The sequence below is a fragment of the Micrasema longulum genome, unplaced genomic scaffold (assembly GCF_059751315.1).
Source record: "Micrasema longulum isolate JH-2025_06_02 unplaced genomic scaffold, ASM5975131v1 h1tg000060l, whole genome shotgun sequence".
In the NCBI taxonomy this organism is placed as follows: domain Eukaryota; kingdom Metazoa; phylum Arthropoda; class Insecta; order Trichoptera; family Brachycentridae; genus Micrasema; species Micrasema longulum.
In genome coordinates, this window is record NW_028277267.1 from 279187 (window position 1) to 423365 (window position 144179).

Consider the following 144179-nt stretch of genomic DNA (forward strand, 5'->3'; position numbering starts at 1 on the left):
GTTTATATTACATTTGTTTTATTTATATTTTTCAAATTTACTTATAAACAGGCACTATTAAGTATCTAGAAGATATTTCTTCAGTTCTTTTTATTTCATTTGAAGATCTTTCATGTTAATGATGGTTTGTGGGAGATCATTGAACAATCTTGGAACAACGTAATTTAATGTTCACTCTCCAAAGTAATTTGTAATTCGGGGAACAAACAGGGAGCCCTTAGTTTTTAATCTAGTGTTGTGAGTGTGGGAAACTCTTTTTTTGAAGGTAACACAACTGAAATAGGCTCATTGCAATTTTTTATTACTTTTTACATTATACTGATAAAACCTTCTTAATGCATTATTGTCTTTTTTTTAGTTTATTCAGAAAAAAATATGAGTTTGTTATATTACAACTAAATACAAATTTTATATAAATTGAATGCATATATTTGCTTTATCGTTTCCCATTATGTAAAAGAAAAAAAAAACAATTCTTGTGTACATAATGGGGAGTGACGTCTTACAATAATATTAATATTTTTATTTTTAATTAGTAAATATTTTCACTCTAACATTCTGAGATTGACTGTATTGGACTGAAAATCACTTTTACTCAACAGCAGTTTTTTTCAACATGTTTTTGCATGATGCACTTATGAACTATTTAGTAAATGGAATTATTGGTTTTCATCAGAAAACGTCAAAAAAAAAATGTTGGTGTTACCCATGATAACTTAAACTGAAACTAAACCTCGGAGAATTTTATTAGTTGATAAAAGCCCAAAAAATTGCATATGACTGCATTTTTAACTTGTTTTCTTAAATTTGGTCATTTAAAGAGTTTTAAGGTTTACCTACAATATTAATGCCATTTTTTACTCCTGAACGAGTTAAATAGAATGGAATATGAAAAACTAATAAAATGTAAGAAATAACTAAAAATGCTGCTTTTTTATCAGTTCAAGAAAGGTGTTTAAAAAAAAATCAAAGTAGAGGTTTCGTTCGTTTTTCTGAGATTGTATGTCTAAAAATATCTTACATGAATTGAAAACTTATTTTATTAAATATGTATATATGAACATAATATAAGGTTTTTATTCTTTTTTTTGCTCTCCTGTAAAATAATTATTTGTTAAAGGCCCTGTTTTTGTAGTGTACCCTTTTTATTAAATCTGAAATTTGTAGTGAGTGAAACCTTTGATCAAACCCACCAATTAATTGTGATAACAAAATAACAAAAAGTAAAAGTCTAGTTTATAAAATAAAAACACCGTTAAATTCACTTTTTTATTAAATGTAACATCTCATTATTTACTTTCATTTTCCTAACTAATTTAATTCTATAATGTTATTTACATATAAAATACGGATTTATAATTTATGTACAAGTTTGTTTATTGATAAAAATATCTTTATTTTATTGAAAAGGGTTCAATTACCCCTATCCTACGTTAAAAGTCTTTTGAAGCCATCTGTGTAGATTTGTGAACCGAATATGTTTAGAATGGTTAAAATATGTGGAATCACTAGTCCGAAAATTGACATCAAACCTGTAACAAAGAATTTCACAAATTTAGGAAGGTTTTGGTAGGTAAGTAAGAAAAATAACAATAATTATTGCAGTGTCCTGACAAAAAAATGGGTACGTCTTGAAACCGGTGGACATAGAAAAGTCGGTATGTGGTTATATACAAATTTAATAACATTTAGTAAAATAAATTTGTTTTATGAAGTTGTAATTGTTTGTGCACAATTTATCATGCGCTTATATCACATATAAATTAATCATGTTGAATCGTGATAGGTCAAGTTGTTTAAGGACTTTTTAACCACGTTGATAAACATCTGTGAATGAGCTGCTGGAGAGACAAGGCTCTAATTCCTGAATGCTAAGGTACCGTGGAGTTAAGTATAAAATAATCAATAAGTAAATTATCATCCTTACCATTGGCACTAGAAGAATCGGTTTGTACCTCCGGATGCACGGAATACGTTTCCACTTCATTTAAGAATGTGTATTTTGCTGTGAATCCGGTAGCATCCAGTCTGTCATTTGACCTAAATGTAACTCTGAAGAATTTCCTGTCGGATTCAACGTGAAAATCCTTTAGCTGACCACAATGCCTGTTGAATTTTTTATCTCTTGCCATGAAATTTGAAAATTCTATATAATCACTCGCTGAAATAGATTCACACCTGAAACAAGATATAAAAAATGACTTTATTATGAATGATTTCATCAACCCAATGAGCGCTGTTGTCGCTGACATATAATAAATAAACATGTTATTCCTATATCTGCATCTTAAATATGGTAAATAAAGCGTTGCTCTCAACAATAAAAAACAGAGATTGTAAATCACGATTCATTTCTGTGTCATTACCTTTGAGACCTACGACGCTATCTGGTAGCTGTCACTGTTATTATGTACATTATTTATGTACTTTAAAATTGTGAAAAGTGTAACTTAAATCAATTAGATTTTATTTTCCAATGAAACGATACATCTGTACTATTTTTCATATTTTAAATGTAATTTAAGTTATTTCCCATAACATATGGTGGCATTATTCTTCATTGCGTCATGTCTGATAACAACGAAAGTCTGTTGTGAATAAGAGCAAAAAAGGCGACTAATTGAAATGCCATCTAATACGCACTTGTAACATGTCTATTTAATTGTATGTCATTGACTGTAGTACTAATTTTATTGTTTATCAACATGATTATTAATATTACGAAAGCTTTCAATTGTAGGTACTCAGGCCATTTGCGCAATACCAAGTAAAATTAAGTTTATTTGACAATCAAAACAAGTTAATTTGCATTTTCAATACTGTAGATTACTTAACTAATTAAATCAAAACCACAATCCCTTATTTACAGCTTATTTTTAAAGAAGTAGGTACTTAGTTTCTTTTATTTCAGTTAATGCCAATTAAGTTTTGTGAGTTTATAAAGTTTCGCAATAACTTATACAAGAAAACCTCAAGGCCGATGATCAGCTACATAAGACTGTTAAGAAGATAAAAGCTATGTTTGTATGCCAAGATTGATATGTCATATGGTATTTCATTTTATCTAATTATTATAGAAGTACAGTATTTTGAAATGTTTATAGAGAAAATACTGGATTTCACCTCCTAGGGAGTCGGTAAGATTAACAAATTACAACAGGAATAGAGAACATTTTAGAGAAAGGAATATGCATGAACGGGCATTTGCCCGGACTACAGTGTTCCCATAGTAAATACAGGGCTAATGACCTGTTATTGGTTGGTTTAAGTGCCCACTTTACACACTTACCATTTTACCACAGATTTACCATTGTTTTCAGGCATTGGCCTAGTATATGAAATAATTTGATCAGATGAATCTCTTTCCAACAATAAGGGTTTTAGCTCTTTTCACTAAAATCAACAGATGGAAGAATTGAAGAAATACCTATGTTCGAACATAGACAAAATAGTGGATGTTACACGATGTGTAAATTGGCCACTTAAACCAGCCAATGACAGGTCATGAGCCCTGCAAATGCCTGAACTTCCATATTCCCTTTTCTAAAATGTTTTCCATTCCTGTTGTAATTTGTTCATTTTATGATCGAATTGTTTTACTGGTAAATTATTTGAAATTCCGAAATTTTTTATTACTAGGTTAGGTATAATCTATAATGAAAGCATAAAATTATAATAGTCTAGAAACCACGCACGCACATCAAACTGAATCCGACAAAACTACTCATAAATGATAAATGAGTAGTTTTATTTTTTGGCCAATAGTTACTCTGTAGACATTGCTTAGTTTGCAACTGCTGATTTTAATTCAATTACGCCGTGTTGTGTTGTTTTTAAGTGTCAAAATACTGCTGGGATTAAAAGAGAATAACGGCGGGATCACATTTTATGTGTAAGTAGCGAGTTCACAAATAATATTAAAATACATATTAAAAAAATGTATATACCATTGTTAGAATCGACTTCATAAGTCCGTCAATAAATAAATGAATAAATAATTATTATTTAATAATTTGACTATTTTAGCGTCTACCAGATTGTTAAACAAAACAAGGCGGACATTTTGTTAGTATTGCCAGGGTAGTCGAATTTCCACCGTTCTATCAATAAAGCAATATCAAACTGTATTAATTTTACTTCATTACAAAATGATTGTTTTATGTTTGCCTATTAAAAAAACCTGTTTTTTTATAGTCCACTCAGTAAAACATTTTTTGTGGTAAAACATAACACAAAATTATCTTATATTTGTGTTATGATAACATATTGTTTGCGGTTTGGCAACACAACTGTAAACTTACGGTAAAACTCCCTCTACATCAAAGTAGGTGAAGTGTAGATGGACCTTCTGGTGCGGTGTCCCGTGGAAAAAATAGTGGCATTCAGTATCCCTAGGGTATGGTCCCGGATAATTAGGAGAACTGAATGTCCCATTCACAGCCTCAGAACTGTTATATACAAACCCACAAGGAAACTCCGCGAGCTGATTTCCTTGATTAATACCATAATCTGTAATATTAAAACATAGCATCATTTTTATATTATTATTTGTTTATTTCAAAAATATTTATCAATAATCTGCTGAATTACAAGCATGTAATTCGTCAGGCAAGTCAGCATTTATCGAGTATGGGTTAATGGGTATGGGGGTATGGGTTAAAAAATATAAAAAAATAATAGTAACAAAATCGGGTTGTGGTCCTGTGGCTAGTGTCGAGGACTCACAGATCAGGTACGAGGTTCGAACCTCACTACCACAATTTGATTCCCTATTTCTAATAGTCAGTTATTTACAACTCGTTGAAAATGGCACCAAATTTTGGATGAATCAAAAGAACACAGATAATTCTTTTAAAAATAACTTAATATTAGGTTAAGACGTCACCAAATCAGAATACCCATGCTCACATGGTGATCGCAGTGTAAAAGTTGTGTCAGTGTAGTCTGCTGACAACTTAACTAATTTCATAAAAATACATTTATATTCATTGTTTAATGTGGAGAAGAGATGGTAAAATGAAATGGAAAAGTAATTAAAAACAAGAATAACTTATTTAAACTCACTTTCTGTAAAGCTGTATGACGCCTTGAATCCCCGAACATTTTTTGCTGAATAGATTCCTCTAAATTCTAGCATCAGTCTTGGTCCATTAGACATTATGGGCTTTGGAACAATAGATCCACAATACGATTCCATCTTCTCCATTCTTCCATCCAGGTGAACATATGCTTGCAGAGCGTCTGTACTCTCACATCTGAAATGAATGACAATTAAGATTTAAACATATTTCAATAGAAACATTATTCCCAAATTCGTCTTAACTCTTAGAGTTGAAAAAGAAAAACATCCTCTCCAAAGGAGTGATTTTAAACTAGAATACTTTACCAAATTTGTCCAGTCCACTAGGATCAACTAATTTTTTTAAAGGAAAAGGAAAAGAAAAGTACCAACTACTGAAAAAAAGACACTTTAAGTATATGCTTATAATATAATAGTACCTTATGTGGGTTTCTGATTTCTGAAAAAGTTTAATAATTCAAAATAATCTGGCTTCCTGTTGACTAAAACACACAATATCAGGAATCTTTTATATTAGATTCTTTTATTTTTACTTTTGAAATATTCATCATAACAGAGCCATTTCTGTTTGCAAACTACATAGTTTATTAACAACATTATTTACTAGTGTTCCTTTTTGAGTGAGTGTAAGTAGAACTAGTTGTTGTAAAAAAATATATTTATGTTGCTTGTCCTTAAATAAAATTCTTACCTGATCTCCTATCCTATCTTTCAAAAACTTTATAAACAAAAAGTGTGAAAATTGAAAATGTTACGAACAATTTACTAGTCCTAAAGATCCTGCTTAATCGCAAGAGCCGTTAGTCAAATAAAACAAAGTAAATCTTAATCAAGGAATTGTATTTATATTTTATATCAAAATAATTAAAAATATTCACCCTTAGTTTTATAAAATAAATATTTATTTTGGTTGTCCAGACTGATCAAAAAACATATGCATGTACAATGCGTACTGTAAAACTCCATCCACCCGGGTGAATGCATTTCGGAATGCCAAATATTCGGTTTGTTATCAGGAAATAAAAAAAACCAAGGAGATATTATAATAATAAATAAAAAAGGGCGATGGAGGCCGGCACGCCAGTCAGTTAAAGCAATATGCTTTGCTGGACATATTTAAGTAAGTTTTTAATGTGATTACAATTCGATGTATTATTTCAAAAATCACCTTTCAAAAGCCATAAAATACAATTTTTAGAGTAAATTTTGCGTTTTATTTCAAAACATGGTCTTAATTTAATGGTAATCTAATTATTAGAATTTATGCATATCCGGGTAACATTAATCCAGATAATTGTTGTTTTACTGTTTGTAATGTGATGTATCTATAATGTAGATCTTTTCACAGAAAGCTTGAAAATATATTACCGTTGTGTGTCTTAATATCATGTAAGTAATTGTTTTTATTTGGTTTAGATATTACAACATGATTCTAATTCTGTTGTCACTTGGTTACTTGTGTTCTGTGTTTTTTTTTAGAACTATGATTTTTTATAACATTATGATGTGAACTGTTCTTTTTAATGAGTTTGTAATATACTAAATTTAATAAATATAAACTTAAACTTACTCTTTGCTGTTGCCTTCAGGATGATAGAGGCTAACATCGTGAAAGACAATTTGTATTCTTTCCTTTCCTCTTCCTTGGAAGTCATACCTACAATGCGACCTCAAAGGATATGGGGCAGGATAATGTGGAGAGGATACAACGCCATCTTTGCCATTATCACTGTTAAAAAATGCATCACAAGTTGACGCTGAAATGAGAATAATAGTATTTTAAGCATTTGTAAAATAGGAATTATTATCTAATTGATTTATTATACTGTTTATTATAAATATTTTATGACAGTTAAAATCAATTCTTATTTACTTATGATGTTTAACTACGCAGTGCCCATGCTATTGCAAAAACAATCTTGTGAAACTCTTCTGCTTGGAATTCCACTTCAAATGTTATGATAATAATAAAATAAAAAAATCGTGGATAGTGACAATTATATATTTTATTTTTTATTAAGTTTGCTTTTTAGTTGGTCTTATATTTTTTAAAGTTCCAGCGGAAGATGATTGAAATATTTTACACCTAAGTAAACATAGTTATTTTGCAATAATTGAGTCTTATCCCCATATTCAGAGAAAAAACTCAAAGTGAGGAAAGTATATTCTTATTTCATATTATTCAGAGAATAATTTAAACGTAAGGATAATAGAATGAAATACTTTCTTCACCTTAAATTTTATCTCTGAATACGGACATTACTAAACTTTGTTTTTGATTTTCTCTTCAATGATGGAATTTGAAAAATACATTTTTTTCTGCTTTGGGACCATGGAATGTTAAGTTAGTTTTTGGTTTTTGCAATATAACCATGATCTAAGTTAGATGAACGTAGAAAATATGTTCAATTAATATTATCGTTTCAATTTTACTACTTAGAGATTGCATTTTTGTAGCATTCAGTCGACTTCCCTCTTTTTTTTCTGATTTTATACTTCACTTTGGTGCGTCAGTGTCAGTAATATAGTAAATAAAATGAATTTTATCTATGATACGATATAAAAAAATGGTTTCTTACTAGTGGCACTAACTTCTGGACCGATGACAGAGTATGATTTCTGGTTTGCGAAAAGTTTTATTGCTTTGTCACCCTCTGGAAAGAAAAGAAAACATTTGTTTTATTTATTTATTAAAACATCAAGTATAAAAATATATGCACATTGGCTTTCATATTGCTAAAAGTTATATCTTCCAGCCAACCAAAAACAAGTCTGTACTGGTCAAAGAGAATTTGGTCAAAATTTGTACTTTAAAAAAAATATTGGTAAAGCTCTCTTACTATAGAGATGCCATTTCGCTCAAAACAAAAGAGTTGATTTTTTTTAGTCTATTTTGATTCTCGACCTGAGTACCTACAGCCCATTGTTTTGCTTTAAACTAACTTCTAGCTTAAGAACTAACGTCACAATTGATAATCCGAGAATAATTTTTGTCAATATGGCCGGCTCTATAGCGATAGCATGTTATTACTCTGAGATATGCCTATAAATATAAATGTACATTACAATATTTGAGTTTGTCCAAATGTTCGCAGACAAAAGACTGGATTTCACTCCCTCAGGAGTCATTAAGATTAACAAATTACAACAGGGATGGAGAAATACCTTAAATAAGGGAATATGGAAGTCAAGGCTGGAAGACAGGGCTTATGACCTGTCATTGGCTGGTTTAAGTGACCACTTTGCACACTGTGTAACATTCACCATTTTGCCTATGTTTGAACATCCATATTTCTTCAATTCTTCCATTTGTTGATTTTAGTGAAGTTAAAGAGCTGAAACCTTTATTGTTGTGAAGAGAATCATCTGACTGATTCATCTGACAAACTCAAATATTGTAATGAAACCAACTGGTCCAAGAAGAAGTTTAAAAATTGAAAATTTGTTTTCAGACGTTGCCTAGTATGTGAAATAATTCAGTCAGATGAATCTCTTCACAACAATAAAGGTTTCAGCTCTTTAACTTCACTAAAATCAACAGAAGAAAGAATTGAAGAAATATGGATGTTTAAACATAGGCAAAATGGTGAATGTTACACAGTGTGTAAAGTGGCCACTTAAACCAGCCAATGACAGGTCATAAGCCCTGTAAACGACTTGAATTCCATATTCCCTTATTTAAGGTATTTTCCATCCCTGTTGTAATTTGTTAATAAATGTACATGTTTATTTTTAAATTACAGCTGTTTTTAGTGGGCAGATAGAGCTTTTACTTAAATATATATATTTTTAACAAAATAGCTTTCATATGCACATTACATGATGAGAAATGTGGAATCAGGTAATGAGTTTGGAAGGAGACAGGAAGAGCATCTAGGAAAAAAAAGGAACAAAAAAATTGGAGGGAAGTCGTTTTTAAGGATATACATGTAATAATATTTCAGACGTTTCTTAAAAGTGGCGTAAAAAGGTGCATTTTTTTATAAGACAAGGTAGCTCATTCCAAAGTCATTCCCTAAACAGAATAGGATTGATGAAGAAATGATGTGGTATGGGCGAGGAATGATAAATGTTCTCTCCTAAGAAGAGCGAGGTGATACACCATGATCAGAAAGGTAAATGAAATTCTCAGCTTTGGGTACACAGGGGTTGTGAGGAATGTTATAAATTGAGAGTGATTGAAAGTTTATGCGCTGATTGAAACTAAGCCACATGATTTCGATGCGAGAGGGCGATACATGGTTACATTTTTGAGATTGAAAATAAAGAGAATGCTTTGGGTCTGCAAACGCTTCAGACGATCAATTAGTTCGGTAAGTATTGGCGTCAATATAACACAGAGAAGACAACATTCTTGCATGTATGCATTATTTTTATGGTTGTGTCGTTAGAATATATTGTTATCCATAGTCTTTTTGATCTTGGTTGTTTTTGTGTAATTTCATTATGATTTATAAATATGTATGTTTTCGGTCAGTATTTTCATGTTTTAGTAGAAGGCAATAATGGGGAAAAAAATACTTCAACCTAAAAATACATGTGATACCCAATGTTTATTGTTTAAGTGGGTAGGTGGGTACCTATATATTATGAGTGGGAAAATAAATTTCAAATTTATTAATCAATTAAACGTGAAATACTCTAAATAGTTAAAAAATTGATTGATAAATCAACATCAAAGTGTACTAGTGCAATTTTTTCTAAAAAAAATCAAAGCTTTGACGCTTCTTTTGATTAAGAATATGTATGATTTTAATTCAAATGAAAATCTATTAATGTCGTTTTCCAGTATTTTCTTATTTTTAACGGACTTTGAGGGTAGGTACCCACGCTAAACTCCAATCCCCCATGAACAATTCTGGATTTGATCTTTCGCCTTTGTAATAAACTCAAATCAACCTAGCCTTAAAAGCTTAGAAGAAGCTTTCTAAGATTCCAAGGGCCACGGAGCTTTATTTTTAACTCGACAGATGTCACTGAGAATTCGATTTGAGTATAAAGAGGCTGTGATTTTTGTAGTGTAAATTTTTAATTAAGCAGTGAAAACAATTGATTGACAAGATTTTCCCACTTCATCATTGTTTGGTATCTATAAACTAATTTACCCTTACAGTTCGGCACATGTAGGGCACGAAACGACTTGTTTTCAGGTAATTCAAAATATGCGTTGCGTAATACAAAAACCATTATAGATAATTTATCCAAAGTTGCACAGAAAAAAAAATAATACCATTACCATCGTATTTTTTTCCCTTTTAAGAATTAATAACTAAAATGAAAGTCAAAAAGATCCTATTGATTAGATAAAGACCGACATACTTTGAAAACTCAAATCTTTTGAAGCTAGCTGATTAAACATTTCTTCAATTATGCTTATTAATCATTTAAAAATAAACACCGGAAGTTATTGTGTTTAATTAAAAGGGGTTGAAAATTGTTTTAAAGAAGAAAATTAGACAATTTTGCATGAAGTAAGTACTTAAGTATTTCATTCACGAAAATGTTTCATTTTAAAGGAATACCCCGCTAAGCCTCTATTTTTAGACTCTTGTCAGTAGACGGTGGGAAAGAAATGAAATGGAATGAGATTATGATAAATACACCACAACACCCAGATTAATTGAGAAAAACCCTTCTTGGATTTTTCCTGGCAATTGGCGGGAATCGAACCCACCACGCCTGTTTCGCAGTAGGCCTTCTGACCAACTGCGCCACGGCGCCTGTCACCGAGTTGATTTTTTCGTGGTAGAGTCGCCAACTTACGTATGGATCAGAATTTTTTTGTTAAAACGCGAGACTTTTTGCATATTAGGCAAACGCGTTGACCATTGGATCGCGAGGCGGACAACAAGTTATTTGTACCCAGTTGAAAATTGACACGAAATTCAAATATGTAGGTTAATCATAGGAGTACTACATATTTTTTTCAATGAATATTTACAATAATAATATTTGTTATTTGTTAATGATGTGAATAAACTTAAACTTAAACTTAAACTTAATATATATGTATATGTATGTATAAAATATAATATAAATATGTATGTGCGAATATATATGTGTGTGAATGTATGGTTATGAATGCATTACAAGTGCCCCGACTCAACACGGATTTTCTAGCGAGTCGGAGCAAGCTCACATACATGGGTCGTTCCTGATTGTGTCGCTATAAACTGTGTCTCTGTCCTTAACAAATGTATGTATAATGTAATTAATAAATAAATAAATAAAAAATAAATCAGTTATGTTAGTTTATCTAGTAAGTTTATCTGTTTTTCCAAGTGGATGAAGAATACAGTTCTGTGTGTGAAATAAAACCGAAGTCCTGGGCTGGTATTCCAAACGCTCTCGCGGCCGTATTACCTCGAGTATTTACATATAAAATACACGAGAAACAAGTTTTAAGAATTACAGTTTTCTCGTGCAGCGAAAGTGGTTCAGAATAGCACCCCTGGGGTGGTATTCTGAATGGAATTGTGCGCGAAGGGATCGCTCTGTAAGCGTGTATTTAGTACGTCAATCCGCGTTAAAAATGCGTTTTCTACGCGCGACTCTAAGGTAACACTGGATAAAGAAATCGGATGGAGATAAGTCCGCCACGTTGAAAAGTGTTAGATGCGTTCGTCTACCATTTTGATGTCCTGGCAGAGCAGACGTAAAATGTAAAATGGGGGATGGCGGTCTGTTATGGCATAGTAGCTAAGATGACATGGTAGTGATAATTCCGCAAATAAGCACGTGACGGTATCATTGATGTTGGGGTTGTGTTGTCAAACGGTTTTTTGTCAGAACTTGTCTGACGCCAGTATGCGAAAGTTATTCAAGATTGTTATTTATTTTGAAGTTATAATTAAGTATTTTTAAGAATAAGGTTTGTCAGCTAAGGAACACGGAACTTTATTAGATTTAATAAGGAAATTGCTTTGCTAACACATATTAGGGTAACATATACAACTGTCGACACTTGAAGACATGATAATATATTATTTTAATTATTTAAAACAATAACTTTTGCTGTAAATTTTTTTCCTAAATGTTATTCAACATTTTTACAAAACCACTTACCGACTTTTCTATATCTACCAGTTTCGAGACGTACCCGTCTCTTCGTCAGAACACGAATTAAACCGACATGCAAAACCCACAATGAACCTTCACCATAATTGTTGCACAAAAATAAAAAAATCAACACGACATGCATTTGAATAAGCAGCCCTTTCATGCATTGATTAGGTTATGAAAATATTTTATGTTGTTGGAGGAATAGTTGATTTTTTTCGAAATAGTTCGTCTCGAAACCGGTAGAAAAGTCGGTAAGTTGTTATATACAAATATTTGATAATATATTGTTATGCCTACTGAATTACGTACGTTTATGATATTTTAATAAAAAATACGTTTTTACATAAAAAAAATAGTTCAAAAAACTTGCACGAATATATTTTGAATGCTCGGATAACAATTTCTTTAAAAAAATCGAATCAAACTATCGGCAGCCAATGAATGCCAATGAATTAACTTACTTCATTATTTCATTTACAGATATTCAGCACCATGCCCAAATGCAAAATTTAAACGAAAGTCGTTAAATAATTCAGTTTTCCACATTTGACTTCAAATATTTATTTAAATAAATACAAAACAGCCAGATTTAAAATTCTGATTCAGAAAATAATTATAGAAAACTTTGCCTTGTTCCTTACGAAAAACACAACAATTGGCATTGCATTTCTGCAGTAGGTAACAAAATTATCTATAGTACGATTATGCCTGCACTCTCCAGGGGCGAATCGTTAAAATAAGCGATTATGCACAGCTTACCATTATATTTGACTTTCGATAATAATGTTTTATGGTTATTTTGTTTATGCAAAAGTAAATGAAATAATTTTTTGAAGTTTATATTTGAAGCACTAACTTTGTGGTTATTCATTATAATAAAATAAATAAAACAACTTTGTTTTTCACCACTAATTTTTATTTTTCACCGACCAGTTTCAAACATTAAACCGGCTTTCTACACAACTAATAATAAAGGAACATTGTTAAAAAATCACAAAAACAAAGTCCATAAAAATAATAAATCTGGAATATACCAATTACATTGTAATGATTGCGATTCAATCTACATTGGAAAAACTAAAAGAAACTCTAATAATAGAGTAAAAGAACACTTAAGATGCCTAAATAATAATAACTTTTCTGAATTAGCAAATCATCTGATAGAAAATAATCATAACTTCAATAAAGACACTGGATTAAGAGTACTTCATGTTGAAAATAAAATATTAAAATTAGACAACTTAGAAATCTTAGAAATTAAAAAAGCGATTAATAATTAGAAAACAATAATTAATAACCAAATAAACAATATTTTTTTTAGTCCTCTCCTGTCTTACTTCGAAAATAATGATATCAGATTATCACCCGTGTAAGAGAAAAAAAAAGAAAAACTCTTGATTTGTTGGGTCCGCGTGTAGTATTTAGTGAACATGATAGAAATAAAATAAAAGGAATCAATTCATTAGTTACGTAAACCTTGACAAAGAAGCTTGTTTGCTTTGAAACCGGTCGGAGAAAAATAAAAATTAGTGGTTAAAAACAAAGTTGTTTTATTGATTTTATTGAAATAATTGTTGATTATAAATTACCACCACCGTTTATATCATCCTAAAAAAATATCTATGAAGTGGGCCCAGCGCCCAGCCCGTTCTCAGTGAACGATGAAACTAGCCGATTACCTCAGCTTATTTCTTTATACAAAAAGTAGTCTATATTTAACATCTTTAAAGCAAACTTGCAGATTACAAACATTGTTTGAAGATTCTCCATTTGGAAACTATTCTTTCGAACATTATTTTCCAAAGACTATTTTTGTTTGATAGGATACCGTTGACATATTATGTATAACATAGGACATGTATTGTGGTGTTTGCAGGGGCTGTTTTTAGAATTATTCATTTTAAAAGGAATCGGCCAGTGCTCAGTGTTGACAGTTACTGTTGAATTTGTAAAAAAACGTTTGTACAAGTATTGCATTAAAACAGTGTAGAATAAAATAGTGTTGAATAGTCATTTATAATTATATTACTTACATATTATGTACCCACTTATATACAAATTATAAAATATACAAAAAATGCTTTTCTTACTACATCAATTTGGCTGTTTGCTGATGACACTAAAATTCTCAAACAGATTGACAGCCCTTCCGATTGTTCACTATTATAATCTGACTTATTGTCTTTAAGCATCTGGTGCTCATTCAATAATCTACATCTCAACTTAAGTAAGTGCAAGGTTATGAGATTTTTTCGCCTGGAAAATCCAATCATATACGACTACTCACTGAACGATGAAATATTATCATCTGTGTCTAGTATACGAGATTTGGGTATTCTGCTTGACACTAAACTTTCTTTTACAATTCATATTGAAGATGTTATAAATAAATCCATAAAACTTCTTGGATTTATTAATACACGCACAGCTGACTTCAAAAATATCAAAACCCTTAAAACTCTCTAGTTTGCCCGCACCTAGAGTATTCCTCTGTTATCTGGTCTCCATATTATGATGTTCACATCAATAATATTGAATCAGTTTAACATCGATTTTTGAGAAAGATAGGCTGGAGGTTGGGCTTATCCAGAGATCTATATACGTATTATGAGTTAGAAACTACCTTGAATATATCTTATAAATAGAAATAAAAGAAATAAATTCGATCTTATAGTTTTATTTAAAATTCTTAACTCACTCTTTGATGCGCCTAAACTACTGAGCTCAATAAAATTAATATCCTAACTAGAAACCTCAGACAAAACTAACTCTTTCATACCGATATCCATAGAACTAACTATGGCTTTCATTGCCCAATGCCCAGAATTCTTAGGTCTGCCAACAAACATACCAGTCTTGATTTCTTTGATAGCAAGTTGTCTCTTTTCAAACAATCACTGAATCAAATTCAACTATAAACACCTCTCTCCCGCTTCCACCCCACAAAGTCTACTATAAACCATTGAGTATTTCTACTTTTTTTATAATAATTTTCTATGTATAAATGTGTTTATAAAAATGCCCATCGGTCGTATATATAAATAAATAAAATAAATAAATGAAAAAAATATAAAGTTAATGATACAAATTTTAGGTACAAATTAATGTTTTTTTTGTAGATTACCTGTAAAATAAGTCACGGCTCGTCACTACCTCTGGCGGTAGATTATATGCATTAAATTTATCAAAAAAGTGTATCTATGAGTTAAATATCTCTATAAAACTCTCAGTTGTTAAACGATCTTATTTTTAAAATATAAATTAAATAGTGAAAAACTGGGTAGTGCCAGTGAATTGTATACTTTACCCCATTACATTTATTTGGGTATGAAAATGGGATAATTTTGCAGAAACTTTGAAATTATACGACCCGACAAAGAGCGTGAAATTGAATGCTTTTAAGATGTTAATATTAGTGTTGCCACGTATGAAGTTTAAGAATGCCAAAATCAAACACATTATTATCCCAGATCGATAAACTTTTGTCGATATTCCATTGGAATCGTTTAAACGATAAACAATCACGGTAAGAGATTTTTTTCGCATCGGTTTTAACCGACAAATGCGCCATTGTGACTAAGCTCCTGGACACAGAAAATAAACCTACATTTAGATTGATAAAAATTGACAAAATGTACTCGGCATTAAAATGTCAATGTACATTAAGTTACGAGCATTAATACATTAAAAAAAAAAAATGTTTTCTTGAAAAAAATCCGATTTAGACATACTACAGTGTACTTTTGGAGGTCCGATATATATATATTTAAAATATGTAGGTATATTTATTATTTAAAAGAATTATGGCCTTTTTAAGGGATTAGACTATTATTTTTTGTTAAAAAGTCTTCATCATCATCATTCCATGTCCGCTCTCTTGTTGGAGCATTTAGAGTCCACAAACAGCCTCCAGACCCCCGTTGTGTCGGCTGCTAGCTCCTGTGCATCCTCTTAAGTCAGGTTCGCGTACCGAAATTCTGACATTAAATACAATGGGAAGTAAAAATTTAATTAATTAAATTGCAAATAAAGTGCAATCGAATTTTCTGCACGAAAATATGTATATTTGAATGATTATTTATACTTATTTAAATAATGTTACCAGTAAACTTAAGAAAATACTTTAAATAGAAAAAAGATTTTCCTACGTAGGATACTAAAAAATACAGAATTTATTTCTGATATATTTTTTAAAAATTTCCTCAGGGTAAGTTAACATGAGAGTGCGTACAGAATAACCTAGGTTCTTTATGTTGTTTCATTAATTAAATTCTGAATTACATAAGTATTATTTATTCCAAAACTAGACTTTGACACCTGTCAGCTCCAAGTAATTTAAATGTTTTATTATAATAAAACTTTATAACATGGCATACCGTTGTTATGATTTTTAATTTATTAATGACGTCAACGTTACTTGATTAAATTTTGGATTGACACAATGCTGAAACTTTGTTACTAAAATTACATTAAATATTCCCGGGAAAGTTTTGATACATTATTATAAATATGATATTCGTCAAAATGGAGAAGTGCGATGTGAGTTTGTTTTAATAACTCGTGAGAGTTTTACTCCTGTGTCGTACAATATTATTTTTTTCTTTAAAAATCACTAAGCGTCACAAGCGTAACATAAATGGCGTTTCAATTTATGGATAATTGTCTTCCTTGTCTTTATTCTCACAGGAACTCAATCTGAATTAGATGAGACGCTACGCAGAAAAATGCCGTCTTACTTGATGAGAAAAGGCTTTAATTAAAATGAGGAATTTCAGTGGATTTTTGTTTTTTTTTCATAATAAACTATCAAACTGAGTTATTTTTAAAATATTTTTATTTAAGTGTATCATATTATCATCGCCATGATTTTTCAAAGTTTTGTAATTAAGAAATTGTACCCGTGAAAACACGCTAAACGACGAAAAACATGGCTACTCGGAAACCGGAAATCTATTGCAACGCTTGATTGGCTTTTAACACGTGAGCCTGTGACACTTCAAAGTAGTTCATTTTCGATTGCCCTTAGCACTGAAGTTTCTCATTACAACTTTAAAAATCAGATTAAACAGATTTGATATGGTGTTTTTAATTCGTAATTAAGATCCAATATTTTACAAATGTAGGTAGGTATAATGTTTTATGTCCGATTTTCACAATTGCAAATATTATAAATAACAGCAATGACAGCTGGCGTCGTAGCTCTGGCAACGAGTTCCGCAAAAAAATATAACTATAGATTTCCGATAGTATAAGTTGGTCAATAGTGAAAACACCACTGTCCATATACAGTGTTTTTAGGAAGACCAACAAAACCAGTAGCGAAAATACTTCTTTTAAGTTCGATGTGAAACTTGTGCTCGGATAGTAGCAAAAAGACTATTCATTTATTGGTTAAAGGGGCACTTTGAACTTATATAACTATAGATTTCCGATAATATAAGTTGGTCAATAGTGAAAACACCACTGTTCATTTACAGTGTTTTTGGGAAGACCAACAAAACCAGTAGCAAAAATACTTCTTTTAAGTTCGATGTGAAACTTGTGCTTGGATAGTAGCAAAAAGACTATTTATTTATTGGTTAAAGGGGCACTTTGAACTTAAGAGAAATAGTTTTTCACTACCGGTTTTGTTGGTCATCCCAAAAACAGTGATCATGGACAGTTGCGTTTTTGCTGTGAACATCCTGATATATATTTACATATTTTTTCTCACTTAAATCTTTTAACAGTGGCGTGAAAACGTTGAATATTTCTGGGAGCGAAAAAAAATTAGGAATACTTTTTTATTGAGGCAACACGTACACTACATAAAAATATGCGGATTTATTTGATGTTTTGTATGACGACCGTTTGTTTTAACTGTTTATTTAAAATGTTTTGGCTTGTTTAAAATAAGTTTTTTGAGAATACTTTCTGATGCAGAACAATAATTTTTCGACTATCCATTAGGTTGATTTTACCCATTTTTACTATTAAAGAAAATTTTAAAATTTCATAACTTTAGATAACATTATAATAAAGGAAATATCTAAAATTTTTCACTACTTATTCACGATTCTTTTTTCTGAGTTTAAGAAGTTTTAAGAATTTACACTCTATTAAAAAATCAACTGTTTACTACTACTTTTAATTCATAATTAAAATAAGACAAAACATTGTCACGAGCTTCTAACTCGTTGCTGGTAAAGGAAACGATAACGAATTTCTTAGATTTGATATTTATAGATATGAGTAGTCATGAATTCCTGGAATTTTGAGGACAGAGGTATTTGAAATATTAATTTTTGTATTTATGCATTAATATAAAAGCTACAAATTACCATAAAGAAATGTTAAAATAAAAACAGTTTCATAATTACAACCAATGTCATATGGTTGAGGAGCTGTGTTCGGAGACTTTTTTACACCACTGTATTTAGTGTATATGTATATATTGTGATTTGCTAAACCAATTAAAAAAAAAAGTAAATGCATTATAATTAGCCTTCCTTAAATATTTTTTTCACGAAATTCTTCAAACACCCTTTTTGGAAGGCAATCATCTATTCTCGTAAATTGAAGGGATTCTTTTTGAACGGGTTTTCAGGTTTCTCCCGATTTTACATTTTACGAGTTTTTTCACGAATCGCTAATATTTTGATACCACCTCTCGAGATATTTCCCTTCGTTTCGGTCTTTCAGATAAATGCTTCATTATTTAGCACCCGAGTGGTTACGATTATAAAGGAAATCTAAGATAAAACATATTATATTTCAGCCATCGAAAGAATCAAATTTGGATAAAAAAGTACACAATATAACTAACTAACTAACTAACCATCACGCCATTTCCCCAGAGGGGTAGGCAGAGAGGATAGAACGCCACACCACTCTGTCCTGGCACACTTCCTTTGCTTCCTTCACATTCATACATCTTCTCATGCACGCACGTCGATTATTCCGACTTTTCACAAGACCACTTTCAAGAATTTGTTGTACTTGATCATGCCATGTCTTTCTCGGCCTTCCTCGACTTCTACAACCAGACACATTCGCATCATAAATCTTTTTAGCCGTTCTTTCATCATTCATTCGCTCCACATGACCAAACCATCGCAAAAGACCTTTCTTAATTTTGTCGATAATGCTTAACTCAGCCTTGCATTCTGCTCTAATTTCGACATTAGGGCACCTATCATACATTGTTTTTCCGCACATTCGCCTGAGGGATCGCATTTCAACAGCATTCAGTCTACTTTCGTCCCTTTTTTTCCAACTCCATGCTTCGCTTCCATACATTAGGGTTGGTACCAGAACTCCATTATGAACTGCTAATTTAGCCTCTTGCGATAGACACTTATTTGCTACGACTGACTTTAAGGCACCATTAACTCTGTTACCGGCACTAACCCTCCTTTCAATATCCTTGTCCATATTTCCATCTCTAGTAAACATACTACCCAGATATACAAATTCTTCGACCTGTTTCAAACTATCTCCATTTACTACAATCTTACATTCAGTCATAGTTACATTTCTTTCAAAGACCATGACGTTCGACTTTTGCACATTCATTAGCAAATCACTCTCCTTACACACTTCGTAAACCTTTGTAACCAAGGATTGCAGTTCCTCTTCGCTGTCAGCTAGTAGGACTGCGTCATCGGCGTACAGAAGGCAACTGACAGTAAGATTACTCATTTTCGCTCCCACATCCATACTTTTCAATTCTCTCATACATTTATCCATGTATATGTTGAGTAACCACGGTGACATTACACATCCCTGTTTGACTCCTTTAGGGATGTCAAACCAGGAAGTTAATGACCCATTTACCCTTACACACGCTACACTATCTTTGTACAAGGAAGCAATAGCGCGGACAAGGTTGTCACTCACTCCATACTCCGATAGAACCATCCATAATTTTTTCCTATCAACTCGATCAAATGCTTTTTGCAAATCAACAAAAGCGCAAAAAAGCTTCTGGTTTTTCGCCAAAAACTTTTCTGTCATATTGCGTAATGCAAATATTTGATCCATACATCCTCTACCATTCATAAATCCACTCTGTACATCCCATACTTTCTCCTTGGTCACGTTTCTTACTCTTTCTATCAGTATTCTTCCATACATTTTGCCGACAGCGCTCAGAAGACTGATAGCTCTGTAATTCCCACACTCCACCTTAGAACCCTTTCCCTTGTATAACGGCATAACAACTGCCCTCCTCCAATCAGGTGGAGTCCTTTCCTCCTTGAGACACAAGTTAAAAAGTTTATGTAGCCATGTGAGAATTAATTTGCCACCCGACTTAATAAACTCTGCTGCAATACAGTCATACCCTTGCGCTTTACCATTCCGCATACATTTGACAACGCTGATAATTTCTTTCATACTAATCTGACTTACCTCATCATTTGCGTTCAGACACACCTCGGATAATGTCGATACATCGGCACCGCCCGAGTTACCAGTGTGCGATTCATAAACTTCCTCAAAGTATTCCTTCCATCTCTCTTTTATTCCACTCTCACTAGTCACCATTTTTCCATCCTTATCTTTAACAACTGTCATGCCTCCGCTTTCACTGCTACTCCTGGAGTTTTTCACAGCTTTCCAGAAAACTTGTTATTTTAAATGCAATTTCTTCTGTTTTTTAAACATTTACACTACACTGCTCGTAGTTTTAAATACTTACATAGTTAAACATAGTAACGTTAAAGTTTTTATGATAATATTATAACGTAGAACTGAGATGGAACTTACACGTATTTTCAAAATACTTTATGCGTGATGATTATAAGTGATGTCCCATCTTTGTTGCAATCAAATTCTATTCGTGTTCCCAACCGGGTCACCAGTAGTCGAAATCTGCTATTTACCGAATCTTCCAAGAACAACCTTTGTTTTTATGCCCCAATGTGCAGAATGTGTAGATTAGTCAATTCATAACACAACTTTGAATTTTTAAAATAGAACTTCAGGATTTTTGTGGACCTCTTCTCCACTAACACAGGGTGGGGTGTGGGATGAAAATGGTTTGACGTGGGTTAGTAAGTAATCCTTGATTTACAAATTACAACACCCTCCCTCCCCGGTGATGTGTAGCTAGTACACATGGCGTCTAATAACTTTAATATCTTTATAAATATAACAAATATTGGGTTTTGATTTTCTGTATTCCTCCATTACACATTTACGTATCGACTGAAATAATTTGTTATTAAATAATAAGTACTTATTAGGCACAAAAAACGCATTTTATCAGAAATCGGGGATAAACTACAAATATCATCAAAAGTATACTCACAGTCATAGAATTAAGAATAGTCCAGAAACCGCATACGCACATCAAACAGAAGGCGACTCAACTACTCATAAATGAGTAGGTTTACGTTTTGCCCCATAAGTTTCTTTGTAGACGTCGCTCAGTACGCAACTCCTGATTTGAATTCAACTATGCCGTGTTGTGTCCTTTTAAAGTGTAGAAATACTGCTAGGATCTTAAAGAAACATGATAGCATCACATTTCATGTGTAATTAACAAACGAATGTTTAAGTAGCAAATGAGTTACTTAAAAATGGAATTATTTTTACATCTGTCAGATTGTCGAAAAAACAAAATGGAAATTTCGTAAGTGTTTCCAGGGTAGATTTTTTTTTACCTTACTTTGCTCATTTAATAAAAGAAGTAATGCAAATTAGACCTCGGATTAAACAACGCCGTGGGAGAAATTTGAACGATATTATCTATAAAACATCAAATATTATTTCGCATGATTTAAAAATATCCGTGCTGTGTCAAATAAAATTTGTTTTATATTTTAAGTTCAAGGTTCATAAATTCAATTACTCTTACTAAATGACCCTTTATTTTTCTACTCTGTTGTGTCAATCAATGTTTCCGCGTGCACAATAAAATTTTAGAGAAATTAACAGATTGCTTTTTTTTACCTTAAATTTGTGATATGATTAAAAAAAATTCCCATCATGCAACATTACCCGGCGACGTATGCGCGCGGCGAAAGTGTGTCAAAGTGGGGGAATTATTGGACACAGTTTGATGTATTCAAATATGATTCTACGCTTCTTCTGGACTATTCTTAATTCTATGCTCACAGTATACCAATAACACCTGGCGTTACACGTCCACCGCATGTCCAGTCACGTAGACCAGTACCAGCTACTTAGTATTTAAAATTAATCATTTCTAAATTTAAATTGTCAATTGGAATATATTCAAAATACTGTGATTTCAAATGTAGAATAAAAAGTCAAACTCGTTCGTTCCGTTTGAAGTCATGAGCAACGGATTTCAAATGACAACTTTAGGTACCCACCGAAAGAACGATACGCCGTAGTCTGTGGTGCTACAAATAAATTTAAAAAAATGTGTTTTTGTATTGAAAACTTCAGGTAAAAATAATAAGTACTTTAATATCTTTCAGTCAACTAAAAAACAGACTGGTCAAAAGAAGAGTTGGTCGACAAGTTGTACTAAAAAACGAATATACATATCTAAAGATACATACATGAAAATAAAACCTAATTCCAGTAACGATCTGATTTCTCGACAAATAGTTAGAACTTCCTTAGCACAGAGACAATACTCCTACATAGGACAAAAGCTATATAATATAATGCCAGAGTCATGGAAATGTTGCAAGAACCACAAGCTAAAGAGGTTGCTGACTACTTTCCTTGGAGAAATTGGTCGCAGGGAATCTGAGGGGTTAATGGCGGCTGTTAGATGGCCAACACATGTTTTAATTTAAATTGTTAATATATATTTTTAGTTTTTTGCTGATTTAATTTTTTTGCTGATTTAATTTTTAAGATCCTCATGACTTTTTAACTTGTTTTAACTATGTATTTATTTTTTTAAATTTTTATCACATCTTTTACTTTATTTTTTAATATGCTGTTTTTTTTTTCTTTCTTTAAATACGCTTTTTGCTATACAACATACATTCATTTTTTTATTATGACTTTAATTATGTTTCTTACTATGTATTCTGTTTTTATGTTTTTACTACATTTATTACTTTGTTTTAATAATTTATTTTTTTTGCTACGTTTTTTTTACTACATTTTTTACTATGTTTTTACTACATTTTTACTATGTTTTTACTACAATTTTACTATGTTTTTACTACAATTTTACTATGTTTTTACTACAATTTTACTATGTTTTTACTACATTTTTTACCATGTTTTTACTCCATTTTTTAATTTGTTTTTCACTTTGTCCTGTATCTTTATAACTGTTTCTATAAATTGATAACTGTTTTTTATATTTTTTTGACTGTTTTAGAACGGGGTAAATAGCCCTAGTTAGACAGTCAAAGCAACTTTACATAAATTATAATTTTGTGTATGTAATATAATGATAATAAATAAATAAATAAATAAATTAATGGAAAATAATAGCTGTTTTTTTATGGGATATAAAGCTTGCACGCAATAACTTTGAAAAAATACATTTTGTTGTACATATTAAAGGATGGGGAATGTGGAAACAGATAATGAGTTAGGAAAGAGATAGAAAGAACAACCAGAGAAAGAAAAGGGGAAAAATTATATATTTTACAAAACAATAAGACACAATGAGTTTAGGGTTCTGAGGATATAAAGTTATGTTTAAGGCGTTTTTTTAGGGTGGCTAAAGAAGATGCATTTTTTATATGAAGAGGTAGCTCATTCCAAAGTCAAGCACCTTGAATGGAAAAAGAAGAGCTAAAAAATGATTCGCTTTGTCGAGTAATAAAAAGTGTACTCTCCCGAGAAGAGCGAAGCGAAAGACTACGATCAGAAAGGTAAATAAAATTCTCAGCAAGATGTTTTGGAGCACTAGTATTGTGAATAATATTATAAAGAAGTGAGAGAGATTGAAAGTTTATGCGCTGATAAAAACGAAGCCACTCGAGTTCGGAGCGAAAGGGTGATACATGGTCATACTTTTTAAGATTGAAAATGAAGCGGATGCTTTGGTTCTGCAAACGCTCCAGACGATCTATGAGTTTTGTATTTGCGTCAAGATAGCAAATATTATTTTCATTATTAATGTGTTATTCTTTTTATTACGGAATTCAAGTGGGTTACAACATTACTAAATGGGTTACCGACGCTGACTAGACGAGAATATTCTAGGGAATATTTTAGTTTGACCCATTTGTTACAACATATTATGTATATGGATAACATTTTTGAGAATGTTTTTGATCAAATCACTTTGTCTGCGATGAAGAAAAAAATCAAAATATTTTTAGGCGTTAGTTGACTAGAAGTTTAAAAAAATTGGATGAATTTCTCACACATCAAGGTTTTACTATTTTAAAAAAAGATAAAAATCAACAGTTTGGTAGAATAATTGGACGTATATATGCAGAAAAGATCCAACTCACTTTGGATCTTTTTTTAATTTATGGTAAAAATCGATAGAGAATATCTCGTTTATATTTAAACAAAAAAGATCCATCCGGTTAGACAAATACTTACGTAGTAATTCAATTTTAAAATACGGTTCATAATGCAATACAAGAATTTTACATTTTGCACAAAGAGTCTGATGATATTTGGTCTTAATGTAGTTGAAAAATGTTTTCGTATAAAAGATATGTAAAATAAATTTTTGCATCAGGAATAGCGCAAATGCAAATATTCCGTCTACTTCATATAATTACATAAAACTGATCATCTTTCCTTCATGTAACAAAAGAGATCAAGATTTGCTCATAATTCTAAATTATCCCTAGATACGCTACGATAGGTGTACCAATGCGGTGCCCTATGCCCAATTAGGTGTGTAAATAGAATGATGATGATATAAGATAATAAATTACAAATACATTTGTATGTCTGCATAGGCAAATAAATAAATTTAAAAAAATGCATATTTCATGGATATAATGCGTGTCTATTAATTAATTTATAATAAATCCAACATAATAATAAAAATAATGATAATCATGGTTTATTAACAAAAAAATACAATTACTACATACTTACTAAGGTAATAGATTTTTCTGGATTTTGTCTGGTCTGCCTAACTGAGTACAACCTGTTTTAAGGCAGACATTTTTTTATGCAAAATAAACAATAACATGACTACCTACTAGTTAATTTATTATAGAGTTATACAATATTGATTTATACTATTTATTATTTTAAAGGGTTTTTAAATAGATTTACGATTTTTCTCCATACAAACCCTGTAGCAAAATTTTACAAAATGTAGTTTGAACTTTTTTCGCATGTAAAAATATTTAAATCTTTTTAATCAAAAATGATCCAGCTCCATAAATAGGCATATAACTCACAAATGAAATGTTAATTTTGAACAAATGAAACACCGTTGGCAAGAAAAATACTATTTCCATCATTAACAACAATTTTTCAAATCAAGTAGTTACCTGTAATTTTATATTATGGTAATCTTATATTTCCTCAAATGTCTCAAAACTGTAATTTGACAGTTGGATCTTTTTTGCATTTATACGTATAATTGTAGAAATGTCGATGTTTCAAAAAGAGCAAAATAATAAATGTTTTCACAGTGTGTGAAATAATCACTTATTATCTCGAGACAGTGAAAATTCTCAACTTTCATCCCTACTTCCTCCTCAAAAATGTTTACAATTTATATAAGGTGTCACATCCTTTTAATGTATTGCTATTTATCAGACACGCCTATTTATTTTCTAAAAAAAATATTTAAATAGCCTAAGTATTTGGTCAGTGGTGCATAGGGTACCGTATTAGCAAACAAAATGCAGCGTAGTATGATCATCTGTCTCCCGAAGGTAAGATGATTGGCGTTCTCTTACGCTTCAGGTCTCAGTCCAGGAACAATGAAATATTGTAGTTTAAAAAACTTTTAAAATCAATATTTTACATCCGTCCTACCAGAAATCGAACCAACGACCTCAAGGATGGTAGGCAAACACGTCACCACTACACAACGAGGCGGAATTATATCCACTTGATTTCCTTATTCAGGACTTTTACCCGAGAGCAGTCGTCGAGTCGAAAACACTCGTCCAGGGTGCTGTTCTATTTCACACACAGAATTTTATTTTGAATCCGCCTGGATACAGAGTAATTGATGTATATACGTAGATACTCTTAACATTAATTAATGCCATAAAATATGTATGTATTATACATATAAAATTTGTTTGAAATTTCTTTGTCGTCAAATATCGCTGGAAAGAGTCTGCGATTTCCATAAAGTAACAAGCCGGCATTATATTTTTATTAAAAAGTTTGGACATTATATTATAAAGCTTCAAGTAGGTACGGTTTCTTTGCTTAGGTACAAGGAAAATATTCAAATTGCCAACCTTAAACTTAAATAAGATGTTTAAAGGAGATTTTTACTTCGCCTTTTTTGTGTATCCAATTACTAAGGACGTTTTTAGGGGGGATTTATCATTACTGCAAAGAGAAATACTTCTTTGAATATCGAGACCGGAATAACTTTACTGAAAAAGAAAGCCATTTAAGTTCGTTAATATTAGAGAAGTGAATACACTTACCGCGCATATATGACGACTTTAATTTTAGTTTTTATCGTACGGTAAAAGCGGAAAAGTTTAGCTTTGTGAAGCGTTTTTATACCAGAAAATTTATGCGGCATAAATAATTAGAAGTATTCCGCAAATTTCACTAAATTCAGGCTCATTTTCTCAAAATAATTGTAGTGAAGTAGTGACACTCGCTACTCAAAAGATGTCGCTACAGTACCGGTCATAACGTAAGAGTGGGCGGAGCCACGTGGAACGTGGCGACCGGCAAAGTGCATTAGGTTAATCACTCGGATTCAGTGCTCCCTAGGGATATGACGTATTTCTTTATATTAAACTCAATTTTTACAATCACCATTTTTTTTGCTACTTAAAGTTATAACCGTTATGAATAAAGAAAGAAGAAAACAGATGCATCCAACTCCGGTGAAAAACTGTCATCAAGCGGAAGCGATACAACTGTTTGGCAGTATTTTTTTATTTGGCCTATGAAAAACGAAAAATAGTAAAAAAATATTTAAAAAAAAAACAGAAATATTCATATAACTAAAGACGGTGCATATTATTAATCAATTCCTTGTTAACAATAGTTAAATACTCATAATTAATAAACATATATATATACTGCGGATGTATTCTGAAAGTCGTTACCACGTTTATTTACTTTAAAAGGCATCAGGTTCTCGACAATGGTGCATAAGGCACTTTATTTATGTACCAAATGCAGTGAATCTCGATCACGAGTTACAATACGGTAAAGTGATCAGTATTACGCATTGAATTGGGTTGTGGTCCCGTGGCTAGTGTCTCGGATTCACGGATCAAAGGTCGGTGGGTTGAATTTGATTTTACCCAACTTGATTTCCATTTTCTTATAGCGAGCTATTTACACTCGGTTTCCTTATTGAGGATTTTTATCTGAGAGCAGCCATTGAGTCTAAAACGCTCCATGGTTCTGGTTCTATTTCACATACAGAATCGTATTCTTTATTTGCCAGGACATACAGAAAACCATCGGATTTTATTTTATAATACTTAATTGTGCTTGTAAAAAAACTTTTTTAACCGTTATAAACTAAATTAATCGTACTTTGTTAAAATACATCACTTTAGCTCCAATTACTGAACACTTTTAATAAAATGTGAGGGCAAATGGTGAAGTAATGAGTTTTTTTATTTTTCAAATGGTGAAGTAATGAGTTTTTTTATTTTTCCTTTTTTTCAGTACTACGCCTACGATTTAAACCGACAATTTTCATTCCAAACGTCTCTAACTCATCGCATCGGTTGGTAAAAAAAGACAATGCTCGATCACTCTTTCCGGTCGATAAAACAGAACCCACCATACCGACGGAAGCGAGCGCAGTTGAATAATTGACATTTGCCGGAGAAAATGGCGGCAGATCTGTCAAAGGCTGGTACTTTGAACGAGACAAGGGGACATACAAGGTCTCGCATAGATAAATATACCCAAAAACCTCCCTAAATATGTATATAAAAAAAGGATTGATGGACTCCTCTGAATGATAAACATAAAAAAACCAACAAGGTTTGTTCGGGAAATGTATGTGTTCGAAAAGGCTATCAAATGCGAGCAGATTTTAAATAATGTGCCCACGCGGAATTAAAGGCTGTGTAAAGGATTAAAAAGCAAAATTATACTTTTTAAAGGTCGGAAAACGTAATTTATTAGAGATTTAAGGGAATTATGTTTCTGTTGTATTAAAATAAACGATAATATGCGAGGTATCATAATATTGAATACTTAGGTATCTTTGTATCTACGAATAGCTAGATATTAGATATGTATACGATATAACCATAAAATTAACAATAGTCCAGAAACCGCATACGAGCATCAAACAAAAGTCGAACAAACTACTCATTAATGAGTGGTTTTTTTACGTTTTGACCCATTAGTTTCTTTGTAGACGTCGCTCAGTACGCAACTCCTGATTTGAATTCAACTATACCGTGTTGTGTTATTTAAAAGTGTAAAAATACTGCTAGGTTCTTAAAGAAACAGGATGGGATCACATTTCACGTGTAATTAGCAAATGAATGTGTAAGTAGCAAATACATAACTTAAAAATTGAATAATTTTTCCCTCCATCAGATTGTCGAAGAAAAGAAAATGAACGTTTCGTTAGTGTTGCCAGGGTAGTATTTTTTTTTACCCTACTTTGCTCATCCAATGAGAGAACTAATGAAAATTGGACCTCGGATTAAGCAACTCTGTGGTAGACATTTAACCGACATTATCTTCAAAACATCAAATATTATTCAACATGATATAAAAATATCCGTTTCATGTCAAATAAAATTTGTTTTATATTTTAAGTTCAAAGTTCATTAATTCAATTACTCTTATTAAATGACCCTTTACTTATCGACTCTGTTGTGTCAATCAATATTTCCGCGTGCACAATAAAATTAAGAGAAATTAACAGATTCCTTTTTTTAATCTTAAATTTGTGTAATAATTATATTTTTTCCCACCGTGTAACACTACGCGGTGGCATTACGAATGCGCGCGGCGAAAGTGGGCATAGTGGGGGGGATTTATGGACACAGTCCAATGTATTCAAATATGATTCTACGCTCCTTCTGGACTATTCGTAATTCTATGGATATAACCTATTACGAAATGGTGATACAGCGAAAACATAAAGTAGATTTTTTTAAATGAATATTTTCGTAAACTTTTTTATTTTTACATTTTTTTGTTTAAAACTTTATTCAGCTTGCAATGATACACACACCCATTCCGACGTTTATATTTTATCATTAGTTCATTTTACTGGTAAATTAGAAAAAAAATCCTTGCTTTAATTATTGATATATGTGTATAAACACTAAAAGTGGCACTAAGCACCCGAATTGTATTCCATTCAACATAGGTTCCGGAGCTTATATTTTATTCGGTGGGAAATAATGTTTTTCCTTTCGCGACGAACAGCTTTAAATTAGAGAAAGCGCATAAACAGTTAGTCCTTATTACTCTACTACGCGTTTTGCACGACAATGTTGTTACATAATTTTTTGAACACGATTTCAAATTCGTATTATATGAAGAGTCATCTCAATTCCTTTATACCTCAGTGAAGTAGGTTGCATATTTAAAAAAAAATAGTTTTTCATAAATTTAAAAAAATATATATTTTCACCATGGTGGTCCATTAATATCCAATCCACGGCGCGCATCAATTTCCCCGACTCCTTACGATCAATGTCATGGTACAGGAAGGTCAAAACATTTCTCAACTTGAAAAACTACAATTTTTCCACGATTCCGGCAAAAGGTTATTCACCTTTTTACCGACGTAATAGTGACTTTGGACCAAAGCAGTTTTGACCCCTTTTCTTAATATCAGGGCCCCGATTACAATCGGAAGTCTTTAAAAAGGAACTTTAATTGTTTATAAAGTAAAATCGAATGTTCTCTACGAAAATGTGTACCCACATTTGTTTGAAAATTTGATACGTCTTCCACGGTATCCTGCAAATTTGTATTTATTTCAAATAAGTTTTTTTCTTTTCTGTATAAACACCTCACTGGGCACAACCCGAGTCGAGGCATTCATTTACATTATTTTTTATTATGTTCCAGTTACTACAATTAGTATTTTCTATGTGATAATATATGTGTATACATAAAACAAGCACTTACACACTTCTGGTTAAACAATAAGGAGAGGTCTCAGCAGAATGTCCGTACGAGGTTTTCCCAGAGCATGAATTATGTCATACCCAAAACCCGTACGACTTTTGCTCAGAGACAGCACTTATTTATCGCACCGAGAGTGTTCAATATTTTGAAAGAACGTATTAAGCTCTCAAGGACAAAAAATATTTTCAAGAAAGGAGTTAAGAACTGGATTTTCATTAGTGGGAGAGATTTGAGTGGGAAACTCTTTGATGATTTTCCAAATGCTTGAGTTTACTGTTTACCATATTTATATGCCATTAATATGTTTTTTAAAAATATTTTTCATAATTATTTATTATGTTTCTAATCCTATATTTGAAGTGATATACTCATGTGTCTGTGTCATATAATTGCTCGTCCAATCTCAACACAGGACTTTAAGTCCCATGGAGTTGGAACTTATTGTCTTAAAATATATACAATAACCTTATGTATGTAAATAAATAAATAAAATAAAATTAATAAATAAATAAATACGCATAAATATATGCATAGATGCACACATACGAATATAAATAAATAGTTTAAAAAATACAATAAAAACAAAAAATCCTAACAGTTGTAATATAAGTACTGCACATACATAGGTGCTGTGCAGATCTTGATCCGAGATGCATGCTACCGTCGCGGGCTATTTGGCTCCTCTACACCGGCCAGCTGCCGGTCCTCTAACATCCGCAAAAATATAGATATAAAAATACAACAATGTTTTATATGATAATCAAAAACACTATATGGATATAAACATAAATAAACAACATTTAAAACATATCTGAAAAAAAGTTATGTCTAAATATATATAAAATAGAAAATTCTATTTCACATTATATACAGACGTTTGAAGAAAAAATTGTCAGCTTCCCATTGTAATATTGGACCAAATCCCGATTGGAGTATTTTGGAATATTATTTAAATTGTTTTGACTGAACATTTATACAATATTCTTATATGTGTTAAGATTTTATATGATTCAGTTTATGTGTCGCTCTTTTTGTTAATAGATTAATTGAGTAGTAAAAGTATACAAACATATTTTTTATAGGTTTTTAAACTTAAAGTTAAGACGTAATACATATAAAATTATATATAAATAAAATACATGTGTATACAGTATTATAACTATTGCGCACATAAGAATATGTCCATGTGTGCTCTAATTGCAGATTGAAAATTAAATAATAAATGTAAAAAAATATATAATAAATATTTTTACTAAATCAGTTTTCCTTTCAGGAGTTTAGTGTAAGTTTTTTTAGCCTTAATATTTGTTACAGTTCGGTACATCTCGTTTTGTAATATAATTAATCAAAAGTAAAACCATTTTCACTATTATCTTATACCAAACAAGAAGTTGAGGTAGATTTACACGACATAGATTTAAAGAGAGAGATAGAAAAAATATCTTACATAGCTTTAGAGATAAAATAGAGACGTAAAATATAGTCAACACGAGTTTGAAATCCACGATCAAACAGAAAGTAAATATTCGACTTCCAGGTTACAGTCTCATGCTGGAGAAAACTAGATTCAACCTAAACCCACGAAAGTATTTTCAGAGAAATAGGGTTGTTGATAGTTAGAATAAGCTACTACAAGAGCTGTCACCGTGTAGTCTTAACAACTTCGAAAATGAGCTAGGTTTGTTTTAAATACGCGAAATCCACAACAATTTGTATTTATCAAAATATATTTAAGCTTGCTTTAAGCTGCTCTCTTAAAACTAAATAATAAAAACATTTTCAAATCAAATCTATTATTATTTGTGATAAAAAACAAACACGTGAAATATAAAAAATACATAAATAAACCTCTCGATAAACATTCAGAATGGATGTAACTTTATTTAATTAGCATAATTACTATTATACAGAGTTGTTTGCAGAAAAAAATATATGAAGTATTGCTATTGCTATTTACATTTATGTTTGTAATTCAAAATTCTTGATGTTCATAGTAGTTTACAAAAGAAATAAAAGATGGGCGATACTTTAATCCACAAATTTGGAATATCCAGTGACCGGTTCCTCTCATTAGAAATTCACGAGAAATATTATTATATCAACTCATTAGTTAACTTGAAACACTTTGTTAATAATCCTTAAGACAAAAATATTTCAGTTTCATTTACTATCATATAATTTTAATTTCTCTATCCTTATCTCTGTTTTGTATTCAATTTCTTAATAAAGATAACAGTCTCAAAGATGTCGCGAAAGCGATGAAACCGGTCACTTGATATTCCAAATTTGTGGATTAAAGTATCACTCGTGTTTTATTTCTTTAATAGTTATTGCTATTTAAACTTATGAACAATGACATAGATTGCCCTTTACCAAAACATATTGTACCCAACACGATAAAACTTGTTATAATTTGAACTGTTATAAGAAAAGCCGTAAGTAGAGGTATCTGAGCATATAAAAGAAGCATTATTTAATTTTCTTTTGGCCAGGAAACCGTAATGTCAGTATTAAGTGAACAATGTATCTACATTGGAGCAAAGCTACAAAGGTAAGAATATGGTTTCTCGTTTCTTAGTTCTTGGAACAGGAAATTAAGGCCAGATATTGCCTTTCTGCACTTCTATATTAGTCAGTTCTAGAAAGCTCTCGCGTGCAAACAATGAACAGTTATACAAAATGGCGAAATACACAAAAAATACACTCCACTGTGCTGCTACAAACTAGGAATTTTACAACTAGGGTTTCCAAACCGACTATAATAAAATAAACGTTAACATAACTTTTATTTCCATTGTTAGAAGATGAGTTAGGACCCCTTAAGAAAAATAATATCACATTAAAAAAAGTGAACTAAAATAATTGTTGCGTTTTCGTCAAAGACAAAAAAAAATACATGAAAAACTTTAGAAAAGAAGAATTACGTCCATTTCGATAAAAAAACGCAATATTAGCTTTTGAATTTTAGCGTTAATTATCTTTATAAGTTAACTTTTTTGGTACAAGTAGCACTTGAAAAATTATTAGATCTTGGTACAATCTAAGCTAGAAAGAATACTAACACCATAAAAATTGTTTTTTATGATTGAAACATAAAAAAACAATCGTATCAATTTAATTTATATAAAATTTGTTTTATCATTTGAGACAATATTTTTTACTAGATGATTCAGCAAACATTTTTTTAAACGGAACTAACATAACAAGTTTTTTTTAAACGAATAATCCGCTAAGCCTCTATTTAGAGGCTTGTTAGCTTGTGAAAAAGAATGAATATGGTAGAAGGTTATGAAAAATACAGTATAACACCTAGATTAATTGAGAAAATAACTTTTCTTGATTTTTTTTCTGGCAACTGGCGTGAATTGAAACCGCGGCACCAGTTTCACCGTTGACCGTCTAACCAACTGCGCCATTTTAAAATTTATTTCCTATTTCAAATGTTCACATTCCAAAATTTTCAACTATAAGTACAGTAAAAAATAAACATATCGATTGCGTCTTATATTATCTAAAATGAAAAATTTGAATAATATAATTTTTGTAGTTTTCTTTTAAATAAGTCTTATTAAATAATTATATTTTATTAAATTTTCTGTGGAAGCGTTAAAAATGTTTTTGGCCCTAAAAAAATAGTCTAAAATAAGTCAAATAACTAAATCATAAATGAATTAACAAATTGATGACACAGTTGATACTTGAAATCTGTTTTGCTTGTTCATTAAGATCCAATAATAGAATTTAGTTTATATTTTAATTATAAGAATATTCATGTTTTATGTTTGTACTATTTTAAGACCAAAGAAAAAAAAGAAAAAAAAACACATACTAGCTGGCTGCCGATTATGGATATTTTACACAGTCTCACACTGTGCCATATATTTTGTAAAAAAAAATACAACAAGGAAATTGGATACAATAAATGTTTTTTTGCGCGTCGTAAAAATTATAGTATGAAATTGTAAGGTAAAGTATCCTGAAAATGCATGAAAAAAAAAAAAAACCTTTTGATAAAAATGAACTATTCGAACAACGTCACTGGTTCATATAAATCAACCAATGATGAGAGTTATGGATGATTTCTGGTTAGCTTGCCGTGATTGAATCAATGGGCAAAACTGATCAAAAATAAGCGGAAGAGAACCTCTGACGTCATACGCGGAGTTATTTCCGAAATACAAAATTGTAACGCTGATAATACATCGTATACAAATTGAAAAAAATATATTTTTTCCATAGTTTATTAGTTTTTAAACAAATAAAAAAACCACAGAACTTCCGCATTCAAACTGACGTGCTTCCAGCTCAAAGTATTTCTCCGAACTAAAAAATGAATTTACATATTGTTAGAATATTTTTTTTTAACACCGCCGCTGGCTAGGCTGTGCGTCAAAACTCCAGTATAAATTTGTATGGAGACAAGCAGCCGGCAGCATTCCGAAATATTCCAAAAGTTGCTTGAATTCAAGTGAAAATTAAATTACTTTAATGTGATTAAAATCCACTATTAGTATCTTTACACTTATTTTTAGCTTATGTTTTCCGGGATTATCGAAAGATTTTTTAAAAAAATACCTGCAACAGGCGCACAGAGCATGAAGTGATAGTTAAGTGTAATATGTAATGTAATAGATAAGTGTTTTTTTTCCATGTTTTTATTTAAGTTACCGCATTAATTTGTCTTGAGATTTATGCAAAGTGAAGTTTTTAATATCCGAACCTTTAAATTCATTGAGATTTTCGTAGTAAAAATTCTTTAACAAGCTTCTTTACATGTTGGTACTTACTGCATTTTTTACTATGGTATAAAATAACGTTGGTACATCTTCCTAATTTTCTAGTGAAATAGCGTGCTGATATTTAAAGTAGCCTGGCTTAACTATAATTTTAAAGTGGCATTTAAATTTAAAGCAGTGGCTTTTTACTATTTTTATATCCAACTGCTTATTCCGAGAATTTAATTAAAATTACCCGGTAGTAATTTTATCATTGCACTTAAAAATGAAATTGGATGTGAAAAAATAACGCGGGCGGTAGCGTAATCAAAACTGTTTTTTGCATCGCGTGTCTGACAATGCAACGGGGCGGATTCAAGTGCATTCTGCACAGAAATAATTAATGCATTTTATGTCAGTAGCGTGCAACCTCAAATCATTTTCAAAATGTCGAGTAGCATAATTCAAGCGCCAGTTTTATGTGTTATATGGAAAATCATGCTACATATTAAAACATGTTTACGCTAACACTCCTGCAATGAAAACTATGCTCATATTTTTCATCGGTATTTTACATTATTTTATCATTTATTTGTCCAGGCGGGTGAAGAAATACAGTTCTGTGTGTGAAATAGAACCAGAATCCTCGACGAGTGTTTCCGATTCGATGGTAAGTTCTGAATAAGAATTTCGAATGGAGATAAGTGCGTCACGTTATGTAGTGTTTGGCGCGTTCGCCTACCATTCCTCGGTTCGATTTCTTACGAGGTAGACGTTAAATAGTGATTTTAAAGGTAGTGCAAATTGAAATATTTCTTTGTTCCTGGACTGACATCTGAATCGCAGGACTGATTACCTTACCTGCATGTAACAGATGATCGAACTACGCTGCATTTGGTTCACAAAAGCACACACATTTCTAAGAACGAGCTGGTTTGCGTTGTTTATTGTAACTGTGTTTTATGTGACTTTTAGAATATAAAAATATGAATTGTGTTGTATCTGAGAATGAAAATATATTTTTTATTATTTTTATTTAATGCACAAAATACACCATTTTATCATAGAGCACAATAATATTTTTTTATGTCTTGACTTGTTAGAAAATTCCACGTTAAGTCAGGACTCTTCTATATATAAATCAAAAATATTTATTAACTTAATTAATATTAACTTATTAAATAATATACACAATAATCAAAACAATAAACAAAATAATAACAGAAATGTATACATGTCAAAAAATGGAATGCAGAAAAGTTATATGATAATACATGGCAATATACACGGATCTCAACAGGGAAAAGTACGCAGGGGTTTGTCATGTTCAAAATACTAGACACTCTAATAAGGATCTGATTCTACAGAGAGGAGTTAATACTTTTTTGGCTCAAAGGCAGCAATATTATATAGGCCCGAGGATATATAACCTTATCCCAGACTCATGGAAATGTGGTGGGATTGCCAAGCTGAGGAAGGTGTTGACGGCATTTTTAATCTATATTGGTCGGAGGGAGTCAGAGAAATTGTTGTCCGATGTAGAAGGACGTAAGCTGATTTCTTGTTTTATTAGTAATGACTTAGGACTATGTTTTCACTGTTCATTTATTATTTACTTTAAATACTGAAAAAGCACACAATAATAAAACTGTAATAATTTTTTAATATTATTATAAAATACATAATGAACTGCCTTAGAACGGGAAAGCTATCCCTAGTTAGGCAGTTTAGATGAACCAACAGCAAAAATAAAAAATAAATATGTTTACTTTTACGACTTAATTAATTTGTTGTATAAATAATCACTTGTAAATTGCTGTAATAAATATGAAAAAAATAATAAAAAAATGTAAATAAAGATCGGCAAAAATAATATGTAATTAATTTTATAATTAAATTCAGAAATTAATTGAGAATAAAAATAAATACAAAATATTACAATGAAGTAATAATAGTAACGCATTTTCATATATGGTTGAATATGTTATTTAATAAACGTAATAATAAAGTTAAATATATATTTACAAATAATTATGCATTATTATTGAATTTATTCAAAGATGATATACATATATACGTAAATGGATATTAATAAAGACAGCATCGATATTATATATTTATTCCCGAAGCAATCTTATACAGTGTTCTCTTCCTCTCGATAAAATCCAATTATGGATCTTCATCTTAAATATGGACATTGTTTTAGAGAAATTAATATGTTCATCCAAGACGTTGAACACTCTTGGAGCAATATATGAAAAGTCTCTCCGAGCAAACATCGTACGTGTTCTCGGTATTAAGTAGTTTAGGTTACGCGAAAACCTCGTACGGGCAATAACGCAAAATAACCAAGATTTATCTAACGATGGAGCAGTAAAATAAAAAAAATATCATAAAATAATAAGCAATTTACCGCTTTATAAAATTGAAAAGTGTGTATCTCCCGTGTCTCTAAAGTTTTTACAGCATAACTTATTTTTGTAAAGTAATACATTTGTTATTTTAGTTGACAAAAATAGATTCACTAACTTAAAGGCAGTAGAGTCGAAGAATATTTTTTCATACATAACCATAGAAATTTTCCTGATTAAATAAAAGTAAGCCTCACCTGAGTTGCTAATCTCCTCTAGTGGTTGGAATTGGAAACTCGCCTTGAATCCCTGCCCCGGGGACTCCGAGTTTGCAATAAACTCTATGTAGAGGTCTGAACTCGTCGACAAGATCTCCATTTCTGAAATCAAGAATTAGTCACACTTCGATTTGTTGCGAGACTTTTTTTGCCACGTACTTGATCCGCCTAATTATTTTAGGCACATTTCAACTTTCAAAAAATTCACAATAATATTTTTAAAACAGAGATAAAGCTATTGAAAATATGGACGTCTTAGCATTTACAAAGTTTGTAATCCGCCATTGGCTGGGTTGATTAGTTACTTTACATACTGTGAAACTTTGTTTTTTGTAATTGATAAGATTCTTGACCCACGCACAGAAAATTCCGAGTTCGATTCTCGGTGAGCGTACAAAAACGAAATGTAATTTTTCTTCCGCCTGGATATTTCGTGATGTAATTTACCACTGTAATTGGACCTCCAGGCCCGTTGTATCCTAAAAAAATCAAATTACATTCAGCAATTTACCAGGCTGACTCTCATACTTAGCGATATTTTTTCACATGCAAGGTTGTGATATTACACTCCCATGCTCGCTGGTTAATCACAGATAACGACAATATAAAGAAAACTATTGACATCTATTGTTAAACGAGGTAAGTAAAAATCTAGAATTTATCTAAAAGATGGGCAAACTCGAAATATTGTTCATAGAATGAAAGGTCGTTATAAGCATTTTACAAATTATATTAATTGAAAATGTGTTAAAAAAATTGATTTCATCTTGCAATGTCTTAACTTAACTGAATTTCTTTTGATATAGACAAAACTCCCGTTACTGAAAGAAAAATTAGAAAGGATAGTTTCCTTTTACTCTAATTATTAGATGATTTAATTTTTATAATTTCTAAAATTCAAATTGTATATTTAAGTTTTTTCCGTGTTGTGTTCAAGAATTTTAAAAAAAAAGTAATTTATCTAAACAAATTTAATAAATAAATTAAAATTTTAATCGAAGTTTTATTTTTTTAATATATACAAATAATTTGTGACATTTTTTTTCATACAAGATACGAGTCCATAAATAATCAATAAAGCGTTATAAAAATTATAAAACCACGTGACAAAATAATTACAACTTAAGCGAATAAGTTGGACTCTGTTAAAGGTTCTGTACACATAATTATATTTTATTTTGCATTTCGTGAATACCTAAATAACACAGAACACGTAACATAAAACTCACAAAAGAATAATTGAGGTGTGTCCAATCAAAAGGGCGTAATTCCACTTTTCACAAAAAACTTGCGTGTAAGCTTTTTACAGCCGGTGCATAAAATGTAGGTAAAATGTTTTTATACTAGTATTTAAGTACTAAATGACAAAAATTGCATTTTAGAATATTTTTCGTTACATAGTAAAAGAGTGATAATTAGTTCCCGCTTGAATACAATACACGAGTCCTTCATTTGTATCGAAAAATTATTCAAACAAGAAAATTATGTATTAGAATGAAAATGTTTAAGTAATTCAAAATCAAATTATTATGATAGGAAAAAGTATTTTGCCACCTATGTTTGATTGATAATGATTTGTTAAATCAATATTTTTATCATTTTAAACTTTCATGTATACAGTCTTCGTGGTGTAATTTATTAGTGGCTAAGACATTTGACTCACACCCGGTGAGAACACAAAAATTCAACGATACTGTTATCAAGTCTAGGCGTTTTGAGCTGTAATCCACCACTGTGATTGGGCCCTTGGCATATTATTGTGGAAAATGTAAAAAAAAAGTAAAGCAGAGTTTGTAATAATACGCCTTTTTAGGCATACAGCTTTTAATTCACAGTAAACTGACATAGGCAGTTGGTATTTTTTACTCTACTACACGTTTTGCAAGGCAATGTTTCGGAATATAATTTCCAAACTATCGTTCTATGAGCAATCCTCTCTATTTACTTATACTTAATGGAAATAGGTTGAAATTTTGACAGCGTAGTAATATATTTAAATAGGAAAAAACTAATTTAATGCGCCCAACGCTCCATATATTGATAGGTGTACAAATTTTCAGCAAACCCAGTATACGAGTGTGTGGGTATTTTATTATTTTATTTACTAAAACATTTTATAAATTTTTCACAAATAATATGAAGACGGGTATAATTGCCTTGAGGTAGTTTTTTCGGGCCTACAATAATTGTTTAATTTTTTTTTATCTATATAATATATTTGATGGGCTTCTTTCTATATAAGCTACTCGTATATAAAAATAAAATTTTAAAGGAAAATTCCTTATTGATTAACAATCTTTCGGACTGTCCGTTTTATAAAGTAGGATCAACATTCAAATTCCAAATCGCAGCACTAGAAACTGTCAATTAATTTGTTCTAATTTTGAAAAAAAAAAAAATTAAAACAACCCTGAACCTGGACCGAATCCAGTGAACCAGCAATGTTGTATGCAATTATGTTGTTCGGTTAAATAATTATATTTATTCTGTCAAGTTTCTTTGTTTTAAATTGTAACAACATTTCTCCATACTTTGTTGTTTTTTTTATATTTTATTTTAACGTTATATTTTTGATTTGTAAATATTTATTGTATTTATTTCTTTTGCCAATTTTTTTGAGAAAATAAAAAGTGGAATTATGCCCATTCAATAGTTCACTCCTCAATTGAAATGCCACCCCTTGGGCCATTATGGGCACGCCAAAGGAAAAAATAAAATGACCGGGGGTTGATTTGAAAGTATACACTACCTGCTCCCTCATTACATAAAACTGTAATGGTCGGTGATAAATTGTTTTCTCCATCAAAAACCTTTATAATGTCCGCCCTGTTGAGACAACTGAAAAAAGAAAAATACACATTTACGTTCCTGTTATAGATTTACAATAGGAGTGATATTTGGGTAATACTGTCAGTTAAAAATATTTAGTTTGGTCGTAGTAATAAAAATTCATTTTATCTTTAACCTTTTCTCTGCCGCTAATATATCAACTTATTTTTTTCTGAATTGCTATGGCAGTTCCCAGCAGACCGCAAAATTTAAGGTTATTTTTATAACCTAAAATAAAGAGCCATAGAAACTTACGAAATTAATAAACGATGTGTCATTTTAGAAACCATTGTCGTAGAAAAACGCTATTTAAATTTTCACAAAATTAATATCAGGGTTTTCACTTCCCACATACATTTATATTCTACATCATTATACATTTTACATACTATATTATATTCAGAAATTGTAAACATCGAATATTTTTTATTCTCCTTCTATTTTGAGTCCGTAGAAGAAAACGAGATTCTTTCGCAAAGTTAAATTGAAGCAAATTTTAGTCATAGAAATAATAATTATGATCAAAGCAGAGAAAAATGATTTTTAAAACTGAGAATAATTTGTATTTAGGTAATATTATAATATAAAATAAACAAACACTGACTCGCGCATTTTACTATAAAATCGAGACAAATGTGCTTATAAAACGAGAAATAGTAAAAAACACAATTTCTTTTATCCAAAAAAATGTTTAAGAACACAAAAAAGCAATATAACAGTCGTAAAATAATAAAATCAAAACATAAGATTTTAATTTCAATTTTTAATTTAACAGAAAGACAACAGCAAAACAAAAAAATACACACAACATAATGAAAAAACAAAAAATAATGCGAAATCAGTTTTCCACATAAATACATTTATATGAATTCGGTTCAGTTAGATATTAATACATGTAGAAGTGCATGTGTGCGAGTTTTTGTGTGTGAGGATGCGTGGGTAAGTGAGTTGATTGTTGTTTTTTGCTAGGTATGTGAATATGTGTGTGAGTGTATATGGGTTTGAGGGTAGGCTTATGGACAGGGTGAGTATGTGTTTGGTAACAGTGAATAGAAACATCTTAAAATTATAATGTAAAAAAAAAATATTTACAAAGAAACAGAATGTTTTTCAAATAACAGTTTTTTATTTTAAAAGTGGATTGACTGCAGTTAAATATATCTATGCTATTGAAAAATACATTAAAATTACGTGCCAAGCGAATCAGAGGAGAGTTCTGTGCATAGTTAGTACGAACTGTAGGTACATGTAAAAGAGATAGATTCGATCTTCGATTGATATGACGACAAACTAAATTCGATAAAAACAAATACGCAATACGAAAGGAGACTCAAAAAAAAAGTGTCAACCCTGCGTTATTGACGCGTGTTAAACTTCAAACATAGCTCTCATTTGAGCCGCTGTCGTGTCGATAATTTTAATAATTCCGTGTTCTAGTATTTCATCAAGCTTTTAACAAATGTTTCCGATTGTACAAAATACTAAAATCGTTCGGAATACTTGACCTCGACGCGTAAAGCGCGTACAAATGCGTGCGTCTTTACGCGTTATTTTTGTATAGTCGGTCCTCCGAGCACGGAAACGGAGAGCGCGGTCGCGCGCTTTTGTCATTAACCCAGTTATCGTCAACAATATTGTATTGGCCGTTGTAAGAGGAGCTCTGACACCAGTTGAAATTGACAAAATAACATGATATTGATGATCGGTGTATTAATTATACGTTGAATAAAATACAGAATTTGGTTGGGAAGCCCAAGAGTAACAGTGATAACTGAGTTGTAGCTACTCTTTACCACGTCTTGTAGTCCTTTCATAGGATGAATTTTTTTATTTTGGACGTCTCTTAAACGGAAGTGAAGTTGATGTACTCAAGAACGTTGCATTGGTTTTGTCATTGAATCTCCTACCTGAGACCTGCCCTTACAATCTCATATATATCTTTACAATTCATAGGTTTCAAGGAATTCAATAAATTGCCACAAAAATTCAAAGTACCAATTTCAAAATATAGAAACAGGACGTGCAAATTGAAAAATTATTATTTCCAGAAGTACTTTGAATAAATAATGTTAGTTTATCCAGAGAATGCGCATCTTGAACATATAACTTTTAATATTTTACCGTTTTTGCTTGTATATGTAATTTTTAATACTATTGAAATTTTTTTTTTGTTTTTTTATACTTTTTTAACTTGTATTATGTATATGTAATTTTAATACGCTTTTGATATTTTTTTAACCTGTATTGGCTGCACATATTTTGTTAATTTAAAAAAACTTTTTTTATTCTTGTAATTTTTAACATTTTCACTCTCGTACTAGTTCAGTTTTTATGTATACATACATGTAATTTTTAATTTTTAATATTTTTTAATTTTTCTTTCCCAGATTGTATAATGTAAACATCATTTTGATTTTATTTCCATACCTTGAATAGTGTTTATTTTGTTATTTTTAAATGTTTTTCTTACTCTTTTAGTTTGTAGTGTATCATAATTTTTATTCTGCTTTTGTAAATAATGTTATACTTTGAAATGTAAAAACATTTGTAAATAAATATTGTTATCTGCATGTCCCTAAATGAGTGTTTTACAAAAACTCCTTAGGAATAAAATTATGCATAGTATGTTTTCAATTTAATAAATAAAAAAATCTTCTATAAATTTTATTTACCTCTGTTGTAATTGACTTATTTATTTGACATATTGTAGTCTGTATTACTTTACGGGCTGTTTAACCCATTACGTAATGTAGACTGAAAATACATGTAAGAAGTTAATGAATTGAAAGCAGATAGCTGCTAAACTGCCGGTTTGTATAAAAAAATAGATCCATATTATCTGCAGAAGCAAAATTCAGCGAGAGAATTGCCCTATTAATGGGTGACTTCTGACTTGCATTTGTACGACTTCTGAGTGTGTAAAACAGCGCATGAGATCTCGCTCTAGTATAATTATTTGGAACATACAAACTGATCCCTTTCAGTTTGTTTGGATTATATATACTTCCAGAAATCAGCTTATAGAAATGTTTCCCAAGAAAAAATGGACGAGATTTGAGGGTGTTGTAATCCAGCGTCCAATCATCCTTCTTAGGATGGATTGCCTAAATATAAAAAAAAATCCAGCGTCCTTTCTAAAAATAATGATGGATACAAGAATGGATAATTATAATTTTTTTTGAAGATATAAGTATTGCAAAAATTCATTTTGAACCTTCTCTATTTCACGAATGGGGTTTGATTCAGAAGGGTCCCTAATCATGAAACAGTATTCAAGTATGCTACGAACTAGTGTATCATACGAATTGCAAATTTCAGAAGTGTTATAAAAATATTCAGAGTTTCAAAGTACAAATCCAAGCATTTTAGATTTATCTACAAAATTAGTAATATGGGACTTAAACGTGAAATTTTACTATAAAATAATTCAAATATCTTTAATTTGGTAATTGTGTGGTAAAATTAAATTGTTTATCTTGTACATAAAGAAGTAGAGATGTTTCTATGGAGCAAGTATACGAGATAACTCTGCATTTTGGTATGCTAAAAGGTAATTTGTTAGATACAGACCCATGCCATAAATTACTCAAACAATATGTGAAACTTTATTTTGATCTTACGTTTTCGGAAGAATGGAAACCCATTTGAGAGGGTTTAATAACCCTGCGATTCGTTTATAAATCTTAGTGCATCATTCACTATGACCCTTTACCCTTATTTATCATCCCTGCTCTGACAGAATCAACTTATTATAAATGAATACGTCATTATTAAATGTCTAATTCAGACCCATTTGATAAATAGATATACACTTATCTCTCAACTTCCGACCTTTCTTGCTTAATGTGATATTCCAGAGAAAAAGTTTAAAATACATTTCTGAGATATTATAATTTTAGATTTTTAAAGTCCCCTGGCACAAGTTTTTTTAAGAGAAAATTTACAAAATTATCAATTAAACATCTGGCTTAAGTTTTATTAATTACATAACATTTCTTCAAAATGGTTTATCTAAGTGATATATTTTTTTAAAGTCTTTGGAAATAAAAAACAACACGAATATTAAAACAACTTGTTTACAAAACAGTAAATTCAAACGTATTTTATTGGATTCAAATTGAGACAAAGCAACATTCAAAATAGGATTTAAAAATAAAAAAAACAGACGGTGAAGAGTTATTTCTTGTTTTCCGGATTTTTTTAAAAACAAAATTATTTCGTTGTTTCTTTTACTTTTTCTAGTCTATTTTATGCAAGCATTTTCTACGGCGAAGTAACAGTCACTTTTTCGTTTTGATACAAAATGTATGCTATCTTAGGTAAGATTGTATGGAATTATTTCATTTCACTTTTTAACTTTTGCTATTTGAACAATTAATTCCATATTTTTATATTTATGAACCAAACGAGTTGAAATATTTGTCCTGTATATTTACAAATTTTTACAATTATTTAACAATCTATTCATGTTTACAAAAACTTGGACAAACTAAAAATGTAAGATAATACGTTCGTAAAATGTTTATTTTAGAGGTGGTTCTCTGGATTGGCGTAAGACTGATCACCTTACTTTTATGTAACAGGTGCAGTGCCCCATGCCAGCTTGGTGCGTAAGGAAATTGATGATGATGATGGGCAAACGCTCTCGGGCTACGAAAACAATATTCAGGATTTTCAGGAATTATTTCAGGAACTAAAGTAAAGTGACTTATAAACCGATGGATTATGCTGAAGTTCAGCAAAACCCGAAGTGTAATGAAACATACCTTCCCCGACTTACGAAAGAAACTGCTTAATTTTTGTTTTGGTTGGGAAAAGGGCGAAATAAGTAACGGGGAAAATATGATCCCCCAATAAAGTTCTTTATTTCCCTGAAAATTCTACAAAAAATAGAGGAAGGGTACTTATTAAGAGATACGTCAATTTTTTTTTACTACGCAGGTGATCGATAATCAGACTCAACTATTTAAGACTTGTCTTAAGTAAATATTCAGAAAAAGAAAAAGAAAAAGAAAATCAAATAGAGATATATCCGCTTTGTAGTGTAGTCGTCGACGCGTTCGCTTACCATGTTTGAGGTCCCGGGTTCGATTCCTGGTAAGGTCGACGCAAAAATCGATTTTAATTGCAGGTGTTAACTGCAATATTTTACTGTCCATAATTTATAATCTACACATTTAAAGGGCTTATGACATATCGTTGGTTGGTTTAAGCGGCCATTTTATACACGGTGTAATATTTACCAATATGCTTATGTTTGAAACTAATTTTGTAAATAGTATACAAACTGAAAAGTATTTCAAGGCTTTGCCTATTTTTATTACTTTGCCTATAAAAAATAAGTCCCCTTGCACCAACAAAAGCTTCAGCTTTTTAAGTTCACAAAAATCAACAGATAGAAGAATCGAAAAAACATGGATATTGACAAGAAAATAGAACCTGAAAATCCTTGGATTAAAGAAAAAAATCGGTTCCGCTTTAGTGTATGTACCTATATTAAATAATATAAAACATCGTTTTGAATCAAGTTGTATGTTAAATAAGATAAAAATATTTTAACTAAACATGGAAAATCAAAAAGTGCATGTAATGTGGAAATAAAATTTAATACTGTTAACTGTTAAATAGTTATAAAAAACATAATGAGTAAATAAAATAAGTAAAACAACTTTGTTTTTAACCACTAATTTTTATTTTTCACCGACCGGTTTCAAAGCAAACAAGCTTCTTCGTCAAGGTTTACGTAACTAATGAATTGATTTATTTTTTATTTTTATCATGTTCACTAAATACTACCCGTGGATCCAATAAATCAAGGCGTTTTTTCCATACACGGGTGGTAATTTGAAATCATTATTTTTGAAGTAAGACAGGAGAGGACTAAAATAAATATTGTTTATTTGGTAATTAATATTTGTTTTTTTATTATGAATCGCTTTTTTAATTTCTAAGATTTCTAAGTTGTCTAATTTTAATATTTAATTTTCAACATAAAGTACTTTTAATCCTGTGTCTTTATTGAAGTTATGATTATTTTCTTTCAGATGATTAGCGAATTTAGAAAAATTATTATTATTTAAACATTTTAAGTGTTCTTTTACTCTAATATTAAAGTTTCTTTTAGTTTTTATAATGTAGATTGAATTGCAATCATTACAATTAAATTGGTATATTCCAGACTTATTATATTTATGGACTTCAAATATAAACTTTATAAACATAATAAGTATTTAAATAATATACATTTAATAAAACTTCGTAGATCTAAAATAATAATCTCAAAGTTTAAAATTAAATGTATTTAATAAATTTAAATGTGGAATCATCGAAAAGGCAAAAGTTTTAAATTAAAAAAAAATTTGAAGTGTTATGTCCGGTCTGGCACCTGAAGCGTATTACTGATCACCATACCTTCATGTTACAGGTGATCGAAATTTGCAATATCTTGTATACTTTTTTCACACTAAAAGTTATACTAGATTATTTCAAAACGTTTCAAATAAATTATTAATCAATATAAAATATATAATGAATAAAATAAAAACATCAATTCGAAGTCATTTCTTTGTAGATAAGCTGCTGAGCTGAATATTTCTTGTTGCAAACGCTCTATTTTTAGGTATTTTCGAAGCGCTACCGCTGTCTCGTATTAGGAGCCTGTCTCATAATTGGCCATTCTCCTCTACTTGTCCTTCCAAAAAGTATTATGATAATAAATACCGCAGGATATTCGGCTGATTTATCCAAGAAATAGCTAGAAAAAGTTTTTCATTAAATAAAAGAACAATTTGGAAAAGTGGGGCAGGTAGTACTTAGTGCTAAACTTTTCAAACGTATTCGAACACATGGATTCTTTTTATTTTCAATCTCTCGCCTGATTGCCTTTTGTTTCTTTTACTCTCTCAACTACATTTCCACTTATTTTTGTTGGAATCGATCTTTATAATGGTTCAATGGCTTATATGTCTCTAACAAATTGAAAAAAATACGTAATTGTAAAAACAAAATACAAAACACTTGTGTTTATAAACAAAAACACAGTCTCATATAGTAAAACAGTGGCAAACAGAAAAAAAACCCACAAATAAACTCTACAACAAAATCACAAAAAAAATACATTTGGAATTGGAGTCAATTTACACGGGATCACCTAAAAAATATACATATTAATGTTTAACAAATTACAACAGGGATGGAGAACACCTTAACGAAAGAAATATGGAAGACACACACATACCCTCACCCAATGATACAAATACGCATCACACACACACAGAGACCTCCACAATTTGCACATATTTTCTTAAGTATATTATAGATATGAGTGATTTTATAATATGTTTACATTGTCTTTATAAAATAAATGTCAAAAATTATTGAATGAACTTCCATACACACACACACACATATACCCTCACCCTATGCTACAAATAAGCATCACACACACACAGAGACCTCCACAATTTGCACATATTTTCTTAAGTAAACTATAGATATGAGTGATTTTATAACATGTTTACATTGACTTTATAAAATAAATGTCAAAAATTACTGAATTAACTTCCACACACACACCATCACCCTATGCTACAAATACGCATCACACACACACAGAGACCTCCACAATTTGCACATATTTTCTTAAGTATATTATAGATATGAGTGATTTTGTAATATGTTTACATTGTCTTTATAAAATAAATTTTTAAAAAAATACTGAGTGATACTTAAAATCATTACCTTTTTTAATAACGTGTTTTGAAGCACCCGTAGAGTACGAAAATTTAAAAATACTGTAAATAGCGACATTGTCGACATCACAAGCTGAGTAATCTTGTATATTATTTTATTTTAAGTGTTCAAGTGAGAAATTATTTCTTCTTAAGTAAGATTAGATTCGCAGATGATACCCTACAAAGGTTTACATAACAAATTTAATACAATTGTGCGGTTGTGGCGGGTCTTATTCACGTGGGATTTAATAAATTACACTTAATAGTAACAACATTGACCCTCTAGGGATCTCGTGTTAAGGACGCTTCGTTTAAGTCCTTTAGCAGGGGTTGATGGTGGTTTCAAAGCCTACAGAAACCTACCCACGTTATTCTTAAAAGGGAAGATGAAAGTTAATTTGTCAACATTTATCCCTTTCACCCGCAAAATGTTCACCGAATACCAAAACATGGTAATGTACCATGATGTTTAATTTGAATGAGAGTTTGTTTGGACTATTTTTCATATCTCGCGAGAAAAACGGTTTAAAAATATACGAAATGGAGAATTATAAATGTAATACGTTTTTCTCACAAAATCGCGCAAAAGAATGTTACAAAAAATTAACAATGATTAACAAAGAGAAACTTTGTCTTCGTATGTATGTATGTGTTGAGTTACCTTTTTATATTATCTGCTTTAAATCGTAATAGTTTAATATTACAATACAAATACAATGGCTTACCTGACTACTTAAAATATTATACTGGGGATAAATATACATTAAAAAGCGCATGATGACTATTGTTTAGTAAATAACAGCATTTATCGATGTTATTTCTGGCCGATTACCTTTCTTTCCCACCCTTCTCTTGACCCATCCTTATGGTACCTACCTGACATCAAGATAGAAGAAATTCAAAATTAGAAAATTTGTATTTGGAACAAAACACACAACATTTTTGACATAACATCACATTGCCTAAAAGTTCTTGGATCGTCGCGCGTCGTTCTATAGTTATAATAAATAGTTACATATTTATCATTGTGCATTTCATCTTTCATTGCCCAAAATTGAAGCACATTCACATCATATAAAAGGTAGGTATCCATTTCATGTTCCTATCCTTTATTCAAATACTCCCAACCTCTTACAAAACAGAATGAAATTCGTTTTTCCATTACAGTTCGCCTTTTCGTTAACAATTACAGTAACCAGTAATAATGATGTTTTTTGTTGATATTTCTTGATAAAACTCCATAGTTAATGATTTTGATAAAATAATCAATAAAATTATCAATGAAACTTCTTAGTTTAGTTTTACTTTTTTATTATTTTGACCAACGAGCGTTTTCGCCTGAGTAGGCATCTTCAAGACTGGTCTTCTCTACTTGACTAACGCTAATATAACATGTTACTTGAACATAAATAATAAAGTATAATATATAATACAAAACAAATATAAAGCAATAAAATACCTTAAAATAAACATAATATGTGTAATACGTTTTTTGATTTACATATATTTTCAAAAAAATCTCTCGATACACTATTTATATGTGCAGTTATTTTTATATTAAAATTTGTTTTACATTTTGCGTCTTTTATATTTGGCAATAAATCATTTAATATTTTTAGAGCAATTACATACAAGTAGGTTTATATGTTATTTGACTTAGTTTGATTCTATTCAATTTTCTCATGTACTTCAAATGTTTTTTTTACTGTATTTTATTTTATATGTTGATATGGCATGTATTTTTTGATGATTTTTTAGTTCTGCAGATTGGTTTCATGGAGATGGGATTTGTGTCTCAATAAATGTCACATAAATATATTGTGAATAAAATAAATATGTAAATAAAAATAAATTAAATATGCGTATTACCAACAAAAGATATAAAATATGTATATATATGCCGGCTTTTGCCTTTTGTCAGCCTCGTGGTGTAATTGTCAGCACGTTTGCCTACCATGAAAGAGGTCTTTGGTTCCATTCCTGGCATAGTTGATATGAAATATTTATTTAAAAGGTGTTTTCACACTAGAATTCATGTATTTCATAGTCCCTGGACTGGTACCTGAAGCGTAAGACTGATTTTCTTTTTTTTCTTTTGCTCCACAACAGACCAGGAGGCCCAATTGCAGTGGTGAATTACATCACAGAACATCCAGGCTTGAGAAAAATCACATTAATCTTTTTTTTGTTCTCACCGGGAATCAAATCCGGAACCTTTCGTGTGTGAGTCAAGCGTCTTGACCACGGAGGCCGCTTAGCAAAGATGTCATAATATGTGACTAAAATGATCAAGATACGATGCGATTGGTGCACCAATGTATGCGCGCGTAGGTGCGGAAAGGGAATAATGATGATGATATATATGCCTGTGTATATGAATTAATTTTGTTATTCTGAAAAAGTGTTTTATTGTTTTATTTATTTATATATCAACGGTTCAAAGAACCTTTTACAATAAAAAGTGTTACAGAAAGAATCATAGCAGTGAACAATCAATTATGTAATATATAATATGAGATAAGGTAGAATAATAAAAACTAAACAACTCAGTGGAAGTAAAGTATAAAAAAAAAACAATAAAAAAGAAAAAAAGAAACATAACATATCTAATATGACAAATAAAAGATAACAATCAAAGTGAGAAAACCTTATTTTCTAAACATAAATATATCAAAGTAAAGATAAGAATAATTTAACATAAAAATAAAGTGGCTAGTATTTAACGAGGTAAAAATGAAAAAAAAAATACAATTATACTTTATAAATAATAAGTTTTTTGGAGCAATATAAAAACTGAAATAATAAAAAAAAACACCTTTGCTTTATTTTATATTTTTAATTGCTTATTCATTGTTATTATTTATTTTTTCTGTTTTGTTTAAACTGCATTGTTTTTTTTTTTTCTATTTGTACTGTTTGCTTGTTAAATAAACGTATTACTTTAAAAAATTAAAAAATTTAATAATTTGTAATCCTAACTGAACTTTTTAATCTTTGTGACTTTCTATGGGGCGAAATCCAATCTTTGTCTACAAAAATTTAGACAAAATAAAAATATTTTGCCCCAGTAGTAAATGTACGTTGGAAAGTAAACATAAAAGCGTCGGTTGTGTCACTTTTAGTTAGCATAACAAATGGTTCTAAACTTCATCCAACAATTAAGTCCATTTACATGTCTTTGTGGCATGCAACACTTCTCCTCTGACCGCCGTACTTCAGCTCTACCTCCGAATGTTTTCCGTGAAAACACTATACACTACACACTATACATTACACACTACACGCTACACACTACCCACTACACGAGTGATTTAAGTATCGCCGTTCCATCTCTAGTGTTTTCATTGTGCTGTCTGCTAAATGTGTCGTAAGTCCAGAGTGCTGACAGAAATGAATGCTATTTTTGTTAATTTAGTTAGCATGCTAAAGTTTAATAGCATAGAACTTTAAACGCCTTTACTAAAAGGAAAATTCATCATCGTCATTTTACTTTCTGCACCTAATGGTGCATAGGGCACTACATTGGTACATCAACCGCAGCAAATCTTGAATATTTTTTTTTTGTTACATGAAGGTAAGATGATTATTATTACATCTTTCAACACACGAAATCACATTTTGAAATGAATATTTCATGTCAACCATATCGGGAATCAAACCCAAGACCTCTTTCATGGTAAGCAAACACTCTGACCACTGTACTACGATGTCGACAAAAATGAAAATTATCGAAATTTAGTATTAAAGTTATTTATCTGTACAATACGCAATTTTTATCATTTTTCTCATCAAACCGGGATCTGTATTGATGGAATTAGTATTTAATGAAATGTTAAAATTCTGCGTAACGATATGTACTACGTGGGGAAAAATACCACCTTCTCGAACTGTCACTCCAGGGCCTCGATTACAATTGGAAGTTAACGGAGTTATCTTCGACTATCTATGAAGAAACATCGATATTTGTGAACGAAAATGAGTATATTTGCATTAACATTTAAAATATCTTCATCGGTAACCAGTAATTGAACATGTTGAAAAGAAAAAAATTAATGCATATTCATCTTTTCATACAGAAAACTTAATTTTACTTTGTAGATACAATTTAAGATAAATGTTAACTTTCCATTGTAATCGGGGCCCAGGGCAAGATTAAGGGACGACAAGGAGTTGACTGAAAGCAGATGTCCTGGCTGCGCAACATCAGGGAATGGACCGTGATAAGACGAGTCGAGGACCTGTTCTGAGCAGCACAAGATAGGTTAACTTTTCCTACAGTGATCGTCAATGTCGGGGGTCCCTTACACGGCACGAGAAGAACAACGCTATGGTAATGCGTTACAGACTGAAGAAAAACTGTAGTTTATTTATTAAAGAAAATCCCACTACTGTAATTAAGCCTCCTGGTTCCGTATTCCAACGGGAAGTTAAAATTTAACTTCAATTTTATCTAAAAAGTAAAATTAAGTTTTCTGTACAATATTTTTATACAAATATACAAATTTTCGAACAAAAATATCGTTGTTAGTTTATTCCGTCTCGATATGTACCGATGAAGATAGCATTTGTAATCGCAGCCCTGGCTTGCTGTGGTGTCAAAAAATACAAAATGCGCCATTCTACCCATGTTTCAAGTTATTAGCTAATTCTTATATTTAGCAAGTGCGGTTAGATTAAAAAAATACAACAGGGATGGAGAATACCTTAAATAAGGAATATCGAAGTCTAGGCATTTACAGGGCTTATGACCTGCCATTGGATGGTTTAAGTAGCCACTTTACACGCTGTGTAACATTCACCATTTTGTCTATGTTTTAACATCCATATTTCTTCAATTCTTCCATTTGTTGATTTTAGTGAAATGGTGAATGTTACACAGTGTGTTAAGTGGCCACTTAAACCAGCCAATGACAGGTCATAAGCCCTGTAAATGCCTAGACTTCCATATTCCTTATTTAAGGTATTCTCCATCCCTGTTGTAATTTGTTAATCTTAATGACTCCCGAGGGGGTGAAATCCAGTCTTTTGTCTACGAACATTTGGACAAACTCAAATATTGTAGTGCGGTTAGAGCTCGCTATTGCTAATATTTAATTGAAAATTCACAACGCTAATGCAAATTATTCCAGTACTAGTCCAGAGCAGTCAGCATGATCTCAATTATTCAAGAACCAACAATAGACAAGCGAGCTTAGGTACAAAATGGGTACAAAGATACAAATAGGTATAATACATTAGTCAGCCTTACTGTTTCAAACAAGGTTTGCTTAAATATTTAAATCCTTCATTTCAGCCAGCGAAGCCCTCCCCGTCTTCACGGCATTCAGCTGTTTCGCGAGAATTTACAGGAGCTTTTTGGCTAAGTTTAAGAAATGAGAAAGATCTTGTTTATGTAAGTTTTGACGGTGTTATTGAAAAACATTTCCCTAAAAGAATTTAAGTTAGACTTGATACAAAATTTTTCCGTATTCATTTAATTTTTTAAATAATTTATTTAAACTTGAACTTTTAAATCTGTGGCATAGAACTATAAGAGCCAATGTTGAATTTTATTTTTACGTGTATTTTGTGGATAATAGATATCAATTAAAAAAATATTTTATTTACCAAAATTTATTTATTTTTAATAAACACTTTATACACTACATATATTTTCGGCCTCGTGGCGTAATGGTACGCGTTTGCCTTTAATACAAGAGGTATTGGTCTCGATTCCCGACATAGTTGATATGAAATAGTTATTCAAGATGGTGTTTTTAAACTTGAAAATTTCGCGGTCTGCAGACTTGTATCTGAAGTGGAAGACTGATCATCATGATATCAAGATACTCTACTATTGGTGTATTAATGCACTGCCTTATGCACCATAAGGTGAGGAAATGGAATGACGATGATAATACACATATAAAGGCGGAGTAAATTGTCATAAGGCATTTTTTCCCACTTACCCAAACCGTTAGTTTTGAGAGAATAACAACTCCATAAAAGAAAAAAAAACACCAAAAATTCGTTATTGAAGTCAAAACTGTTTTTACTCTCCTTCGCACAAAATAAACTTTGGATTTATGAGTTTTACAAGTTATAACAACGACATGCGAATATGGAAATCGACATATTGGTATGGACATATTCTATGTATACAGATTTTTTTTTTTTTTCAAAATCTTAAACAAAAATGAAAATAAAATCTACACTTTACCATGAAGAGAGGAGAGGGGGTGGAAAGGAAAGAAGAAGAAAAAAAAATAACGCAAACATTTAGATAGTGACATTTCAATCTTGATTTAAATGTAAATAGAGAAAGGGCGCCCCTAACATAAGTTGGTAGATTATTTCACAATCGAGAAGCTATACATATTCATATCATTGATTGTAGTGCTTTCGCACTTATAGATTACGCAGACAGGGTATAGTCTAAGCTTATAATCGAGTATATATAAATAGTAATGTTTTTATTTGACTATCCGTTATCAAACACGTAAAACAGTTTATGATATCACCATAAAATGGTTGAAAACTAACTTTCCTTTGTTTTTGCAATTAACGACATTGGTCTTTGTCTAGCATCAGAATTAATTTGATGCGTGACGATGATTAATCTTCAAGAATTTGCAGTATCCCAGGGATTAAAACAGGGAGACGGCCTGACCCCATCTCTTTTTAATACTGTGCTCGAACATGTCACGAGAAGAACTCTGATAGACACTAGCTCCACTATTTGTTAAAAAAGTAGTAAACTTGTCGGATATGCGGATGATATCAACATTGTCGGGAGATCAATAACAGCCATTAAATAGGTCTTTGATCCCTCGGAAAGAGTTGCACGAGATGTGGGATGGCAAATCCATGTTGAGAAAATGAAAATGATGACACAGAAAAGAAACCCATCGCACAGAGCAATAAGCTGTGTCCAATATAAAGATAAACACTCTTTCGAAGTGGTCGAGCAATTCACCTACCTGGGCTCTAGTATAACAGAAAGCAATGAATATCCAGCCGAAATCAGAAAAAGACTCACAGCAGCCAATAAAACATACTTTTCTTGCTGCCAGTAAACAAATCACGTAACGCTCACAGAAAAACCAAAATTACCACGTACAATTTTTAAAGTTTTAACCAATTTAAAATTTTTTTTTTTTTTTTAACTCAGCCAAGTACGTTTTATTTTCATTATGTACCAATATAATATTTACATTTGTATTAATTTTCTGGTACAGTGCAAACATATTAGGGCCTTTCATTATAACAACATAAACTTTATAAATAGGCAGAGGATTTCAGTTTATAGTTTGAAGTTATTTAGTCGAGATAATCATGTTATAGGTTCCCATTTTAAAAGTTAAATTAGAAATGAAAACTTTTAGAAAGGCTCTCATTAAAGCAAATATTGTTATAGCTAAAATTATCACAAAACAAAATTTTCTAAATGCCTATTATTTATTAATTCAACGGCTTACGCCTCTGACAAAATATCACAAAAACAAAATGCAAAACATTTGTGTTCATAAAAAAAATAAAAATTTAAATATTATATGAAAAAGGTTACAAGAATACAAATCGTAAACATTTTATTTCAGTTAACAAGTATACACGATAAAATAAGAGAATGTAGGAAAAAATAGTTTTTGAGTGGCCGGGGAAATATTTCATAAATTATTACTTTATATTAAATGCCAGATAAAGGTTATAAACGCCAGATATAGTACTGCACACAATAAATAATAAAAGTTTGAAAAAGGAATGCTAAATATTTATGGGTTGCAATTTGAATACCAAAGGATAAATAAGGAGAATAAGAGAGGCGACGGAAGACTTCAAAATATATGGTCCGACGACATAGCCGCTGTGGGGGGTAAAAATTGGCTGCAAGCAGCAACCGACCGAAAAAAATGGAAGGATATATCCAGCAGCGGGAGACAGAAGGCTGACGAAGAAAAAGATGAAGACGGATTTATAAATTAAATCTACACTTCCATGCGTATTTGTGAATGAACCAGGTGTAGACTCCCATTATTAAAAATATATTATTTATCATTTTCTATTTCTATATTTTTTTTATTTTTTGAATTAATGAACTGAAATACTAATATATTATTGTATAATTTTTTAAATTTTGATTTTTTTTAAATTTGAATTAGACATTTATTTTAGAAATTATGAAGCTATATGAAAAAGATAATATAAAAACTTTCTTCGAAAAATATTTAAAAAAAAATCTAAATAAACTCAAATGGAAACATAATTTTTCAAAAACAATACACTTGAACGTAGATATTATTGAAAATCAAATATAATTTTGAGCATGACATGGATTTTTTAGAACTTAGGGATATCTTTCTGTTTTGTATGTGCCCGAAAATGTTACGCAAAGTATGAACTTGGGTGTGTGGCACCCGAACGCGCTTTGAACTCTGCTATCTCAGCCCCACGCGCAAGGCACTACTAAAACAAAGCAAGCCGTCGACCCGTCGGTTTTTTAGCTACTGAATGAGAGGGAAAGCAACACTGTTAATTTTATAGGTAATGAGCGTTTAAAAATGTCTTGGATGTCTTACACCCAGGTTCATTGACGCTGGATTAACATGTGAAGCCGTGGAAAAGGTGAGTACTTAGCGTAGTTTAAACTGAGCAAATCAACAGAGAAACAATAGTTTTTCTCGTTTTATACTATCTCACATAACAATTTGTAAAATTCAAGAGTTCAGGACTGTCAAAAACATTATATAATATTTTGAATAACATAACTAAATCTGAAATTTCCCATCAATCACTAATATTAAATAAAATTTTAATTGCTTTATTATTCATTTGTAGTCTTAATCTTTAATAAAATTTTTTACTTAAAATTTATGAATTACAGGAACAGCAAAAGTCCAATTATATATGTAATCCCCGGATAAATAAGTACTAGAATTTATTGCTTTTGAAGTAAAACGGCGAATTGAAATCAAATTAAAAACTTACGTAGGCATGTCCAGCAAAGTTGGTTGCACAATTAAATTTGAATGGAAAACTTCTTTAATTTTTATTTCGTGATAATGATCTAAATATTTGGCAATCCGGATGACTGGATTTATACTAAACAGTGGTGCATTGAACACTGCAATTGTACACTAAATGTGTCTTGATTATCTTTTACTTGAAGGTAAAATGTTTAATTTAACGCTTAAGCAACAATATTTTGAGTTTGTCGAAATTTGTGTAGACAAGAACTGGATTCAACTCCCTGGGGAGCTGTTTAAATTAACATATTACAACGGAGATGAAGAACATTTAAGAGAAGGTAATATAGAAGTATAGGCATCTACAGGGCTTATGTTGTAATATGTTAACATAAACAGCTCCCCAGGGAGTGAAATCCAGTCTTTGTCTATAAAAATTTGGACAAACTCAAAATATTCTTGATAAATCCACCTGGTTCATAAAAAATAATAGAAATTGAAAAAATAAGATTTTCAGGCGTTGCCTAGTATGTAGGTGAAATAATTCAATTAGATGAATCTCACCCGCATAAATAAAGGTTTCAGCTCTTTAATTTCACAAACATCAATAGATCAAAGAACTGAAGGAATATAGATGTTCAAATATGGGCAGAATGGTGAATTTTACACAGTGTGTAAAGTGGCCACTCAAACCAGCCATTGGCCAGCCACAGGTCATAAGCCCATTCTATATCACCTTCTCTTAGATGTTCTTAATCTCTGTCTTACGCTTTAGGTCTGTCCGGGGACAGTGCGATATTGCACTGAAGCAACTTTCATTTTGACCCTGCCGGGAGTCAAACTCAAGATCTCAAGTAAGGCTGGCGGACTTATCTCAACTCAATTCTATTTTTCAATTGTTTTAACTATGAGTAATCGAGTTGAAAACGCTTGTCTCTTTTTCACACACAGTCGTTACTCGTATATGTTGATTTCAAAGGTAGTTTAAACTGAAATACTTCACTGTTCCTGGACTGGTAACTGAAGCGTTAAGCTCATCACACTACCTTCATGCAACAGATGATCGAATTACGCTGTATTTAGTTTAACTAATACAGTACCCTATGCACCACTGGGGAAAGGAAAGTTATGATGAAATATGACTAACCTTAAATCTCCTTTTTGTAATGTTATTTCTTCAAATATTATTCGTATTCTCTCCTTCAATCTGAAAATAAAAAATATTTTTTTATGAAATAGGGAAATTGTTTTATAAATAAAAGTTCAAGAAAGCAGCCTGTCCACAATTTCAAAAAAATGATATATTGGTGTTATCGGGTGCAGTAATGTCAATTCTATGTTTTGCTAAATACAGCCAGGCCACTTTGATAAAAAAAGTGAAATCATTTATTTATTTATTCATATTTTTTTCATTGCAAACTAATAAAAATAATGTGACCTCACTGGGATTACCCATGCCGATATATATAAATATATATATATATTGTGAAGTGATATACTTTTTAAAAAATATTTTTACATTTGAGAATAAACAAAGAAGACTTATTAAATAAACAGAAATAATTAACAAAATTACTGTTTAAATTATTGCCTTCTGAAAATCGTATTTACCACAAAAGTGGCATATTTCAATTTGCAGGAAACAACCACAGCACTAGAAAAATCTAACAGTATAGATGGAATAATTAATGTCCCCAGAAATATGTTTCTCTAAATAAATTAAAGTGGATAAATAGATAACTATTTTATTTTATGAACTCATTCATTTAAAAATACCTGTAATAAAAATCTTCAATAAAGAATGTCACCTCATGCATTTAAAGTTTGAATGAGGTATCATTCAAAATTAGATTTGGCTGTTTTCTGCAAAATGCATATTTTAGGTTGTGTGGTCTGCCAGAATTTTAAGAAATATCATAGAAATTCCTTTAACACATATTTGAATTACTTAAAAAGTTATTAAAACAAATAAATTAAGTGATTCTCTAAAATTAAGTACCCCAATTATTATGCAACAATATGTTCTATACATAATGCCAAATCATACATTATACTAGATATGCATACATACGCAATACTAGAGCTGGCTGTTTTCTGCAAAATTCACATCTTAGGTTGGGTGGGTTAGCCAGACTTTGAAATTCATTAATTAGCGATAATCTCAGTGTGACTTTGCTACGGCTGGCTGCTTTCTGCATAACTACGTTTAATTTTTACATTATGATGGCATGTATCAATAGGTTTTAAATACTAATTACAAATTATTTTATTGAATGAATCGCCTTGTGTGTGAAAAAAATATATTTTTCAAGTTTACCATGCCGGAAATCCCGAGATCTCTAGCATGGCAGGCAAACACGCTGACCAAAACACCACAACGCCAACGAGGTTAGATATATATAAGTAAATGTAAGTGTACAATAGATATTAATAATGTACGAATAAGTATAGGTGTAAGTGCGCACGCATGTGCATTTGCATGCATATGTATATGCACTTATTTATAAAAAAATGTGTATTTTGTACTTAAATTATTAATATTGTAATCTCACAGCTAGCACAAGAGGATGCTTCTTGTTGGTGTGGTATTTCGTTTCATTTTTTGTTTCTGTACTTTTTCTTTATTATGTTTTTTTTTGTTAACATGTTGTAACTTTATATTATATTAAATAAAAAATTAAAAATGTTGTGTTGTAAATATTTTATTAGACTATGTTAATTACGGAACAAAGTAATAAAAAAAAGCATTAAAAAAAAGCCTTGTTTTTATTGCCTAGATGAAATTGAGATAACAAGGATGAAATTAGACTTAATTCTGTTGAAATACGATCTCTCAGGCAAATGTGCGGTAAAACTATAAATGACAGGTGCCCAAATGTCGAGTTCCGAGCATAATGTTAAGCTGAGACAAGTATAATCGACAGATTAAGAAAAAGTGCTGCATTATTTTTCTGTTGGCTAAAAACAGCAATAAGTAACTTCAGTCCCACGGTTAATTGAATACAAAAAATGTTTTGGAAAAATTAGAGCATTAAATTGAATGTCAAAGTTTCTTAAAAATGTCCGAATTTTTTTATATTTTTTTATTTTATAAAAACGCACTACTTTGAATGACGTCACTGGTTCATATGAACCATCCAATGGTATGATGGCTTTTAAGGATATCCGCTTTGGTCATCGTAAACGAGCCAATCGGAAGAACTGTCAGAGAGCAACCTCTGACGTCAAACGCGGAGTTATTTCAGAAATACAAAACTTTAAAAAATCATAGCGCTGATAATACTGTATATAAAAATAAAAAAAAATGGCTAAGTTTAATATTCTATGAACAAATAAAAAAGAAAAAAAAATACACTGAACTTCCTCGTTGTAGCTTAGTTAGCCACGAAATATATGAGGGTGTTAGAAGCAAGCTTAGAAACCTCCACCAAAAACGGAAAATCAGCTATCGATGCCAAAATAAACTATACATTAAAACCTACCTACCTTTATAATAGCGCAGTTCTATATTTTAAATGATAGAGCAAAAACATATTTCAATTATACTACTTGACACCGCAAACTTAACATTCTTCATTGCGTTAGTAAAGTATAGTTAGAAATCTCACAATTCTTTTTTCAAAGTTTTTCGATAATATCTCAGTTACTCCTTCAATAAAAATGTCTATATTTGCTTCTTAACCTAATATAAATAATAAACCTTTATAATATATTTACTAAAATAATTTTGTAGGAAATACGTATTAAAATTCTCCTAACCTACTAGAAAGACTTCCATTCCGTGTGCCATCTAGACCGACAAGACAAAATCTTTTGTTTTACACTGAAAACGCGTCAACAAACTATTTTAAACAATCTACAATACCTAGAATATGCGACCAATTTAACAATATATTTACCGAGGCTGATATTTTTTGTGACAATGTATGTAAATTTAGGTAAAAAATTATAGACATTTTGAGAGAAGCAGACATTTAACATTATTATTTTATAAATATTTTTTCATTTCGTTTCTTTTACATTTATTATATTGAACATAATTTAAATTATTGTATTAAGTGTAAACATTTTTTTTGGTGTGTGCATGAGTTTCTTACTCTAATATACAAAGAAATTGGCAATATATGTGTACATACTGTTTGTTTACCTAATAAAATAAATAGGAGGGTTAGTGCCGGTAACAGAGTTAATGGTGCCTTAAAGTCTGTCGTAGCAAATAAGTGTCTATCGCAAGAGGCTAAATTAGCAGTTCATAATGGAGTTCTGGTACCAACCCTAATGTATGGAAGCGAAGCATGGAGTTGGAAAAAAAGGGACGAAAGTAGACTGAATGCTGTTGAAATGCGATCCCTCAGGCGAATGTGCGGAAAAACAATGTATGATAGGTGCCCTAATGTCGAAATTAGAGCAGAATGCAAGGCTGAGTTAAGCATTATCGACAAAATTAAGAAAGGTCTTTTGCGATGGTTCGGTCATGTGGAGCGAATGAATGATGAAAGAACGGCTAAAAAGATTTATGATGCGAATGTGTCTGGTTGTAGAAGTCGAGGAAGGCCGAGAAAGACATGGCATGATCAAGTACAACAAATTCTTGAAAGTGGTCATGTGAAAAGTCGGAATAATCGACGTGCGTGCATGAGAAGATGTATGAATGTGAAGGAAGCAAAGGAAGTGTGCCAGGACAGAGTGGTGTGGCGTTCTATCCTCTCTGCCTACCCCTCTGGGGAAATGGCGTGATGGTTAGTTAGTTAGTTAGTTAGTAATAAAATATTAAGTCCGTGCTTACTGCTCATATTAACTAATTTATGCTGCTCAGATAATTCGGATCACATAATAATATTTACTACGGAAACCCTAATTATGTGTTTAATTAAATTATGCATAGGTGTGCATTAGCAAATGCATTCGGTAGTTATGCGCGCATTTACTAATATATCTAACTTGTCATACCATAGTCCGTAATGCATCAAACCCATTTAAGATGTTCCACCAAGCTGAACATATGTGCATTGTTCTCATATTGACCAAACCGACTGGTAAATTTACCACTTAATATGCATTTGGAGATGCAGTGCGGAATTTCACGGTAATTGATCTTAAGGTGCATACATTATACACCTGCTCATAACAACACGTCGATGAATTTCACCCAGCTCGCGATTGATCAGACCAATAGAGATGATAGAAATAATGAAATTTAAACGCCACTTGACAAGATTTTTATTTATCTTTCGATGTGAGTAGGTAAAGTCCAGGGATTAACCTTCTTAACAGATTCATCTTATTTTTATTATTTTTTCAATAGTTTATATACATACAAGGGCGGGGATATTACCTTAATACATTTTTTTCCTACCTACCCAAACCGTTCAATTTGAGAAAATTACAAGTACAATGACATATTCTAGGTAATTATGCAAAATCTAATTATTCTTTCCAAAAATTTAAAACAAAAATTAACTAAAAGAATACGCTATACTATGAAGATAGGAGAAGAGAGGGAATGGGGAGGAAACAAGAAGGTGAAAGGAACTACTCAAACATTTAGATGGTGACATTTCAATCTTGATTCAAATGTACATAAATAAGGGGCGTCTATAGAACCTTTCTTGGCAACTTTTAGGAAACACCTAAAAAAAATAATTTATCCCTAGAACCACAATTCCCTTTAATTTGTTTATTCTTATTTTTTCCTTAATCCTCTTCCCGTTTGCTTTTAAAAACTTTAACTCATTATCTGATTCCACATTTCTCATCATTAAATGTGTCTTGCAAAAGTGCTTTTTATTAACAAGTTATATAGGCCATATCCATATACAGGCTCCATCAGCTCACCACACTAAAAAGTTTTTTCTTTTAATTTAATGAATACTCGCTAAACCTTTTAACGAGTATTCAAAAATAACTCCTCAAATGTCAAGTTTTAGTGAGGTCATCTAAAATACGACAGTGAAAAATGAGTTTATCAACTCCTTTTTGTCCGTCAAATAAATCAATTATTTGAAGCCTTCAGCGTTAAAATTTACAAAATTTATAATTAAATTATAATTAGAATTTCCTTGAGTTGCGAATAATGCTTTCTTCTCCAGAATAATTGATCTTTTTGTTCCTTTACTTATGTAATGGTTATGAATAGTGGTCCATAAATCATTAGATTTAAGCTTTCTGTATTATGCGTTATTCCAGTTAACGATTCATCATTCGGTGATAGTACTTGGCTTTTCGCCATTGGGGAGAAGCATTTATCAACCCAACATTTACAAATAATAATAACAATACAGTTTCTTTTGAGCGACCTCCATCTTATATACTGAGCTAAAAGATTAATTTAAAATGTAACGGGGGTTTGTTTAAGAAGGGTGAAGAGACGAGAATGGTAGATAAAAAATCATTTAAAGTTAATTCCTCTATTCCAAAAAAACAACTGTATACTTTTTATTCCCTAATACATTACTAATTATTTTTTTAAGCTTTAATCGGGTTGTGGTCCCGTGGCTAGTATTGTGGATTCGCGGATCAAAATCCGAGGTTCTAACCTCACTTTAGTCCAACTTGGTTCCCATTTTTACATAGTGAGTTTTTTACAACCCGTTGATAATGACCCCAAAACTATAATGCCTTGGTAAATTGAAGGAACGCAAAAATTTCTTTTTAAAAAAGACGTGTCTCTTAAAATTATATGATTGCTATAAACAACATTTTATTTTTGGTTCGTTTACTATGCTTTATATAGTTTTGTGTCCAGGTAGATGAATAATACAGTTACGTATGTGAAATAGAACCAGAACTCAGAACGTGTGTTTTCGACGCGATGGCTGCTTTCAGGTGAAAAAATAAATCAGGAATTCGAGTGGATGTGTATGTACTTTTTGTAGTGGTGCGGCTACCATTCTTGAGGTCTTGGGTTGAATTCCTGTCAGAGCGGACGTAAAATACTGATTTGTAAAGGTTTTTTGACCTGCAGTATTTGATTGTTTATGGATTAACACCTCCGGCGGCCTCCGTGGTGTAGTGGTCAAGACGCTTGACTCACGCACGGAAGGTTCCGGGTTCGATTCCCGGTGAGAACACAAAAATAAAATGTGATTTTTCTCAAGCCTGGGTGCTCTGTGATGTAATTCACCACTGTAATTAGGCCTCCTGGCCTGTTGTGGTGCAAAAAAAAAAAAAAAAATGTTAAAAAAAGCGTATGACTGATCAACTTATCTTCATGATAATCCAACTACGTTGCATTTGGTTTAGTAGTGCAGTAGCAGTGCACCACTGGGCGCAATGACTAACTGATTTTTTACTCGAAGTAAAATAATAGGTTGGGGAAAAGAGGATTTCGTATTTTTCGCTTTGCTTCATAAAAAGTGTTACAATCGTCTGATTTAAATCAAATATGCTCCGTTTTGTTTAATAATCTATAAACAAAGACAATTCAATTTAATAATGCCCCTTTCGTGGAAATCCTTGTCCCTATTGGCAAAAAAACTCGGACAACCAATTTTCACAGGCCTCTATTGAGGCCAAATTTATAACCCCAAGCGCGTTGGCCATAGATAGGAACAGGTAGTAGTAACTTGGTTCCAAGTCCGGACTATAGAGTGGATGCACAAGAACTTCCCATCCGAGCTCCCGGAGCTTCTGGCGCGACATCAAAGATGTGTACGGCCTGGCGTTGCCCGAATGAAACGATTCCTCTCCTATTCACCAATGCTGGCCGTTTTTGTTCAATTGCCAGCTTCAAACGGTCAAGTTGTTTACATTAAAAAGTAGAATTGAGTGTTTGGCCATAGAAGAGCAGCTCATAGTAGAGTATTCCCTGCTAATCCCACCAAACACGCAGAAACACCTTCCTGGCCGTCAGTCCTGGCTTAGCCACGGCCTGGGCCGCTTCGTTGGCTTTCAACCACGATCTCCGTCGCTTGACATTATCATAAGTGACCTACTTTTCATCAACAGTAACCAACCGCTTCAGAAATAGGTCGATTTGTTGCGATTCAGCAGTGAGTCGCTGATGGAAATTCGGTCCATGAGGTTTTTTGCGTCAGCTCGCGTGGCACCCAAACATTGAGCTTTTTTTAAATTCAGCCTTATGCAAGTGGTTCAAAAGGGGTTTAATGATCGATTGTCAGCTTTTGAGCGATGCTACGACTGCTAGTATGATGGTCTATCTCGATATTTTCAATGATTTTATCTACATTTTCGACGACAAGCTTGCCAGAGCATAGTGCATTATTTACCTTCACTACACCAGAACGAAATCACTCGAACCACTGTTGTACAGCACGAACCAAAAGAGTTTTAGCCACGTATGCATTGCAATTTTTTTTGGTCGCTTTCGACGCGTTTTTCTCTTTCGGGTAGTAAAAATATAAAATATGGCAAATTTCTTACTTTGAGACCTCCAGACGCACAATAGTTCACGACTGAACCAACTAAACGCAATACTAAAAATTAAACGTTTCTAGTCAATACTCACACCTTTATAATGCCGTATCGTATGATCCAATGTGCTCAATAATGAACGAGATATACTTGGTTGAAAAAAAAGAGAAATATAATAATAAATACGAAATGACTTTTTCCTTATAGTATAATTATGTTGTTTTGCTATATTATCTTCCTGCTTACAGAACCAGCCTGCCAATGATAACGCCAGCAGGAAATGCAATGTCTTTACTTAATCGTATCTCTTCGGATATCGTCATCTTTTATGTTACTGAAAGAAGGTTAAGAGATAATAGCTTCATTTTACAGTAATTACTGGGTATTTTTCGAAAAACATGTTTGCCTTCAAATTCCATTGCTAATGTTTATTGGGTTATGTACGCTTTAAAATATGTATTTTGAATTTGTATTAGATGGTAATATAATTTCCCCTTGGGTATGCTTGGGACCAACAGTTTGCAACTGAGGAGGGATGGGTTTACACTGACCCATTTTTTAAGCCTGGTAAGAGGTTTTATCGAGAACTCAGCCATTTTAGAGAGTATCAATTTTCATGTCCCTGATGGTTATCTCCGACAGCGTCAGCACATACTGTTTTATCTCCCGGCTTCCAGAACCTGCTTCTGGTTATGCCGATTGGGAGAACAGTTAGGCAGCTAAACATTATCACTTTTGAGATCAACATCTTTGGCATCAGTGAAACTATGTTTAAGAGGCAAATATTCTTTCTATTGAAGAATATTATACCTTTTAAATGTCGAACCATTGACCAAGGATTCCTGGTTTGATATTTTGTTCCAATATAACGCCTTCAATATATTTTTATTTGTGATGTTATTTTGGTGTTTTTAAATACCCCTACAATACTTTCTAAACATCCATTTAAATTCTTAGCACTATGATACACCTATGTATATGGCGGCCTCCGTGGTGTAGTGGTCAAGACGCTTGACTCACACATGAAAGGTTCCGGGTTCGATTCCCCGTGAAAACACAAACATTAAAATGTTATTTTTTCAACCCTGGGTGTTCTGTGATGTAATTCACTACTGTAATTGGGCCTCCTGGCCTGTTGTTGGTGCAAAAAAATAAACTAAAAAAAAATATCATCAAACAACAGTAATTGTAACTATATAAGGATACATTGTAAATATTTAAGTCAGTTTGATAATGTCCTAAAAAGATGAAACGCGTCACATATATTTAAAAAAAAAGTAGAACTAAATCTAATAAAGTATTTTATTTTTATTTTGGATACCTTACCAAATGAAATATCAATTTAAAGAAGGTAGTTTTAATCTTGAATATTTCATAGTCTCTGGACTGGTACTTGAAGCGATCATCTTACCTTCATGTAACAAAAATGATCAAGATAACTGCGATTGGTGTACCAACGCAGTGTCCTATGCACCACAAGTGCGGAAAGGGAATGACGATGATGATGGTCTCGTAAAATAAATTAATTGGAATTAGTTAAATTATTATGAAAATAAAACTTTGTTATTAGTGTTACACAATTTTTATTCTTTTACAAGAACACTACTATAGCTTCGGGAGAGCACTCCTTCCATCGACGGGTGATTTAAAACAGTAAACACAGAATATTGTTCACAATGTCATAGAATTTGAACGAAAAATAAACAAATTAATCAGTGAAACAGTGAAGCAGGGGGGATTTTTTCCCCCTTAAGGTGTAAGTATATGAATGGATAGTTATCTAAAGTACAGATATGAAAACATGATCAATGAGGGCAAACAGAAAACATGATCAATCAATCCCTCATTGATCATGTGTTCATATTTGTATCATTAAAAATGTTTTTTTTTTTTTTTTTTTTCATATTTATGTATTTATTTCGTTAATATTTTTGGTCGCTTATGTGTATTTACCTACTTGTAACTATTGTTATAGTTATGCAATTTTATATTTTTTTATTATGTATTTATACATTTACTTTTTTTTCATATTTATGTTCAATATATGTTAAAGGCAATTTATGCCGTTTATGTAAAAATAAATAAATAAATAGTAAATATTATTAATATTCAAAGCATTAACTTTGTGGTCCAACATTTTAATATTATGTTAAGAAAATTGGTATAAAACCACTCACCGACTTATCTGTCGGTCAGATAAGTCAGTGAGTGGTTTTGTACAAATTTTATTAACATAATATTAAATAGTAAATATATTGGGTGCCTGGAAGGATAACTAGGCGGGTGCCACCGTTTTGCAGTAGTAACTCACGCACAGTGTATGATTGTAATGCCGTATTGAGCCGACTTCATGAACTCGGCAATAGTTGTTCCCACATATCGGATATATTTAATGTGGGGTATTGTTCTTATAGAACAAACCTTATAAACTTTTTCAAAGATGAGCAGTAATCATATTTAATGTAGTTACTTCATATATGATTTTCTGTTTTTTTTTTCTTTTATATATATTTTTATTATAAACCTTATTATGTTTAAAATTTGATTTACTTTTTATATTAATTTTTAAAGTTCTCGTATACTTTTTATTTCAAACTTTTGTTTTATTTAAACTTTTTTTTTTTTTTTTAATATTATGTTATATAATTTTTAGGCTTGATTATTGTTCCTTAGTTTTGAGTGCAAATATGTAGTTTAAAAAATATCAAACCTTATATGTTTATATTATAAATTTGTAAAAGGCAATTATGCCGTGTATGTTAATAAAAAAATAAAATAAAATAAATAAAAATATTATGAAGAAATTACGTCAATAGTTATATTGATGGACAGCTCCGAAATCCCTGCCGTTTGCCGTCTGCCCAAAAGACCACCAAGGAGAAGGAAGAACAGCTGGAACTCCAAGTCTTACGTCTATCACATCAACCATGTTGGAAATCGAACCCGAGACGTCTTGCATGATAAGAAATCGCGCTGACCATTACACCACGAGGCCGATAGATAAATATATATAGATGTAAACGAAAAATACATATTAAATAAAAATAAATAAAATAAATTGAATTTGTATAATAAAAATAATAAAATCGTCACTTTTTGAAACAATTTGTTTATTTGTTTATTTGTTTAAATTTAATGTTGTGCACACAGTGCTATGTTAATATAAATCTTGACAATATTACGAACAAAAAATAAACCTAACACAGCACCAATTACGTACACAACACAATATATGAAACAACTATCTAACAGTACAACAAGATGTAAGAAGAATTTGTGCTTTGTGTGAATTTACTAGTGATTGTGTTTTTATTGTTGTGAGTATGAAATGTAGTGCGTGGAGTGAGGTGTATGGAGTGATGTGTATAAGATGTGGTGTTTATGTAGTGTGTATTCTGGTAGTACCTAGTTAAGTAATAATTGTTTCTGTTTATTTTCAAAGAGGCTAAATGATACTAATATTACAGTAACTTTAAACTTTGAAGTAGGGCACACATAAGCAAATTCCCCTATGTGCTCCAATAATAACAATAATAACATTAGTAATACTAAACATTAAAATCTATAAGACTCAGCTTCAACAATTAAATCACAAACACTTGTTTGTGAATACGGGAGCCCTATACTCCTGAGAAAGGTATATTTTGGTTTAGTTTTGCCGGAAGTTTAAAGGCATTCCACAGGGTTCAATTTGACTATATTGCTGGGGCAAATTTTTCTCTAGAAAAAATAGTAAGAGACCCCTTTTTCGTGTTAATGGGCAAGTTAATGCTTATAAGTTTGCGTGTGGCAACAGATGTAGGAAAAACAGCGAAATATACTTCTGGCTACGGCAATCCCCAGTGTGAGATTTCGCGTCGCGTATTCGAGATTGCCGCTATAAAATTATGTCAACAAATAGCTTAAAGAAATTCACGCTGTTTATTTTATGTTCATGGTTATTTTTACTATTTGATACTGTTAATATCTAAATTTTTAAGGAAACATTTTTTAAATATTTATTTTTTGTGGTTAGTGTCGCGGACTCGTGAATTAGAGCTTCGAAGTTTAAACCCAATTTTTTCTTTACTGTTTATTTTTACCTTACTTTTAACCTACTTTTAAACCTATCCTACTTACTTACTATTTAACTCAACTTACCTTAAAATCTAACCTTATCTACTATTTCATCTAACCTTACCTACTATCTTAACCTAACCTTACCTACTATTTAATCTAACCTTACCTACTATTTAACCCAACCTTACCTACTTTCTAACCTAACCTAATTATTATTTTTTTATTTTTCCATACATATATTTAAAAAGAATTTTCATCACAAAAATACACTTTAAAAATAAATCTTAAAATTAAGCTATACCGTAATTTGGAAAAAATGCCGACAAAGACTTCAAAATCTTAGCGTGAGCCATTCTATTTTTAATAATTTATAAAATTATCGTACATAAATATGATATGACATAACCATGAAAAGAAAAACATGATTAACATATGCCGCTATTACAAAAACAGGATTTATTTGTAGTATATATATATATATTTTTTTACATGGTGTCTATTTGTTCCTTTTATGTTAATCCAAGACCTCAATACTTTTTTAAACTGTTTCAGAGATTTAATGTTTTGTAATTCATTAGGTAGAGATTAAAGGATCTTGAACCAACATGTAAAGAGTGCCTCTGCGCGAACTTAATTCTGCATCCTGGAATCTTCGGATCTGTTGCTAATCCGATTTTAATTATTGCTAAATTGTTTCCTATTTATAAGTTATGCCTATATAAGTTTAAAAAAAAGTACATTATTACATACACACAACAAAAAAATCCCGGAAAAGGCATGGCCTACATTTTATTTTAGTTCAATAAAGACTACTGGAAAAATATGAAAATATCAAAAAATTAATAATATATGTTCATATGAGAACATATTTTTTTTGTCAATAAAAATGAGAAAAAAATTATATTGCACATGCTATTCATTAAAATAATAAGCTTATTAGATCTGTTTTTTTTATCCATAATTTCAACAGAAATTTAAATCAAAACTAATTAACATAAAAAATAATCTCTATCAATTGTCCTTATGAAATGCATTGAACAGTTTAGAAGCTATGAAAAATGAGTGTCTTTGCCCGAGTCTGTAGTTACAATAATAAACTTGATTCTAATTTTCTAAAAGTGAGTTATTTACAACTCATTCCTCCTCAAGAGTTTGATATGGGGTGCACATATATTGTGTTAAACGTTATAATGTGTATATATATATATAAATAAAATAGATTTTATTTAAGAGAATTTAGAAGTTTAGGCTTTTTCAGAGTTTATGACCTGTTATTGGTTGTTTTAAGTGGCTATTTTACACACTGTGTGTCATTTATCATTCTGCCTATGTTTGAACATCTATATTTCTTCAATTATTCCATCTGCTGATCTTTGTGAAGTCAAAGATCTAAAACCCTGATTGATGCGGGTGACATTCTGACCGAATTAATTTACCTACATACTAGGCAACGCCTGAAAATACTTTTCACTTTTCATGCTTCTTGGAACAGCTGATTTTATCGAGAATTTTCCAAACTTTTATACACCAGGACTGGTTTAAGCCCCCTTGAGAGTTATTTATAAAACTATACATGTAGATATAAATATACGTTTACAAAAAAAAAAATATTAGTGTTCATCGAATATTTACATTTTGGCGACCATTTTACACGAGTATTAAATAATTCACTATTTGAAAATGGAAGCCAAGTAAAGGGAGAGCGGGGAACGAACCTCGTACCTTTGATCCGCGAGTCCATGAAACTAGTTACAGGGCCACGATCCGATTAAAAACTAATCTTTTATTTTCTTACCTGGCTCTAAATCTGTAGGTACACTTAATGTTCCTGGGGTAGCAGGAAGGGTAGCGGGGGCTATAGAACCTCCCATGAGTCTTGGAGGTGTCAGTCGACAGAAATTCGTAGTCACACATACTTCCGGACTTCTTTTCACCGTCCGTTTGGAATAATTCTGAAACAAAAGAAAGAAAGTATTTTTATTCTTGTGTGGCTGTGATGTCACACGAGTCTACAAAATAATATACAAAACTTTATACATCTATTTTTTCCAAATAATGAAGTCATAAGTCATGCTATAACAGGCCTAAATTATTTGATTATTTTTTACAAATAACGGAAAAGGCATTTTTATACAGTTAAATATGTACTTATGTGTAAAATGTTCGTTTTTAAACAACATTTTTAAAAAAAATTTATTTCAACAGAGAGGGAAAAAGTTTTCGAGAAGAAATTTGGAAGTCTAGGCATTTACAGGGCTTATGACCTGTCATTGGCTGGTTTAAGTGGCCACTTTACACACTGTGTACCTGGTAAAAGAAGAAGTATAAAAATTGGAAAATTGTTTCCAGGCGTTGCCTAGTAGGTGATTTGGTTCAGCCGGATGAATCTCACCCACGTGATAAAGGTTTCAGCTCTTTCACTTCACAAAAGTCAACAGATGGAAGAGTTGAGGAAATGTGGATGTTCAAACATGGGCAGAATGGTGAATGTTACACAGTGTGTAAAGTGGCCACTTAAACCAGCCAATGACAGGTCATAAGCCCTGTAAATGCCTAGACTTCCAAATTTCTTCTCGAAAACTTTTTCCCTCTGTTGAAATAAATTTAAATATGAACAACTCCCTAGGGAGGAAATCCAGCCAGTCTGCAAGCATTTGGACATAATCAAACATTGTTGAACATTTTTTTTTATTATGTATTTATAATTATATACGCCGCGAGGTTTTTTACATGATTGGTAAAAAAATAAATTTATGCGTTTCATAGTCAAGACAATGAGAATGAATAATAAATCGTCGCTTCATTTCGTTTATATCCAACAGACCTAAATAAAAATCTGCAGAAATAGAGCTTTACATATTTTTTTACTATAAAGACATGAATAATGACTACCACTCAATACAAAATTTGTTTATACATTAAAAAATAATGCCTTTCTCGTAAAAACTGTATACGTAACTCAATTTCGTTAAAAATGATCTGTTGGACCTTAAAAGTATTGAATTACATTATACTTAAATAAATATATAAATAAAATAAACTTTTATAAATGTAGGTAGGTATATAATCAAATGGTTTTGAAAAATAACAACAGTTTTATTTAAAAAAATAAAGATTACAGAAGGTATTGTTTATGTGTAAAACTGCAAAAAGTCAAAGTGATTTTTACAATATTTGAATAATGTAAGCTATTTTGATTTTATCGCCGTAAGAATCGTATTGAAGTCGGCTTCGTGGTGTAATGGTCAGCACGTTTGCCTACCATACAAGAGGTTTCGGATTTGATTCCCGACATGGTTGATATAAAATATTTATTTAAAAAAGTGTTTTTACACTAGAATATTTCATAGTCCCTGGACTGGTACCTGAAGCGTAAGACAGATCATCTAACCTTCATGTAACAAAAATGATTAAGATACGCTGTGATCGGTGTAACAATGCAGTGTCCTATGCACTATTAGGTGTGGAAAGAGAATGATAATGATGATTAAGAATTTTGTATCTAAAAACTGATAACGAGTTTGTAACACATTATTTTTTTCATTTTAGTTTCCGAGCCGGTGTTGTCTAACGATTGGAGAATTTGTAAGATAATTCAGTCTCCAAAAATTTAAACATCTTTTGCTCTTGTTTACCATTTGATCCCTGAATATAGATTTGGAAGAGTTGTTGAACTTTTTATTTTTGAATTATATTATTTATTTAACTTTAAAACGATTACATTTTTTTGAAATCTTACATAAAAAAAATCAGTGGTACATATTTGTTCCGTCAGGGAATCGCAATATTAACATGCTTTTATTTTTATTTTGATTATTTGTATAAAAAGGCATTATAATCAAACAAAAATATTGGGGAAAAAGAACTTATTTGCTATCATAATTGTAACATAGTATTAAGGAGTAGTAATTTTACACAACGCAAAACCAAATTGGTGACGAAGTTACGCAAATCAAATCCCTAGAAGTTGTTTTTTAGAACTAATTTATACTTTAAAATTATTATTTTTTATTTCGAAATACAAAATATAAATTCAATTAAAATTGCGTCTAATGAAAGTTTTTGTAAAAAAAAGAAAGTCTCGTGATTTTTGATGTAAAATGTTTATTTTTCGTAAGTGTAAAACCCTTTCGTTTGGAAGATTTATTTATTTATTTGTTTATTAATGAAATAATACAGTCTTTATATAAAACAAGGTACAAAAGAACAATTTTAAAAAGTAAGACCAATTACAGATTTCACACTAATGAATGCAGGAGGAGAGGGGAAAAACAATTTAATTCTAAAAAAGTAAAAACAAAAATATTACATACAAAGTTCATAAAAAGGAGAAGACATTGTATAGCTACTCTACTTTCCTCCCTCTCTCTCTGCTTCCATGAACATTTAAATTTAATTGTAAAAAAACACAACCAACAATAAATTATTCGATGCAGGTAGTAGATGTAAGTAAGTATAAATTAAGAGTTGAAATCAAATGTTTAAAATTAAAAGTAAAAGTTAAAATTAAAATTAAAAGTTTAAATTAAAATTAAGTTAAAATTTTAAATTAAAAGTTAAAATTAAGAATCAAAATTAAAAAGTTAAAATTGAAGGATAAAATTAAAAATCAAATTAAAAGTTAAAAGTCAAGCAGGAGATAAATTTAAAATGTCTTTAACTGATCTGATAAAAATATGGTATTTACAATGTAGTATGTCGATGTCACTAAAACTGTCATTATAGGTAATCTGTATTCTTCGTAGAGAGCTATTTTTTTAATAATTAGTCATTGAGTTAGGAATGCCGAAGAGTACCGATTGACGAGTTCTACGGACAGGGACTCGATATGAAATGCCTCTTACAATTTCTGGGCTATCAATTACGTTATTAACAATTTTGTATAGAAAGCTCATATCCAACATGGTACGGTACGCCGAGTTGCGGGATTTTGAACCTTGTGAAAATTAGCTGACTCAGTCTAACTTGAGAATGAAACATTATTTTTGAAATCTAATTGTCTAAGAAAATAATTTTGAATCCTTGATCCTTGGTCTTTGGTCTTAACATGGTTTATGGGTCTGTGGAGAAAGTACTTTCACTGCAATATATTATTGTTCCTGGACTGGCACATGAAGTGCAAGACTGATCACCTTGTTTTTCATGTAATATAAACTATCCAAATATTTATTCATTTGACAACAATGGTGGTCTGTATTACTTTACGGGTTGTTTAACCCATCCCGTAGTACAGACTGTAAATAGAAGTTAATGAATAGAAAGCAGATAGCTGCTAAACTACCGATATGTACAGAAAAACAAGTACATATTATCGGCAAAAGCCGTTATTAGCAAGCAAATGGCCCTATTAATGGATATTAACCAAAATGAGAAAAATCGGTGCTACAGAAAATTAGATATAAAAAATGTTGTACGGCGCAGTTTTTTGCAAAATGTATGAAAAAAAATGTTTCAATCACATGTTTTTTTTAATATACCAATTATAGTGCTGCGATAGATTTCCGGTTTCCGGAAAGCTAACTTACCAATCAGTAGAGCTCACTGACTAGAATTTATGACGTCACAGATTTCAAAATTACAGCGATGATAATGCGATACATACAAATATTTATTAAAAATATTTATTTTGATAGTCTATAAACTAAAAAAAAGTTTTAAAAAATACTAAAATTCCTCACTGGAATTCCAATGCGCTTTGCACCTCTGCTTGCGGTTAGGAAAATTATGAATGCGTCTTAAGTTTTTTTATTATTTTGGTTGATTGTCATAATCGATATAACATAATTTTCTGTACATAAATGTTATGTACGTCAGAGATTTTAAATATTTATCCGGTTATAATTTATTACGGTTGAATACGTTGATTAAAAAAAATCATTCATTGTAACTATCAGACACTTCCGGTTACATGACTTCGTTTTGCAGTAATACCTCTATTCCATTTCAGTACCCATATCTAAGTTCTAAAGTACCCCTTTACTACTATCCACTACCCCCTCACCTACCCTATTCCACAATTACGACTCTATATGGGTAATATTACGTTCAATAGTACTACCGAAACTTCTTTACCACAAGTTGTCAAAGTGTTTTATCACGTCCCCACCTGTTTAGAAAAAACTTTAGTATCACATTTAATTTTTCAAACTCTAAGCACGAAATAATTATATTTTAGTGGTCTAATTACTTAACTACAAAAATTCTACCAATAAAAAATAGACTGGTGACTAATTATTTGATAAAATAGTGCACTTTTTATTTTATACAACAATGCACTTATTATTTAATAAAGAAGAATATTAGTATTTGATTTAATTCGAACTGTTTAAAAGGATATTCTGTGTGGGAGAAATTCGACAAAATGAAGGTTTCATTGTCCCGTTTCCTGCACCTCTAAACAAATTTGATATTGATAACCGTACGTCCGAAGACAGTAGGTAAAAGTGGGAAGCATGAATTCGTCTCTCTCGCTCGCGTATATACCTATAGCATTGAGAGTGAGACGAGAAGAGTGTTTGAGATAAACGTATATTTAGTATTCTGATACATCACTCTTGGTTTAAAATCTCCTCCTTATATTGCTTTTTCAAATTTTAAAGATTACTTGCTATACTTGTTATTCCTTCTTTATTTTTTCTTTTTTCTCTGCTGCATTGGCATGTTTTTATACTTTTAAACTACTTTTAATTACTTATATTATATATGTTAATAAAATCAAATTATTGCTGTTCTTACTATAATGTGTCATTAATTTTGAAGATGTTTTTTAAATTGACCTAAATTGACCTAAATTTTTTGTCTTATATTTCACTTAAAGATTCTTCTCATCGTTTCTTTGAATCCCTTAAAATAAATATGTGTATATTTATGTTTTTCCTTTTTTTTTTTCAAAATGTTAATACTATTTTATTTTATTTTTTACATCTGAGCATGTTTTTTATTCTTTATTTCAATTCTTAATTTTTATTTACTCTTACAAATTTTCTTCATCTTTAATATTATTTCCATTTGTAAATGATCACTACAAACTACAAACTTTAAAATATCTTTTATTCACCAAAATTTTTAATTTTTAAACAAATTTCATTTATGTTTTTCATTTTCCTTCTCTTTTTTATACTTTCATAATTAACCTTATATATAATTGCTTTATAATATGGAAACTTCACTGGTCCATTAGAATTAAGTCTAATTGTGTAAAATATTAAACTTTGTAACTGTACTGTTTGTTTCCTGAATAAAAGAAAATAAAAAAAAAATATAAAAAATTAAAATCACATTCGTAAACTTTTGAATGTATTAGTAAATCATGTCATTATTTAATAATATATTATTTCAATCAATAAGTAAAACGGAGAATCCTACAAATCTTCACCGAGTATTTATTATTTTTATAGAGTTATTCTTTAATACAGTACAAATTGCATCTTTAACTTTTTAAAGATGCAATTTGTACTAGCTACACATCATTGGGGAGGAAAGGTTAAACAGCAATATATTCAGTACGCTAGTAAATATAATTTCAGTAATTATTATGTTTTTACTAAAATCTTTGGTTCAGGCGAGCCAAATGTTTGAAGTAAACGTTAAACTCATGGGAAGTTGAACAAAGCAACTACGCTCAGAGTTACTTGTTATATAAGGGAACTTAGCTTTAAATTTTTATTTTCCTTACAATAATAACTTCCTGTAAAAACAAAAAGAAATAATAATTAAGTATCATTAACTGCAGTATGTTATTTCCATTGTTTGCGGTTGAAAAGCATCGTTTTCTTTTATCCTAGAAAACATACCAATTAAAACATTGAATCGCCAACAAAGTTCGGTGGATGCTTGAAATAGGCAAAATAGTGAATGTTACACCGTGTAAATTAGCAACTTAGACTTCCATATTAACTTCTCTAAAATGTTCTCTATCCCTGTTGTAACTTGTTAATCTAAAAACCTCCCTCTGAAATAAAATCCAGGCTTTTGAAAATAAACATTTGGACAAACTCAAAATATTGAAATAACACCAACTGGTACAACAAGAAGTTTAAAAATATAAAAAATGTTTTCAGGCGTTGTTGATTTTCTGAAATAATTCAATCAGATTTATCTCTTTACAACAAAAAAGGTTTCAGCTCCTTAATTTTACTAAAATTATCATATGAAAGGATTGAAGAAATATGGATGTTCAAACATAAGCAAAATAAAAATACTGCACAGTTTTTAATTGGCCACACAAACCACACAACGACAGGTCATAAGCCCTGTAAATGCCCAGACTTCCACATTTACTTCTTTAAAATGTTATCCATCTCTGATGTAATTCTTAAATATTTAAATCATTAACTTTATGGTCAACAATTTCTATACGGCCTCATGGCGCACGGTCAGTGCGTTCACCTTCCAAACGAGAGGTCTCGGGTTCGATTCCCGGCATGGTTAAATTGAATTTTTTTTTAAAAAGGTGTTTTCACACTTGATTATTTCATAGTCTCTGGACAAGTACCTGAAGCGTTAGACTGATAGTCTTACCTTCATGTTACAAAAAACTGATCAAGATACGCTGCGATTGGTGTACCAATTCAGTGCCCTTTGCATCTTAAGATGTGAAAAGGGAATTATTATTTAAATTTGATTTGAAGGATTTTAGTAGGAAACTCCTTTATGATTTTCCGAATGTTTGAGTTTACTGTTTACCATATTGATGTGCCATATATGCATTATATATATATGCATTTAAAAAAAAAACCTAAATCTAAGCCGAAAATGTTAGTATTATAAATTTTCGTAAAAGGCAGATTTGCCGTTTGTGTTTATAAAATAAATAAATATGTAGTTCTATACCTAAATAACAAAAAAAACTAAAACTACTTAATTATAAATACCTAGCTAGTCAAATGTAAGAAGTTAAACATCTTTATTATACAAATATAAAGTATGTACATGAAGTATAACTTTAAAATAATTAGATATCGATGAACTAATAAAAAGTGTGTTGAACTTGAAAATAAAAAGTAGTAATTTTTTTATTTTTACTTGTTCAGAATAAACATTATTATTTAAGGGTGGTTTCTCCGTATCAATTTTCCCCATCACCAGAATAATAATTCAATGTTTGTTGTGACATTTTATTACAGTGCTTAATTTCAAAGGGTTTAGTAGCAGAATGGGTGTCCTTTATCTAAATATACAATCTGCTTACAGAACCTACAACACTATTAACTTAATTCCCTTTGGATATTTTGTAATCAATACCTTCAGTCCCTATTTAAGCGCTTTCTCCCTACAATAATCGCTTTGACCTTCCCTAATGCAAAGGCTATTTAAATAGATTTCCACTTGCGTGGTTCTACTGAAACGTTGGAACCTTTTTGTTAAATAAAGGCTTCTGTAGCAATTATACATTTTAATTGTAATATGACCGTAAAAATCAACAGAATTGATCGATGCATAATGCCTGCATCGATTTATATGAAGTATTTGCCAGATTTATGAACACAAATAGAAATACGGTTAATTTAATTTAGTGTTATATTTAATTTAATCACATCGTTGTATATCATGTATTCATTATATTATCTATTAAATCTCCAAACAATGTAAATGAATCTTTCATTCAAACTTCACGCAACCGTGCAACAAAACTGTGGTAAGTCACAATCATTATATTTCAACAAAAGATCCACTACATAATTGGAGATAATATAACTGAACCAAAGCTGATCGAGGACACGCAGATTCTGGCTAGCTTCGATCGCGCCATCGAAAAGTCGGCCTGTTTCCAGTGTCTGTTTGCGGTGTTGCCAGTGGTAGAAATGTAACACAAGAGTGTGCCCATAAGTACATAAGATACAAGTAATATATATATCAACTTCTAATTTCTCTCTGGTTTTGTGAAAATCATCTCGAACAACAATTTAATTTTTACTAACCACGCGATATACGTAGCGTCGTTCTACACTATTTTATTTTAACAATGTTTGATTATGTCCAAATGCTTGCAGACTGGCTGGATGGAAGAATTGAGGAAATGTAGATGTTCAAATATGGGCCGAATGGTAAATGTTACACAGTGTGTAAAGTGGCCACTTAAACCAGCCAATGACAGGTCATAAGCCGTGTAAATGCCTAGCCTTTCATATTTCCTTCTCAAAAATGTTTTCCCTCTCTGTTGAAATAAATTATTTTTAAAATGTATATTTTATTTTATTTATTTACTTTTATTTAGGAAACATGCAGTACAGTGACATTGTTTTATATTTTACACAGTTAGACTTAACTGTGTAAAATATAAAACAATTTAACAATGTTAACAATTTTTCACAATTATTTTAATACAATAGTTGTGAAAAAGTTTATAAAAATTTACCATAATGATATTCAGTAGATATTTAAACTATGATTTAAATGTTAACACTGAGCACTGGTCGATTTCCTTTAAAATGAATTATGTCAAAAACGGCCACTTCAAACGCCACATGTTCTATGTGATACATAATAATATGTCAACGGTGTCCTATCAAAGAAAAATAGTCCTTTGGAAATAATGTTTAAAATAAAACACCTCAAAATACTACAAATAGAGAATCTTCAAATAATATTTGTAATCTGGAAGCTTGTTGTAGTAATAAAACGGCTGACTGAGTTAAAGATATAAAATAAAACACAGTAGAATAACCTAATATCAGGCGTTGCCTAGTAAATAAAATAAATCAGTTAGATGAATCTCACATGTATTAAGAAGGGTTTCAGCACTTTTACTTCATTCATCGGGTTGTGGTCCCGTGACTAGTGTTCCGGATTCACGGTTCAGAGATCTGAAGTTTGAACCACAGTCTACCTCAACTTAATTCCCATTTCCTTATCAGCAGAAATATGGCTAAGTATAAATTGTCACTTTTTATAAATTTTGAAAGAGAGAAATTTGAATGCTTGATGAGCACTAAAAAAAATAATTTTTAGTTATCAAACTTAATGGCAAATATCACACACTGCAAATACCGATACAAATATGTAAAATGGATTTATGAAAAAGAAATTGTATTTTCGAAATAATTGTTTTTCTAAAACTTGTGAACTCTTCATGCTATTAAGATAAATTAAATAAAAATATTTATGGCGCTATATAAAGGCAGAAACGCTAATAAAAATATAATTGAAAATAAATTATTATAACAGAGAGGGAAAACAATTTTGAGAAGGGGGTATGGAAGTCTAGGCATTTTTTTTTTTTTTTTTAATTTTTTTTTTTTTTTCTAATTCTCGCCAAACTGCAAAAGCAGTTTTTTTGCAGGGATTTCTCTCTTTAAACATTTTTGTAACACAATATAATAAATGTTTACATAAAATATTTTTAAAAAAATCTTAAAAATATCAATAAAATAAAAGTTTGAAAAAAATTAAATACAAGTAAATCAAGTCTTTTTTGAAAACGAAATATATAAAAAATAATAAACAAACACTTTTTTTGACAATGTTTTAAATTGTTTGGTTTCCCCATTTTTTTATAATTTTTTTTTTTTTACAGACTAAACTTAGAATTTAAGAAAAAGATTTTTATTGGATGGATAAAAAGATTTACATGGCTTATGGCTTGTCATTGGCTGGTTTAAGTGGCCACTTTACACACTGTGTAACATTCACCATTCTGCCCATGTTTGAACATACACATTTCCTCAACTCTTCCATCTATTGACTTTTGTGCAGTAAAAGAGCTGAAACCTTTACCACGTGGGTGAGATTCATCCGGCTGAAGCAAATCACCTACTAGGCAACGCCTGAAAACAATTCTCCAATTTTTTGTTCATTCATACAAAGTGGTGTGGATTATTGCCTATTTCAAACGAATTGATGTGGACAATTGCCGTTTTCGTAAAAACACCGCATTTTTAACGGTGAATTTAAGGTACTTATGTTTTTTTTTAATATTTGAAAAGAACGATTGTAAGGACGTGAAAAACAAAATCCACAATGTTTTTAGAACGAGTTCTTCAATTTTATATTGAAACTAATTGGTCAATAATAATTCGTATTCGTTAGTTCAGAGCTATGAGAAAAATATAAAGATGGCAATATCGTATTATCCAATAGACTGTGTATACTATTTGTGTCATCAAAATCCAGCAAACCAGTTAAAGGTTCTTATTATTGTGGCCTATCAGGTGTCCATGACTTTGGCAAATACTTCTCAAAAGGCTTTTTTGTCTTGCGCTGCCCGGAACAACCTTTCCACACATCTCATTCCGGTCCAGTCTCCTATGTTGAGCAGACAAGACGTTTGCCATCTGCCAGGTCTCTCAATCTCGCCCGTTAGTATAAGTTGGAAGATTTGTTACTTATCTCCACGCAGGATGTGACCCAGATGGGAGATCTTACGGACTTTATACATTTTATTAATTGTCTGTTGCAATTAATTTTTCTAAGTTCCTCTAAAGTGCTGACAAAATCTGTCAACGGTATACGAAGCATTGTTCTGTGAAGCCACACCTTGAATGCCTCCAACCCGTTTATAGTATGTGTTTCAAAGTCCAAGTTTCTGAGCCATACTACAGAACAGACCAAACATAACAATTCACTATTCTCTGCCTAAGTTTTAAATTCAATTTATAATTGCAGAATATTGTTCTGATTTGTTGAATACGTATGTTAAGGGTTTATAAAGTTAAAACGACTCTCATTTACAATTTAATTTAAATTACAACATAATTCAAACGGTTTGGGTAGGTAAAAAGAAATTTCGCCTCTATATTATGTAAATAAACTTTTGTACATATGCATTTACGTATACATAATTGTGTGGTTAAATAAAGTCAAATAAATACAAAATTGTCATCATCGCCTGATGGAGAAACTGTGAGAACAATTTCAAGTGAATCTTTTGAATAACTTTACACAATTGTGTAAACATAGTTATTTATGATTTTGCATACTAGTCATGAATGAAGTGGTACAACTAGAAAACAAGTACTCGGTGGTTTTCAAAGTTTCAGCAGTAGTTTTAATTAGCAATCCTGAAAGTTATGAAAGAAGTTTGAATTCAGATACTGAAGCGCTGAAATAAGACTTGAACCAAGAATATGAAGAAACCTACATTTTAATGGATGCATCATTGTTACAAATTTTGATATGACGGCGATTTTGTATTAGCTCTTTCAGCCCGGGTGTTTATTCAAGTATACACGAATTTTAAGAGTTGTCAAAAACACTCGTCCAGAATTCTGGTTCTATTTCACCCACACAGAACCATATTCTTTATCCACCAGGTCACATAATCGTATTTACTTAAATATATAAAACAACGAAAAGGCTGTATTGATATTTTTTTATATTTTTTTTAATTTAAATTTTATTGACAAACCCTTACGGGTTACATAAATTTAACAAAATATTTTTAATTTTAAAATTCATAATCTACTGTTAATAATTATATTTTTAACATCTTTTGTTAAGGTTGTCTGAGTCTTTTGTTAAGTTTTGTCTGGTAGTTTATTGTATAATTTCAGTCCATGGTTTATTAGTCTCGATTGTCTTTTTCTCATTTTAAAAGGTTGTATATGATATTTGGCGGCCTCCGTGGTGTAGTGGTCAAGACACTTGACTCACAGACGGAAGGTTCCGGCTTCGATTCCTGGTGAGAACACAAAAATTAAATGTAATTTTTCTCAAGCCTGGGTGTTCTGTGATGTAATTCACCACTGTAATTGGGCCTGTTGTGGTGCAAAAATAAAATAAAATAAAAAAAATTCTGATATTCTCGTATTGTGTTCATGTTTACTATAGTTTTTTTCAAGTTTTAATTCTTCGTCTACAATTAAACTCTTTGTTATGTATCTGGCTGTTTGAGTAAAACAAACCAAAAATGTTTTGGAGAAAGAATGAAAGCGAGAAGACCCCTTTTAAGTTTATTTGGAAATCAGAATGTATTACTGAAATATAAAACTCCCCTAAAGGTGGTAAAGCACAGAGTGTAAGCGCCATTCCACTATAAGGGCGGTTGGACAGACTTAATTTCGTCGTGCTGGGTGTCAGAAACGGAATGAAAAACTCAATTTCGACACAAGACAAAAGCTACGGGTAATAACTACACGACCTAAAGCCGCATTTTAACGAACGGGAAAGTGAAAAATAATAAAAAAATCTTGCCAAATACAGCGCAAGTCAGCTTCAAATATCATCAACAACATATATAAATTTATATTATTTACATTTTTATTTTACTTTATTTTATTTAGAAAACATACAGTCATATATAATCAGTATTATAAAAAACAATTTTTCAACATAAAAAGACCAATTAAGTATTCATAAATTATGCAAAAAATATAAACATTAAGCGTGAAAAAAAAAATCAGAATTTTAAGTGAGAAAAGAATAATTGTTAACATTTGCGTTTTTCATGGAGGTAATAAATTAAAATAAATAAAAATACCGAATGTACACTCCGAGCCATCCACGCACACACATGAACGCACATATAAAACATAGACAAACATATACAGTACATGCGGCACATACACATTGCATAAACCACTCAAGATGCACATTCAGCAACTATCCCAATGAAGAAATTTTCGACCCCATGAAGAATTTTTTTGTATGTAATGTAATGTGAACATCAATACTAAGTCCATTATAATTTCTACAGGTACGTCAAATAAAATTATCTGCTTTATCGCCTCTGGTGTACTGTATAAGTATTTCAAACGCAACGTAAATGTGGCTTCAAATATACTTGACAATTTAACCGGTTGAGTTTTATAAGCGCGTTAATACGCTCTCCGTTTTCGTGCTCGGAGAGCCGTCCATATAAAAAAGCGCGGAAAAACGCGTACCTTTGTACGCGCTTTACGCGTCGAGGTCAAGTATTTCGAACGGTTTTCGACTTTGTTCACTCAGAGACATCGGTTAGAAACTTGCTGAAATATAAAGAGAATTATTAAAATTATCGACACGACTGTGGTTCAAACGAAAGTTTTAAAAAAAATTCTAAAATTTTGCGGCCTACCGGGAAATGCCATAGCAATACTGAGTGGCACAAAAAATGTTGAGTGTATTATAAATATAACACGTTGTATTTATACGCCACCCAAGAGTTTAATATCGTAAGAATACACCAAGTTTCAGATATTCAAAATTACCAATCATCAGGTGTAAATATAAACTATACCATAATAATTATACAAAATAGTACTGATATACTGATAGTGCTGGTTGAAATGGGTGATGCAGGGGTTTTATTTATTATTTAAAATATTGAAAGCATTGGTGAAGAATTTTGTAACATCAAATTATCAATTAAAGTTTTATACAGAATACCATTTATTGTTGTGCTTAAGGTAGGTAAATAAAACACGATATAAAATGTCAATTTTGTGGGAATGAAAATAATTATTTAAAATAATTTATTTATATCATTATTTTAAATAATTAACTATAAAATAAAATGTCATTTGCCGATTAGTACATTAACAAATATATGTACATACTTATATGTAAAGATATAAAGTAGAGTACTTACTAAAAATATAGTAGGTAAATCTGAATACTCAAAACTTGTGTTCTAACTAATATAAAACTCGTGTGAGGCGTAAAAATAAAACGAGTTTTATCTGTATATATATGTATAATTTTTCTGTACGTGTAATGTCACTGAGCTCTTCCATAACGTCTCAACCGATTTACGTGCGGTTTTCACCGAAATGTAGATCTTTGTGCCGCACGGGTTCGTAAATATTAAAATTTTCAATATAATCTGTAAAAAAAAGTCGGGAGCATAAATCTTTTTTCATCTTCCTACCAGGATAAAAGGATGTTGTTTGTCTAAAAAAGATTGTTTTTGAATGTTTGTAAACAACATTAGCTTTTTATGGATTTAAATCAGATTCTTACCTTAATTTCATATAGTCTCTGGTGAGTTACATCTCGTTTAAGGTGGATTTCTAGCTGCCCTTCCATCTTCTGGGAGGTCTTTCACGAGAACGAATCTTGTGAGGCTGATTATGTAGCGTAATTTTTTGGACATACTCTAACCAGCCCCACCCAGGTGTATACTCTATCTTACAATGTCTTCAGCCTCACATATTTTTCTTATTATGCCACTTCTCTCTCGAACTCTCAGATATTTGCCTATTTTCATCTTAGATAAGTCCAACTTGTAGTGGTTGGCTTGTAGTTTAAGTTCCTAATTTCAAGTCCTACCATAGTAGATGCGAAACAATGGTTTAAAAGTCGGTTCTATACTGCATAAGTTCGTTGTTTCCAAACTGTTACCTGATGACTGATTACATTTTAGTCCATATATTAAATATGATCAATACCATATATCTATCGAATGCTTGGCCGTAGTAATTTGGAGAAAATAATAAATGCATATTTGCTTGTGTATTTTTTCCAATTGATCCGTGGTATTAAGATCAATTTACGTGTAATGAAAAGTATTTTTTCAATGTTCCTAATAACCACCCAATACAAATGCAGCTTAAGTTGTTTTACCTCCCTGCTTGCAGAACCAGCCTGCCAATGGTAACGCCAGTAGGAAAAGCAATGTCTTTACTCAACCGCATCTCTTCGGCTATCGTCATCTTTCGTGTTACTGAAAGAACGTTCAGCGATGGTAGTTTCCCTTTACTCTAATTACTGGGTATTTTTATTTTACTATTTTATTACATTTAAAGTGTATCGCAATATTTTTTTCGTGTTACGTGTGCCTCGAATATATTTTTGTAATTTACATTTATTCGTATTAAATAAACTAATTAAAATTTGAAATTGATGCGTTGCATCCAAGTACTAATGTGGTGCCTTATAAAACTGATGATGAAATCAGCAAAATTGTACGTAGTAAAAAAAATACAGTTAATTTTGTATCTTGCGCGTCTAAACTGGGTTTAAGGTTTAGGAGGAAACTGCGGAACGTTTATAAGCAATGAAAAATGGCGCATGGATCTGCTCACCTTTGGTGGGATAGAAATAATATAAGGCGGGATAAGTGAAAATTTCCCTGGAAATTGCCAAACAGAAATTTTCAGGGCGGTATAACTATAAAAAAATGAAATTTCTTTTTGTGGATGAAATCAGAGTTGGCGCTAATGTAGAAAACTTAAAAGCATCGTCAACTCATTCATAAAAAACATCTTTAAATATATTTCTTAGTGAATGTTTGAGAAAATACAGTTCAAGGGATTGGCTAATTTTAGTGGTTTTCTTTATTTAGTGTAAAGTTTACTTAAACGTCTGGGTTAATTTCTTAAATTTATAAGCAATCGCTGAAAATGGCCAATTATAGGTTTTCCCGTACATTTTTTTAGTAAATGAGTGTCAATGCTATACACGTGTCTCAGGTCCAGACCGAGAAACTTAGAGGAACATTTCTCATGCCAAACTTTAAAAAAATCTCACTATCTTTTTTTGAAAATCCCATTTTATTTAAGTTTTTTTTTATAATAAAAAAATCCTAAATCCTGATTTTTTAGACTAGGATACCTTTCAAAAACTCTTACCCCTCATCTACTCAGCCGTTTCCCTTAAAACCTTTTTATTTCCGGTAAAAGTTGGCAGCAAGCAGCAACCAACCAAAATAAATGGAAGGATATGGAAGAGGCGTATATATTTAGCAATGGAGGACCAAAGGCTTTAAAGCAGGCGACCAATTTACGTGCTTAAGCTCTCTTCTCACGGAATGTAACGTGGAAACAAAGATAACCCTGTAATTATCAGGACTGTATTGGCGTATAGATGCGAGGCATTTACCGTGACAGTAAGGTTTGCTAAGATGTAGTAGATGCTATAGTCCCGTGAAAGATGAAGAAGAGTGGCGCATTAGCAATGGCATGGGAAAATGCCGAATTGTACAGCACATATGAAGCCCCTAGTATCTCAACGCACATAAAACTGCTCAGGTTGAGATGAGCTGGACATGTACAAAAAATGACTGATTTACACAAATTAACGTAGTCAAATATACAAAAACAATGACTTAAAACTAAAGTAACACAGCAATCATAACTAACATAACAAACATATTGATTGATTTGGTGTTTATTTTGTAGAACTCCATATTTAAACTTATAATTAGAAATCAAACACTGATTTGAGTCTACTGAACACTTTATTTTATTTTTACAAATGTAAACATATAAAAATAAAAACTTCGTGACAATTGTTTCGCCTTATTAGGGCATTTTCAAACGAATGTGAAGATTCTTTGGCATGAATGTCCTTATATAGTTATATAATTCAAGGTACTTAAGTAGACTCAAATCAGTGTTTGATTTCTAATTATAAGTTTTTATAACAAACATAGTTGAAAACGTATATTTACAATAGGAGAACGGTCTTAAATGCACAGCTTCTACAAGTTGCAGACTGAAAAAATGACTACTGAGGATGGGCAGAGTTGGAAGCAAAAGCTGAAGGGGATCAAGGCTCGATTTGGGCTATAGCGCCATCGAAGAAGAAGAAGAAGAAGAAGAAGAGGAAGAAGAGGAAGAAGTAGATAGAATGTTTATCGGTGTTTCATCATCTGCGCAGCATGTCATAACCTCATTTTGCACATTTTTCAATATTTTAAAGCCCGCCGTGGGCGTTTAAAATGTGTAAATAAATATAAGCCCTGTAAATACATGGACTTTCATATTGCCTTATCAAAAATGTTTTTGCTCTCTGTTGTGATAGATTTAAATTATAAATATAAAACAAGTATATAAGTATATAATCTCTTCCTACTTTTATATCCCTACGTGAAATTCACAAAAGGAGTAAATATTATTATGCTCTATATGAATTTTAAATTAACAATTTACTTTCTTTGGCTAGAATCTTCGAAGTTTTGCTTTCAATAATAATATATTCAAAGCCTAGCGATGCTTGTTAATTATTTTATTTCATATGCAAACGTGCTCAAGTATGGCAACATTATATTTACTAGGGATGAATATTTAAAATTATTACGCATAAATTCCATCCAGTCTAATTAATAAAATAAGCTTTGAAAGCTTTTGAGAGGGATAAAAAGCCTTACTTACATATGAAAGCTTTATCTTCAACCTTATTATTACGAACTTAATCCAATTAATTTTGAAGTTATTGAAAACTTAATGTAATACGCATAGAGTGTTTTAATTATTGTGAAATGTTAAAGGAAATTGTAATAAAAATGGTTAAATTTTTAAGAAAAGTCTTGTCTAAAAATAAACGTAGTTTTCATAAATGCCAAAAATTTAAAAATAAATTATTGAAGAAAATAAATGAGCAGGTCTCAAAACAGACAGATAAGCTAGTAAGTGATAATATACAAATATTTCATAATAAAAAAAGTGTTTGTAAAACATTATATTTGCATATTTTATAAACAAAATCATGAAATAAAACATTTTAGCACGTACCTATTTATGCAATAAATATATTATGTTGGACATTAACTTTTTTTCACAACATTACTTTTATCAATTGATTTTTTCTTTTCTTTTCTGGCAGTATTCTTGATGAAAATATGTACTTAAATAAATTAAGGGCTCGATAAACATTATATGTAAATTATGTAGGTGGATTATTCTAATGCTCCCCAAGTAAGCCTTCGTCATCCTTGACAGGTATACATTTTACAACATTAGCATTTACAAACCAAAATCGGGTTTTCTTTTGTTTCCCTTATCAAAGAAACATTTTAATGAATAATTTTAAATGGGCGTTATTTCAGTTATAAAAGCTAATATTATTTTTTAAATGAAGCATTTGCTTTCTGATGATCTCATGATTTTGATAAAAATATCAATAAAATTGCTTATAGAGGTAAAGCTGCCTCTTCTTTACACCTATGAGCTCCCATCGTCCTGGAAGACCGTCGATCTTTCGGCTTTGTTCAGCGGAACTAAGAGACGTGGGAGGAGAGGAGAGCTGGCTAGCGAAAGGGGCCCCTGAAGGCGTATAGCGATGTTCGCATGCTCCACTTATGAGCAGATGTAGAAAAGAAGAAAAAAAAATGTTGTTTAAATTGTGTTATTTTGATTTATTTGACCAATGCTTGCGCTTAAGTATCATTTGGACCGATGAATCGCTTATAACATTTTAAAGTTAAATTTATTTATGTATTACGTAGTATAGCGGCCTACAACAATTTAAAAAGTTATATGAAGTAACAGATAAACAAGAATCTGAAGAAAAAAGAACATCAAACTATCTAGCAAAGACAAAAAAGAGCAATAAAATAATGATAAACAATATATTTAAAAACACGACAAATATAAAAGACTTCGAGCTAACCCGTGCCAATCCATCTGTGTCCCTTACGTTAAAAACGATCTATCCTTAAGGATGCCAAGTTATGTGACGAATCAACAAATCTACAGTTTCTGGACTAAACAAAAAAATGTTTTTAGAATATTTGATAAATAGTAGATTTTGACTAACAGTGACATGGTTGGAAACATAAAAAAGAAAATAATTGCAACAGAGATGGGCCATCACTTACAGCATTAACTATTTTGATAATGCATAAAAGTTTCATTTAAGTTCTACGTTTCTCTAAATAATATTTTTAAATTTTTTATTAAGTTTTCTTTCAATGCAATGCGTACGATATAAGGTAATAATATGTAAACCCAACATATAATAAAACAATGTTCAAATAAATCATTCCTCGGTTGGTTTGTTTACAGTAAAGCAAAAAATAAGGGATTCAATCAAATGAAATAATGTTGAAAAATCAATTACATCCTGATATATTGTATGCAATCTGAGATTAAAAATAAAAACAACCAATAAACGGTTGTAAATTGTACATGAGTTGTTAGTCAAAGAAATAAAAGCAAATGAATTCCTTTAAACATTTACAAAACGATTCATAATAATTTTCTAGATAAATTCTGTGAAAAAGTATTATATGTATTAAATGTCAACGTTGCGAGAAGTTTTTAAGAAATTGTAAATTGAAAAAATGAAATATAAATAAATAAACTATCATTGACTGGTTTAAGCTAAAGTAAAGAAAGGCTGATGGCAAATGATTAAAAAAACATTTTTTTTATTCTAAAGGGTTTTAAACAAAGCATTTGATAAAACTGGATGAAAATTATCCTGGTTTCAAATGGATTTAATGAACAGAGTTTCTGAGAAAAATTCAGGTCGTGTCGGATCTATTGAAAATATCTACAAATTTTCGCTTTAATGTCTCGGGTAAATTCCTTAGCTGTCAAACTGTCAAATAATCTTATACTTGAATAGGTTAGCAGTACACGGAAGCACTTAGGCATGACAAAGGAGATTTAAAAAAATGTATTTAAAAATATTAAAAACCTACCATTTTTTTTTGCTTTAACGTAAATGCAGAAATTTTTAAAAATTAGTTTCTTGCAGTTATCCTGAAAAAGATTTATTGAATTTAAATGATTAATAATTAAAGAGCGCTTTTTAGAATAAATTATTTTTATTTCATATTATTTCAAAACAAACTGTAATAGGGGCAAAGTGTGTTCCTTTAGACGGTTGGACCTTTGAACAATAATCATATCCTTGGCAATATATAGTTTATTTTGTTATAAAATTCCCCAACATTATATTTGGACTACATTTTTGTCAGCCGGTAATACATTTTTGTCTATCTCGTCATAACTCACAAAACGTGTTTGTTATTGTGAATTGTGAATTTATTTGCAACAAAAAGTAAATTGTCATGCGATATTTGCTACTTTTTTACGACGTGATAATGTCTGGTTATAACTTATTATTTATAACATGTGTATGATTGAACAAGTTCTTTATTTGTTTAACCATTAACACCACACGTGGGGGGGTAGGGTCTCCTACCACTCACATTTTAGCAAATATTTTAAGTTTTTGAAACGCAACGCTGTTGAGTGTTCGTGTATTCCCACTGCTGCCCGAGGTCTCGCGGGGAGTGGATACGCACCCGGCTACTGTGCTTAGATCAAGAGGTACGAGTCGATGGGGATTACGATGATATTATTTGTTTTTTTGTGGGTTTGTGGCGCACACTATGGAATTTTTTTTTAATCCTTGGCAATTAAAATATCTGTTTAATGACTTAGACTCTGAGGAAAACGTAAATGAGGACATTTTTTCTGAAATTTAAGTGACGTGGAGTCTGAAATCAGTAATTACGATACTGAAAGTGAAGAAGAAGTGCAACGTATCTCTGGAAACAAAAACTCAAGTGACAACGATAAACAAAGCCAAAACAGTTATGCTTTTTATGGCAGAAACATATACAAATGGTTGAAAGTACCACCATCGCGATCACGGTTGCTAGAACATAACATTATTATTCATTTATCTGGTCTTAGAGGTCTTGCACAAGCCAAGAAGCCATTGTCTCCATTGAAAGCACGGGTTTGTCTATTTACTGAAGATATGATTGACAAGTTTCTCCGTGAGGTTGATGTTGAGCTACCTGAAGATCAACCTGCACAAGGACCGAGCCAAAAAATTAGACCTAAGAAATCACACTGTCATTTATTTGTGCCCACAATTCAAGGACAGCAACACTCCAAGAGTGTGCTCCAAATGTATGAATAATGTGTGTTGTAATCATTCTGTAGACGTTAAAATATGTGCCAAATGCTAGGAAAAATATTCATTAGATCATTAACATTATTTTGATTTGAGATTGAAATAAGGTTCCTAAATTTGACTGTTTTTTTATGTTTAAGCAGTACTATTTGCATTCCCCATGTGATTTTAGATGTTTGAGTACTTCAAAAAAAAATTATGCATGTTTTGTAATAAATAAAATAAGAGTTACTATAAAAAACACTTGATTTATTTTTTTATTCATAATTTTAATACATAACTACTTTCTAAAGTGAACTCTTAAAATTTAACGTGTTTTTTGTAACTTGTTTTGTTTGACGCTAGAAATGTATACTTTTACGTTAAAAGTTATAAATAAATACTCTAATAACATTCATTAAAAGTATTTAATTTATTTCGTAAAAAAAACCGATCTAGTGGTAAAAAATATAAATGATATGTAATTTTTCTTTTTGGGGGACCATGCTCCCCCCCGTGTGTAGATGCGTGGCCAGAAATAGCGTGTGGTGCTAAGGGTTAAGCATGAATCTGTTACATGTCTAACCTCAAATTCAAAAGACTGTAGGAATTTATGTTTTAGATTTTTAGTGTACTTATGAACAAATTCTGGAGAGAAGAAGATGTAGAAAGTTTTCATTGGCACAATTGTTTGACCATTTAAACTCTTGTGTGGCTGAGATGTCACACAAGTTGACATAGGACACAAGACTTGCTATATCTCTCTAATTTTTTTAAAATTATGAACTCGTACTTTTTGTAATCTTCCAATGGACATTTTCACACCGGATTTGGAGAGTAAAATTTGTAAAACTATGCTGAATGTTAATACAAAAAAATATTTATCCTTGAAAAATGAATATCCGCTAATTCAACAAAACATTTGTGTAAGAGCGAGCACGAAGATAAAACTCATAACAAGAAAGCCAGAGACGCTGTTCTGTGGCGGGTGTTGGGTAAAACAGATTCAGTCTTCAGTCGGTTAATGACAGTGATGGGGGACGCGCGCGCGTAATTTGAGAGGCGTTTTTATGTTTTTTTGTTTATTTTGCTACAACAGGTATTAATTATATGTTTTTTTTGCATAAAAAATGGAAAACTAATTAATAAACAGTATGTCATCATGTTTTTTTTTCATATGTCTGAACTTAAGCATATAAAATAATTTATTTTTTTGACAAAATTAAAGGGTACTAAAAACACACTAGACTTTAAATATTTCATTTGAAACATTGAAACTTAATGCACATTTGTATTATTTGATTTTTTTTTCACTTTAAAGCTGTAAGATTGACGTATACGAAGCAAAATCAACCGTTCGTTTTCCTAATTGGTGCCGTTTATATTTCGCGCACGTCCTGTAATGGCCGCTTATATCTGGCTGCCAGATTAAACCTTCTAATGCGTACCAATTATTTTCGCCTATAATGTCTGCTGTCTAATTCTTTATTTCATTTTTATTTTACAATCCCCATGATATTACCTCTTGTTAACTTAAAACATTGTTCTTTTTAATGGCATGCTTTTTTACTAAAGTCAAATACACGAGGTAATATAAAATTAATTTCTAAAAATGGATTGAGAATTTAATAGTGAAGATGTACCGTATATGGCATACGTCCTTAATATGAGATGACGGAGTTTCTCAAAAACTAAGCAAAAACGCTCTTTATAACCCGGCGTACCGACTTCCCTACCGACCGACCGAAATAAGCTATTAGCCGCTCGGATGCAGATGTACCACAAGCGTCAGAGACAGTGAATACGTTTTTCTGCTTTTCCATCTTAATATTTACTAAAGTTTTACTTTGTTGTTTTCATTTTTTTTCCACAAAATTATAAATCTTTTACTGAACGACTACATTTTGGTCCTAATTTTTTATTATCATAATGTTTTGAAGTTAAATTTGAGTGGATTTTTTTCTTTGAATATATTTGTTTGTATTGGCCTTGTTCTTAATATGGGATATCTAGGCGACCCTTATATGGAATACAGTCTAAATTTTTTTTTTTCTAAAATTAAATTCTTGAAAAACTAAATTGATTTATATTCTCCAAGTTGTATCCAGGTCCTAGACTCCTTGTAAAACATAACTGAAATGAATTGTAAAAGAAAAATTACATTTTGAAAAAGGCACAAAATCAAAGGCAAGGAGTGACGCCAGTGCAAATCCTGTCATAATTAATGTTATATTGAGTATTCAGGAGCGATAATTTCTATATTTTATGTAACAATTGCGTGCAAAATTTAAAAAAATCTTAGTGTGTCGTATTCGGAGCATTTTTTCTATTGTTTTACCTTTTTTTTATAATTTTCAATATGTTTTACCTAATTAACAATTATAATTAATATTAATTTGTTTTTTTTGTTATTCCATATTTGGTTCATCTTTTTAACATATTTCAGTGCTGTAAAACAGCGTTTATTCATTATATTTGGTAACTTGTTACAATTTTGTTACTCGCTGAGTCTAGAGACTTTTCCGTGGGACACAATTTTTAAAAACAGGTTTGTTTTACACAAATACAAATAAAACAAATAAAATACATCTGTTATTGAAGAAGTTCAGTACTACGGGAAATTGGATATTAAAAATGTTTTCTAAGGAGATGTAAAAAATTTACGAAAAAAAATATGAAAATGATATTAGTGAAAACGAACTACATACTTTGAACGGCGTTACTAGTTCCTTTGAATTAACCAGTGATATAGTGTTGTGATAGGTTTCTGCTTTACGGGAAGCTAATTCACCAATCAGAACAACTCAAAAAATCATAGCGCTGATAATACGATACATAATTTGTTTTTTTAAATATTGGCTTTGTTAAATAGTCTAAAAAAAATCACCGTACTTCCTCATTTACATTTAACGTTTACTGATAAGTACTAAAGAAATATTTTTTTACTTTTAAAAATAGATTTGAAGATCTTCTACGTTAATAATAGTTTTTGGGAGATTTTCGAATATCTCAGAATAACACCATTTCGTTTTCGCCGATCGTTTTCAGATGTAATTTGTAATTTGGAGAACGACTAATTTTATGTTTAGTGTTGTGAGTTTGGGAAACTCATTTTTTATACTCTGGATCAACAAAGTTATCTACATTCAGTTTGAAGTCAGAAAGTTGTTTTACCAGCAGGACATCACCGAATTTTAATTTTGCAACTTTGTTAATGTATTTTGCATCAAGGATTACACTATTTGGTAAAATCCATATGCTAACCTGTTCAATGTATTGGCAGTTCAATGGCAGCATTTCTAAGCAATATTATATACATATTATTATCTACTTACTTGTAGAAGTTTTCGCTTCTAAACTGTCTAAACGTAATGAAAATAGATTAGTCCAATAAATATTAATATTAATAAATTATGCAAATACTCTGCTTAGTACTAAACAAGGAGTTAGAAGGCTTACTAATACGAGAATCTCTTCCAGTTTAGGAAAATTTAATTTCCTACGAAAGCTTTGGTCAACGGGTAATTTCAATTATCAAATTCAATTTTCAACTCTTTTCATTCTTGTGTAAACCGAAAATAAAAGCTTTTATCTTACAACCCTTTAGAAGCATTTTTTTTGGAGAAATTTCGTGAAAAACTTTTTGTTTTTTTAGGTTAATTTAAATAACAAAAAGATAATTGTTTTTGTTTGTTCTTCGAATATATTTTTTATGTAAGAAAAAAATCTTTCCGTTATGACTATTTACCCAGGTATTTAGATTTAAGAGGCAATTTTCAATGAGTTGTAAATAACTCACTATTAGAAAATGGGAATCAAGTTGTGGTAGAGTGCGGTTCGAACCTCGGACCTCTGATCCGTGAGTCCTTGACACTAGCCACGGGACCACAACCCGGTCCATGATATATTAAACTGCAATTTGTTACTTTTTAAGGATATCGTTGTTTTGTGTATCATTTGAAACAAACAATCCATCAGGCTGTTTCCTCGCGGGAGTAAGCTGAGAGCATAGAACGCCTCATCACTCTGTCTTTGCAAAAAGACCTCGCTTCCTCAATATTCATTCATGCACTCTCTCATTCCTGATTTTTTCTGACTTTTGACAAATCTTGCTCCAAGTATACGGCGTATTGTCGTGCCATGTCTTTTTTAGTCTTCCTTGTTTTGATTTTTCTCAAGCTTTGGTGTTTTGTGCTGGAATTTACCACTGTAGTTGGGCCTCCTGATTTAAATATGTATGTGTATCATTAAAACTCAAAATATTGTTAATTTGGTCACGACGTGTGCGAGAATTAAGTCCAAGTATTTTCCCAAACTAAGAGGCCTATTTTATAAGGATGTCCTTTTAGGATATCTTTCAGGAGAGAAAGTGCTAGAGCGCCACGGAAATATCTTAAAGTTTTAGCACCCCAGGTGGGTGGGTAACTTTGTGAATAAGATAATCTAACTTGTAAGACTAAGCGAAAATGAATTATGAGACTACAGCCTTCTAGGGTAGCGAAGTGTAATTTTTACACTGAGTTAATAGTAAAAGTGTATGAAAAAGGGATACCGAATAATCTTTCGCTGTTTTAAATAGCGTTGAGGAGAATATTGATTAATTCCACAGATAACGATGGCAGGTAAGTTTTATAAGATGTAACAGTGTATGTTATGCTTATTAAGGTTATTTAAAAAGCGTGGCCACAGTGGCAGGTGGCCACAGTGGCAGGACGCGGCACGTATATTTTTTCTTTATATACTACGGTGATGGTAGAGGTGAATGTGATTTTGGTATTTGCATGTGTGTAGCGAGTGTCCTGACGAAGAGACAGATATGTCTCGAAATCGGTAGTCATAAGAAGTTGGCAAGTGGTTAGATACAAATATTTACTTACCTTCATTCAAATGTTTGACCACAAAGTTAATGCTTTGAACATAAATAATATTTCAATTGTATACTCAAAACTGGTTACATTTTATTACCCCCTCACGTGATTGTCCGGCGGATTGTCCACTATTCGTTTGTTTACTCGAGGTTTCATGTAAAAATTATCAGACAATAATAATAACATGAACGTTTTGCTAATATGATTATTAATCTAGATTTATTTAAGTTAAATCTACTTTCCACTGTGGACGAAAGAGTACCGTTAACTATAAATATTTGAAAAACTGTTAAAATGCCAAAAAAAATATACTTAATGCCAAAGTAGACGCGGATTACTGAAATAATAAAATAAACTTTATGAAAACGAGTTATTATGATCCTATATTTGATAACGATTCAGATAATTTTAATGAAATATTCTTTAATTTCGCGTTTATTTAAATTAGAGTACTTTTTAACTGCTTGTATTGCTTAAATATTCAAAACTCACTTCTTAAATATGGACATAAAATTACCCCTTAGATAACTGTGTCTCATTCTGTATTTATTTAATGTCGGTTGGATAGTGTCTTTGTAATTCTTTCAAAAGGCCTTTAATTTTTCGGGAGACATAACTTATTAGGTGACAGCTATTTGAATTTCTAATTTATGAAAATCTTTTCTAACCAAAGTCCAAAATGTGCTTGTCCGTTCACTAGGGAGGTTTACACAAATATACAACCCTCATTAAGTCCGACGCAATGCTGTAGAAAATTTATATTTTTGATAAACATATTTATGTCACTTTAGCTTATTTTCACGAAGTTTATTTTGTTATTATGTTACTTTAAATCAAATTAAATATTTAACAATGTTTGTGGTTAAAAACTGTTGGTTGAAGTTTATTGTTATTAAAAAATTCCCCAGAGAAATATAGAGCAATATGAAGCAAATCATAATTTTATATTAAATACAATACATTATTTGCTGCAAGATTAACAGTATTGCACATAAAACGTCCGTTTACACGAGAGCAACGTCCTGCAGTACATTCACGCCATAAAGACATGAAGAACAAAGAAACGTGTTCTATAAAGAGACCACAGGGTGTGGTTATGCCCCGTCAGCCCAAGCAAGTTAGCCCAAGCAGATCAGTTCTGAGTGTCAGCTCAACGCAGTCACTCAGTTTTAGTGTGTAGTCCAATCCAGTGCAGTCACTTCAACTTAAATTGCCAATACTCTCGTGTTCCGTATAATTATCCACCATAAAAGAAATGTGCATTTGTCTCTAAAAAAGTCTTCTGTCAATCTTCAATTCAGGTAGGAGCTCCAACTCTCAACACAACACTCAAATCCGACACATATTTTTTTTTTGATTACAAGCCTTTAGGATAGAACGTCAAGTAGCCGAAGTTGAGAATTTTCGAAACTTCATTCTTTTTCCGTTCAATCGAGAAAATAAAGCTGCCAAAGCTGTTATTGATATTTGCGCAGTGTACGGTAAAGATGCTATGAATTATAAACATATTTGCTCCATTTATTTTTTTTTGCTTGGTGTTGCTTTCTTCGTTTAGAAAAAAAGCTGACACAGCTTATGTCGAATTATGTATGAGTCCCATTAATAACCAAAATACACATCATTTTGTAACAAATTTTTCCGTTTAGTTATATTCTGCGTAACCTTCAGGATAATTTTCTTTTGAGGGTAATCCAATAGTAATTTAAAACATTTTTATTCGATTCGGATACGATTAGTGCGACTATTTAGACCGATAATTATTCAGACTGAATACATTTTGAATATAAGTTTTACATTTGAATAATTTAATTACTTTTCAAGTGAGATTGATACTCAAAGATTAAAAAAAATAATTCATTGAAGAACATTATCTTACGAATTTGCACATCGCGCGAATACTTTTGGTTACAAAAACAACTTTCTTAATTATTTTTTAAATTAAGAAATTAATTGGAACAAAAGATATCTCTGCTGTTGCAGTGATAATAATAAAGCATATAAATTGTTATTTTTATGATAATCAATTAAAAATTAAATTAAGGACTGTAGCTATAAAAACAGTTTTTGATAGCGTTGTCGTAAAAGATAATTCGAACAATGTTTTTAAAAAAAAGATTTTCATCTGTAAAACACAACATGAATTAATGTGGTTATCAAGATAAATGCGTTAAGCATTCTTTACTCTCTGCTTACTCTTTCGTGGAAGTGTCGTTAGGGTTGCAAATGTTGTTTTATATTTATTGTAATATTATGAGACGCCCTTGAGCGGAAACAAAAGAATTGAGATATCTCTTTTGAAATACCAAATTTAAAAAAATGAAGTATAACTACAAAAACAAATTCAATATATTATACAAACTCACAAAAATTGAAAAGCTCAAAATATTGTTTAAGAAACCAGCTGGTCTAAAAAGAAGTATAAAAAAGAAAAATATTTTCAGGCGTTGCCTAGTATGTAGGTGATAACATTCAGTCAGATGAATCCCACCCGCATCAATAAAGGTTTCAGCTCATTAGCTTCACAAAGATCGACAGATAGAAGAATTGAAAAAATGTGAATGTTCAAACATTGGCAGAATGGTGAATGTTACACAGTTTGTAAAGTGACCACCGAAACCAGTCAATGGCAGATCATAAGCCACGGAAATGCCTAGACTTGTAAATTACTTACTTTAAAATGTCTTTATTAATTTTACACTAAATTACACTTATAATCTACACTATGCTATGAAAAAAGGAGAGGGATGAGAAAAAAAGAAGACTGAAAAAGGGTATGTTCTCTTTTTGCTCCACAACAGCCAAGGAAGCTCAATTACAGTGGTGAATTAAATCACAGAACACCCAGGCTTGATTAAATCACATTAGATTTTTGCTGTTGAAAACTGTTGTTAAATACATATGTATGTTTGTATTTGTCGGCCTCATGGTGTAATGCTCAACGCGTTTGACTACCATTCAAGAGATCTCAGGTTTGATTCTCGATATGGTTGATACGAAATATTTATTTAAAAGTGTACATTCACTCTAGAATATTTGTTTATTTTGTTTACATTTATTTTTATTCAGATATTAAAAACATTACAGAAAAAAAACCAATTCATTCCATATACAATAATAGATCACAAATTATAGTAGATAGTTATGTTATTAAAATAATATAACAAAAATTTTAAAAAAATAATTAAAAGTTAGAAAGTGCTTTCCTTAGGGAAGGCCCACTGTCGTGAAATATGTTGACATCCGAGGTGATGCGATCAAGTAGCAAGATTGCTCTACCAACCAGCATAACCATTGGCAGGTTGGGTCTGCATCGTGGTAGGTAAAACAATCCATGCTGTTTTTGTCGAAGATAGTTATCAGGTTCGAACAGACTGACATCCATCAGATTTACTGAGTTATGTATACAACCATCAATCACCTGGAAAAAGGGAACACCCAAATGAACGTCCCTCCTCCTCCTCCTCCATAATGAATAATTGCCTAGCATCCCCAGTAAAAAGTCGGTTAGGAAGAGTCAAGGATAATATCCAGACTCTTTTAGGTACAGATAGCGCAGAAATTTCTTCTGCACTCTCCACCATCAGAGTATCGGGCCTCATAGTCCTTGAACTGGTACATGAAGCGTAAGACTGGTCATCTTACCTTCATGTAACAAAAAAAAATCAAGATGCGCTGCGATTTGTGTACCGATGCAGTGCCCTGTGCGCCATTAGGTGCGGAAAGGGAATGATGATGCCGATGATGATGATGGTGTTGTAATATCTGTACCTTTAAGCTGAAATGCTGGATGTCACATTTAGTAAATTGTTCAGGAGAGCAGTTTGAAGTTGTAAAACTGTTTCAAATGTATCTCTTGAAGTGAAAACACAATTTAATGCTGTTTTTTTGGATTTATCGGCTTTTCATAAGAAGATTTTTTTTTAAATAATTTAAAATTTGGATTATCAAATAACTACAGGATTTCAATCTTTTTTGTTCTAAGCGCCTGACCCGCGCCCTTATTCTTCCTCGGACTTTAGTATAAAAAGTTATTTATTTATTAATTCACACGCCCTACGGGCTTTTACATATTTTAGAAATTACATTCAAGTGCAGAAGTGAAACATGAGTATGTAAATTTAGTTAAAATTAAAGATAACTTAAGAAAAGCTAAAAGATACAATAATAAGTAAAAATCAGAAAATGTACCAACATAGGTATATGGTACATAGAAAAATATTTAATAAATTCACATATGAAAACATACACGCATACATATACATACATATAAGTTTATAAATTATTATTGAGATACATGAGAAAAAAAATAGTAAATAAAGAACAATATTAAGAAATTTTACACAAATTAATTTATAGCCTTTTGAATAGTAAACCTACATTTATATAAAGACAGACAAAATATATCAACTTCACCATACTCGTTACCTAGCCGGTGTAGTCTAGGTATTGGTGAATTGTAATAATAATTGTGACTGCCAGGAGATTAAAAAAATAACGTTAGCTGCCGAGTATTTCGAACAGGTACTTTTAAGCTGATAACACTAGTTAATTCCGGGACGTCCAATACGCCATTTGCTATTTTATATAAATTTAATAAATCATTTAAAATTCTTCTTTTACATAGAGTTGACATATTTAGTGTAGATAATGAATTATCATAATCAATATTTTCAGTGGGTATATTAAGTTTGTAATTGATGAATCTAAGGAATTTACGTTGTACTCTTTCTAACTTTAAAATATGAACATTGTAATAAGGTAATGTAGAGTATTTAATGAAAAACAATGTATTTGTAAAATTTTCCTTCAGCCAAAACACTAAATGACGTGCCAATAATTAAAACAATAATTATTTATGAAAATAACAGGTAAATATAAATTTAATGCCATATTATTAATAGCGATAAAACAGTAATTGAAAGGAAACAGTATGTAAAAATAGCAAAGTAAAGTAATGAAAAACGGCAACAAAAATGTCATAATTGTTAAATATGACTAATTATGACAATAAGACAAAATCTTGTGCAAAATCCTTCGCTGCGTCAGAGGTAGTTTGTTAAAAAAATTGTGGAATTTATTCGGTATCCACTGCTTTAATACTAGCAAACCGTAGAATTTTGTTGAAAGCAGAGTATTATTACTGCACTACTGGTGTTTTAGAACAAGTTTTTTCAGTAGTGGTATACCGGAGGATTCATATGTTTATAGCATGAATAGAATCTGAATTTAAAAACAAAATGACATTCATAACTCAATTTTGCAAAAAATTTGACTTCCATCCTTTCAGCTTTAAAGTACTGATACATTAATATAAGTAACTCTCCAGGGGGTTGAATCGAATATTTTTCTTTGAAAAATTGGGCTCATTCATAATTGAGCTGATATGAGTTTTTTTGAGCCCTTTATTGCCGCATATATTATTCATTTATTTCGACGGCTTACGCCTTTAACAAAGTATAAAATAATATTGAAAAACAATTATAATAAAAAAACACCTGAACACAGTATAAAAAATAAAGAAACATGAAATAAAATCAGCAAAAAATAAGAAAATAATGAAGAAAAATTAAATTAGAAATTAAAACATAGGTAAACAGCAAATTAACAATAAATAAATAGTTAAAATAAAAAAGTATTGAAGTAACAGAGGCTATGTATCATAGCATAAACAGTAAAACAAGTATAACACTTGGTACATTTTTATAATTTGGAAAAGAAGTGATTAAAACGTAATGATTTTGATTGGTTTTTTTTTGAGGAATTAAATCAATCTAATTTTCCATGTTGGTTTGCTTACATGTGGGACCGTGGAATAGGTGAGTATTTGGCATAGTTTGAACTATGTAAATCGACAGTAAAATAAGTATTTTGTCTCGTCCCACGCTGTCTCATAAAAATTCGCACAATTTAAAAGTTCGGGACTGTCGAAAATATTATTGAATAACTTGAAAAGCAGCACTAAGTCTGAAATTTCCGTTCTATCACTAGTTCACATTCATTTTAACTGCTTGATCAAACATTTATAGTTAAATTCTTCAATCGAAATGTTTAATTTGAAATTTATAAATCTTAAAAACTTGTGTTGGACCTTCTCCATACTGTTTATATGGGTAACATAATGAGGAGACCAAATATGTTTGTTTGCATATATAAATATGATGCAAGCACGTTTTATTCAAACACATCTTTCTTTAAGAGTTGAGCAAAGTCCCGAAGGATTCCGTGAGAGCGTCTGAATATTTCTATGAAAATTCGGAAGTTTTCATGTTCACACTTCTCAAAAACATTCTCATATACAATTCCTTATTCTTTCCTAACTAGTTCATGGAAATTCTACAACTTTTCCTGCTTTGTCTCTTATAGCATCTTTTATCGTGTCATAACTTAGTGCTAACCAGTAGCAAAGAAATGATACTTGAATTACACAAAAGCCTTCGCGAGGGGAAATATATTATATTACTGTGGTAATGATTTGTATGGCGGTCTTACTAATTCAACTAAAGCGTCAACTATTCGTAATGTTACTTGAGAACCCAATCTTGAAACAATTGCAGCCACTCAAAACTTATGGCTTACTCCCACATTTACATCGTTGATATCAAAATATGTTATTAAATTCAATCACCAACATATTATACTTACAGAACTTCAAGTTTGTTAGCAAAAATTCTTCGTGGATGTTTATCGTGATTTGTTGTTAAAATAAAAGACATTTGGGTTTTGTAACTTCCACAGATACATTGGGACTGTAAACCGAGTCAACTTTCAAAAATAACTGGGAGTGCGGCTAGGAGTGAAAACCAAACGCCGCATGTATAAAGCCGGCATAACACCTATTCTTCTCTACGGATGTAAATCGTGGCAACACACTACGGCCAAAAACAGCAAAATACTGAGCTTTAAAAATAGGTGTCTCAGAAGAATCTTGGGTATGCGGTGGTTTGTCTCAGTAAGAAATTTGAATATTTTTAAATTTATTTTATTTATTTATTTATTTTACGGCACAAGTTCCTTTTACAATAAAAAACATACATAATTATGAGTTAGTTAGATGTACAAAAAATTAAAAACAATATTAAAACATGGGTATAAAAAGGAAAATAAAAATAACAAGAAATATATTATATAGTTACATGTACATTTGTATGTCAGCATACAAAAGATATAAAAAAAAAAAAGAATTAACACCAGATCATAAGCATGAGTAGCTAATGCAAATAATTTGTTGATTAACTGTAGAACATCATAAAATATTTATAAAGAGATGATTTGAATTCACAGAGACTCGAGTTAAAAATGTCGATATGAGAGGTACATTCGTTTCCTAGTCTGTGTATACGCGGTATTGGTGAGTGAAAAAGATAGTTGGTTAGAGAAGGGTGACTGTTTTGTCCAGTTCTACGTATTAGTATATTAATGTTTATTAAATCTAGGAGTTTGCAACAGCCGAATTTAGTATTAATGATTTTATATTGTATTTGATGTCTTTAAAATGAAATGTCAAGTATAAGAAAGTGAGAATTTTCGATAACTTCTGTTCGCGTTCAATTGAGGAATAAAGCTGGCAAAACTGCTTGCAACATTGGCGCAGTGTACGGTGAAGATGTTTTTAATTAAAGTTATGAAATAATGAAGGAGAATTCATGATTAACTACTGTGTTGTAGTTGAACGTAGATATGCAGAAAGCAGGCCAGCTATGAAACTGATATAATATTATATAATTCATATTTACGGCGAACTTCAATAATTTGAATGTTATAACAAAATCATTAAACATAGATTTATTTACGAATAATCATAACGAAGTGCGGCATTTGCTTTAGAAATAATTTCGTAGCGTTTTTTTATGTTTTTTCTTTTGCATTTATATTTAGATCATTGTTTATTTTATGTTTGAGCATATATTAAAATTTACTGTGGTGCTATTTGTGAAAACCTGTCATTGGCTTATTATTTGTTTGTTTTGATTTTTATGCATAATAATAAATGTAGCTGTTGGTTATTCGAATAAGGAATAACGAATAGAAGCACTTTTGTGAAAAGAATCACAAATGGCAATTTTTTAAGTCTAAGTTTATTTTTTTTTAAATATGCATTTTGCAGAAAACAACTAGATCTTATATATAATACAACTCCTGAAAATATGAGAAGATATTCGTATACGTGACATTTTGAAATCATGACATAGTCAGAAGTTGATTATTACAGTTTTTTTTTTGTATGAAAGCGGTATGGCAGTTTTTAGCAGAAAATAGAATCGACCTCCTTGAACCCGATAATACAAATATTTTGACAAAACTGAGGACTGCCTGCTTTCTGCATAGTTACGTTTAATTGTTTTATTTTTGTGTTCTCTTATTGTCTTCATTTGGGAAAAAAATTGAGAAATCTTTTGTTAACACCATTTTTGTTATCTTAAGAGTCTCAATCAAAACAAGCTCTCTAGGTGTATTTAAAAATCTCAATGTTATATCTATAATTTTATATTTTATAACTTAATGTAAAAACTCTGTTACTATACGCACGTAAACATTATTCTCTAACTTCCGTTACAAATGCAAGAGTTACTAAATATTCCACCCTGATGCTGCAAAAAAATATAAAATAAATACAACCTTCGGTCAAAGAGGATTGGTCTAGTGCTCGGTTAAAGCGTACAATCTACTTCCATTATCCATAAGGACAATTAATCCGTTCTCACAATATAAAATTGCTATTCAGAAATGGATAGTGGAGGTGGGTTGTACACGGCTCAATGAGTGGATCAAGCCAAATAGGTAAAATGTGTTTACTGTTTATGAAATTTGTTCTATCGGTCTATATAAATTGGTTTTGTATTTTGTGATTATTTAAGTTTATATTGTTTATTATGTTAATGATAATTAGGTTAATTGGATTAATTACGTTTTTTGTTATTATTATGTATACTTTGTTATATAGCTAATTAAAGGCATGTTTCACATTTTGTAAAATGTTTTCCTCGGCACGGGACAACCCCAGTGAGGGAACATTATTCTGTATAAAAAATTAAGACAAATAATGTAAAAGTATAAATAAATAAAAAAATAAATGTAGTATTGGATAAAATGTTTATTTTATTTATACATAAATATATAGGCATACATACTTATATTTTGATTCTATGACAAATTAAAAAAGATTTTGTTGATAACACTCACTATAAAACAACTGTCTTTAAGGGTTTCATTTTTTAAAAAATATGTTTTGATTTTATTTTCTTCGGTAGTATTTTTTTGTATTAAATTAAATTGCTTTGGAATTTGTTTTACGATTTAAGAGCTCAACGTGCAACCAAGATGTGTGCTTATATAAATATATCTCGTGCCGTCTCCGGAACAATTCGCTTTAAGTAAAGTTTTCACAGGACATGGTGGAGGAACGAGGAACTTAGCATCACTTTACACTTCACTAAGTGTTGGCCAGACTTACAGAGTTGAAGATCTTTTGAAAAAATAGACAACACTTAGAAAACTTTAAGTGTCTTGGCTATCTGTATCTAGGTTCAAAGTTTCACATGTATTAACAAATAACAACAGAAACTGAAAACATTTAAGAGAAAGAAATATGGAAATCAAGGCTTTTAAAGGGTTTATGACATGTTATTGGCTGGTTTAAGTGGCCACTTTACACACTGCGTAATACTGACCATTTTGTTTTTGTTTAAAAATCCTTTGTGTATTTTTAAATTAATAACTTATATATAATATAAGTTATAACCTCATAAAAATGGAATTTCATCAAGAATTGTCAATAAATAATTAAAATCAAATAATATAATAGATATAAACACGATCGACATTTAAGACTGACATCATGTAAAGTAAATTTATTTTCGCCATTCTTACGTCACGGAATATATTAGTTGATTTTTAAAATCTATTTTAGAAGTTAAATACAATGATGTTATTATTGGCTAAACAAATAAATGGAAGTGTATCAAGTATTTTAAAATTAATAACTTATATGTAAATATAAGTTATTAAATCATTACAATGGAATTCCATTACATGTGCCAGCCAGGATTTGTAGACGGTACCACCTGTTTCATGTACCAATAAGTAAAACATCGTATGTTAAAAATGCTTTTTTTCGTAGGACTTTTTCAATGTACAATACAAGATTTAAAAATATAGATTACACAAAAATCACTCTGTCAGATTTAAAATTTACACTAAAAATGTATTATGTAACTTAGTAGACATTATAATAATAAATATGTACATCTCCTCTCCCCTCCTTATCCTCTCTTCAAGCATTTTTGTCCTTATCCCGCCCAATTTACAGTAACTTAATGTTCTTAAAATAAATATTTAAAAAAATCTTTGATTATTGAGTACATGAATATAACATTTTTATATGTATGAATTGTATGTTTTTATTTGATACGTAATATATTTTCTTTACTAACTTTGTATACTATGTGAAAATCTATTATTTGTTCTGAGTTAATACACTATGTCTGTTTGTTTACTAAAAATATGTATGTAGAACTGTTGATTTCCCAAATAAAATAAAATAAATAAAATAAAAGTTGACAATAAATAATTAAAATCAAATAATATATTCATAAACACGATTAACATATAAGACTATAACATCATATATGGTAAATTAATTTTTGCCATTCTCACGTCACGGAATATATGAGTCGATTTTTAAAATCAATTTTAGGAATTAAATATAATGATGTTATTATGCAGTGGACTAGAAAATATGAGCGATCTTCAAATTGGGTTGCTAAGGTAAAAAATAAATATATTTTTGGTTTATTTTTATTTAACCCCTCTATTGACCAATAATGAAAATAGGCTTCCCTTCTTAGATCTCCACATATCCCCACATTACTAAAATAATTATTTTTTTGATACATGCGTTCTCCCTGTACTGACATAAAGTTGTGAAAGTTTTGAGTTCAAGAAAAAGTACACCAATTATCAGTGACACAGAGAGCTATGGAATTGAGAATGCCGGGAATCTCATTTAGAGATGAAAGAACCAACATATTGATTCAGACGAGATCAAAGGTCACCGATGTAGTCCATAGGCCAACCAAAAATGGAGCTGGGCTATTTATTTAGATATAACCAAAGACTCCATGTGGACTAAAAAAGTCCTGAAAATGGCCACCTAAAACGGGCAGAAGAAATGTCGGGAGACTTCAGGCAAGGTGGTCTGATCGCATAAGACGGGGGTATATAAATATATAAATATCTTTATATTTGGAAAAAATTCACACCTACTAATGTTTAGTATAAAACAGCATTTATCGATATTACTACTGGCCGATTACACGTTTTTCCCATCTTTTTCTTAACCCGTCCCTACAATATCTACCTAACATCAAAACAGAAGTAAGAAACATTTTTATTTGGAAAAAAAACCAACAATATTTTTACATTATATCACATAAGAGTTCTCGGAATCGTCAAACTTCGTTGTGAAATTGTTTGATATCATAATTCATAGTGAACTTTCATAATACAGGGCTCAAGATAGAAAACCACCCTTAAAGCATCAGAGGTAGGTCAATTTCCGTGCTCCTTTCGTTGATCAAAATATTTCCAACTTTTACAAAACTAAATGAAATAGTTTTTTTTGCTACCGTCCGCTTTTCGTCAATAGCTACATTAGAGTCTGCCGTTGTCAAGCTGCACGTCAAAGGTTAAAAGTTACATAAAAAAAAAAAAAAAAAAAAAATGGAATACTCTACCAAACAGGGGAAAGCTCTTGTGCTTTGTGATTAGAAACTGTTAAAACGACAATAGTGGAAAATAACTGCTTTTGTGACCTGTGATATGTTAATGCATAATAACATTATTTTGAGTTATGGAGCGGTACGTGATGAAGCTATCTGACACATATCTCTTATATCTATAATGCTATAAGTGATGTCCCATCTCTGTTGCAATCATTTTTTTTTTCATGTTCCCAACCATGTCACCAGAAGTCAAAATATGATTTTTATAAAATCTTTTAAGAGAAACTTTTTTTTTTATGCCCCAATGTCCAGAATGTGTAGATTAGTCAATTCATCACACGACTTGGAATTCTTTGGGATAGATCTTCCGGCTTTTCATAGATCTCTTCGCGACTAAACAGTGTGGGATGAAGTTGGATTGGCATGGTTTAGCTCGAAATCTTATGTTTTTCGTTTTTATTAATATATTGTATACCATTATTGTTTTGCCCTTGTTTGTCTTTGCTACATAGTATAATGATCATTGTGTTTCTTGCATTTATGTTTCTTCATGTAACTGTTGTAATTGGCTTAGGCCGTATATATAATAAATAAAAATCTACTTTATATAGTCAGAATAAGGAAATGGAGATGCAAAAATGTTTTTTTGCATGCGGTAAAAATTAAAACATTTAATTGTACGACAAAATCTTTGATAATGTATAGAAAAAAAACTAAAAACAACGAAAATAAACGTGATACATTTAATATTTAGACCCTTATTTGGAGTTTTACAAAGAAAAATACATCAATAAATAATATGTTACAAATTTAATTCAAATCAGAATAAGAAAAATTATCCTTCCCATCATTTAGGTAGCCTAAATAATAAATTATCAATGGCTGGTTTAAGTCATAAGCCCTGTAGATGCCTAGACTTCTATATTACCTTTTCTTAAATGTTCTTCATCTCTGTTGTAAAATGTTAACTTCCAGTCTATTTAATCTTGACTTTTGTTTGAAAATGCCCCAATAAGGCGAAACTCAAAATATACTTGAAAAATATATATATAGTACACATAAATCAGTGCTACATTAAATATTTAGACCCTTATTTGGAGTTTTACAAAAAAAAATGCATCAATAAATAATATGTTACAAATTTAATTCAAATCAGAAAAAGAAAAATTATCCTTCCCATCATTTAGGTAGCCTAAATAATAAATTATCAAATTTATTATCGATCTCATACGTAATACATTTTTTTGTTTTAGCGTCTAGACCACGTTTGTGTAGATTTCTTCAAACTTGTAAAAGGATTTGGAAATTCTTTTGTAGTCTGATATTTTTATTTCTCCTTTTCTCAAAAACATAATGTAACCACCCAACGTTCTTTCTTTTTAGAAAATTCTGAAAAGTTTTTCGCATTTTTTCTTTTTTTCTTTTTCACAAATACACGCTGTCTCAGTCGTGTTTTTCCGTTCTTTGGCTATGTCGGTTGTTTTTTTCTGTACTTTGTGTTTCAGCCTTTTAGGAAAATAGGAAAGAAAAAGGAAAATAATGTTGGTTACACACGAATCTGTTAAATGCACGCCTGACCTTTAGTGAACATTTTGTACAGAGTGAGAGGATAACATTTTATTTTGTTTTATTAACATAAGCGGCAAATCTGCCTTTTACAAAAATTTATAATACAAAAATATTTTGCTTGATATTTTTTTTAAAAATAACATAACTTTCTTTTTACCCAAGATTTATGAAAAAAATTCATCTTAAAAATATACAACATATCAGTAGAAAGTTTAAACAATTTGAGAATAAATAAAAAAACAAATTAAATAATAAAATATTTTAAAGTAAGTAATTAACAAGAAAATCGTAAGGACTGTTTCATTCAGCTGGGCAAAGTGAACAAAACATTGTATATATTATGAAATGTATAAATAAATAAATATAATTACCATTCACCATCTTTGAAAAAGTCTGAAAGGTTTGCTCTATAGGAACAATACCCCACACTAAATATATCCGATACGTGGGAATAACTATTGCCGAGTTCATAAAGTCTGTTCAATTCAGCATAACAAGTATACACTGTCCGTAAATTGTTGCTAAAAAACGGTGGCACCTGTCAAGTCATTCTTCCAGGTACCCTGAAGTGGATGGGAGATAACAGTTCAGGGCAATCCCATATTGAACATGGACTACATTTTTAAATTATGCCTTTAATTTTTTTTATGTGATAGGAAAGATTTAAAAGAGATAATACTGTTCATATGTAATGTAAAATGAACAATAATTTAGGTTTGTCCGAATTCTGTATTTTTCCCTGCCAGGTAGTTACCCTTACTGGTCTGTTAGGATGAGCTGGCGCGAACAATTTTTGCTTGGGTAGTATTTGTGAATAAGCGCACGGTATGACATTGCACGGCATACGCATTATGATAATAATATCCGTCTTTCTCGCGTAGATGCGCTTATGAGCGTGAGAAAGACAACAATTATTTTGTTTGTTGCCAATGATATGGGAATAAAATAGGGTGTTCCTGCATTCATCTAAATTTTGCGGCGATTCTTAATAGTAAAAAATATAAAAAAATGAATTTAATACATGAGCATTATAGATTAACAACACTAATTTATAAATGTACTTTCTTAGTTAATCTAGTCACGTATGCATAGGTCAATTATTTAGTACCTAAAACGCATTCAACGCATTGTTAACGTAAACAACGTTAAAAACCTTTAATATTAAATTTAATCAAACGTGCTATGTTTTTTTAAGAATCTTTTAAATTATTGTGTATATAAAAATCGTCATCTGATTAGAAAATGTCATATTTTTTATTTTTTTTAACATGTTCATTCTTTACAAAATATTTATGTGTTCAAAATAATAGTAATTAATACATAGTAAATAAAATGCCCGGTACAAGTTATACTGGAGAAAATATATATTAATAAACAAAAAAATCCATTATTTATATACTTAAAACAATCTACTATAAAAATATGACTTGTGGTTTGCATTAATATTACATTGTAGTTATTTTTATTTTTATATGATGAACACAAAACATTAAATACAAAATGTACTACGTTTTTTTAGACATTTTTTTTTCATATACACAACCCTCTAACCCGACAAAGATTTTAAAGAAAGATAGCATATTTGGTTAAATTGTTATATTACCTTTATAAAATCACTCTCCTGTAAATTTCAAATGCGTTTGTGTGAGTTTTGTGAAGGCACCGGCTCTTGATAATCGATCTATATTTGTACCCAGCAAAACGCCTTAGCTACGTTAACCCGCTCGTTCCTGTGATGTAACCTACGCGGCAATTTAATTTTAATAAATTAATATCTCGACAACTACTACGAAAGAAAAATGACACGTATTTAGGTGTAACAGATTATTTAAAATGAAATATTTTGTAGATCTATCTTAGAAAACGACGAAATGCCGAGTACCCGAGACAAATATTTAAAACATTCCCTATAGAGATATATATATGTGTAATCGAATAAAATCATTAAGCAAGACACACATATAATTTTAATAAAATGAATTCGACGGTGATTTTCAGGCGACCATTTTCAAATCTCAGGTTACCTAAGGTTAAACGCACTGTGACTCGAGAAAGTTTATTAGTACAGTATGTTAAAGGTTATTTACTGGATATAACCAACAAAAGTACTTACCACGTAGCATTTTTTAAATTTATTTATACATTTTACGATATTCACATTAAAAAAAAAAACTTTGCCTAGTTTACAAAAATACATGCCCCGTTCCAAGCTAAGCAGTTAAATTTGAGTACCTGATCCCTGATCATTTAAAAGCTAATTTATTTTAAAGAAATAACAGACAAATAAAATATAAACTTGCTACAATACATTGGTAGTCAGATGGCAAAAAAAACCACCTGTAATTTTCAAAAATGTTCAGGACAGCTGAGATGCTACTTAATTTCAAGATTTTTATCCACAAACTAAAATATTATAGTGTCATCGTCATCTTCATTCCTATTCCGCACCTAATGGTGCATAAGGCACTGCACTGTCGGGACTCGAACCTGAGATCTCTTGCATGGCAGGCAAACGCCCTGACCATTAAACCACGAGGGCGGCTAGTGTCACTTTTCAATATTCAATTACTAATCAGAATGATGCTGTTTTTTTTTCTATGCGTATTCACTGAAATGTTTATAAAACTTTTGAAAACTAGAAAACAGAAAAAAATATACATAGTTCATTCTGCCATCTGACTACCGACATATACATAAAGGATTCACGATTTATGTATATGTATATTTATTGTTTTATTGCTTTAATTGTTATTATTACTACTATTTTTGTAACTTATTTTTTTGAGATAAAAAATAATTATAATGTATTTTGTATATTTATATTTTGTACCTCTTAAATAATAAAATCTCTATTTTTCACACATTGTTAATTTTTTTATATATATTTAAGTACGTTCTTTATACGAAAATGCGGTGTTTTGATATGTTGAGTTTTTTTAATAACAAATTTAATAATAAGTCATTCATTATTACACTTCATAAAATAATATCATTTTCACCGGTTTTTATTATATACACTCAAACGAAACTTAAATTCATACAATGGTTATTACGTTTTAGTTAAATGAATTTAATTTCAATCCTTTTATTTCCATAATTATATAAAATCATAATTTTCAGCCTCTGCTTGCCTTGTATATAACAGACAAATTGTTTAGTTTCTCACCAGTCTGACGATGTCGGTTACGACGGAACCCGATCACTGGTAAAAATTTATAAATAAAAGTGGAATAAAACAATATCCGTATTTTTATTATTATAATGCTGTCTTTTAGTATTTTTGTAACATAATACTTTTCAATTTGATTTTTATGTTTTCACATCATATTGAAGTGTTTAGATTATTTGAAATGTGTCTTAATAAGGTAAAAGGCACGGCGTACCGTGTATATTAAAAAATAAAAATATTTTTTTTTACTTAATATTGGCGAAATGATGATTTGTTTGAAATATTTTAAGTATATTTTATTTTCACCATCGAGTAAGAATTTTAAATCCACGGCATGCATCAACCTATCTGACTCCCTATACCCAATGTCATGAAAGGGCAAAATCTACATTTTCATCAACCTGACAACATTCCGATTTTTGCATAATTCCAGTAAAAGGTTATAAAGATTTTTACCAACATAATAATATTGCCTAGATGCTAAAACAGTGTTGACCCCTCTTTTAAGTTTCATATCCTCATTGACGTATTTTGTATTATGGTTGCGGTTGACAGTTGAAACATGCCCGATTAAACATAATTAAATCACAATTTTAAATACGTTTCAAACAATAAAAGCACATAAAACTTACAAACAAAAACACTATAAATAAAAACATATTTCTGCTTATTTGGCCTGATTTACTTATAAATGCATCCAACCTCCATTAATCGTTTTAAATAAATTGATAGTATTAACTAATTGTCTTAGTGGACAATGGAAGTAGGTTGTACACTTTAATGGAGAAGTAGACCAATCTTCTTTGACCGGAACTTGTGTTTATTTTCGATTGGTTTTGCAGCATCAGGGTGGAATACTAGTAGATGTAGTATTTTTTTTTTGTATCAAGGGAGGTATTTAATAATTTTTGCATTCATCTGTAAAACTTTATGATATTTTTTTATAATTAAAACATAAGGTTTTAGTATATGTCAAATTGTATAGCTACAATTATCGACTGCATTCTTAATTGAGCCAAATATTAAGAATATATTATTACAAATTGGTTGTAACTATGCATACAAATTACTGAGATTTTTTATGAGTTGGAGTTTGCAAATCAGAAACAATGAAATTGAAAAATATTTTTTTTTGTTGCTAATTTGGGAAAGGAACCTTTTTAATCTCCAGCTAAAAATAGATAAAACTATTTTGGATCGAGCCTAACTAATTAATAAATGTATATGATAATATTTTATTTAAAAAGTGTGTAAAATAAACCTGTCCTAAAAAAATGTGTCTCACCTTAAAGTCTTTGGACTTAGTGGGTAATTAATTATAACATATTGCTAAAAATATCAAATAAACGCTGTTCTGCAGCACTAAAACTGACCATCACAGGCGGTTTCTTAGAATGCGCATAAAATAAATGAATAAATGTTTGGTCACGTAGAACGAATGGACGATGAGAGAATGGTAAAACAAGTATATATGGCAAAAATGAACGGCAACGTTAGACGAGGACGACCAAGGAAGACGTGGCATGATCAGATAAACCAAAATCTTAAGTCTGGTCATGTCAAAAGCAGACAGAACCGAAGGGCATGTATGACAAGATGTATGAATGTGGAAGAGGCTAGGAGTGTATGCCAGGATAGACGTGTGTGGCGGTCCATTCTCTCTGCTTACCCCTACGGGGAAATGGCGTGATGGTAGTAGTAGTAGTAGTAGTTAGTGAAAATAAGTCATACAAAAGAACAGGGATTCCTTACGTTATTATACTTGTACAACATTATATTCAAAACTAGCGATAAAAGATCTAGCGAGATCGACTCTAACGAACGATTTTCGTATCTTGTCTTTGCATACGCAATCGTCACGGCACCGGTGCATATTCCGTTTTGCACGAGCTTTACTTTGAAATTATTGGTTACCCGCATTCATTTTAAGGTACCACAGGGACAAACGCGTTATACACAACTTTTCCACATACCTAAATGCAAAACAAATTCGTCAAAAAACGCTACGATTAACCGTATTATGGATAGTAAGATGGTAGATAACAGGAAATTTAACGAAATAGATATATTTACCAAAAATATTAAATTTATCAAAACTGCCATAGGTAATAAATTGTCTTTGTTCGCATCCTCATCTCCGTTGCTCTCTATCCCTGAACAAATATAAGTTTTATAGTGATAAGATCTTTTAATATAATTATGTATCCCCGTACTGCGGGCCAACTGTTTGTGACACCTGATTTTTATAATCCGAATTATTTCTATCAAACTTATATGTCATTCTTATTTATATATTAGTGTAGGTGCATGTAATATGCATTTGTGTGTTCGTTTTAAATCAACGTTCGCGTATTGTAAAACCTTATATTATTGTTGTCATTATTTCGTATTTACTGCATTTTTGGTTACCTACCGTATTGTATAGGACTCGTCGCACATTATTCATTCGATGTGTATCAGTTCAATTAAAAAATAAAATGCATTTTTTTTCAGAATACGGTTTTGAAATTTAACATACTTAAAAAAAAAAAAAACAATTTATATCATTTCTTGATAACAAAAAGGTTTCTAACTTTTTACTAAGCTCTTTATTGTACCATTTTCAATACAATTATTTTTTTATACTTACGCACCCACACACACGCACCTTCTCCCTCATTCATTCCCACACGCACATGTATCCTCTCCCTCATTCATTCAGCATACACACATTCACATACACATGAACACAAACGTCACACAAATACAATGACCAAACTTATTTTCTTATATATTATGTGTCATTATATTTACAGTGGATTTTTTAAATTGGTTTTAGCATTGTTAAGATTTTTCTACTTATTTTGTTTATGTAATAGCTGTAAAAATCCCAAATAAAATAAAATAAAATAAAATAAATAAATTACAAAAAAAAAAGATCTGATAAAACAGTGACTTGAGCGAGATAGACTATGCTTTATACCAGTAAATCGTGCATCAGAGTGAGAAGACAACATACATATTTCATGAAGTGCCAACGCATGCACAGATTTGAAGTTCATTTGTAACGTCACTTTTAACATGCGTATTGACTGAACGTAAGTTGGAATTTCGGTGATTTAGTCATGTATAACGTGCGTATAAGGTGAGTGTGTATCAGACAGTATGCAAACTAAAAAAATGGCGGATGCCGCGTTTCGATCTGCGTTGCTATTCTGAACCGATCTCGCAGCTGCAGAAAACATTTTTATTTTGCGTATTCTAAGAAACCGCCTTGTATGTAAATACGCGAGATATAAGCTTTTTATACGTCCGCTAAAGCAATAAAAATAAAACCCCTGGTTCCAATTGCTCGGGCTGACATTGAACATATTCTTATCGCTGGTATACAAGTAGAGAAAATGCAAAGAAATGCAAGGCCAGTGTTTTCGTTCTGGAGCCACCAGTAATGTGTATGCAATAAATTTACGAATAAATAAATAGAATTCTTACTTCTGTCGATGAATTTGAAGTATCCAAGGAAGCCGGTGGCGTTAGCGGCCTTTCCCGGAGCCGAGTGGAACTCCAGCACGAAGGCCCGCGCGGAGGAGTAGAGGGCGGGGGGCGCGGCGGACCTGCCCCCGCACAGGGCCCCCGCCCCCTCGCTGTACTCGCTCACCTCCCCCCGCTCCACGTGCGGGAACAGCTTCAGGTAGTCGCCTCTCATGCAGCTGGAAGGAAACACAACTAGAGTCAGATTTACTCCAGCACGAATCGAATTTGCTCAAATTTTGAGTTGATTTATGCCGATTGATCTGAAGAATAGGGAACAAAAATCTACAACGCAAAAAAAGCCTCATTATACAGACCCCGCCAAGTGACAGATATTACCAGACAACTTAGTGTTTCAGATTTTTATTTCACAAAAGGCAACAGATGGAAAAGTTGAAGAAATGTGGATGTTAAAAAATAGGTACAATTTTGAAATCACTCAGTGTGTAAAGGTGCCACTTAAACCAGCCAATGACAGGTCATAAGCCCTGTAGATGCCTAGAATTCTGTATAATCTTGTATAAAATGTTCTTTATCTCTGTTGTCATATTATAATTTACATGGCTTACGACGTGTTTTTGGGTAGTTTGAGTGACCACTTTATATGTATGTTTAAACATAATAAAGTTAATAAGTGATTATAGTTTTAGGCATAAAACACAAACAGACTGGAGAACGTTACATCGTGTGTAAAGTGGCAATATAAACTATCCAATGAAAGGTTAGCCCTGAAAATGCCTAGACTTTAAATTGATGTTCTTTATCTCTTTTGTAATAAAATAATATTAATACAGGGGGGTTAAAATCTGTTCATGTCTACAGAAATCTGGACACACTAAACACATAAAATAAACCAGCCAATGAAAGGTCATAAGCCCTGTAAATGACAAGACTTCCATATTCCCTTCTAAAAAAATGGTTTACCTCTCTTTCGTAACAAATTTGCAACATAAAAAAATTTAAAAAAAACATCGTCATATTTCTGGCCATGCGGTTACAAGAGAAGATCCCAGCAGAATGCTCGTACGAGGGTTTTCTGTAATTTGAGTTATTTTATACGAAAAATTACGTACGGTTTTTGTTTAAAGAAATTTGTCTTTTTTCTATCCCCAATAGTGTTCAATATCCTTGATGAACATACTAAGTTGAAAAACACAAAAACAAGTGTACAATTTTGGATTTTGTCCAAGGGAAGAGACCATTGCAGGAGACTGCTGCGAGACATCGAATACATTCGTATTCTGTTAAGCTTTTTCAGATGATTATTAAAAATTATAGTTATGTAATATTTTTAAACTTAATAGTATGCGTGCTTTCACTTTCCATAATGTTGTATCCCAACTCAACACAGGGCTCTTGGCCTCATAGAATTAGGGACACGTCATTTTTTTCGCAATATGTTTATGTGTATGAATAAATAAATATCAAAAACTCCCCAGGTAAAAAATCTGGCGTGTCTACAAACATTTGGACGTACTCCAAACATTGGTGAATAAATGAATTAAAATGTAACGGAGGTATTACTTTTCTGATGAGATAATTTTTATTTTATCGAAATCCAATTATTTTAATTTTAAAATGATAACGTTTTGACAAGCTTTTACACCGAAATATTTTTTTACGACCGAAAAATTCTATTTAGACGTTTTTGGCAAAAATGCATGAAATTCAAACCAATTTGATGGTTCGTTTTTATAAGGTTTTAAATTTTGTATTTTCATAACATAAAATGTAATTTCATGCATACCGATATAGAAAACGAGCATAAAAGAACCTTTGTTTTCTCCCTCATAAAAACGTGATTACTTATTCAATAGATAGATAAGAAAACAAGTGAAAAATAAAATATAAAACCATTTTGATCGTAAATCCAGAGAAAAAATAGGGAAAATCGCGCGCTCCGGGAAGCGGCAATCCTCGAATATTGCCTCACTGTAAAAAGTCCTTTGCCGTCACTTTCCCGCATCGGCGGTAAAATACCACATCCGGAGTACGGGATACTAGATCCGGGAGGAGGTGGAAAGGCTTTCTGGGAGGAAACATTTACCGGATGTCGGGAAATCGCGGGAGGAAGAATCACTAATATTTTATACAAAAAAGCCGGGCAAAACACTTCCATTGGAAAATAATAAATCCTGATTAATTTTCCGGAAACGTTTTGCTCTAGCTTTTGTTTTATTCTATATTTATTTAACACGTGGTTTATTAGTTATTATCGAAAAATTGATTTTTAGCTTCAACTAGTTTTAAAACATAAACATTCAAGATTATTTATTTTATTTAAATTTTAACTCTTCTTTGAATGCGCTGATTTGTAAAACTTATACAAAAATTGAGCGATAATAATTATTGTGAAAATCTAAAAAAGCATGGAGCTTCATATTTGAATTTGGCGCTATTCCTTAAACCTTCTTTTACAATCTACTACAGTAGTACCTAATATTTTTTTGCATTAACAGGTGACAGCATTACAGTCATTTGCAAAATGGTCGACACAGATGATTGTATTAGACAGCTTTCTGCGATGGGATTCTTGAATGCAAAAAGTGAAACGCTTATTTGCATTCATGAAAGAGTAAAACATGTGAAAGGTGATACAACAGTGGCAGTCAGCACTGTTGGACCATGGGTTTGTCGCTGTAATGAAGCAGAAGGACAAACACTGTTAGCTGAAAAAAGGGAAGCAGCAGGCCGTTGACGGCAGTACCTTAACGCAACATTTAGCGAGTCGATGACATCATTTGGCAACCGTCGGATAACTAAAGATGAATTGTGTCTTTGTGCGATCTGCGCAAACTGTGCAATTGACATGGAAGTTACGACGATAGTGTTCAAGGATGCAAAAGATGTGATTATGGTTGATTTTTTGGAGCAAGAATGCTCAATAATTTCTGTCCAATACGGCACAATAATTAAAAAGCTTAAGACACGTATTCAGCGAATTTTCCTAAAAAAAAATATGGCAGAGGTTCTTCTTTTGTATGACAATGCAAGACCACACACGAGTCGTCACACCACTTAAATGACCTTGAAAATTGGATGAGCAGTTTTGCCTCATCCTCCATACAGCCCTGACCCGATGAGGCCGTAAAAACATCCGCGCGTCAATGGTTTTGGAAGCACAACCGTGCTTTTTACCACAATGAAATACATCATCATCATAATCATTCCCTTTCCACACCTTAAATATAAAAATATGTGAAATGGATTTAGAATAATTAAATGTATTTTCAAAATCAATGTGGATATTGAGGAGAAATGTTTTAATATATAACTTATACTTATATAAAATGTATAAAAAATGACACTAAAAAACTGCGATATGTTTGGTATTAATAGTTGTGACATCAAGATTCGTGATGTTCCATAAACAATTAAATGGTTTGGAACAAAGTTGAAAATGAACATGAATTATGACGTATTAGGGGCGTGGCCAATGCATTGAGTGTTTTTGCGGGAATTCAAAATTACAGATTTAAAAATATTTTTTTTGCTTCTATAAGGGCCGGTTGCATCAAAGTTGGTATAAATTTAGTTTAAAGTTTAATATTTAAACTTAGTTAAGGCTCAAAATCTGGTAACTGAAAAATTCCGTTGCATCAACATTATTTTAGTTAAGTTAAAGTTAAGAATGTTGCCACTGTAAAGGTTCAAGTTTCACCCTAAAATTTGTTGGGATTTTTGCGCAAGCACGTACTTGTTTATTTACATGTAGCAATACACATGCCCCGCGACGCGTCTTTGGGCACAAAATTTTAAATTTCGTTCCAATTTTCAGTGTGTGCGAAAGGACGAAGCAACACTGCGCATTCGGAGAAGAAAAGAACAAAAGGGACATCGTCCTTTTTTAACTAGATAAAAAATTAAAAGAGCAAAAGCTAAAACAAAATGAAGAACTTTTTACTCTAGAAATAGAGCAAAAAAAAAATTTTTTTGGGCAACTATGGCAGCTTTAAATGCCCAGAAAGAGTTAGCTGAGCTCAATCTAGCTCTATTTAAAAATAAATAAACAGCATTTCAATACAGCGATGATTTATATTTATTTTACACCACGCCGCAGATGATCAAGTCCCGTGTTTTGAAAAATAATTAACAATTAAATATTCAAATAATTATTAGTTCTTCACTTTTTTGACATTCAAAATCTTGCGATAAAGTCGGACTCTTCCCACAAAAAAATGGTCCGTTCGTGGTTTGAACAGTTTTTTTTTCGATTTAGAATATACTCGATGATAAATTCGTCACCGGAAGACGAAAAATCAGATAAAATGGACATTTTGTGCAACTTTTCACAGATCGATCAATAGATCTTTACACTCACGACGCTTTTTTGACAGATGGCAGATCGCATTTAACTTTAAACTTAACTTTAAACGGTCCCCTGGCGGCCGGTTAAATAAAAGTAACTTTTTTGTTAATATTTAGTTAACTTTTTTTGATGCAACGCATTTTGACATAAAAGTAACTTTTGTTTGACATTAGCCCTGACTTTAACTTAACTTTTGTCGATGCAACCGGCCCTAAGTGGGCAACACCAACAGCCGTGAAGTTGGCAGGTCTAAAATCGGCTTTGGCCCGCAACGCATAGTCCACTGCAACGTCAGCCTGGACGAGGCTGCTTAACGCCGAACATCGAAAGTACTCTACACATTTCATCTTGACACTTCGTGTTGCCTGGCCACCAGCTTTCCGCCAGTGCTCGCTATTGCAAATTCCTTCAGTACGAAATAATAGGATGTAACTTGTGTGTTTAAAAATAACTTCAATTGAAATTTATCTTTCTCATGCAACCCCAAATCAACTCACACGCACCCATTCTATATACTAATAAGTAGCAAAAAATGTTTTTGTACTGGACAGTATTCATAGACTCTTATAACTTCAAAAATGTAAAAAAAGGTGATATTTCCCTATCGCCTAGATTGAAACGGGGTACGAATTTTTTAAGCTGGGCAAAGTTTTCAATAAAAAAATGTAAATGTGTAAATAAATAATATAAAAAATTTCATAATATCCAATTTTTTTTTCTCTGCTTTATGATTTTTTTTTTATAAGGTAAAATATAATAGTTCAACTGCTCACTCTTGCTTCTAATGCGGCCTTCCTTCCCCTTTACTCTGGGATTCGTGCCCTAAGAGATGCAGTTAGTACTACCTAACTGCAGCTAAAGAACTTTTCTCCTTTGTCAATACTATTTCAAGTTAAGTTCCATTGTCAATAATGTACAATTAGTCATTAAGTACTGCTTTGTATTGTACACTGTTCTGTACTCTGTTGAAGGAATTCGTTAAGTTCCTGTCTGTATTTTCCTACTGAAGTTTCCTTATTTGACTTACTAATTGAACTATATATTATATAAATAGTCTGGACACTATTTGCATACCACGGAGAAGACTCACATGTAGGATTATTCTATAAACTAGGCCTTTGTAAAGACTAAAAGTAGAACACTAAAATACGAATCAGATTTTTTTTTTGCATATTTTGAGTGTTATTAATGTTATCGAATGATTTAGTACGAACTATTATTTGGTATATGATTTATTGCTTCTATTTCTTATATTTCTTACTATAGAATTGAGTGAGTTTCTAGAAAACATATCTCAATTATCATTTCAATTATGTTTTTAATTATATATTAATTTTCTGTTGATTTCAATGGTACTCTTATTTTGTTTTTTTTTAATACTACTTTATTTTACCATTATTTTGTTGATTTTAATGATACCATTATTTCGTATATCTGATTATGTGTGATTCTTAATTTGTATAATTTATATTTTCAAAATTATTTCTGATTATCTTTTTTGCATTGTATTCTTTTGAATTTTATTATTTATTACTTTTACAGTCTGAAGATGCCCATTAGAGGATTAAAGCGCTAATTGGTCAAAATAAATAAGTGGAAGTGTACCAAGTATTTTTTTAATTAATAACTTGTATGTAAATATAAGTTATTACATAATTACAATGGAATTCCACCAAGAATTGTCAATAAATAATTTAAATGAAATATACCCTTTTCTTCTAGATTGTTATTCTTTGTCATTATAATTTGATCTAATTTATTTTTATCTATGTATTTTTATTGTTATTTATTGTGGCTTGACACGGGCATAGGCCTTAAAAGCCTTTAAAAGTTTATTAATATTTAAACTAGTGTAATTTTGAATGAATAAATAAATAATTTGTAAAAAAAAGTATATTTACACGAAAACTGTATGTTTTATTTAGATACGCATTTTGTTTTCTGCAATTTATCGTATTAAATAGTTTTTTGTCTAAAGGCATAAAAATTTAAAACAAAAAAAATTGTTTCTGAATTCTTTGTACCTACATATACATTTATCAGTTTGTATGTATACTAGAGCGAGATCTCATGCACTGTTTTACACACCCAGAAGCCGTACAAATGCCAGTCAGAATTCACCCATTAAAAGAACAATTCGCTTGCTAAATACAGCTTCTACGTTTAATATAAAATTATTTTTCTGTACATATCGGCAGTTCAGCAGCTCTCTGCTTTCTTTTCATTAAGTTCTTACTTATATTTGCAGTCTTCATTACGTAATGGGTTAAACAGCCCATAAAGTAATGCAAACTACAATTTGCAAATAAATAAATACACGATTGTATTATGGAAGTAAAATAAAAAGTACTGTCAAAAAACATGTGTCTAAAACATGTTATATGTATTCCTTGGCACGGAATTTTCCAGTGAGGAATACATTTAGACTAATGTATTTAAAAGGTAAATTATTATGAAAATAAAACTTCGTTATCAGTGTTACACAATTTTATTCTTGTACAAGAAAACTGAGTTTTATATCACCCGTTGATGGGAGGAGTGCTCTCCCGAAACTAAAGTTGTGTTCTTGTAAAATAATAAAATTGTGTAACACTGATAACAAAGTTTTATTTTCATAATAATTTATAATGAAGTGTTACGAAGTGAATGCCGATTCAATTAAAAATATTTTTTTAAAAAGTGTTTAGGTAGCGCGTTGGGTTTTTATTGTAAATTAGTAATTACAAAATCCTAAATTAGTAAAAATGTATTGTTTCAAATATACGCAGAATGTTTAACTGATATAACAAGAAATTATTGTCAATAATAAGAGATATGTCTAGTCAGTTTGATGGAGAAATGTTCTCTAACTAAGGCAAAATTGTATAAACAGGTTATTTCGACAAGTAACGAAACGAAGAGTCTTCGAGTCGTAAATAAAGGCACTATTATCGAAACTTGAGTCACTTTAGTTCTCTAGTGCCTAGCTAATCTCGTGAGAAGTGATATATCTTACACTGAAACGTGTATATATTTATACTACCTGAAGACGGTGCAAGTTTCACGGGAATTTTACTATCCAAATAATGATTATAATAAAACTAACTTCTGTACTCGAAGCGCTAAGTTGTAAATTGCGAAACATGCATAGAAGTGCTTATCTGTTGAGTTATATCAGCACCTGTATTTATAGAGGCTAAGAAAAGAAGATTAGGAACTTTACCAATAAGGTAAATTCAATATCAACCCTAAAAACCTAACCTAACGTTCGTCACATCGACGAATACGCAATTGCAAATACGCTGTATTTTTTTCCACGCACGACGATGATCGTGTTGTCGCTTGTTAACTCATCGCTTGCCACGGTATTTTGGAAGACAATAGGGAAATATCAGGTTTTTATTTACATATTCAAAGTAATAAAGATCTATAAAACATTGTAGCATATAAAATATTTTAAAGGTAATTTATGCGTTTTAATACTTGCTTTAAAAAAAAACGAAACGCCAAACAGGGCGAATATCGTGTTAAACTGATTTAACTGTTTGAATCAGGTTGTGGTCCTGTGGCTAGTGTCTGGGACCCACAGACCAAAAGTCTGTAGTTCGAATTCTACTCTACCCCTACTTGATTCTTATTTTCTAATAGTGAGTTAATAACTCGTTTAAAATGGCCCTCAAAATGAAATATTTGGGTAAATCATAAGAACGCAAATATTTCTTAAAAAAACGATCCTCAATCATGATACAAATCTTCCACTTCAGAATTGGTGTATCTGGTCGTGGTAAACTGTTAACATTCCTGATTTCCCTTCGTGCTGCTGCGGATATCTTTATCAATCTTCTGAACAACATGTCACTAGAAAAACATGACATGTTTGACATTGATGTGACGTCAAGATTCATGACAATGTTCTATATAAATTTAAATGGAAAGGAACCATGTTGAAAATAAACATGAACTGTGATGTATTAGGGGCGTGGCCAATACAATGATTTGATGATGAGTTTTTGCGGGAATTTTTAATTAAAAATTAAAAAATATTTTTTATGTGGGATTATTTTTACTGGACAGTATTTTATAGACCCTAATTATTTTCAAAATGTTAAAAAAAACGTGATATTTCTCTTTTGCTAAGCATCAACAAGAGCATTCATATAGAATAATTGTTTGCGTATTATTTACGTGCATTTTAAAAATCACATTTTTATGAACTAGAAGAATGATTTTTATTTATACTACAGTAAGACGAATTATAACAGTGTTTGTTAACAAACATTTGAACGTATTTTACATATTGAGAAATAATACAGGGCTCTTTAAAAGCCCTAAGGGACTTCGTAACTAGTTACAAACTCCTTTGAATCAATTATTATAAGTTATTATAACTACATGATAGATTTTCTATCAGTAACGTATTGATTCAATGTATATTTAACCAACTATCGATAAATAAGTGGTATATTTGATTTAGGAGAAAGTTAATAATTTAAATTGGCTTGTTTTGTTAACGTTTACTCCTATAAATCAAGATTATGGTTTGAGTGCGTGAAATTAATTTGGAAATTTAGTGAGCGGGCATCGCAACTCTGTAATTTATTTCAAAACTTTAACGATATCGAGATTTACAAAATTCTATAACAGGATTTAAATACTTACTAGGAACTTATATATGGGAACGACCAAAATTTTCAATTTTGCAATGAAGTTCACAAACCAATAAACAAATGTAAGTAGGCAGATTAAAACAATAACTTCCATTTTTTATATATGTAATTTTTCTGTACGTGTGATGTCACTGAACTTTTCTTAAACGGCTTAACCGATTTACGTGCGGTTTTTAGTCAATTGAAGATCTTTGCGCTGCGCGCGTTCGTAGATATTAAATCACAATCGAACCTGTAAAAAATAAGTTAGACGCATAAATATTTTTTTCATCTAACTTAAATGGTTGCATTCGACGAGAATGCATATACAAAAAAATGGCAGGATGTTGTTCTTTTGTGTTTTTAAAAGGTTGTTTTTCAATGTTTACCAACAGCATTTGCTTTTTATGGATCCCAATCCTTATAATTCCCTTACATTCCTTCTAATTTCTTCCCATTTATTTATTTTTACTGGATTTTTGGTAATACTAAAATAATATTAACTGACAATTAATACATTTTTGAAAATCGCATTCATGTATAAAGTGCACCCCTGTTAGTTAGAAGAATCGAATTTATTTTGGTAAATAAATTAAAAATATAATATTTTGATTACAAAGGAAAATTGTACCAATTTTTAACTTCCTTTCAGCTTAATACATTTTGCAAAACAAAACATGATAACGTTTAATAAAACACAGACATTTATATCCTCCTTTCCGTATCCAATTGTGCATAGGGTATTGCATTGGTAAACCAAATGCAGCGCGGTTTGACCATCTGTTTTATGAAGGTAAGGTGATCAGTCTTACGTTTCAGGTTCCAGTGCAGGAACAATGAAAAATTTCAGTAGAAACAACTTTTAAAATCAATAATTCACGTCCACCCTGCCAGGAATCGAACCCCGCACCTCAATAATGGCCAACCACTACACAATGAATGGATTAATGTCCACTCGGTTTCCATCAGTCAGCTAGTCAAAAGTACTTGGGCAGGGTTCTGGTTCTAATTCGCCCACAGAAATAGATTCTTCATCCGCCTGGACAGTAAGAAAATGTATAAGTATTTCTAATTACAATAATTGTTATATTGCCGTTCTTTTAAAACTTTTCAATAAAAATAATTAATAGACAGTGATGGATTATTCTCATAGATACTCGTATTAAAATCTCTATTAACTTGACAAGGATACCTTTAAAGCTATTATAATCAACCCGTCTGACCCTTCAGCTTTGCATAAAAAATATTAATATTAAGATGTATCGATAAAAAATTGCTGACTCAGCGACTAAAAAACGGACTTATAAAATGCATTACCATTTTACAAAAAATTATTCTTTATGAGGCTGAGGTCAAAATAACATGGCTACAAAATATGAAAATATGATATTCAGATCCAAATGTAAAAATAATATCGTTAATATTGGTTTAATCCAGTAGTTCGCCAGAATCGAATTAAGAATTAATGGTTTTATATAAAAATGTAAAAATCTGTTAGTATTCTGCCATCCTCCAGAGTATGCATATTCGTATAATTTAATAATGAGATGTAGTTTATTTATTCTATAGGAATACGTAATTTGAAATGAATGAATCTCAAATATTTCTGTTGAACTCTTTCAACATTTTTCATGTAAATTTTGAGGGGGCCATATAGTAGAGTCGTACTCTATTTGGCTTCTAACCAAGGATAAGAGTTTCATAACTTAAACTGATTTAAAATAAGAATGTTTGATTATGTCCAAATGCTTGCAGACTGGCTGGATTTCCTCCCTAGGGAGTTGTTCATATTTAAATTTATTTCAACAGAGAGGGAAAAAACTTTTAAGAAGGGAATATGGAAGTCTAGGCATTAAAAGGGCTTATGATCTGTCATTGGCTGGTTTAAGTGGTCACTTTACACACTGTGTAACATTCACTATTCTGCCCATGTTTGAACATCCACATTTCCTCAACTCTTCCATCTGTTGACTTTTGTGAAGTAAAAGAGCTGAAACCTTTATCACGTGGGTGAGATTCATCCGGCTGAACCAAATCACCTACTAGGCAACGCCTGAAAACAATTTTCCAAATGTTTAAACTTCTTCTTTTACCAGGTAGTAATTCAACAATATTTGATTATGTCCAGATGCTTGCACACTGGCTAGATTTCCTCCCTAGGGAGTTGTTCATATTTAAATTTATTTTAACAGAGAGGGAAAAAACTTATCTAAGTCTTCAAAAATATTTAAAAAAATATATTTATAAACATTTAAAAATAAGTATTTAGAAATACGCCAGTAATTTAATTTGATTAAAGTGTGTAGAAGTCACATTACTTTGTTAAGTCCTTTATTATCAGCAAAAAGCGAAAATTCAAGGTCAATAAAACATGATCATTTATAAGAACCAAAAATATTGCTGATAATGTATTCAGTCCAGGCATTGTCTAGGAATATGGAAGTCTAGGCATTTGCAGGGCTTCTGACCTGTTTTTAGCTGGTTCAAGTCACAACTATGTACGCTGTGTAACAATCACCACTATTCCTATGTTTAAACATCCACATTTCCTCAATTCTTCCATCCAGTTATAAACTATAACACTTTTTTGAGAAAATTCAGTTGCAAGAAAAAAAGATTTTCGAAAACAAACGATTATAAACAATAAAATAAATTATGACAAAAAAAATTAAAAGTTATTCAAACAAAAGGTTGTCTGTAAAATATAAATATATACTTTCCAAAAAGTGGCATTAAGTTGGAACAAAATAAAATCAAATAAAGTTTATTTAAAAATATACAAAAAATGCATAGGTAAATAATATTTTTTTTGCAAAAAAGGAAAAAGCATGTTATGAAAAGATAGTTTCAAAGTTTGAATTTTTTTTGCGTCTTAAAACAAAAAATTATAGTAAAATACCAATCAATCATAGTTGATCTAAAAATGTCAAAGGTATTTTCCTGAGTTTTCAAGATGTCTCTGCTATTTAGAATTTATTATAAACGTTCATAAGAGGACAATTTTCTTAAAAATTCAGATGAATTATTCATAAATGACTCAAATGCCTTAAAGTAGGATTGACAGATATTTCCTGTATATTGAACGAGAATGTGCTCCATTAAATGACCTACAAAATACGTAAAGGAAAAAGATATGACTTAATTTATTTGGATTAAAATTAGTAAGCGAATTCTTTCACCGTCTTAAATTTCACAGCCAATATTATAAAGTCTAAATTTCTTAACAACCAACCAGTCTGACAATATCGCAAGAGCAATGAAACCGGTTAAAGCTCTATCAAACTAAGTGGAAAAAAATATTCACCTGTCATTCAATATAATTTTAATTATTACTTTGAATTATTGGCATGCTCTAGAAAAACTACTTTCCCGATTTAGGCATATTAAAATATGATTTTCATAAAAATTTAACAATTAAATTTAGTTTTTTGTTTTTTGTTATTTGACCAACGAACGCTTTAATTTTAGTAGGCATCTTCAGGACAGGTTGATAGTTAACAGCATTTTCAACTTACATTATTTACAACGTTTTAAGAGATAAAACATAAGGTGAGTATTTTATTAAGTCATTTCTGGTTGTTTTACTGTAAGCTATGTCTCAGTACTCTCTCTTAACTGGAATGTGTATTTAACTACACATTTTTATCGATTGTTTCGCGGTATGGTCGATTATCATAAGATTATAATGAGCATTGGTGTGTATGTTGCTGATAATTACCTAAGACAGCGTCAGCATATATATTGTTTCATATTCCGATAAACAGGACCAACCCGCTGATGGTTATGCCAGTTGGAAGGAATACCGCTATGCTGAACATCGCTCTGGATATTAATCTGTTCCACGTACCCGAAGGGGTTTTCCGGAGCAGGATTCTCTACTTTGAAATGAGACTCTTTCATAGATTTTTTCTTTTGTATTATATGAACGTGTTGAATGTTTGTATGTTTGTATGTTTGTAATGTTTATGTTGTTTTAAAATAAATTAATTGAATTAAATTGATGTTATTGTTTTCGAAAACATTTTTCACTTTGTGGTATGACTTTTTACACTTCTTCCTTTAACTTTTTTACTTTTTTATAAATTTGTATAAATCACTTTTATTTTGAGTTATCTTGCTTTGTTGGCCGTACTGGCCAATAAAGCAAGTGTAAATTAACATTAATGTGGTTTATACAAATTAAGAAACATATAAGTGTGGATTGAATTAAATTGAAATTGAATTGAATTAATTTATAGTGTTTAAATAAAATAAATAATAATTAACTCTTGTTGGCTGTGATGTCACACTAGTCGACATAGGAAAGAAGACTTGATATATCTCTTATATTTTTTAAAATGATGAATTTGTATGTTTTGTAATCTTCAAATATACATTTTCACACCCGATTTGGAAAGTAAAATTTGTAAAACTGTGCTAAATATTCGTACAAAAAATATTTATCCTTGCTACGCATAGAATAATGTCCGCTAAATCAGCAACACATCGATACGGATACCTTATACAAAAGAGATCACGAAGATAGAAGTCAAAACAAGGAAGACAGAGACGCTGTTCTGCGGCAGGTGTTGTTTAAAACAGATTTAGTCTTCAGTCGGTTGATGACAGTGATAAGGGACGCACGCGCGTAACATGAGCGGCGTATTTGTGAAATAAATTTATTTTGCTTTAAGAGGGCTAAATTGTATGTTCATTTGCCTAAATTAAGAAAAAAGAATTATTAAACAGTATGGCTCCATGTTTTTTTTCTTCAAATGTCTGAACTTTAGAATATTCCGTCTTTTACTAGTGGTAACACGATGTTACATCACCGCGCGCAAAGTAATTATTTACCACAGTCTTTTAAGAGTAAAATGTTTCAACAAACCTACCACAAAGGCGGAAAAGTATTTATAGTTAGAATACTTTTATTAAAAAAAACACACAACAAACACACACACAAAAAAACGCAATAAATGCCTGTTAAAACGAATTACGTAACCCTTTTCACAAAACATTAATAATGTCCAATTTAGTTTTTAACAAATATAAGGCAATAAAAATGAAAAAATGTAATTTTAATAAGAATACATGCATAAGGTACCTTTTTGGTCTTAGGAAATATGACCACATTTCCGATTATCGTAGGCAACTGAAATGGCTCAAAATTAGACAGCGGAGAGACTATTACTCCCTCTTACTTCTGTTCAATGTACTTCATAGTCCTAACGCTCCTATATATCAGCTGCATGAAAAATTTCAACGCTTATCAGTTCATGGTTTACCTCTTCGTTCTAATTCTCAAGGCATTCTCTTAATACCCATCCACAATTCCTCTTTCTTCTCTAACTCATATAGTGTCCATACGGCTCGACTGTGGAATCATCTCACATCCACCATCAGATGTTACTACATTATCTCTGTTTAAATCACGTCTGAAGAAACATCTCCTTTATCTTCCTTTAACTTTCCCCCTTTCCTCCTTTCCTCTTTCCTCTTTTTCCCCTTTTTCCCATTGAGTAATAATTTTGATTTAAAGTAATTTATTACGTTTATTTCTATTTTATATATCTTTAGCTTTTTAATCTTTTTTTCGATTGAATATGTTCTGTAACTTGAATTATAAAAATAAAACATTCATTTTATTGGTTGGTTGGAAATAATTGCCGTTTGGCAATAAGCCCGCCAATGTACAAATAACATTATGTACAAAAAGTTAAAAAAATAAATAATAAATGGTTCTTAAGAGTGTTCTTGAGTGATAATTGAAATTCAAAAAATGAATAAATTGACGACATACGTTAGAACGTAGATTTACCGGAGTTTTGCTTAAAAGTTGTTAATTTAAATCTGCAGTGACTTCAAAAAAAAAAGTAAAACATAAGTATACAAAATACATAAAAACAAGTTCATTCAATTGATATTTTAAAGACCTAAGCTTGAAGTGCGAGAACTAGCTTACGCGGACACGTCACGATATATCTACTCGGGTCAAAGTGAGGTCAGGTGCTTATTTGGAACTGACCTTATCTACAAGAACAAGAACAAGTGGATACAATAAGGCCATCCCTTTTCAAAAAGGCAATAATTCTGAAATACAGCTTTGGAAAAAAATAAATCGTACCTGTTTTAGAGTAAAGCTAGGGTTTCCTAGGACAGCGGTGCCCGTATCTTAACGGCCGTAGTGAACGGTGATGCGGTGGACAGCCGTCGTAGTGGTGACTAGAGAGTGGTTTTTATTTTTTAACGGTGTTATCGACACCATTTTTATAGAAAACCACTCTCTAGTCACCGTTACGACGGCTGTCAACCGCATAAATGTTCACTACGGCCGTTAAAATACGGGCACCGCTGTCCTAGGAAACCCGAGCTTAAGAAAGCATAAAGATGTGTCAAATAAATATTTCCTTCGTCTTCTTTGGGATATTGGTCTCTTTACGTGAAATTCTAAGGCGATAAATAGGATTTTAATATTGCTCTACAAACATTTGGACATGCGTACATACACAAAATTTTCTTAGAGTCACTTTGACAACAGTATGATGCAATATAATTAATTTATTAAAATTGGACTAGAAGATGATAGAAAAACACAACTTCGTGTTACCTCATCTGATGGTACCGTTTTTTTAAACATCGCACAGTTACTTGCTAAAATATAAGGAAAATAGGTGTGAAAATAACACAAAACTCTCCTTGTTTGATGAAATTTGTAAAAATATTTCCCATAAAAAATAAAATGTGTCCACAAAACAAAAGTGATTGCTTTAAAAAATAATATTTTTATTTTATTTTATTTTTTTCTTTTTTTTCTTTGTGTTATATCATTTCTTTGTGGAAGTGGATTCGTCTTCCAACGAAAGAATCTTGGCTTCGATTCCCGACAAGGTTAGTACAAAATATTAATTTAAAAAGGTATTTTTTAAATACAGTATTTCAAAGTCCTTAATCATCTTATTCACATTCGTGTAAAAATAATTCTCAAGATGTGCTGGGGTTGTAGTTCCCTATGCACCATAATCACGGAAAGGGAATGATATCATAGAAAATGAATTTTTCATCTTCAATTTTTTTTCGCTTTATTATTATTATATATGGTAATTAGGTTTATTAAATTAATTAAGTATTTTTTATTTATTATTATTATGTTAACTTTGTTAAATAACTAATTTAAGACATATTTCACTTTTTGTAAAATGTTTCCCTCGGTACGGGACATTCCAGTGCGGTAACATTATTCTGTATAAAAAAAAAGATTAATGTAAAAGTATAAACAAATAAATAAATAAAATAAAAATATTAATATGATTTAAAAAAAATAAATATGTGTCTTCAACTTCCGATTATATTGTATCCCAACTCAACAAACGACTTTTGGAATAATGGAATTTGGGATACGTTACTATTTTATTTGATATATTTTATGTTCTTTTGTAATAAATAAACAAATGCATTTTTAAATAACTTTTTTTAAAATCTGTAGTTTGTGGTGACATGCTCGTATATTCTTATAATAGCCAATTTGGCGACTAAATGTCGCCAAAGTGCAAAGGGTCAAAAGATATTCAACGGATTTATTGTCGTCCTTTTTACCGCAAAAACGTAATAAAAGTTTGGAAAGTTTAGTAATAATAAATGAATTTATTATTCTATATTATCAGAATGGAGAGTTCGGATCGATAAAATCCTCGGAGTTCCTCTTCAACTAATTGCAAAAATATATTAATTCGTAAAGTTTGACCGTCGCGTCGCGTCGACGCTGTGCTATTAAATATTAGTTTTTGAACTGAGTTGATAAATTGTGGTATTTTCTTCGGAGATAATCTCTTAAACGTGATTTCATTTCACTTAACAAGTTCGATAAATTATGGTTTTAATTTCCATAAAATATTTTGGGGAACAAATGGAAAAAATGTCAAGAACAAGAATATTAAAATTAAAAAATAATAAATTCATAACTAATGATGGTTTATTTAATAAAATATGCGTTTTTGACGCTGTAATATTTCTTTGTTTGGAGCAATGAAGAATATTGTTCTGTCTGTGAAATAAAACTAGAACCCAGAACAAGTATTTTCGACTCGATGGTTGATATAAGGTTAACACGCAAAATTTATTTAGTCGAGTAGAAATCTGTCCGCTTGAGATATACATAGGTATGACGCCTGCATAACACCTATTCTTCTCTTCGGATGAGAATCGTGACACCTCACTGGGGCCCAAAACAGCAAAATTCTGAGTTGATCTCGGGTGTGCGGTTGTTTAACTTTGTGAGGAATGAGATAAAAAGAGAACGGACGCAGCAAACTCCGGTGACAACTGTCATCAAGCGGAGGCAATACTGTAACATCTGAACTATATGGTTAGGCCATATAGATTGGATGTCTCATGAGAGCCTTAACCACGCTTGCCTACTTTACAAGGCATCAGGTTCTCGATTTCATGAACGTCCACTGCTGACTGCTCGTCGGCAGTTTATGTCAGAACGTCGGAACGAGAACCTGACTTGGAAGGACGCTAAGAAGTTGGCAGCCGATAGAGATGCATAGGGGCTTTTTGTGAATACCATACGCTCCAACTAGGGAGCGGAAATGGAATGATGGTGAGATGTAGGTTCGATTCCTGATAGGGTAGATATGAAATTTATTAATTTATTTTTTCTAACGATGGTACATACAATTTCTTGTAATAAATACAGACACCAATAAAATAAAATATAACTAAATAAAATTAAAGATAGGACAACAAAAATATAAAAATTACTACCTCAAGACAAGATCCAGTTTATCTTAGAGAATTTTTAAAACTAAATAGACTTGCATCAAAAAAGTCTAGATCTTGTCTCGAGTTCATTTTCAAATTTCATTGTCAAAAGTTCATTTAAATCATTGTTCATTTAAAGTGGTTCTACACTGCAATATTTTAATGTACCTGGACTGGTACCTGAAGCGTGAGAATGATCACCTTACCTTTCGAGTAAGAAAATATATCCGTTTACGCTGCAATTGATACTCCAACGCAGCACTCTTTGATTTTCAGCATTTATCTGCGCATCAAAATAAAAATATTTGAATATAGCGTTAACCTAGGACAAACCGCCATTGAAGTATACCGACATCGGCAGATAGCAAGGTTTTGGACTCCCTCTCCTAGAGCGAAAGAAAAAAAACTTTACTATTTGACTAGAAACTATCTGAGGAAATTGTCAACCGTTCAACCGTTGGGTGTACTGATGGATAATAAGCTTTTATTTAGAGATCACATAAATACAATAGTAGATAAGGCGTATAGACTTCTAAGGTTTATATTACGAATCTCCAAGCCATTTCATCACCAGATACACTCAAACTTCTTTACTTTACTTATGTGCGTAGTCAACTCAAATTCGCTTCATTAGTATGGCCCCCTCATTGTAATGTATATATTCATCAAATCGAGAACATTCAAAAGAAATTTATAAGGAGCCTGGAATATCGAGTTGGTAGCTTTGAAAATGATTGCGGCGCATATTTAATTATTTTTAACATAGAGTCACTACAAAAAATACGTCTTACATGTGATTTAATTTTTATTTTGAAAACTCTAAATAATATGGTTGATTCGTCGTACCTTTTACAAAATATTGGTTTCCGTTATCCTCCTCGCTATATTAGATTAAATTCCCATTTTTTATACACCAACTTGTAAAAACAATTAAACCTCGAATTAATTCATTAGACGTACCTGTAGAAATTATTATGGATTCAGTATTAATGTAGACATTTTAACTGCACGTTGCATTCAGACAGAAAATTTCTTCATGGAGTTGATTATTTGGGATAGTTGCTGAATGTGCATCTTGAGTGGTTTATGCTATGTACATATATATACCGCAGGTAATGTATATGTTTGTGTACGTATTATATGTGCGTCCATGCGTGTGTGCGTGGATGGCTCGGGGTGTGCATTCGCTATTTTTATTTATTACCAACGATAACCTCCATGGAAAACGCAAATGTTAACAATTATTTTTTTCTCACCTGCGTTTATTATTTATTTATTTTTTGTCACATTTCATGTTTACATCTTTTGCATAATTTATGAAAACAAAATTGGTCTTTTTATGTAAAAAAAACGTTGTATTTAATAATTTTTATATATGATTGCCTATAGTCAGAAAAAAAAATATTTTGAAGATAAAAAAAGAAACGGAATATATTTGTCAGTTTTGACAATGAATGGCTAGATGCAGAGATAATGTGGCTACCCTAAATACATAAAACAGCATCTAGTCGTAAAAATAGTGCCACTTAAAAAAAAATTTAAAAAAACCTTTTTTTCTAAGGGCGCGTATTGTGATCACAAAAGAACCAGATTCATTATGACACAAACACAAATACATAGATATTTGAAAAGTAAACTAAACTGTCTTACAAACAGTCCAATGTCGTATAAAAATCATGTGCAAGCTATCATTTTTTGTTATAACTAAGATTTAGTAACACTTATTTATTTTATTTATTTTGTTCAATAACGCCCAAAAGGCATTTACAAAAAATAAAAATAAAAAACATGCTCACATACTAAATAATAAACACAGAAAATATATAAAAAATGTGTGAAATTAGCTAGAAAGGAAATAATAAAAAGTTTTACAAAGTAAAAAAAAAACAATAATGACAAAGGTATGCAAGAAAAAAACAGTAATCATATAAACAAAAAATGCAAAGGTATTAGCTTATAAAATAAATTCTGAAAAGCAAACACAGTTAATAAAGTGTTACGGTAAGCAAAAAAGACAAATTTAAAATAAATTAATAAACAAGCAAGCATATATTATCGCGAAAAATGAAGAAATAAAAAATATGTATATATGAAATGCGTATTTGGCAATACTACAATGCAATTAGATATAATAGTAAAAAATAAAAACAACAAGTATAAGTTAATAAAAATAAACAAGTAAGTATTTTTTTTAATTTATGGAATTGAATCGTCAATAATAGTTTGACGAGCAGCTACAAATAAACTTGATATTGTGGACTTATAAGATAGTAAAGAATTGGACAGAATGTCTGCAGCCGTTCCATAAGTGTTACCTTACCTATGCAGTCTCGGTATCAATGAATTGTTTTGTTGGTTGGAAGAAGTACTGGAGCAATGAAACAATAAAGTGCTCCTAGTGTTGAGAGCAGGTACTCTAAAATTAATCAATTCAACTTATATCGTTTTGTAACTGCTTTTTATCACAGATGCCTATTTTAAATATGAATGAGAACTATAATAAATTTTAAATAAGTTAGGAACGCAGAGTAAAGTTTCTGCTTCAGTTATTGGTTAAACTCGATCATATGACGTCAGAGATGACAAGTCGGTAGAGCCAACCGAGATAGATAGAGATAGTACAGAAGTTAAGTATATTATCTCGGTATGTAGCGATGAAGATAAAGTTTGTAATTGCCCCCCACGTAATTAAATATATTTTTATAGGTGTTCAAGATAACTGAGCCGTAGTGAGTGAGTGTTATAATAATAAACGTAATTAAAAAAATTCTATTGAAAATATTGTGTGACCAAAGTTTTGAATTTCGTATGGTTATGCTATAATCGGATCAATGGCATGTCTACGTGACTCGGCACGGCGATTAAAATGATACGTTTAGTAACACCCATTTTTCATACTACAAACAAAACAATATTATCTCCTGGGACCAGAAGACACCACTTTGATTTGTTTATTATTATCCAAACCAAGTTATTTTTTTGAAAGTCACGGTACTTAATTGGTCAACGATTTCTAACTATGCTCTCGGGATGAGATATACATGACTTGAGCAGGAGAAGAATTAAAATAAATACAATGTCTCTACTAAGTACTGCAACAACCTTCAATTTGCCGAGAAATACGCTCAGATAAATATCTCATTTTGAACTTTGTGGATCTTGCAATCAGAGTTACGACGACAGGCTCAAAACTAATGCACACATGATTGTAGAACGCGAACAAAATGACCTTTAGAAGCACGCCAGGGTGATATATGAAAGTAACGTCCCCCTTCTATACGTATGTGCAAGTTGGAAAACGTTGCGTTTATCCAGTGTATTAAGAAAAGCGGAAGTATGGAAACGTGTTCCCGAGCTATGTCAACGCGAGTTGAACAGCGTGAAAAAGTGACTCCTACTGAGTTTCATCGTCGTTTGAAGGTTGTTTATAATGACAATGCTGTTGATAAGTGTACTGTAAATTGATGAGTAGTAAAATTTCATGGTTGCAAAACTGGAAAAGCCATAATTGTTGATGAAATATGCAGTGCACGTCCGATCACTGCCACAGAGGTTAAACATCGCAAGCTAGTGGATGTTTTTTTTTTAAATGACCGGCAAATGACTCAAAAGAGTGTTAGAAGCAGCCTGGCGCTAATAACCTTGCAACATGACAACGCTCGTCCACACACTTCACGCGAAACCGAAGAGGCTTTGCGAAATTTAAAAGAACCAACTCCACACCCTCGTCACTCCACCGATCTTTCGCCTTGTGATTTTTTTCCTCTACTCAAGAGATACCTCCAAGGTAAATATTTCACCTCGGACGATAAGGTGAAGGCAGCTATCTAGTCCGGGATTCGAAAAACGTCTGAAGGATTTTTCAGTGATGGAACGAAAAAACTTTGTACGCGTTTAGATAAATGTATTAGGCTGAACGGTGACTATGGTTGTTATATAAATAAATGATTTTAAAGCCTCAAATTTGTACTTTAATGTACTTCTTGCCCGATTTTACTATTTGTTTTTTTTTCGTGTTCTACAAGGCGTATATTTTGGATAAGAAGTGGGTTCAGTGCACTGAATGCTTGAAGTTGTGAGGAGCATAATTCCAATGATAAAGATCCACAATTAATAATGTTTTGAATTAGATGTCGGCAAACCGACACTACTCTCAATTATTTTACAAATACATATTATGTTTAAACTGTTGGATTTATGAATTACATGTTTTAAAATAAAACTGAGGTATTTTTTTTCTTATTAACCCAGATGAAATTCACAAGGTGAATTTAGCGTTTGAAAGATAACAGTTATCATAAAAATAACTACTAGGACATTTTATTTAATATTTACCTTAGATCAAAGCCTTATGGCAGAAAAACGTATACAAAAAGTAAATAATGACGATTCAATGAAAACGTCATTAAATATTCAAGCAAAGACCCCGAAAGCGCTTGCGCGAAGGGTTATTTCTGAAAAATTCAGAATTTACGGAATTGATAAAAGTAAACTCATATCTGATCAGGGAACAATATTCGTATCCCGCCAAACATAAAGATAGTAAAGAGGGTATTAAAGAAAATAGGGGTAGGAAAAACCTTTTATTTTATAGTAGCATGGGTTAACGGTACTAAAGAGAGAATAATAAAGTGATACAGTCTAGTGGAAGTAGTCCGCTTCGTAGTGCAGTAGTAAGCGCGTTTGCTTGTCATTCTTGAAGTCCTGGGTTCGATATCATGCAAGATAAACATGAAATATTTTCAGGCCTTGTAGGTGAATCGGTTCAGCCAGATGAATCTCACTCACATGATATATTTTTTTTACTTCACAAAAGTCATCAGACGGAAGAGTTGAGGAAATGTGGATGTTCAAACATAAGCAGAATGGTGAATGTTACACAGTGTATAAAATGACCGTTTAAATTGGCCAATGACAGATCATAAGCTCTGTAAGTGCCTAAATATTTATAATCCCTTCTAAGAAATGTTTCCCATCACTGTTGCAACAAATTTAAATGAAAAATAGATTTTTCCTAGATTTTACGTTTAGAGTAGTCACAACTATATTAAAACAAAAAAATATTATAACTAAATGCAAACAAATTACTTACTTTGGTAAAAGCAAATTTGTGGTCGCAGGCCAAATGGTATGGAATGCTTCTCCAGCAGAATTGAAAAATTTTGAGAGTAAAGTAATGTCTCGGAGAAAACTTAAAACTCACCTGTTCTCTAAATCATTTGAAAAAATATGTTGAGGAGACCCAGGAAAAGCAAATGAGTTTAGTATTTCCGAAAATTACAACAACATATCTCTCAAAGTGTATTAATTAGTGTATCCCATCGCAATTCATGCCATGACACTTTGTATATGTAATCGGGAGTGGGGTAGCGATTATAATTTTGCACTCACGCAAAATTGATCCTGAATGATGACTGAATCGTTGATCCATGTTAATATTTGCAAGGTAAGAAAAGAATGCGTGAAAAGAACAGTATGCGGCCAAGCAAACTACAGCAGACGAAAATCCTACCTTTAGGAAGATAGGAAAGGGAATCAGGGACAGGAATCCAGATGATATCTCCAAGTCTTGGCTTCTGGGTAGTTTTTCCCTTTTTGGTGAACACAGCACTTTCACCATAGTTATTTGGGAAATATAAAGATGAATGTGGCAGCGCGGCGGTCAGAGAATGTAAAGGTGTTCAGATGCGGGCAGATAAAATTATGAACATGCGGTAGTTGACAAAAATTATCAAGAAGAAAAAATGTTATTGTTGATGCTGGTTGCTATGTATATAAAAAAATTGTTCTCATAGCAACCGTAGCTACCCATGGCCATAGAGAAGAGAAGAAAAAACAAACATTGAAAGTTGGGAGATCACAGGATGGGTAGGATAGATGAACCTTTATCCACTGGCGGTTTATCAAGCCACAAACCACTCAATCCCACCAATCGCTCACGCAACCAGGGAGTGTGCGCGTCTGTTTAGCTAAATTACTAGCAAAATATATTTTTTTCAGTTTTTTGTATTTTCATATATACTCATGTCTCTTGTGTATGGATATGTGTGTATGCATGTATGAATCATTATGTATGCGTAATTTTGTTCATAAATTCAGGCTGTCGCGTTAAACTGATTAAACAACTGAACCCACGCAAAGGCCATGCTGATGAGGGATTTTTTTTCTTATATATTTTTTTCTATTATTATTTACATGTAACTATTCATATGGAAACCGACTGAGAGAAATATAAAATTTTTCAATTAATATTTAAATTAAATATTTTACACGAATAATTATGTTAAGATTTCATAAAAGGCAGTTTTTAAAATACTTGAGTTTTGTTCGTTTAATTTGATATTTTGTTTAACCCATTCGCTTTGCCCAGACCTCCCTAGCATGCGATAAAAAAATAAATCCTTAAACTTGAAATTTCGAGCCGAATTAAAATTATTATCCAAAGAATCACTTTGTAAATCGCCCTTTAGGTTAAATTTACTACGATTATAAGTTAGGTATCCATAATGATAATAATCATACAATTGTTCATCAACGAAATATTTCACTGTCCCTGAACTTGGCACCAGAAGCGTAAGACTGATCATCTTACTTTAATGTAACAAAAATGATCAAGATAAGCTACGATTGTTGTACAAATGCAGTACCATATGCACCGTTGGGTGCGGAAAGGGAGTGGTGATGGTGAAATACTGAAACTTTAAGGAACATTTTTTTTTTCTGAACCTATATAATATTTGTGGTGATATACTCGTATGTCCGTGTCAATTAATTACTCGTCCCAACTCAACTCTGGACATTTAGTTTAATGTAGTTGGAATGTTTGTCTGAAAAAATGTGTAATAAACTACTTATAAGTTAATAAAGGAGAGACATTTTCATTGACAATAATAACATCGAATTGGTTAATGAATTTTCGAATTCAGAAACGTAATAGGCCTTAAAAGTTGCGTTTTTGGAAAAAAAAAACATTATTTAAAGTTTTCAAAAAAATATATATCTTCGGCTTGCAAGAATGCCGTTAAGTTTTGAAAAAAGACAAAGATATACAATTTTTAGATATAAAAAAAATCAATTAAAATAGATTAATGAAAAAGAGACCATAAGCAAACAAAAGACGTATTGAAAGGCTACTTAAAAGATGGATAGGAAGGAATAGAGACGTTTAGAAAAGGTTTTTTTCCAGCAGTGGAGAAAACAAGGCTGAAGAAGAAGAAGTAGAAATAAATAAATTTAAAAACTTAAGCAATTACTTTGTTTAAAATCAGCATTTATAGATAAAATATGCAAAAATAAAATAAAATTAAACTATTTGCTTTCTTTACCTGTTTGCTTTCCAGGTAATATAATTTTTATTCCCTTGGCTTTAGTTTATTGCATATTATATTAATATTATAGTTGAGAATTTAATATTTGCCATCGTACTGTAATGCTACTTGTTAAAAATGTGATAAATTGTTTTTTGTTTATATTTCTTTTGTTTTTTATTCATATTTGCAGCAGACATTAATCAAATAAAGAACTTTAAAAAAAGCTCAAACTATAATTTATTATAAAAATAAAAGTCAAGTAAAATTAAAATTTACAACTTGAGACTAGTAATTTTATTACGAAATTTCATAAATGAATACAAAAACAGTAAGGATCCAAATTAACAGCAATGAAACTGTTTCGAAGATATCACAAAAGCGAAGAAAGCGACCACTTCTAAATTTTAACATTTGAGTTTCACTCGTCGTTTGTTCTTTTAGTTTTTTGAGTTTCAAGAATTTTCAATTACCCTTAAAAAGATGTGTCACAAAATCCCCTTACAGGCGGTGATGTAACATCGTGTTACCTCAAGCAGAAGACAGTATATTCTCAAGTTCAGACATTTGAAAAAAAAAGTTTGAACATAATACAGATAAATAAACTCTTTTTCATAATTTATAAAAATTATAGTACACTAAATTGAAAATCATAAATATGCCGATCATGTTACTAGCGAGCACTCCGCTTTTCAATAACCGACTGATTGAACGGATTTCTTCTTATGTGTTTGTCTCTTTCACACAAACACCGGTCACATAACAGTGTTTCTCTTCCTTGCTATATGTTTTATTTTTGTGATCTTTCTTATACTGGATTAATATTTTTGTGGTATTGGCATCACTTTCATTCGTATAAACTATTCTTCGTATAGTAAGAATAAATATTTGTTGTATTAAAATCAGCATATTTACACACATTTTGCTTTCCAAATCCGATGTAAGAATATTGATTCGAAGGTTACAAAAAATATAACTTCATCATTAAAATAAATAAGAAAGATATATCAAGTCTTGTATCCTATATAGCAAGGGCGAACCGTCCATATAATCTATTATTCGCAGCTTACCATTATATTTCACAACCAATAATAATGTTTCATAATAATTTTAATTATAGGAGAATAAATAAAAGAATCTTTATTTATTATAAATTAACGTCACTGTTTATATCTTCCTCAAAAAATAAATATAAGCTGCTAAATGCGCACCCAGCGCATTGCCCGGTTCCGATTATTGCAGCTTATTTTTCAATTTAAAATGTATACTGTACATTCAAAAACCCAGTGCGTATATTTTCCTTGCTAAGTTCACTTGCAGATTACAGATATTATTTCAAGCTTCTCTATTTGGAGAGTAGCATTTCGAGCGTTTTTTCCTGAAAACCATTTTCGTTTGATAGTATTCTGTTGACATATGACGCCAGTTTTTTAGTCCGCGCGTTTTAGCTAGTGGCGCCTCGCTCGGTGTCGTCAATTTCTTGCATTATTCATTTTCATTTTAGAAGCAAACGAAGCTGACGGCCGGCGCGGCGCAGCGCGGTGGTCACGACGGCCACGTGACATTTTTGTTGCAATATTATTGCGAATATTTCTAATGAATGTTATTGTTATGTTATGTTATGTAATGTAATATGCAAAGTTAAAATTATGAATTTTGGCATAAATAAATAAATTTAAATCTAAAAAATATATCGTAAAAGATATATTTTTTTTGTGTGCATAATGGGAGTGACGTCTAACAATAAAATGTTTACTTTCTTCTATATTAGTACCCACATATTTGCAGTATAAAATGTAAATTACAAACAAATATACGGTGTTTTTAATCAGTGCCAAACAAAAAGGAATTATGAATATACTTATTTTATTATCCTTATTTTTTAACATATTTTATTTTTTTAAACTTTTGCATACATGTACTGTCTTAAAATAATGAGGAATATACATACATAAAACGCAAAGTTATTAATTGTTGTTTGTTTGTTGGGTTATTGGTTAAAATTATTTTGATTTAAAAAAAGTAGGTATTGCGTCTTCTGTTGCCAGCAGGTGAAACTGGAGCTGGAGAGATGAAGTTGTTTTTACACAAAACCATAGAAAAAGAATCCGTGTACCTGTATATACTTTTTTTAATACGCCTCCTTTCATTTGCCAGATTACTTATATGTATGTATGTACATGCAGGTACAAATTATGAAAAAAATTAAAGCTTACCTATAAAAAAAGTCACCGTTCGCCACTGCTATATAGGTTACATCACAGACAGAG

The 144179-nt window shown here is 31.0% G+C and overlaps 1 protein-coding gene across 1 annotated transcript; it reads right to left on the bottom strand.

The window, feature by feature from the left end:
• Positions 1–1258: 1258 nt before the first annotated feature.
• Positions 1259–121582, bottom strand: LOC148285097 (suppressor of lurcher protein 1-like). Its single transcript, XM_088230318.1, has 12 exons — positions 121416–121582; positions 116888–117105; positions 71395–71551; positions 58315–58374; positions 40413–40501; positions 37643–37765; positions 7660–7734; positions 6651–6837; positions 5065–5255; positions 4302–4509; positions 1928–2178; positions 1259–1532 (listed from the first exon to the last, which is right to left on the bottom strand). The coding sequence occupies exons 1-12, from the start codon at positions 121580–121582 to the stop codon at positions 1429–1431; spliced, it is 1830 nt and encodes a 609-aa protein (XP_088086444.1). The 3' UTR covers positions 1259–1428.
• Between the last annotated feature and the right edge of the window lie 22597 nt (positions 121583–144179).

What these genes read in the sequence shown, in the direction of transcription:
- LOC148285097 (XM_088230318.1), bottom strand. Translation starts at nt 121,582, where the DNA reads ATGAAATGTGTAGAGTACTTTCGATGTTCGGCGTTAAGCAGCCTCGTC. An exon ending in AGAGGAGATTAGCAACTCAG is followed by an intron (nt 7,735 to 37,642) that starts GTGAGGCTTACT and finishes TTTTCTTTCCAG; the next exon opens with AGGGTGACAAAGCAATAAAA. An exon ending in CCTGAAGGCAACAGCAAAGA is followed by an intron (nt 5,256 to 6,650) that starts GTAAGTTTAAGT and finishes CATTCATTTCAG; the next exon opens with ATGTGAGAGTACAGACGCTC.